Consider the following 114,828-nt stretch of genomic DNA (forward strand, 5'->3'; position numbering starts at 1 on the left):
AGCCTCATCCCTCACGCTGTCACCCTGCCAGCGCAGCCTTCTCTCCTGATCCTTCCCTCCCGCAGGAACAAGCCGGTCCTCTTCCACAGTTTCCTCATTGTTTCCAGATGATGACAATGTTTCTATCTCTCGTCTTCGGTTTTCACAGCAAATGGCTGGAGATGTGCCATGAAAGACAGCAGCAGCAGAATTCGGGGGGCGGGGGAGAGGTTAACGCGCTCTCCTGGCTGCCCCCGGGCAGGAGAAGGCCCCTTTTACCCGTCCTGGGTGCCCAGAAGAGGCTCCTTGTTTGTGCTCAGAGTGGAATAAGGGATCATTCACTCAGGAATATTCCTATGACCTCATGTTACCTCTCTGAGTAAGAGCCTGGGCTGTAAATCACGCTTATTTGTGAATTGTTTTGTAGAACCTTCTTTTTACTTTCTCTTTTGCCACTGACTTAAGAGAGTATCGAAAACCAGCTTCCTATTTTGGGTGCCTAAATTAGACTGTTTGAGACTTGGGTTCTGTTCTGTGTGTTTTCCTATCTTTCCCTGGTTGATGAAGAGGAAACAAGCTGCTTTTGCTGTGTTTGATTTTATTTTGTCCCATACAATTATATCTTGAGTCTTTTTCCTGTCTTTACTATTTCTTCTTTCTAACAAACTTCTGCTTGGCCTATTGTTTAGTTTCTTAAGTCATTTGTTCCAGTCCTTATTCTATTTCAAGTGCAATATTTTAGCTCTTGCTCTGTGCTAATTTAAAAATAATTGCTACTTGAGAATTTCAGTCAATTCATAGCTAACAGAATAACAGAAATGGGATTTTTTTTTTTTTTTTTTTTTTTTTGTGCTGAAGGGACTGTCCTGAGGTGGTACAGAAAACTCATTTGTTTTACTCAGGAATTAAACTTTGCATGTTTCCAGTCATTGTACTGATTGTATTGAACTTTTTCTTGTTTACTGCTCAGCTTCTGAAAGCTGAGTGTGTCTGGCCCTACTTATCCTCCCACCAAAATTCTCCTCACAAAATGACCCAGGGGAGCACTAGATGTCAGAAATTCAAGTTCCAAGAAGGACATTTTTGTTTATTTGCAGCTTCAATAACTGCTTAAAGGACACTGCAGTCTGCATCTCCTTCAGACCAGGTTTAGGTGGGGTGGGTTTTTTCCATATTTCAAACCTTTTTCACTTTTGAAATGTCAAATTTTGGAGCCTGTGTGTTTTGACACTTTTCCTTTAAAGTTGTCATCAGTCATGTATCTGGAAAGCTGAGTGTTCCCTGAATCTGGCTTTTTAACAAGCGGTGTTATGGTGCTTTTTTTCCAGGTTTGATAAAATGTTGTTCAGAAGAAAAAAATTCAAGCTGTGGTAAGACTTGTCAAGGTCAAATTTGCCACAAAAAGTAAACCAGAACTGATTTTGCAGCAAGCTTCAGTCTGATCACCTGAAATGTTCAACTTACTTTAAATTCTACTATTTACATTCAGTGTATACAAGCTGACTTCCCAGACATCTTGATCTGAGTGTATTTCAGGTTTCATTAGAAATCAAGGTTGAAATGCTACCCAGCCTATTAAAAATCGAAGTCCAACGGATTTGGAAGCTAGGATTTTGCTAGGGGAAGAACACAAATTAACCTTTGCTCTTGGTCCACATGCTACTGTTCCACCCCCAATATGCCCCCGTGAAAGAGCTGGCGAAGCAGAAAGTTTCCAGCCAGCATTGCCACAGTATCTCGGATGGATCCCCTCAGGAAGTAAAGGTCCAGGCTGCCTGACATCTCCGTTTCTGCCTCTAGCTGACAATCCAGGCAAAACTTCAGACCTTGTTTGCAAATTCTGTAATGCTGCATGTTAGCTCATAACGTAGCACGGCAGCACTGGAATAAGGCTAACAATCTTGAAATGCGTGTTGCACAAGCCAAAGCGTACATTTCAGTAAAACATTTGAATGAATGTCTGCAAACTTGAAGTTTAATAGTCTGATTAATTTCCTAAGTTTGGAAATGCACACAGGAAATAAATGGGTTGAAAAAAGAGCCTTTCCATGTTCAGTGTAGCAGAAAGTGGTGTTTGGATTACAGAAGAAGTATCTGTTGCTTTAATTGTGATAAATGTATTTCCAAATGTTACTTTAATACAGATAGTTTTCAGGAAAGCGAATAGCATATGATGAACTTGCAATGTTGAGGCAAAATTATGCCTTTTTGCTTTTTGAAGTTAGCGGCAAAGCTTCTGATGACTTCAGAAGAGTCAGCATTCCACTCCAATGTCGGTGTGACTGGTTTTGTGCATGCTACTTCGATTTACTGTGACTTGCCATATCTATGTATCATATGAGGAAAAGAAAACTTACCTCATGAGCTGTGAAACAAGTTAATGAATGTTTGTAAAAATCTTGTGCAATGACCTATTAAGGATGAAGTATCTTTTTGTATTTACTTAGGGCAATCTTCCTTTCTCTCTCCCCTGCCCTCTTAGTTGAACTGCAGATAGCATACATAATCACAGCCTCACGCTATACCCTTCAGAGAAGACGTAAGCTTTTGCAAGTTGGCCTGTAGTGATCCATTGGCTTGATCAATAGACGGTTGATGTATCCTATACAAATCATATGAACACAAGTTTCAGAGGAGTCAGACAAAGAAGTTGGCAAGTACTGCTTACCCGCAGCAGTTCCTTGATCCCCGTGTTTTGCATTCCACCTTTAGTCACGAAGGCATGGTTTTCTTGCAGTCATAAAAAACTAGAATAATGATTCATGTTGATGGTGAGGAGTTAGAGATACAGAACAACAGCAAATGCATAAATACATAGAAAGGTAGATACAGAGTTGGATAACAGCTGCCATCACGTGCTGTGGTTTTGACAGACCTTCAGCAAGCTTTGTCATGAATAGTTGCATGGTTTAAACCCCATGACTGCAATAATGGCACGTGGTAACTAAGCATTCATTTTTTCCTGCTGTTTCATTTAAATAAAGGCACTGGACACAAAACTACTCTTAATAGCTTAAAATGTCAAAGTGTTGTTAAAGGTATTTAGGATTTTTTGAAGATACTAAGTAAATGGAAACCACATTAAAAAACCTGGGTTTTTTAGGCAAAAAGAGCAAACCCTTTCTGTATTCCGCATTGTACAAGTATGGAGGGTGGTTGTTTCCTGTGGGATGGTAGCAGTTCAGTATAAGGAGCATCTTCAGAGAAATTACTGTTCATACTGTTTTTCAAACTGAACATAAATCTTTAAGATCTGATCCAAAGCTCAGTGCAGTCAGTGGAAAAAGTGCCACTTTAGTGACTTCATATCTTAATGTTTACCAGCTCTTATTCTCCTGTGATAAGCAAAAAAAAAAAAAAAAAAAAAAAAAGGCAAAAAAAAAGGCCCAACCTCCTGGTCAAAAAACAAACTCAAAATGAAATGAAACATGTGAAATTGTCTATTGAATTATCTTCCTTAGAATTAATTGAAAAGGTGCTCTATGAAAATAATGTTATTTTATTTTGCAAAGCATTTTTTATACACACTACATTTAAAATAAAACTCCTCTGAAGGTTTTTGGTGAAAAATTGCAGAACAACATGTGGATTTTGATAAAGTTTCCCATGAAAAAGGCCTGATAGTGAGAAAAAAAATGTTGGAAGCCTTCTTGTCTGAAGCTGACTCGCTTTGCAAAGCAAATAGATCTTGTTTGAAAAACACTGTTGTCCTGGACCATAAGACTAATTTTGTAGGTTATGCTTCAGCTTGATTAGAGGGAACATCCCACCAAATTTCTACCCCTTGAGGGTTTCAGCGACAGTGTAACTCATTGTTACATTATATGGACAAGGTCACTGTATTGGACACATTTGCTTTAAGAATCAAGTAAAATCAAGCAGCTGAATGGAAAAGCTCAAGGACGGTATTTTTCCATTACTAATATAGCAACTTACCAAAATACAGGAGCTACACATTAAAATGTTTCATTCTGAATACAAAAAGAAGCACAGTAAAGGCATCAAAAATATGACTTCTTAAAGAAATGTAAAATATTGTTTACTGAAGTGGGTTTCACTTTGATTAGACTGTCGCCGTGGATTGCGGTGGACAGGTGATGCTGACTTTGAGTTGCCCAAGTGGTGAAGTGCTGCAATGACTGTAAAGCAAGAGTGGGCCTTGATTACCTGGGAAGCTTGTGATGCAGGAACACTTTGAGCTGGCTCAGAACTGTCATAGTCATCTGAAATAGCCAGCAGTCACGTTGCGTTGGTAGAAGCTGGCATACTTACCATGGTGGCATGGTCTTTGTTTTCAGGCAAGCTCTACTGTGCAAAACCTAAGCTGAAGGCAGGGAGTCACCCTGAATGTGGGCTTCCTGAAACCACCAGGCACCGATGCCTAGCGACATTCTGAAGAAAAAAACGCTTTGTAATTGGGAAACGCTCAATATTTAGCTGTACTTGGAGAACAATGCCAACATTTGTACCACTTAAATGTTGTACTTGCCCAAGTTCAGAGTAACAGGATCTCAAAGGACTTGTTAGGAGCAACTTTGATTTCTTATGAAAGGACCCAAGAGAGCACTCAGATTACAGCTACTCTGAAATGTACTGATGAGAAGCACAGTACCGGTTTTAAGTATTGCAGAATATTGTGATTACCAAAATTGCCAAACCCAGAATCATAGAAAATCGGATTAAAGCTTGTCTATATAATGCATTGATTTTTATACAGTACTTTCCTCTTACTAGTTGTATACTGTTACATTACGACTTAAATTAATTCACAGTAACATCGCAAATGTTATCATCAGGCTGTTCCTACTATTTGTAATTTTCCTTTGATACATTCTGTTCTTGGTATGAATACCCATGTATTTTAGATGTAACTTAATCATTCTCTAGATAGTACTTTACCTGTGGGAAGAATAACCCCCCCACTGAACATAGCTGAATAATGAGGAAGTTGTTACTCAACCAGGATGCACTTTATAACCTTTCTGACACAAGGTTGCAAAGGTTTTTAGGATTTTAGTTTTTCAGTTTGCTGCATGTTGTCAGCTCTTAGGCAAGTCTGAGGCTGTCAGCCCTCACAGGAGAGCTCACAGGGAACTCCTGTTGCCAGAGAGCAGAACGCTTCCAAACTGTATTCGTGAGTGGAAATAGAACTTAGGAAGTGCTTCTCTCTCCAAATCTGACGTGGATTAGATATGTGAATTGTACCTACTTTAGGATTTTTTTTTCTTGTTAAGTAAATGCCAAAATCACTGTAGCGTGCAAGAAGTTGGTGTAGCAAGCATATACACTGCCTTCCAGTTAAGGGGGGGAAGAGCCCTGAGATCTCTGACCATTCAGGTCAGCTGGACTCTGTTGCAACTGCAGCAAAGACGACAGAAACAGACACTTAGAAAGTCATGTGTAGCTTTTCATAAAACAGAGAAATGGCATAACTTTCTTATTTTCTGTTTTAAATCAGTGTAGAATACATTTTAAATGAGGCTTGGTCTTGCAAAGTGCCACTTAAATTATTGACTATCTTAAGAGAGGTAATACCTGTACCCTTAAAAAGGTATTTGTTGGGTTTTTTTTCTCAGGGCTGGATTAAACCTCTGAAATGATGCCAAAGAAAGTCTTGGACTTTCAGACCTCAACACTAATGTGTTAATAAATTAGAATAACAAGAAAAATATGTATCTGTTTGGTAAATCTTTGTAACCAGTTGTCTAGCTACGAGTACTGTCTTGTTTGCATTCAGTAAGGAAACTATTTTTGTTTGTATTAGAATAGTTGAACAGCTGTCACTGACTAGTTTATTTGCTCTGTAAAGAAAGGCAGGGTATTGCCATAGTTCTCTGCTAGTTCCCTTGTGTATTCACTGACCTCTTTACTAGCTGCTGTTACTACACACACAGCAGAGCCCCCTGCTGTTACAAGGACACTCTGGAATAGCAGAAGAGTCTGTGTTTCCCTATGTCTGGACCTTCTCAGTTAAGACGAAAAAAAAAATAAAATAAAAATATCCAAAAGTAGTTTCAGGGTCCTGGTTGCATGGATTTGGTCTTGATTCAGGAACAAAATCTGGATGTCGTGCTACACAGAAAACATTCGTGCTTTTGGCAACAGTCACAGTTTATATAAAAAATAAATCTTGTCTTGTCTTTGTGTATCTCTGGAGGAAGACCTCTGCTGGTAATGGGTTGGCATAGGCCGAAAACAATGTGCAGAGAGAAAAGGGTAACAAAACTCACCCTCTGAGACATAACTTAGATCCTAACAAGAAAAGGAAAAGGGCAAATCAGCCAATTCAGTAACTCTGTACTTCCACAGAAACCACAACACACACATGGGCAGCCCAGGATGCTCACAAGTACCGAAGAGTATGTTCCCATGCCCTGCGTGGAAACTGGGCTCAAGATAGAGGTGGAGGAGGGATAGAAAACAAATCAATAGGTTGTACTGTCACAGGAAAGGATACTGCAAATGCTGTTTGATTCTTTATTCATCAGACAATACCGGTAGTAAGGATGGAGAGGGCTGGCATGACAAACTGGGAATCTGAGGGATACTTTCTAGGGCATAAATGTAATTTACCTCTCAGAAATTCGGGCCCTGCTGAGATAGCAGATGTCTAGTGCTTTTCCTGTTGCTTTGGTCCTGGTAGTGCCACACTGCTGTCTGAGAACGTTGACTGTGGTCTTCAGGAAGAGAAATTGGTGTACGAGACTGCAGTAAGGATGGTTTTATAGTTGAGGCATTGGGCCTAGGATCAGGAAAACTAGATCAAACAAACCTGTACAGCTGTATATCTTACATTTATCTGTAAGAGACAAAGTTGATAATTGTAACTCACAGCATCTAGATACCCACAGCACCCAGAAAACCGCTCAGAATGTATTCGTGTGGAGAGATGGTAATCAGAGTTCAGTGATGTTCCCTCACTATCAATATTCAGGATTTTAAACACTTCTAATAATGTTTTGACCATATGCACTTTATATTATGAGTTTATTTTTGTTTGCCTACAATTCATATATCCATTCCAGCATCGCTTTCATTTCATGGTAGCATCCATGAAGCAAGCATTGCACTTGGAAGTCTAACTATGATGTGTTCCAGTGGTGGAAATCTTAGTTGTAGAATAGTTTAATAAGCATCCATCCTCTTTTGGTTTATGTGAGTAATTTCGAATCAAAATGTTGAAGTTATTTTCTTGTCTTTACTTTTTGCCCCGGCGAAAATACAGAGCTATCTGGAGCAATTACCTCTGTCAGCATTTGTTTTATCACCAGAAAGCAAAATACTTTGTGTTGCAATATTGCAATAATGTGAAGCTTCTGCAGCCAGATGTGACATGTAGGGCTTCCAGTGGAAAAGAGGTAGAAAACCCATTTACTAAGCAGCTCCTACTGGTCATTTCAATCTCACAACAGTTTTACATCAAATCAATTGATTTAGGAGAAGTGCAAAACAACAACAACAAAGAAACGGTACAGCTGGTCTATTCCCAGAATAGATTTTTTCAGTGTCTTTAATTAACTTGTGTATGTTAGTGAATACAAAGTTATAAATATTTATGAAAGACTTGTGAAATCGAGTACAGTGAGAAGTACAATGAGAAGTACGGTATTTTGTACAAATATGGATCATTATGTTCATTTAGGGGCTGTCTTCATGGGGTCTCTGTCCATTACAGGGTATGCTCCTCTCCACTTGGATGCTCTGAGATCGTTTCCCCTCTCTAGGGTGACTGCTAAAGGAAGGGTGGGAAGATATTCTCCTGGGCCAGGTGGGAAAAGTGGAGCCTAAACAGATTAGAAGTGACTAAACCCCTTTCATTTCCTCAGTTTGCACGTGAAAAATAGCATAGTCCAGAGTTCTGTTAGTCTGTTTGACCCAGAAGCTCTCATTGGAGATCTGCCCCTGATAATCTCAGAGATAAGTTGGTCAGTAAGAGCAGATAGTAAATAACTTGGACTGATCGTACTTGGAGGCAGAGCTGCAACCTCCCACTTCAAACAGTACGTGCGAGAAATCTACTCTGAGGAGGTCATGGTTAATATGAAGTAAAAGAGATTTGGTTTTAAAATTCAGAAAAGGAAAATTTTATCCTAAGATTGTCACCTGTGGACGCTGTCGTATGAGATTAACTGTAAAGATTACTAAAGGGAACCACATTTCAAATGATTAAGGTGAGGATGTACCTCTTTACTGTTAAATTTATTAAATCACATGACTTCCTTATGTTACCTCCTAAACAGGCAGATTTTCCGCAGAATAGAAGTATGTATTTGTTACCCTGTGTGGCATTTCAAAAGATGTTTCAGTTTTTACAGTCTACATTTAAGGTATGGGCAGCAATCATGTCACTCAGAAATCTGTAACAAAAACATACTGCTTATCGAGAGCATGTGTGGTCTTTTATGGATCTGGAAGTCCATTTTCAGGTTTGACATAACTTGTAATAAATTGGCCTCAACAATTAGGCTGAATAAATCAAGCACTAGTGAGACTCCAGACAAGATTACTTGCCAACTAGGATACCACCTGATCTGTAGGGATGGTCAACAAGCCCCACAAGAAGGTAAGACCACTGGACCTTCAGCTGCAAGGGAGAATTTTACTCTGCGAGGAACTATGACAAGCGCAAGTCTTTTTCTGCCTGAAGGAAGACGTGCCTTTTTAATTTGCCTGGCAGGGAAGAATTATTGGGGCTGTCCTGACAGATGAATCTCTCTAGATTCCAGTCCCACCAAGAACTGACCAAATGCATCACAGTCAGGAACAGAGCTAGCAGACAGTATGAACATTTAAACAGCTGTTTTGTAGAAGTAACTTTAAAGAAGTTTCTTCCCAACTGCTTTTAGGTTAATTTTGCTGGAACGTAAGTATAGACAAAAGTCTTACTAAAACTGCCACTCCTCCAATGTTTTTTTCCCAATGTGTAGGTGCAGCAAACTGAGTTCAAGACTAAACTACAAACATAAAATAAAATTTCTGTTGTATCAGGCCCGGAGCCAGCCTCAGAGATGTGCTCATTGCCACTCATGTGACAGCATGTCACAGGTCCAGTACAGTTCTTTAATATTTGTTGGCAGCTGTACTTCAGGCTTTTTTAAACAGTGATTTTCAAAAAGAATTTTCTGTTGCAGCTTTGCTGCAGTTTTCTCCTGTAGACGTTTTGTCATACAGAAAAAAAAAAAATCAGCCAAACTCCTGTTAACAGCAGTATTATCACTTTCCTGTTTGGTTGGTTTGTTTTTTTAAACTCCAGAGGTAAATGATTTGGACTATAAATGTTTTGTAGGAATACAAAGCTTTTACATGCTGATGCAAAGTTTTAGGCTAGGAGCTGTATCTTGAAAGAATTTTGGGGTTGAAATGAGTATTTCTAGCTGCTGTATTTCTTTTAAAACGTTTTTCACAGGAAACATAGAAGTGCAGTTAGTTTACATTATGTTATTAACATTTTTTTAGGTGGGTGTGACAGGAAGATTAACATACTGATGTAAAACCTTCAAATTCGGAAGCGTAACCGCTTTTAGGCCGCGAGGGAGCTCCGTGCCGGCTGTGCCACCGGGGTCCCGGGGGCGAGGGAAGGGCAGGCCGCACCCCTCCCCCTCCCCCGTGGTCCTTCCCTTCTCAGAGTCGGGATGAGACCAGAAAGGCACCGGTAACGCCTCCCGGCGCCGGGACGTTCCCGCGGGACGCCACCCAGCCGGCGCCGCCTACGGGGCACGGGCAGCGGGACGGCAGTAACGGAGCAGCCCCGTCGCTGGCTGCCGCCTCGACTAAAGCCTAAGGCCGTGGAAACGGGACAACCGGGAGGCCACCGGCCTAGGACACACACGTAGGGGCGGTTGGGCCGGTAGGCGCGACAGGGACCGGTAAGGCACCGCCCCCTCAGCTCCGGGGCGGGGCCGCCAAGCGCCCCGCCCCGCCGCGCGCAGCCAATCGGGCGGGGCAGCCGGCTCCGCGCGCACGCGCCCCGCCCCCGCTCTGCCCTTGCCGGGGCGGGGCTTCTCCGGCGGCGGCGGCGCGGGGGCGCGGCTCCTTTGTCGGCGGGGCCGCGCGGAGGCGGCGCGGGCTGCTGACGGCTGCGCGGGCTGCTGACGGCTGCGCGCCCCCGACCGGCGCCGCGCCTCGTCTCGGCCCGGCCCTCTCCTCCCGCCCTCCCCGGGGCGGGGAAGGGCGGGGCGGCGCGGCCGGAGCCCCGGCAGCGGCGGCAGCAGCAGCAGCAGCGAGCATGTCCTCGAGCAGGGCCAAGAAAGTGAAGATGGCCACCAAGTCCTGCCCGGAGTGCGACCAGCAGGTGAGGCGCCCGCCGGGGACGGGCGATTGGCGGTCGCGGGGTTCGAGCGGCGCCCCCGTGACCGGGAGGAGCTGGCCCCGCTGCTTCTGCCCGGCCCGGGGCTGGGCGGCCCTCACCGGCGGCGGGTGCCCTGCGGCGGGAGTGCTCGCCGGCCGCCCCGGCGGGGGCAGGTGCTCTCGCGGCTGGGGCCCTGGCGCGGGGGCGGGAGCCGTGGGCCGAGCCGGGCGAGGAGGGCTTCGGGCCCCGCCGGTGGGCTCTGGGACCGCGGGCTGCGGCACCAGCTCTTTCAGCGCAGCTCCGGCGTTCGCCGTCCCCCTCCGGCAGCGCCGCCGGGGCTGCCCGTTGCGCGGCGGGCGAGGTGCGCGCCGTCCCGCGGTGCCCCTCCGCCGGGCCGGGCGGAGCTCGGAGGCCGCTCGCAGCCGCCTGGCAGCTCCCGCTGCCGTGCCCCGCGCTGGTGCCCGGCCCCGCTTCCTGCTCGCGCTCCGCCGCCGCTGCGGATTATCCGCACGTAACGGCGCGGCCGGGGGCTGCCGACCGAGCGGGGCGGGGGCGGCATGCCGCGGCGGAGCGGTGTTTACCTGCGGTAAATGACTGCTGCCTTTGCGGGCTCTGCTCGGAACGTGGCTTAAACGCCGCGTTCCCCTTGCGGGGTAGCGCAATAGTTCCGCTATGCCGAAGGATCTCGGTGCGACGGGCGGGAGTATGTGCTAGTGCTGTTCGGTAATTGATTAAAAAGATGAGAACGAGTTTAGTGATTGATACGATGCGGTTTGCCCCTGGGGCGCCTGGCGTGCGGAAGGCTGCGCGGGGGACTGCGGTGCTCCCGCACGGACAGCGGAGCTGCGGTGACGGGTGGGCTGCTGGCGGTCGCCGCCGTTTGTTATGTGTAACCGGGTGGGAGTTACTTGCAGTTCAACGTTATCGACGGCTGGTTTGCACCGTTACTGGATCACCGGCTTCTCTTCATTGACGGTTTTTCCTGGCTGGTGACGCTGCTGCTGATAGAGCCAGGCCCGTGTGTCCCAGCGGAACAATGGCACCGCCGGGGGGGCGCGGGCAGGGGGGCGGCTGCAGCCCCTCGGCCTGGGAAGCGCCTTCCTGCTGTTGAACTTGGCTGGTGTGCACTCTTTTAAAGATACTTAAAAAAAGAAATCGCATGGTATTTCTTATTTCCTTAAAAAGATTGAGGGGGCCAAAAAAAAAAAAAAGCCATCGTATTTGTTCAGACTTTCATCATTTCTGTAGTGTTTCTACTCATCCTGGCGCAGTTTAAGATTTTACGCTGTGTGGGGGCTTCCTTACATGTTTAAAGCAATAGATGAGCCGCTGCAAATGCCCACGTGTTAAGCTCTTTCTGAGAAAAACCTACGTGCCAAGTTCTGGTTGTTCAGTTGGTGAAGGAAAAAATTTGAGTGAGAAGTTGAGTATGAGAGTGGCGGTGGGTTTTCTTTTTGGTTGTGTGGTTTTAGTTTTTTTTTTTTTTTTTTTTAACCAAGTGAATGTCAAACTGCCAACAGTAGGAAGAGCAAGCAAGCAAACATTATAGGCGCTTTAAACTGAAACTTTCACTTTATTCTACACTTTAAAACTAAAACACGTGATATGCATATGTTGATGTAGATTTTCTGTTAGCAACTCTTCTGTGGCTAAAATGGAATTAATGTGCGTACGTGTCCTGCCCCGGCACAAGCATTGCTCACAGGACCTCGTTTTCCAGTGCCAAATATTTGAGAGGACAAGAAACTAAAACCCTACAAGTCAGCCCTTTGCAGAGTGCAGGGAAGCTCTTGTGTGACGCTTTAAGTGGTTGTGTCCTGTACCAGCATTTCTTAAAATTCTTCCACAAACAAGGACTTTGTTTCTGATTTCTTCGCCAGAAGTGGCATGCATGGAAATATTTCGACAGCCACAAATATTGGAGCATAATATTGAGTAACACTTAAGCTTTTCAACTTTTTCTCTTGTAATTTAGATAATATGCAGTTGACATTTAGACTTTTAAAAAATAAATTAATAAAAAGGGTTTTGATGACACTTTCACAACCAAAGCACAGCCCCATTAAACTAGGGAGCCTGAAGTACTTGCAGTCAATCAGAAGAAATAATTTTCATTTCTTAACTTAGCTTCAGGTAAACTTTCTTGTATGAGAAACTCAATTTCTTTTTGGTTAGGAAAACTTTAAACAGTGCAATAACGTTTGTAAGACTGTGTTGCCTTAATGACGTTACAGGATGTTGCCAGTGTAGGTTTTCAAAGGGTAACTGATACGTTTCAGTGAATAAGCCCCTTCCCACCTAATCCCCCACCCTGCCAAATGGCAGGCAAACCTACATGCGGAACCTGTAACACGAGACCGCTATTCTGTTAAACACGGTGAAGTTAATTGAAAAATACTGGGTCTGCTCCAATCCCCGTGGGTGGTTTTCCCCAGATTTTGGGGGGCGTTGAGCCTGGAAACGTAATGACTGCAGAGACCCAGGTGTTCAAAAAATGGGTTTAAGTGGAACTTCGGTATCACCTTAATACAGACAAACTTGTTTGCTAGGTGGTGTTTTTTGGTACTGTTATACTGACATGTGAACAAGAACCAAGAATAAGCGTGCACACAAGTCTACTAAATTCTGAGCTTTAAGGTTCAAAAAACCTTGATTCAAATTGGTTTTATTCTGTCAGTGTTTCCATAGAGGGAATTTAAGAGTCTCAAATTAACATAAAACTTGTATCAACAGTCTACCTGTAAGCTATTCATAGGGTGAAGTACAGGAATTGAGATGTGCTACAGAAAACAAAAGAATTTTTCTTCCGAGTAGCAGTTAGGTTTCCCTTTACAAATTCATGAACTAATTTGTCAGTTTTTTTCCTAGCCAGTAGAACGCTGGAACCGATTCCAGTAAAATCGAGCAGGCAGTTGTGGTTCTGTACTCCTGTTTGTTTCAGTGGACACTGGCAAACTTGTAGAGACCTGTCCTAAAGAATTACAATTGAGAAATTACCTCCTGCTTTTTTTTGCTCTGCTGTCGTGCTTCAGCATGACTTGACTTTAATGTGTGTTATGTTAATCTCTTGCAGATCTCTGTTTAAACTTGCTTTGATTTTTGTGTTTTCAGTCCTAAACCTAATCAAAGCAATATGGTATATTCCTTACGACTTTAAAAGATCTTGAAAGATCCTGGCTTTAAGTGAAGGTAATGAGGTTTATAATTTATCAACATCACTTTTTTTTTAATTGCTCAGACTTAAGATTTTTTTTTTTTGTCGTTTTCCATATAAGCGTGACACTTCCAGATTTTCCTCATCCTGTTTTAAATTGTCATATGCTGGAGGAACATACAGCCCCTGACTGCTCAGCTGAGCAGGAGAAACACGAGTGTGTCTCAAACTCTTCAGCCTGCAGTTAGCTTTTGACTAGCTGTGGTAGGTTATTTGCATTTTGAATTAACTAGGTCCTTCTGTATAACCACCCGGCCTTGTCTACGGGGCTGTTGTAGAGCCTGGTACAAATGCATCTGTTTTGCTTTGAGCTCTATTGTGCCTCCTATTTAAAGCTGCTCCTGCTCTCTGAGTTGCTTTCAAATGCCTCTGAACGTGAATGTGTTCAGAATGTACTGATAGTTTTAACTCATACTCTTCTTTTTTTTTTTTTTTTTTTTTTGCTTTTAAGTAAAGGAAACAAGCAAATCTGGGAATGTCAGAGAGATTTGACTGGGGATGTATGAGAGCTCTGAAGAGAAACTGTGTTTTCGGTTCTAATTCCCCCTTGCTTTGGTGCTCTCCGTTTTCCCCCACCCCCTTCCTCACAGCCTGGGGGAAAAGGGTTTTTAGTACAAAGCGATCACAACAGCTGTACATTTCAAGCTTGCTTTCGAACAACTGCATAAAGAAAAGGCTTGGTGGGTGATTCACAGCAGAACCTGTTTTTTCTACCTTTAAATACAATTGTATAACAGCACTGTCCATAGTTTGCAGTTCAGACTGAATTTGAAGAGGTATCTCTGAGGACAAAATGCAAGTTAGTTTTGTTTTTTTCTTCATGGGACAGGAATTTTGTCATAACTTGAAATGATCTGAAACATGTCTTTTGTTTTCACAGGTTCCTGTAGCATGTAAATCATGCCCCTGTGGCTACATATTTATTAGTCGAAAACTCTTGCATGCTAAACGTGCTGAGAGATCACCACCTATCACAGGTAATGCTTGTAGAGGTGGGAAGAAGGGGACAACACTTCTTTCCTCATTTCTTGGGGGCAAAAGATACAATGTTTTACTTATCTGTGTAAATTGACTGTTGTCAGTTCACATTCCCTTGAATTTGTGCATGGTAGACTTTGAATATGTTAATTTTTCTTGAATTTTGAGGAGGGAGGAGGCTGCTGTTTTCAGATTTACTTCATTTGTACTTGTGATGTTGGCATTTATTCTGTGTATATTCTAGCTGTGCCCATTGGTCACTGCATAATAACTCCTCACAGAAAGCTGTCTATTTTGAAGCATGTCTAGAGGTGCCAAAGGGGTCACATTTCAGAGGACATGGTGATTGAAGCTGGGTTTTCTGAAAGTAAAAAATGGTCGTATGTTTAATCTAAATCCAGGTGGTTCTTGCTTCTTTCTGCATGTGTTGTTAAATTACAAGTTAGACACAAAAATTACAGTATTTTATGTCCTTTGTTGTTGATGGGCACAGTAGCAAGTCAGTTGAATGTGCATTCTGGCACGATTAACATTCTTGTGTTCATTTTTATCACTTCTTCTAGTCCTAGCAGGAATTAGTCAGAACAAGCACCTGTCAGGGAAGGTACTTTTTTAACATCTGATCTGTAATGTCTCCTTTTTAAAATTATCTGCCAGGCCTATGAAATGGAAGCTAAGTATTTGGTATTTATATTGCTGTTTTATCTGGGGTAGTTTGGAAATGTTGGTCAATTTTCTTTCCCCCTCCTCAATTGTTGATAAAGTAATTACAAATGAAGCCGAAGGCCATAACCTGGTGGAGCAGAGTTTGGCTTTGTACATAGGAAGGAGAGGAAGAACCGCATGCATGCCACGAGGGGGTCTCCCTGCTGGAAAGCAGCTTTGCAGGAAAGGGCCTGGGGTCCTGGGGGACAGCAGGCTGAATGAACATGAGCCAGCAACGTGCCCCTGTGGCAAAGGTGGCTATCAGTATTCTGCACTAGGCAAAGAATGGCCAGCAGGTCGACGGAGGGGATCCTTCCCCTCTACTTGGCACTGGTGAGGCCACACCTGGAGTGCTGTGTCCAGCTGTGGGCTTCCCAGTTCAAGAGAGACATGGAAATACTGGAGAGAGTCCAGTGAAGAGCTGCGGAGTTGGTAAAGGAACTTGGAGCATCTTTCCTCTGAGGAAAGTTTGAGAGCTGGGACTCTTCAGCCTGGAGAAGAGAAGGCTCAGGGGAATCTCATGATTGTGTGTAAATGCCTCAAGGAAGGGTGTGAAATAGGTGGAGCCAGGCTCTTCTCAGTGGTGCCCAGTGACAGGACGAGAGGCGGTGGGCACAAACTGAGACACAGGCTGTTCTCCCTGGACGTCAGGAAACAGCTTTTACTGCGGCAGTGACTGAGCACTGGCACGTGTTGCCCAGAGAAGCGGTGGAGTCTCTGTCCTTGGAGATACTGAAAAGCCATCTGGACATGGTCCTGGGCAACTGGCTCCACGTGGCCCTGCTTGAGCAGGGGGGTTGGACAGGTTGATCTCCAGAGGTGCCTTGCTACCCCAACCTTTTTGTGATACTGTGAAATACAGCTTTTGTATTAACAAGTTGCAAGTATTAACAAGTGACAAGTTACTCTGCTGTCCCGCTTGTACCCTGCGTTTATACAACAGTTTGTGGGACAACGGCAGCAAAAGGCAGCCAGTTCACCAGGAAGCTATAGGGGGAGATTGCATTTTTATATTATGCTTATAAGGTAACTGCAACTTCTTTTAGAAAACGTTGGTCCGGTATTTTCAACAATATAGCTACTGTTGCACGGTGCTGCAGCCTTGCAAATGTGCACCTAGTCCGTGTTGAATAGCGTGCTGCGGTGACTGTACTGTTTTCAGTACCCAAGCTCATTAATCCATACTTAATTTACAGGTGAAACTCACGTAAATACTTCTTTTTCTGGCTCCGGTGTGTAGGAAAACAATACTCCTGCTCAGCATGAAGAATTATGAGGCCTTGTCATAGGCTAGATTTGGTGGGATGTGTATGCTACGTAATGTGGTGTTTACTGATAGGTAGTTACTGACATTGACTCAGCATTTTGGTTTCTGAGAGCAGCAGGAGCGATTTCATTGTTAAGTGTCAACAGAAGATGAAGAACTTTGCTCTTTGCTTATATGAGAAACTTCTTTTTTTTTGATTAGTAGAAACAAATGCAATGGTCTGTCTTGATGTCTGTGATCTGTACGGGGTTTTTTTGTCTTATTATGGGAAACTGAGCTTCTTTGTATACTAGCAAATGTCTCATGTTGCAAAATGTTTTTGAAGTAATTAAAGGCTTGATCCTTGTAATCAAGAAGTGAAGTGTCATTCTGCATCCGGCGCCTTAATTTGTGCATGGATATTGTGCAGATATAATTGTCCTGTAAAAGTGTAGCCACTTAGCCACTTTTGCTAAGAGATTTAAAGAAAAAGAGGTGATCATGTGGGGTAAGCACTGAGAGTAAATTAAGAACAAAGATGAAAAAACCCTAGATCACACCCACCATTTCTATTCATTTGCACAGAAAACAAGAGCGAGGCCAAAAGGAGACGGACAGAGAGAGTTAAGCGGGAGAAGATAAATTCTGCAGTAAATAAAGACTTAGAAAACCGAAAAAGATCCAGGTCTAACAGCCATTCAGATCATAGCAGACGAGGAAGAGGAAGACCTAAGAGTGCCTCAGCCAAAAAGCACGAGGAAGAAAGAGGTATGAGAACTGGAGAAATATGTTCATTGGGTTTTCTTTTCGTGTGAAGACTTTCTTAATCGATCAACCTTTATACCATTCAAACCATTTAAGTAACTAGACTAGTTCAGCCAACGCCCAGTATCTTCATAAGGGGAAGGGACTGTTTCACATCTGCGGAGACCTCTGGTTTTATGTTCCAGTGTCTGATCAGAACTGACTGCAAAGAACTAAGTCTGTACTTTTAGCCACCTTATCAAGTTTCAACATGTAGGTTGAAAGCCGTGGGGACCGCACTGCTTAGCGGGTTTTTTGGTTTGTTTCTGTTAATTTTTTTTTGAGTGAAGTACTTCTTTATATCGCAAGGACAAACAACGTAACTATGTTGTCAGAAAGTGATTAGAATGACTGGGTCGCTTGAAAAGTTCCCTGAAACTTTTTGGAGGGCCAAAGTAAAAAGGGCATCTTGAGTCACTACTCTGACCTGAATTTTTGTCCGGTGTTTCTACAGGATAATAGTCTAGAGGAGAAAATGCCTCCTTGCTTATTAAGGTTACTTGGTGACCTGCTGGTTTTAATCTTTATACAATAAAGAGACTGTTACAGGCACTAGAGCAATTTTGGAGCCCTTCAATATGTGATGGTCACTTTCAGGATTTCATTTTTTTTTTTAAGAGCCTATTGGCACTGCAGTTCCTATCTGTGGTTTTTGAGACAGTAATTTTAGGCCTGAATAATGTATCCAAAACTTAGCATAGACTTCAAAAGGCTGGAAGGCAGATAGAAGGGGAAGAGCAAGACTTCATATAAATATTCAGAAGATCGTGTTATTAAAAGTACTGAAACCTTCAAGCATACCTTGTGGCATAACTCAGAAATGAAATTGGTTTGTGTTTTTTTGTTTTGTTTTTTTCCCCTGCCATCTTATTTGTTAACAAAAAAAATGGGCATTAATCTATGCTGCAAGGTGAGTTCCTTTAACTTCTAACCTATCAAAACCAATTTTGTTGTCTCTGCTGTTTAATGTAAATATATTCTTCCTTAAAGTTTCTTTCCTATTAAAAAAATACATATATAAATTGGGATTTTTTGTTCTAGTGCTTTAGTTGGGGAAAGAGGAGATGGAATTTGATTTATATATGTTTTCTGGATGGGAATTGCTTTATTGTGATAGGAATACACTTACATGTAATCTTTCCACTGTTGCATGTGGCTTATTGGTGTAGGTAGCTTCACAGAATATAGAGCTTCCCTATTTGTTTTTGATCCAAGCTAGCCTTTGTCTAGCACCTACGGGATCCCTTCTAGGTGTTTTACTGCAGTCTATTTCACATACAGCTTTGGTTTGAAAATTCCTGCAAGTTGGGTGAGTTGCCTTATAAAAGTAAATCTTTCCTGGCCTCTGAAAAAGAGGAAAGCAATCTAAGCCATCAAAATAAAAGATCCATTCTTTTAATCCATGTGTTATAGCCTCCAAATAGCAAGAATTTGAAAGCATGAGCGATATTTAGAGAACATGTTTTCTTATCCAAAACTAGGCTGAATGTTTTCAATCTCTTGCTGCATGCTCTGAAGTGTGACAATATGCCACTGGTCTGAGGTAGAAAACTAGAAATAACAGATGCTGTGAGAACTTTGTGTGAGAGTGTGTGTATAGTGTGGTGTTTTCTTGGTGGTTGGTGGTGTGGCTTTTTTAAGTTGAATCTCACTTGAGAATATGGCCTTCATCTTTGTCCTGTCCTACCATCCCCTTTACTTGGTGTTGTGACTATTGCTACTATTTTTTCCTTGACCTCTTCTGCAGAGCTGGTACAGAGTTTAGGTTCACACCCATTTGTAATTATCTTTGCTCGTCACCAGTACAGCATACCTTTGTGTTTAGTAATAAATTCAGCAGAAAACCTATCGCTTTGTAAATGATTAATAGAAAACAAGTTAACATTGACTGTTTCCTTTTCAAGTGGCTTATAAGATTGGCCTATTACATGTAGAGCAATTAGTGGGGATTTTAGAAATATTTTTCCTTTATCATACCTGCTGCTTGATAATATTGTTTGCATAAAAGGATACTAAGCGACTTTGATTCTTCTACTACAATTAAGGTGATTTTTGTGTGACTCGTTGCTAGTCCTTGTATCAGTCTGCATAGTGTTGAAAGTTAGCTCTGGAGTGCAAGACATGAGCTTAGTGTTAGACTAAGTATCTTATTTCCTTGCCTGTTGTATATTTGTAGGATATTTTGGGTACATGTTACTTGCCACTGGAGATTTTGCTTTTTTTCTTTCCCCCTGAAAGACTTGAAAACAGGACACTGCTTGCAAAGCTGTTAAATATTTTGTGCCTCTCAGGCTTCTGTAATGCCTAATACATTTGTAGATGGAAAAAGAGGAGGACAGAGAACACACGAATTACAATAGCATGCAAGAGCAGATAATCCATCCATTTGAAGACCACCCAGCTATCCTAAAGACACCCATGACATCTGTAGCTTTGCTTCCTTGCTTGTTATGCTCTTTTCAAACGTGGCGTGCTTGTTCCCAGCTATGTCTGTGCCTTTGACTAGTTCTTTTGTATCCTTCGTGACTGGTTCACATTAGAGCAAAGAGCTGCAAGATTCAACAGCAATTAAGAAGAATAGGAGAAGCAAAAGGGCTTTTTAAAATAAGCTATTTTTCCTGCAGATTTAGTAAGAAGGAATGGAGGGGGAGGAAGGAGGAAGCTGACGTAGATTGTGGGGATATGGCAGGATGCTGGGACCCAGAGAATGCTCATATCGCATATTCCCGAGGCATGTGATGACCCTGGAAAACAGGAACTTCTCCCTGCGGGCTTGTTGTGTCAAAATTGTCACTTCATGTCTCTGTCAGAAATGCTCCAACGTATTTTGAAAATATAAACATTTTGTAATAATTTGATTCTGGTTTTGTGGTGGTGGTGTTTTTTGTTTTGCTGTGTGGGGCTGATACACAGCTAGACTGGTTCCCAGGCTGCCTTGTTATGTAGGTAACAACCTTGATTATATTAAAACAAACAAAAATCCCCTCGTATGCTGTCGGAAGTGGTGTTGGGTATTTGGAAAGAGGTTCCATCAAGTGAGACTCAATAGGAGTGGCCTGGAATCTTACTAAAGTATACTTGATATTTAACAAGGGATGAATCTTTGTAATAAAGATAAATGCATCTTAGTATCCTGATAACAATTAAGCTGAACTAAATTTCTTGACCTAAATTTTCCTTTTCCATTAATTACCAACTGTATTACTGGTGCACATTGGGCAAGCAAGTGTATATTTGAAGTATCTTAGTGTCTTGGACAGCAGATCTCAGAACTTGGGGATTCTGAATCCATAGAAAACTTATAAGGAGGAAGGGTCTGTATGTGATTTATGCGTAATCGCAATCTTAAGGGCTGCGGGGTCTAGTGGTTGCAGGAGATCTGGGAATGAGAGGCATGTTCCAGAAAGACTGAATATTTTCACCTAAAGAGCCTCTTCGTTGCACAGCAAAAGACTTAGTATTTTTAACATCTGATAAAAATGGCATTGTGATTCTGTAAAACAGTCTTTTGCTAATAATGGAGAAATGAGTCAAAACTAATTTGAGGTAAGACTGAAGTGGAAAGTTTTAATCATGTCTGTAGAAACCACGGTATCCTATGAGTAGCATATAATAAAATGTCATGCAGATGCAAGCTCTTTGCTAGTTACTGATGAGAACAGGAATTGTCTTAAGTAAGCATAAAGCTTGCAAACTTGTCTTAATCCCCAGTACTGTTTGGTATCAAGGTTTCAGTTCTTTAAAGCTGAAGTCTCTCAGAACAAGCCAGTATTTTGGGAGGACAGGAGGAAGCAATACTTGAGAAACTTTTTTTGCTAAGAAGTCTACAATCTGTTAACGGTAACTGAGAGGGGGGATATTTTTAATCCCGCTGGGTGCTGACATATTCAGGTGGCGGCTGGATTTGTTTGGATTGGGAAGTATGAAAAAAGGGGAGAGGTTTAGATATGAAAATAGAAAAGGTTCATGTGGAATAACCAGTGTGTAGTTTCTGTGCCCAGAACAACTCCCAGCATTGTTAATTTGTAAATGGTGGGAGGGAGGAAGTGGAGCAACCCAGACGGAGTGTACGTATAGAAACTCATTTGTCTTCAACTGCAGGGTGGGACTTCCAGCAAAACTCAGTTTCTTAGCTTCCACCTCAAATTCAGGATACTAAAAACCACTGTCTGGCATAACCAGGCAACCAGCAGAAATCACTTTGTTCGAAATATCAAACATACTTCGATTTATCTTACTTTTCTAAGCAAGTTTCTTGTTTTCAGATTAAAAATGATGCATCTTTATGTGTCCAGGCTCCTCGCTAAGCAGTTTTATTTGTGGGGAAAGGTGAGCTTGTGTGTAATTTACGTTGTCTAGAAAACTTTTAAGTAGGGATTTTGTCACTGTGTGTGTTTATCGGTATTATTTTTCAGTTTCTCCCACTTAGTTGTTTAGGGCAAGCGCTTGACTTCACAGGAAAGGCAGTCGGTTGGGATGGTGTCTGTAGCTGTAACATGCATGTGAACCCAAATTTAAAACTGTTGTTATGAATATGGACCCATTGAATGAATAACAGTGTGAGCAGGTGGAGATAGATGCTGGCAGCTTTTTTGCCACGTGGTGCTTTCCATTGTTTCCCAGTGCTGCTTTGTCTTTCACTTACCCATTGCTGATTTAGGTGTCTTGGTGGAGCCGTCTGCTGAGCGTGCTGTGGGGCAGAAAGGGAGCGCGCGTGTGTGCGTCTGTGTGTTAAGGACACAGGGGAGTCTGTCAGGTCACTGTTGTGATTGTAAGTTAGTCCAGGCCACTGCGGAATTTGGGTTAGAGATGGAGTTGCACGGCTAGACGCCATCCTTAAAAGCTCTATATGTATTCCTCTTCTTTGTGTCTACAAGCCTGGTCTTCTGCTGACAAAGATGGTGTTTTTTTTTTTTTTTTTTTCCTTAATGGGTTATTTCAGTTACCTGTAGCTAGCTAACCTGGGATATAAATAGTCATGATCTGGAGTAAGTGGTATTTGTGAAATCACACTATTCTGAGTTTTGTCACATGCTGTAGTGTAGCTTAGCGTACTCGAGGACTGCAGTACGGAAAGTGCTTGATGGCTTCCTGTTGTGTGTCTGTGGTGTTGAAACAAGCCAACGTCAGCAGAGGGAATTCAGAGGCTTGCAGCTGCTCACCGAGGTGTTAGCATTTTTCTGTATCTGGGATAAGATTGAAAGTCTGCAGTATACTAAGTCCAGAAATGTTCACGGTGACAAATTTGGAACCTGACTTCTGCTGTGTATCTGCTCTTTGGTCTTGGATGCCGTAATTGAACTCTTGGGTGCCTGTTACCTAGATGTAAAATAGGGGAACAGATGTCGTATTTAATGAGGATATTGTAAAATAACTTTGTTTTCTAGGATGGGGGGTGTCTATATACAAGCAAAAAGCACCCCCCACCCCCACCCCCCCCAAACTGGAGGGACACTTGAATGCTTGTTTGTGTCGGGAGTCAACATACTGTTAATGACTCATTCTTTCTTCATCATTAAGCAACAGAAATTCAGTCATGCTTTTGGATGACTAATCCTGTGGCTCTTCTAGTACCTTTGTGTGTCTCCAGTTCCTTCCTCCTCTCTCTCAATCTCTCGCTGCATAGGAGCCGATTGTCTAACTCCTTTTCAATGCCAGTACTCCGTTCCACGTAACTTATTAACTACTATGTAACTTGCGTTAACTTCCGATGATGGAAAAAGCTTCTAATAGTGACTCTCTTTTCTTCTACAGAGAAACAAGAAAAAGAAGTTGACATGTATGCTAACCTTTCAGATGAAAAGGCCTTCGTATTTTCAGTGGCCTTGGCGGAAATAAACAGAAAAATTCTCAATCAAAGACTTATTCTGTAACTTGTAAGCACAATCTGATGCGTTTATTTGCAGAATGGCTAGCATATTTCCAAGGTGCCATGGACTCTCGGAAAGTGTGTTGTCTGCACCGACAAGGACCATAGTATTTCCTGTTAAAATTCTGCTGCTGTTCTTGGAAATCGAATTCTGTCTCTACAAGTCAGAAAGAAAGTGTTCACAAGATTGTGCTGTGAGAAATCAGAAAGCAGATAATGTTTTACGCCTTGAAGACAAATGCTAGACAAATGCACAGAGAGACTGCACCCATTCCAGAGCACTTCTTTAAATTTGCTGCCAGAAATGCAATATTTTAAATATTTTCAGAAATAAATGATTTTCCTTTAAAATTATATATTTCAGATTTTTCAGCTATATTGCAGTTTACATATGTACAGTTCACATAACTTTTTAATAAATTGATATTCCAATATTTTATTGAACTGGGAATTAAGTACATTTGTGATACTTAGGGTGTGTTGGTTTTAATTATCTTTAAAATGTGGTATTCATCCTAGGTATGACTTGAAATTTGCTTTTTTTTTTAATAGGTATGATATAATTCTGAGAGAAAGAAAATTAAAGTGTTTTCATTTTGGGGGATTATTCTGCTTGACAGCTTCGTATTGTTTATGACTTCTCTCTGGAAAATGATTCCCTGTTACAGAGAGTTGTTTTTTAAAAATCACGTACACTTTTTGGGGTCAGACTCCTGAAGGTTGTAACAACTATTTGCTGGGTTTTCTGCTTTGTCCAGCCGGTAAGTACTGCTCCCATACTCCTGCCCCATCATTTACTGCAGAGGGAGAGAAGCAGGCATCGGAGATGTGGATCTGCAGCTAGCATTTCATTCCTGGTATTTCCAAAAGATGAGGATGTGCTAGTTCCTTTTACTCTCAGTAGGTTTTTTTCTGTGTTTTAAAAGTGTAATTCTTAGCAGTGTTGTCTGTGGACTGCTGATTGTAAATACCAAAGCAAAAGTCTACCTGAGTGTGCAAAAATGAGCTGTTTTGGTAGAAACAGGTTTGGGGAAGACATCTGACAGCATAGTCTTTGTTGAAGTGGTGCAATGCAATTTGAGGCAAAACTCTCACTTTAGTAAATTTATGAGGGTTTTGCCTTACTGAGATAAAAAGAAAAGCTCAAGCCCTGTAGAACCCTGAGGGAGGAGGTGTAGGAGGTCACTGCGTTCGTGAAATCTGACATACAAGCTTTTCCTCAGCTTTCATTCACTCTTTCCTAAGAAAGGGAAGGCAACTAAATGTCTTGGGTTTTCTTCAGTGTTACTCATACTTTTCAGTACCACATTACTTTAATAGCGAGATTTACCTTAAGAGGTTCTGGTACAGAACTGATCTCCGGGTGGAAGGAGAGATTTTTATTAACAGAGCTAGACTGTCAAATACTGACTGTTTATTTTGAGTTACCGGTTAAAGGAAGGAGCTATGGGAGTTTTGACTTAAACTGCAAGGGACTGATCAGATGCAAACTTCGTAAGCAGGAGCAAGGAAACGGGGAGTTATTTTTAATTCCTAACTCCTAAGGAGTAATTTGGGTCCTTTTCAACACTGAGGAATGGATGTGGAAATACACTTAAACCACTAATACACATTTGTCTTTTATTTCAGTAAATGAGGAAATTTGAACTCAAGACCTACTTCCCTACATCGTGTAGACTTCTGCTTTCCACAGCTGTAGCCTGTAACAGATACCAGTAGTAAGGACAGATGAGTAACTTAAGGATAGAGGATATGCTTGCCTGGTAAGTTACTGAAGTTAGAATGACAAAAGGGAAGTTCTGATTTTGAGAACTTAAGGATATGGTCAGGCTTGTGTTGCTTCTGTTGTTAGAATGAGGTCTATGTGTTGAGGGACAAAGGGAACTACTAATGCAGTCTGTTCGGTGCTCTAACCCACGTTCCTACAAATATCTCTTTAATTCCATGTACAGGACCAGAAAGAAAGTTATCTTCAGAGGACTGAAGTTAGTGTTTTAGATATAACAAAATTTAACTTAAGATTTTTACATTTAGATTGCTGCCTTCTCTGATAAGTACTGAAAAATACGTTCAGACCTCTCAAAAGCACAAGACTGTTTTCTTCCACTGGTGGAGACTCTTCTTGAAACAGAACTCAGCCACTGTTTCTGTACTTCTTCTCTTTGTCTTCCCCAGGTCTCTGCTGTCAGCTCTTTCCCAGTTGGCATCATGCTATTTTTCATCCCCTGCTGGCCTCCAGTTTTTTCGAGGAAAACTGTGATGGAAGCAGGTGGCCTTGAAAATATTCCAGGGAGAAGAGTGGTTCTTTGCTGGTGAATCTTGGGTGGCAAGAGTCCTGACTTTCTCTTCCCACCCACCAGGAACAAACCATGCTTTCCTATATAGACAGGAGCGTTTTCCAAAAGCCATGGCCGCTCTGTAGCTGTGGTATCCTGAGGTGCAGATTTCTTGCAACTTATTCAGTGGCTGAACTGGAAGGTGTCTGTGTTGTATGAAATAGGCATCAACACGATGGCATCTCAGAGCTCCTTCTTTGTGTGTTAGAAGTGATCAATGGGTGTAATGCTGGCAGATGGTTGTAGGTTATAGTTGTGAAATGCATTTGCTTTTGGTGTATGAAACTAAAATAAAGCCAGTGACAGCTAAATGTTGAGTAAAATTCTATGTACGGCAGCTCTGACTGACTTGGAAACCGCGTAGTTTCCCCGAAGCAAGAGTAAGTATGATAACACTTTAGGAAGTTGCTTGTGCAAGATTATTTTTTTGGTGACTCTAGTTCCAGTACAAGATTTTAGGCTCTGCCTTTGAATGTCTTTGTGGTTCAGTCTAAGTTCGTTTGTTTCGCTGCATTTTGTAGCATGAGACCTCACACAGAAGAATTGTCTTTCAGAAAAAGTTAATTAGGCTGCAGTTTTTTTAATTAACTTGAAGGTCAAGTATGTCACCACCACAAAAATACCACTCCACTCTACGTTGCCTCTACATGCTGACTTACCCGAGTAGATGAACTTTGTTGTGAACTGAATCGTTCAGGATCATATGGAGAGCTATCAGTTAGATAGATAGAACTATCGTCTAGCAAATTCTGCTTTCTGCCACTTCCTTTCACTTTTTTTTTCTCCCTGAACTATGCTTCTACTGTTTATAGGTCTGTGTAAATAGCGTGTCAGACCATCAGGCAGGGTCACAGTTCAAATTCTGGTTTGAGATTTCTCTGCGTTTGCTCTGTGGTGCTACTAGATGGCAGCCTTATTCTAAAGACAGTTCCTGTCTGTTCAGGCATTCTTACTACTCATGCTAGGAAAAGCCTGGCACTCAGTTTTCGGGGAAAGGGCACTGAAAGATTATTTTTCTTTAGAACATCACTCATTGATATCTAGCATGGAAGCTTATAATCCTGCTAGTGGGTGTTATGTGCTATCTGCACTGCAAGTAGATGGCTTCATCCATTGTGCGGGATGTTAGCTTTTGAGCTGTGAAAATCGGTAGACTAGTAATTTGCCAAGAATCAAAGAACTCTGAACTTTCAGTAGGCAATTTAATAAAAAGTGGTTTAAGGAAACTTGTCTTCACTTCCCCTGGAAGTCCCATATACGTACGTTTTCTTTGGTGTCAGATTTTACAAACATCTCAAATTTTCCTGTCATTTTCCAATACCATTATGGTTGATTACAAAAATAAAGTTGAAAATGGGGTAAGGTATTGGGGAGTATTTCACAGATCATCACCCCCCTGTGGCTAGGCAGAAGGATTCACAGAGATGGAGACTAGAATTGAGATATTTGCTTCAAATACCAGGTCGTAAACAAGGTCTTTGGGTTGGTTTTGCTTAGTGTTTTTCAGTATTTTTTTTCCCCTAGGGTTTTTTAGAGTGAAACAGCAATTCATGTAGGCTACTAGCAGCACTGTGTCTATTCCTTGTGTCTTGGACTGTACCTATCAAGGATGCTTAGTATCTTACCGCCTAACAGGACGTGGTGCTTGACCCTTGTTCTTCAGGATACTGATAATCTTTCAGGTATTGATACCCTGTGATTGAACAGTGTCACCAGAAAGCTGTTTTAAACCACTGTTTAAGCCTTCTTGAGTTTCTGTTCTCCAGAATACTATTCCTCTGCGTGTGTGAACACGTGCAGGTATTGCTGGTGTCCTGTTTTGTATCTTTGGGTGCATCTGTGCAAGTGTGTTTGGAATAAGAGTGGTTTCAAGCAAATCTTATGATAGTCTGTATTTCCAGTGCTTATGTTTGTACCATGGAATGGTCTTGTGGAGCAGGACACAGATTCCTTTTTACAAAACTCTGACCTTGAAGATGTCCTTCAACTGTTAGTGGGTGCTTGGTCTGTGGAACCACAACTACCTGTAGCAGGTGTTGGGCTCTCAGTACCAACTCTTGAGCTCTACAGTTCTCTTACTGTGCCTCACTTCTTGCATATTATGAAAATACGGAAGAGCAAATGTTAACAAGTTTAATCAACACATTCCAGGTGAGTCTAAAAGCAGTCTATCCTTCAAAGTAGTAACAATGTCATCAGTGTTTTGCCACAGGCTTCCTACTTTATTTCACTGTAGATCCTGGCAAGTAACCTCTAGCAAATCTAACTGTAGCATTTCAAGATGTTGCTTTCCCCAGTTGTTTGTCTATCCTTTCTTGAGGTGCTTAAGATGTGCCACTTAAGTAGCAGTGGTGTTAGGACAGCTCTAATAAGTAATAGAATTCCCCCCCCCCCCCCCCCCTTTTTTTAGGCTGTTATTTTCAAAACTCACTAGTAGTTACAGAACTTGAACAACTTGGCTGCCCCCAAATTATATCTGATTAGGCAGTATTTCTGTTGAAATGAGGATGATCAATTTTGCTGCCTTGTGGTTGATGAGACACTGCAGAAATACACTGCGTGACTTCAGTAGATACTGTGAATTCATAATGAACAGAGTATCTGAAAATCAATATACTAGAGTGTTTGGGTTTTCTTTTCCTGCTCTTTAAAAGGGTTGCTCATAGCTGCAAGCTGTTGATTGGGATGTGCAATCTAAGTAAGAAGCAAGAAAGTGATTAGGCAGAAGGCACTTGAAATGGATAAATCTGTATATTTCTTTTTTTTTCCTCCAGAAGAAAACCTAAACCTGCTTTCACCGAAGTTCTTTAATTTCAAGCTCAAAACATGGTTTTCATGAATCATTTGGTGTCGTCATGCAGCATATGCCCCAGGAAAAAGTCAGGTACCACTCCCTCATCTTCCCCCCAGCCTCCATAAGCTGCTTTTCTTGGTGCTTCTTAGCTTTGTATATAGAACATGAACTCCATTTTACAAAAGTTAACTTACTGCCTTTGGTCTCCTACTGTGCATTATTTCTCTCAATCATAACTTAATCTTTAATTTTGTTGTAAGGGCTAAGAAATAAATACTGTTTTTGATCCTGGACAGTGTTGAAGACCATAAAATGCTGTTAAGAGCAGTGAGTGTTCCATATACTAGGAGTATAAACATTAATAGTCTGGCAGTTTACCAAGTCTCAGTGGTTCTTGTTTTGTCTGGGAATAAACAGCTTTTGAATATTTTATTGAAAGTATCTTGCTAATAAAGAAAAATTTTCAAACTGAGATCAGAGTTGCTTTATTTGGAGAAGCTGCGGAGCAGAATGTGTGTGTGTGTCTGTGTGTGTCTGTGCACGTCTGAGGACGTGTAGTGATGAGCTGCGTGGTCAGAGTCTGCTGCGTAGGTGGTCTGGGCCCCATGTCCTCATCCTCAACAACAGCAAGCTCATGAATCTAGTCACTTCTCCATGTGTTTTTCGTTCGCTGTTGCTTATCCCCTTTTTAAAGGGATCGAGAGCCTCATCCAAAATACTTTGCTTACATTTCTTGGCGCTGACCAAATCACAAACTTGGCAACTTGTATGATGCTTACAGCGTGCTCAGTGCTATCTGCTGGCACACAGTTACTTAGCAACAGCAAAGCTCACGTTTATGTACAGCTCATGTGTATGCATCTAAATGTAGTTCTGGGGGGGTAAAAAAAGGTTAAAGGAGTACAGAGTTGTTTGGAGGGGGAAACGTTTAACAATTTTTTCTGTTCAGCCCTTTTGATTTTGAGACTGATGGCTATAGTACATATGAAAATACATTGCATAAAATGTTTTGTCTTTTAAAATCTTTATTAGTCATTGATGTATTACAAGGACTTGAAAACAAAATGAACAGAACCCTATTCCTACCAACTATAGAAAGATCAGAAATAAAAATAGAGCAAATGGAAAAGAGCAGGGGATGTATCCTTTTTTGAATGCCTGTGTTACAAAGGCATTACGGGGGAAAAAAAGATTATTTATCTGAATATGGGGAACCTGAGACAGTCTCAAAAATGATATATAGATATTTTGTGAGACTAACAGGTGGGTTGAGATTATATTAGATTAATTATTTCAGATTGTCTTTGATGCTTGTCAATTTGCTACTGCTTCTTTGCTGATCAAACTGTGATATCTTAAGGGGTTTTTGACAGCTTGCACTCTTCATGACTGCAGTAATAAAGCACACAAGCACAATCTACCTAAAAGGCCGCTGGCAGACTGTTATTGTATGATGATGACATTAATCTCAATTTCTGGGATTTCAGGCATGCAGTTCTCATTATTAGCTGCAGTGGAGTTTCCTTATAGGACAAAGGGAGGAAGGTAACTGCGGCTCACTCCAGACACGATGAGGAGGCAGGGACGGAGTGACTAAGCTGGGAATGGTGAGGATAGAAAAAAGAAAAGCTAGACTTAGCTAGAGAACGGGGAAGGGTATAATGGTGAGAATTAAAGATGAAGGTGTTAAGGCTTCTGGGAGAGAGACAGACTTGTAGGATATGTTGGAGAAAGCAATGCACGTGTTCAGATTTCTGGAGGGCAGGGCAAGTTGGAGAACAAAGGAGATGTGACTAGAGAGATGTTGTGTTTGTAGGAGGAGTAAGGTGGCTACTACTCAAGCTGTTCTCGGGACTGGAGCATTTGCTTTTTACCTAAAAAAAGTGGGTAGCTTGAGAAATGAATTCTCCAGAACCTATACTCTTCCCCCTCCCCCCCCCCCCCCCTTTTTTTTTTTTTTCTCTCTTGTTGTTTGGGTTTCCCCATCTGTATCCTTAGTTGTGACTTCACTGGGGCTTTTCTTGTAGGGAACAGATTGAAATACAATGTGGAAGATGAACAAGATCCCCCACCACCAATGGGAGTGGAATTGAGAGTATTTACCCTTGTTTTTCAGAGCTGCTTGAAAATGAGGGAAACATCTTGTAAAGAAGGTGTTTGAGGACAAGAATGAACCTAGTTAGTGGACACTGATTTAAAAGGAGGGAGGCCAGGAATTAACAATACAGACTACCAAAGTTAAAATACCTCTGAATTTCAAACTCGAATGTAAAGGCTCCTATAAATCTGATTTCCATGTGTATGTTTGTTGGACTTGTAATTTTGGTGCTGCATGTGTGCTTTATGGGGCTTTACTCAAATGTTGTCTTCTCTAGTAAGTAGACCATTGTAAGGAGAGGCTGTAAGTACCAACTGTGCTTTGTGGCTGCCTCAGAGTGGGCAAGAGGCTGAGTTAATTCTTTATTAAATAAAGTACAGAATGGTGTGCGTGCAGAGTTAGGAGCTTGATTAAAATCTATTATCCAATGCAACTGACAGCCTACGCATCCCGTCTTCTGGGAAACACTCTTGATCTGCTCCTCTCTCTATGGGGTTTTTTGAGGGCAAGCAGAGGAATGATGTAAAATTCTTTTGGTTTCGTGGGGGTTTTTTTGGTTTTTTTTGGTTTTTTTTTTTGCAAAAGGGTATCTCTCCACGCTAAAATCTAACAGGCAGTTGAATAGTAGATCTGTATCGCAATAAATGCTTTGCTAAGGAGAAGAAGGTAAAACTAGAAAAAATCACCTTACTTTTTCCTTCAGCTGTTTGTTCCTTCGCTAGTGGAGACTAGGAGGGTGCAGGCGCTGTCTGCCGCAGGATCCCAGGCGTGTTTGTTGCTGCCTGTAGGGCTGACCTGTGTAACAAGGCTCCGTGCTCTACAGAAGTAAAAGACTTACCCAAAAATTGGCCCCCGTCCTTGCAGGGAAGCTAGAGTCTGTCCTCCTTTGGAGCTTTTTAATGACTATTAAAGCCAGGTTTGCTATGTAATGGGGTATGCTTTGAATGCAGAATCATCTACCTGTGCTTGCCAGGAGACAAAGTAGATAATCACTTTGTTTCTTAATTTGTTTTTATGGTGATTGTGGCTGTTTTCAAAGTATTCACTAGGTAAGTTGACTTTTGTGCGTTTGTTCAGCTGCAGACGTTACACACACCCACTTTGGCAGCTGGAACAGAAGCAGAATAATGAAAGAATGAAAATCCGCTGACTGTTGTGTTTGTGCTTTGCAGGCAAGATTCGTTGTAGTGCAAATCTTTGTGGGCTAATGAAGTTAAAGCAGGGCTTTAGATACTATTCTTTTAAACAAAACCAGCCTGCCTAAAGCTGTCTCTGCTAGTGTTTCCCTTCTGAAACAATGACAGTGAATACTGCAGGTTTAAAAATGGAATATAATTTATGAGGCTCCTAGCCTTGGGGGTGAGTCCTTGTGCATATAAAATGAATATTAATGAGTTGGGGAGGCTTTCAGACCTGGCCTTTAGTACTAATCCATTGTGAGTGGGGCAGCTCTAGAAATGTGCTGACACGGGCACAGGGATCAACTGGGAATTGACTGCTCTTAGAAAATGCCTCATCAGTCAGTCTTCACAGGCTCCTGAAGGCTTGTCCTGATCAGATACAGAAGGGGACTTAAACGTTTCTGGTATCAATACTTTGCCTGCTGATTCTGCGTGTGTTTCCCTGGGAACACTCCTGCGTGCTGGCATTTGGTTCTGGTTTGGTGCATGGATGGAAGTGTAATGAAAGGGTGAGTTACTGGCAGAGTTTGAAAATCCCTTTTGGAAGAGAACTGTGAACCTTCAATTAGATGTTTTGGGCATAGTCGGTGACTTGAACTGGGTGACATCAGTGTTAGTAGCTCCCTGCCCAGATAATTAGTGACAAAAAGGCTCTAAAATATTTCAAGTGTGGGTGAAAGAAATGTGCCAAGGGACTAAAGCGTCTTATTTTCAGGAAGGAAGACACTTCGTATAAACTGCCATGTTAACAGTTTTAACGAAGAAATGTTGTTTAGACTAAATTCACCGAAAATGGGATGTGTATGTGCACCGTACCTCTCCTAATTCATGGAGGGTGGTGCTGTGAGATGAGGGAGATCACCCCAAAAATGCTGAGCCCCTTCATTTAACTCTGTAGTTAACACAGGAATTGACGTACCGCTCAGCAGCTGGTGAGGAAGGCAGGAGTCATTAGCAGCCTTGTAACATAACCTTTTCCCTTTTCTTGGTCTCCGCTCCAAGTGCGCTGATTTAGTGGTCAAACACCTCCCTTGGTTTGGGAGAGGAGTCTGGGAGCCTTAGATATAGCAGATTCGAAGAGTTGCTGTAACAGCTAAAGTACTAACCTTGATCTTGATTTCATTTGTTGGGTGTTACTTGCATGATTTTTGGGAAAGCGTTGCATTTATTCTGTAAGTAAAAGATGTCTCGTAAAGCGCGTACTGAAATAGCTATATGCAAAGTGAGCGCTTTCCTTGTCTCTAGCTCTTAGCATTCTGGGGCAAGGCACAGAGCTCTGTTTTCCTTTGTGTGTAAAACCCACTAGACTTTTCCCTAATGCTAAGGAAGGTGTAGTCCTGTGTCCATTGCCTGTTTTTTACCCACAGCAATACGTTTAACTTAGTGAAAAATGGGCAATTTGCTTGTTGTGGATTGGACGTTACACAGTTGCTGCTGGTTTGTTGCTTTTAATACTCTCCTGAAAACAGTTCAGAATCAGCATCGTAGGATCTAAAATGAAAATGGAGAGAAAAGCTCCAATTTTTTATATATTTTTTTTTTTATTCCCAGAAGCTAAAATGGAGAAAAAGCTAAGTCAGCGAAGCTCATCATCATAATGATTATATTCTTAGTATTAATTAATGAAAATACTGCAGGAAGGTGGTGTTTTACACTACAGTTCTGTATTTAGATCTGTTAATGGAAGGTTGCAGGCTGAGCATTGCTTGTTCCGGAGTGCTTGCCAAATTTCCTAAGGAATTCTCTTTGTCATGCGTCTTTCCCCTGTGGCATGGCGCTTACATGCTGTACATGCCTCTGCTGCCACATTAAGTAATAACATCTCTTTATTAAATCTAGAGTAACAACATGATTATTTGTGCTATTGGAATTAGTCACAAATGCATTGAAATACTTTTTTTATGTTTATTATTATTATTTCCTCCTCTGGGTCTAGGGGTCTCCTGACTCATCTGTTAAGCACTACACTTTTTGAATAGCCGTATTTTGTTTAATAGTTGCAATTTATTGTTTTCTTAGGGTCTGGAATAAGGGTCTTTAATTCATACAATCAGTTAACATGTTAACAAAAAAGCTTAAGGCCGCGTTCAAGAGCTCCATGCCCATGTGGATGGTCTCCTCTCCCACTGGGATGGCTGGATAAGGTCCCTTGAGCAAATGCTGGGACCACGGCTCAAGGTGCTGCCACAAAACCTGCAACAGCCTTGCCCTGTCCGGGCAGAATGGCTCAGCCGCATCGCTGCTGCTGACTGCTCAGATGATGCCAGATTTCCTGTACTGCTGTATGGATCTAGGTGATGCGCCTGGCAGTTTTGGGGCCAGTTCTAACCTCTGATTTATGGGTTGGTTTTGCCTTTTAAAAGGGGGAATAGTAATAATAGGTTCTAAAGCTCTGAAAATACGCTGTAAGCTAGGAAGAGTTGAACTCAGTTTTACAGGTGGAAAAGCCAAGACACAGAGATAAGAGAAATTACGCAGAAGTCTGGCAGTTGAGACTGGTTTCACGTTTCTGGAGGTCTAAGGCCAGCATCTCGGGGAGCCTCGGGTTGTCTGTGTCTCTGCACCAGGATGCTGGACTACCAACCTCTTGGTGAACTATCTTGCCTCTGTGAGCTGCGGTTGGATCATCCTGTACCCCGGGCCACCCCTGGCCGCCTCACTTGTTGGTTGAATGGCCTGAAAAACATCCCCTGCCAGGCGGTAAAAAATACTCGCAGCACAGCGAGCGTGGCCATCACCTTCCTGCCTTTGCCCTGTGGGAGTTCCTCATTCACCATAATTCGCTGGTTTTGCCTGTACTCACGTTAGTTTTATCTTTTTTTTTTTTTTTTTTAACAGCATATTGGCTATCTTGCTGTACAAACCCAAGTGGAAACAAAGCACTCGCTTTTGCTGTGAGAGGGGTAGCCAGATCTATACCCACACTTCTGGACCTGACATGTCTTAGATCGTAATGATAAAGGTACAGTATCTTCTCTGCATTGCTTGCTTGCTTGTTTTAGGGGAGAGTGCAGGTGCGCTCATGCTGTGGTAAAACACACTTCTATTTTGATTTAAGCAGTGAAGAAGTGGCCCGTGCTAAGCCCAGATACTGCTGTCTTGAGGTGCTTGCCCATTTGCTCGAAGGCCACTGGTCCATAGTGAGCAGCTGTCATTCTGTGTACCCTTGCCTGATGTCATTCAGGTTAATGTGCGTTTTTTAATGTTTGATTACTTGTAGCTAGTAATCAAACAGAGCCAACTCTGCTGCGGCTTGTTGGCGGAATGGGAAAGGAAGGCACAGCCCGGTTGAAAATTGAAAGTAGATTTACTTCTCCAGAACTTCCTTTCCTCCTTAGGTCATCCAGCATCTTGGTGTCTGTTGTCTTTATATGTTTGTATTCCACTGACACAATTTATAGGTAAGAAATCAAGGAAAAAAAGTGTGTATTTTACACAGGACAAAATAAAAAGGAATTGGTTAGCTGAGGACCAAATGTGTGAGGAGGAACATCATTTGGATGCATCGTGACTGCTTATTGATCTTAACTGTGTAGGTAGAGAAAAATTTAAAAGATTCTAAATCTAGGGGTTCACAAATACACCTGCATGGCAACATACACTTGTGTGAGTATTTTTGTTGGACTCTACGGTGTTTTACAGACTGAAGTGAATGGCTCTGTGCACCTAGCATCAGACTACAGAAACAGTGCTTGAAGGCATGAATAAGCACCTGAGTTCTGATGGAGGGTGGATATTTGTCCTTTCTTTGTCCATTTGTTTGTTCCCTTTGTTCCTATGCTTAAGAAATTGGAAATAAATGTCCACGTGGACAGTAATCTTAAAGTAAATATCCTGCAGCAATAATCAGTGTTGCTGAAAAAAAGAACAGTGGTCAATGACAGTCTGGTCACTGCTTAGCTGAAGCAAACACACTGTCCGTAAATTACAGCTGAAGCAAATTTTGACTTGGGCAAAAATAAGCTAAGGAACAGAGGAACACAGAGAAGGGACTCTTTAAGGACTCAAGAGATTTGACTGTCATCTTCTGTTGTTCCCGTGCCTTACAGTAGCTGCTATCAGTAACTCGGGAAGTGAGCTGCAGGGATGCGGGCAGGACCTGGTACTGCCGATAAGGAAGTGAAATGATTGAAATGCCTGGTGTAGTGATAGATAAGATGAAATGCCTAGTTCATCACACAAGCAGGATTTCAGTGAGATCCAGGGAGGCTGTGCAGCTTTATTCAGTAAAAGGCTGCTGGCGACGTGGGTGACTACCACACAGGCCCAGCGAGATGGGAACTTTATATCAGGAATCTTCCCTGCACAGGTCCCTTCGTCTGAGCATGGGAGGATTTTGTGTTTCTGATTACATAAAGAGATTTACGGTAAGGGACTCCGCAGTGTTTGGTTGTGATCCTAATTTGAAAGTAAAAACTTTCTGGATGGTGGTGCCTTTTGTGAGGTGCTCTCCGTGTGTGTGACATTCTTGGCCAGGGTGTGCAGCCTGTTGGCTTGCAAGACACCTGCCGATGGCCGGGAGGTGTTTCTGAAATGATGAGTGCAGGCTTTGCCTTTAGTAAATAAATTTATTTTTCGGGGGAGCCTTGGCACATTAAAACTTTTATTCTGAGTGGTCTATTTGTAGTATAGGATGCTGGGCTGCCATTCAGATTATGTGGAGGTGGCTTGTTACAGCTTTTTGCTTTAGTCACCGTATGTCTGAGTTTTAAGACGATGAAGCTGTTGGGCAGGCTCACACTGAGGCAGTTTAATGAGGAGCCAAATTTTGCATGAGCCCATTCGCCCCGCAGTGAAAGCAGTGCGGTCAGCGCGAGCAGCGGGCACTCGATGCCGGCGTGGCTCTGGGGTAGCACTTCGTGAGAGCAAACCCCGTTGTGCCAGGCTTTGAGGAAACAAAGTGGAAGAGTGTCTGGGACAGCTTGACCACCAATCGACAGACCATAATCCCTGCAAGGGGAGAGAGACACAGACACGTCACTAGTGGAAGAGAGAATAGGAATCGGCTTTTCTGTCACTGTAAGCGCTTCATCAAACCACGCTGTGTTTTAAAACTGTGGAGTTCAGTTTCAGTTGCTACAGTGGTAGGAGGTCTAGGGAAGCATGACTTCTGTTCTCCTTGGTTTGCATTTGCCGACTTTTTGAGTTGCTGGAAAGAGAGTTACCATCCAGACAGAAGCAGAAAATGGACTTCAGCATCCTTAAGAATGCCATGTACATATGCATGTAATCAATTACATGTATATGTAATTAAAAAAAAGTTGTAAGAGTTGCATTTTAAGTGAGAATAGATCAGATTGTTGTGGGTTTTTTAAAGCTAGTCTTTTTGAAAATTTTGAAGAAAGGTTTTCCTCATGTATTTTGCTCAATAATAGTTCTAATGGGCTTTCTTAAAGAGTTTGTAATCACCTTTGATCTTTAAGGAGCCAACGAACTAAATTAACTAAATCAACAGTAATAAACCAAATTCTGGCCCAGTTGAAGAAAAGGACAAAGATTTTTACTAATTTTAACAAGTCGGATATTATTCGGAAGCATGAAATTAATCTAATGTAATGTCATGTAGTGGGTTTAATATAGCCAAGGGTACAATATGATTTTTTTTTTTTTTTTTTTTTTGTCATTTATTACATGAGAAACAGAATGGCTCAGAAGACTAGGTACGTTTCATACCCCTATGGCCACGTGATTTATTGTCTATTTATGGCAACATAGCAGAAAAACATTTTGGTCTATTAATTCGAATATACTACTCAACTGTTCTTGGTGAACAGATAATGATGTGTTTAAATTGTTGATGTTCAGCTTTTTGTTAAAGAAAGCTATTAAGCAGCCTGAAATACATGCGATTTTCTTTTGCTTAATGCTGGAGGAGTGCAAATGAAAGCTATTTCAGGAAGGACCTCAGGAAACTTTTTATAGAATCATCAAAGCAAATGATCCGGGGTTTTTTGGACGAGTCATGTCTTGGGGGGGAGAAGTCAGTACTGCGGTTATCTGGCTACGTGGCATTCTGTGGCTTGGCTCTGTGTAGGTGAGAGTTAGTATTTTGCAATAATATGAAGGCTGTAATGAGATTCAAAATACCTTGTTTCTCTGCAATTGATCTGTTGGGTGACTAATTCTTTCATATTCGTTGCTTCAGTTTCCCTTTCTGTAAAACTAGTGATAATAGTACTACTTCTGAAAACGTTTTAAGGTCCACAGGTAAAAGCTGTCTTACATGTAGTTTGATTTATTTGTTTTCCTAGTCCTCAGTGAGCTAAGAATCAAAAATAACTTTGTTTTGGATGTCTTGCTTTGGATTACATCCCTCTGGCGAGTTTACCAAACTCATCGTGTTTCTCTCTCTGAAAATCATTGTGTGTTTTGTTCCCAGAGCTAGTGCTCAAATTCATGGAACATTATAAAGAGAAGGATGCTTTTGGAGGATGTTGCCAGCAGAGAGGCATATGAGGATAAACAGTGTCTTGGACCATATGTGCAGTTCTTACTAAAGTTGGTGAGAGCAGCTCTAATCTGTAAGCTTAATGTTAACCCCAGTGGGAGCTCTCTTCTCCCGTGTAGAATGGCAGCCTGTAAATTGGGTTTGAGCCTGTTCCAGCAGGAGCTGATGGGTGTATGTACACTTCTGATTGCAGTGGCTGCCATGTGAAACCTGTTTACATGTTTGTTGACTGGAGTCTCTTTCTGGCATAGCACTGGATGATCTGCCTGTTTGTACGCGAGCGAGCGGCTGGCTCGGCTGACCCTGCTGTTGTGGAAGGGCTGGTAGCACTGGGCAGGTCGGTAAACAGTGGCCTGAGCGTGTTTGCAGATTGCTTGGAAATTTGTGTTACTGCTGTGATGTACAGTGGAAGGTGTAGTTCATGCTCAGGCAATAGGATAAAGCATTTTATGTTTCCAAAATTGGACTCTGTTAGGAGAGGCAGTGATGGGAGCGTTCTAACATGTGCCTGAAGACCACATTGCCTGTGCTTCCTTCAAGCTTTTCCTTCCCGGGAGCTGAACCGCTTTGATGATCAGCTGCATCAATCCTTTTAGCCTTGGTGCTGCTGTGCTCACTCTTCTGCTGACTTGCAGGATCTGACTTTTATTTTAGGACATGGCCACTTAACAAGATACCTGAAGTTATCCAGCCCTTCACATAAGCTAATCTTGATGCCTCTACCCTACTACTTGTTTGTCGTAGCCAGTGTGCATTCCACTCTCTCTTTTTTGGGGTAACACCTTGCTGATTTTTGCTACTCAGACTTACTTCTGGGAGTCCTGAGTAGGGTTATTTAGAACTCCTTGGGTACTCTTGGATCACATCTTGCCCTTTGTGTATTTATTTGTGAATGTCTTTCGCTGCGCCACACAATACCCTTTGTTTTAACCTGTCTTTGAACGGTTGTCTCCCGTTTTGTGTAGTTATTTGGTGCTTGGATTACAGAGCTGCTGGGACAGGCCTGATGGAGACCAGGCCTTGATAGCTGCAGTTCAGGCTTCTGTTTACTGGGGGAGTCACTCCTCCGCTCGGCAAAGCCGATCTGGGATCCCAGGCTCTGGGGTGATCTGCCGTCCTTGGGTCTGGAGTCCTGGGCAGGCAAGGTACAGCCTGCTACGGAGAGCTGGCAGAGGGGTGGACAGACTGAAGCAAACAAACCAACCAGCCCTTAATGAAAGGGGTGAGCCATTTTGAAGGACTGGGATTTTTAGAAAAATACGTGGTTGGAAAATTTCTGAGCATCTCAATTGTGAACAGCATCTTTCCAGGCTTTGTGGCAACTCAACAGAAAGATACCATGTGCTCCAATTCACATTTTGCACCAGTGTATAGTGGCTTGCAGTCTATATATTTGATTGAGTATCCTTTCAGACCATTCGTATCCCAGAAGCTAGAGTATTAAACTATATATAGTCTCTGACCTTAAAGACAGGTTTGTTTTCACCTTCTCCCATGGCTGAATTGAGATAGCAGGAGCTCGCAGGTCCTCCTGCTGTTGTATTCTATATTTGTGTCTCACCTTGCACTCTGTCGTTTTGTGTCCTGAGCAGTACACGTGCTTTCTGGCTCATCCAACTTATTTAAGCGTGCCTCTGGCCTCAGGTACATACTGTCCTGAATGCTGCTGTTCAGAGACCTGGTTCTTCCCAGCACTGTTGTTGCATACTCACTGGTATTGTATGGGGTGGGGCAGAATTAAAAAGAAATGCTCTTTTTCTATAAATAGCTGTGTTCTGGATATTTTCTTGGTGGGTTCCTGTTCCCAGTTTCAAATTAAGTCCCCCAGAAGCCCAGCGTGAGGAGCTTCAGCTTCAGGGTCCTGGCTAGTCCTCAGCATCCTCTTTAAAAATTGGCACAGCTTGAATTGCATCTTCCTTGACTTCTCTTGGTGTAAAAAGAAAATTGTTTGCTACAATTTTGATGATTGACTGACTTTCTTGTTTCTGGGTTTGCTTTATACAGAATTATCAGTCTTAGGGCCAGAAACCACTGGCACAAGTTATCAGATGGCTGGCTGTGTCATCCTGCTCCGCAGGGCAGTTCTGAACCACGGCTGTCAGTGACCATTTGTCTTGGCAAGCTAGGCAGAAAGCTGCCCGTCATTGCTGTGGGGCATTGAGCTTGTTCCAGTGCGCTTTCCGCTGGGTTATGGTCCATGCAGAATTTCATAAGATCCACTCTTCACTAGATGCAGTTTAGAGAAACTTGTGCAAAATCTTCCAGTCCCTCCTTTTGTGGCTGAGCTAGAGCCAGGGAGCTCCGTGTTTTCACCATTTTCGTGGACTATGTGTAGAGACTCTTGCTCACCTCTCTGCAGAATGTTACTGCAGTCTTCTCCAGCATCTAGCCCAGCATTTTAATTAGTCTCCTAATTTCTCAGACTGAGAAGATCTTGGTGCACTGTTGTTAGATGTGTGGCTGGCGCTGCCCTACTACCCTTTAGTGACAAATACTCCTGCTATCAACTAATACGAAATCCAAACCATGTATATCCTGGAACTTTTATGAATAACATTATCTGCTTGCTTTCCTCTGAGTGATTTTTGGTTTATGGTGCCAGGACTCGGTGCTGCTTTTTCAGCCTAGCACTGGTAATCGGTGTATCTGGGTTTATACCACAGCTGTCTCTGCGATGCATCTGGAGATCAGTTGGTCACTGATCTAACAGCAGAATTGCAAAACTGACAGTTTAGTAGGTTTAATTCAGGAGCTTCTTATGTGTGCAGAGGACCTTCGATGTGGTTGCTTAATTAATGCTCTGGAGTCTGGCTGTTGATCTAAAGGAGCAAGGTGGTTCAGAAGCAAAGCTTGCTGAGTTCTCATGGAAGCCTTGCGGATATGGCAGTGGAAATGGCTGCATGACCTGTGCTCTGGATTTCTGGTTTTGCCAGACATTTGTACTGAGATACCAACTTTAGGTGGAAAAAATGGATCACTGTGCTTAGTCATACCACTGGGGCCCTAACTCAAGGCTTCTAACTCACACCCAACTGTTCTTGAGCTATCTGCTTTGGAGAGAGAAACTTAAAATGCCTTCTCATTCCTTGCTCTGGAAAGCCTGATGCCTGTTGTTAGCTGCTTTCTGCAGTTTCACCGGCATGTGGTCTAATTTTGTTTTAGGCAAGCTTGTAGATGACATTCTTTTATTTGCTGTATCTTTCTTCCAACTTGATGAAAACAGTTATAAATTTAGCTGGCGATCTTTTGCACATCTGAAACGGATGCGGCATCTTCTGTGGTTTTTGCCAGATGTTTAAACATTCACCTAAAGGCGTGCAAGTGGCTTCTCTGTATTAGATTATTGAGAAGAGTTTGCAGAACCACCAGCTTTTGTACACAAAGTCTTTTACCCTCAATCATTTTCAAAACAGAGTTTGTGTTGAGATTAAGCCTGAACTAATGAAGTTATTCCTGTGTTTGTGAATGATGTCAAAGCAAAATGTCAGAGGGATCTAAATCAGCAGGTGAATATAGCACATAACAGACTTCGTTATAGGACAGATGACTGTTTACTTGATCTAGAATTTTCTTAACATGGTGTTCTAGTTTTTAGTGGGAAATAGCAATGTCAAGGAGTGTTCTTAAAAAAATAAAAAATTCTCCTGTTGTTAGGTTTCTGTAAAGCCTGTTATTAGCAAGGAACAGTGAGCACTGCACTTGGTGTTTGGTGTGCCACGACAACAACTGTCAGGTGGAAATGTGAGAAAAAAATCAATAACTGAGACTGTAGCTTGCACAAGGCCTGAAATGATGGCATTAACTGCTGTTACAATTATTTGGGAAAGGTTTCCAAGAGTGTGTCAGTAGCCAAGGCGTGCTCAAGTCTAGTCAAATGGCTTGTGAGTGGCTGGAGGCCACCTCTCACGTGGCTGTCCACGAGCACTTCGTTCGCTTGATTCCAGTGCAGTCTGATGGGATTTGAGGTGCTTGTGTTTAACTTTTCGAACGCTTTCAAATACAATGCGATGTAAAATTGCATTGGAGGTGATCATACTTCAGTCAGTAACTGCAAAAGGCAGAAGGGTGGCTGGGGGAACAGTATTGCTGCCTTTTAGCTTTGGAAATATAAGTGGAGGGGCAAAAAAAGTTGAATATATTCTTAGAACAATTGTCAGTCATGGTATTGAGAAAGGCGAGGTTGGAAATGATGGTTGCGAATTAGCAAGTCAGCGCAGCTCTGTGCGTGCATTTTTGTGGTAATTTTTCAGACTTGAAGCTGAAAAGTTCTGAAGTAGGAAAGGAACAGAAGACAACACAAAGCACATTGCAATTTGGTGATTTTCATCTTCTCAAACAAAAGTGTGTTGCTGGCAAAGCAGAGGCTTTTCTGAGGGATTTGATTTGAAGCCAGTCAAATCTCAAGTCAGCAAGAACAATTGTGCTGGTTTCAATATGTTTTGGAGTGAACTCTGGATTATGTAAATTTTTTGTTCTGAAAAGTTGACTGTCTAGAAATAACCCTTTCTTATGCAACAGATCTGTTCCCTATATATTTATACTGAGAGTCCTGTCGCAAATTCTTGTCACTGAAGTAATGTTTTTACCAATTTTATTCCTCTCGGCACTACTGCACAGCCAAGGCTATTCTTCTGCTTTGTGGTGGATCCCTACTGACTTACAATTAGTTGTACCTGAGCAAATTGCCATAGACACGGGAGCTTTTGGCAGGTTTAAAAAAAAAGTGCCTTAGGGTTCTCTGCTGAGCTCCTAGTAGTAGTGAGAAAGCATCATGTAAATGAGGGGCTTCTTGAATCCAAGGGTAGCTTTTGTGGCTGCCCATTAAAATCTGCAGGCTTTACAAGGAACTGACCCCATTAGATATAAAATCACTCAAATTCAGGGAAAGCAGAATGAGCAGCGTGACTTTTCAGTTTCTAGAAAAGAGCTCTTTGTTGGGCGGTGTGGAGGAGTGGGAGGATGAATCCTTACCACCACACATTACTGATTACCACTCTTCTGTGGGTAAAAGAGTTCAGTAGCTGCTTGGGTTTAAAAAAAAAAAAAAGTTTGAAAAAATGGAAATCAAAAGTAATGAGACAGCTGCTTGATGTAGTTCCTGTGGGCAACAGGTTTGGGGGTGAAAATAAACTCTGGGGTCAAGTGAGTGTATGTGGATGGGCAACAGGTGCTCTCTTGGCCTCCCAAGAGGCAAAGTAACCTGGAGGAAGGACTTAAAGGTTCTTGTTAAGCCATGTGGGCAAATGGTAGGCAGTGTTATCTAGCAATCTCATCACTTTGATGTAAATGAAATGTCATAATTGATCTGTTCAGCTATCTGCTGTCAGCTGCTTGACAGAGATGCATTACAATACTACACACGATCTCAGATTCATTAACCGATCCTTCGCTGTGCCACTGCCTGGGAGCATTAGCCTTAGTTTCAGTAGTTTGAAAAGGGAATAAAGTAAGGGAGGAAGAAGTCAGGGCTTGCAAGACTGTTTCACAACCTACTGTGTTAACAGTTTTCTGTCATTAAATATACAGAAAAAGAAAAAAAAAAATATTGGTGATTGCTGAGATTTCGTTGAGCTGGTACTATAGGAATGTACTGGTGTGAGCTAGGCGGTATTGAAATCATAGAATCATTTAGGTTGGAAAAGACCTCTGAGATCATAAAGCCCAACTGTTAACCCAGCACTGCCAAGCCCACCACTAAACCATGTCCCTAAGCACCACATCTATGTGTATTTTAAACACCTCCAGGGATGGTGACTCCACCACCTCCCTGGGCAGCCTGTGCCAATGCTTGACCACCCTTTCAGTAAACATGTTTTTCCTAATATCCAACCTAAACCTCCCCTGGTGCAACCAGAGGCTGTTTCTTCTCGTCCTGTTGCTTGTTGTCTGGGAGAAGAGACGGACCCGCACCTGCCTGCAGCCTCCTTTCACGTAGTTGTAGAGAGCGATAAGGTCCCCCCTGAGCCTCCTTTTCTCCAGGCTGAACACCCCCAGTTCCCTCAGCTGCTCCTCATAACACTCATGCTCCAGAGCCTTCCCCAGCCTTACTACCCATCTCTGGGTACGCTCCAGGACCTCTACGCCCCTCTTGAAGTCAGGGGCCTAAAACGGAATGCAGTATTCAAGATGTGGCCTCACCAGAGCTGAGTACAGGGGGACAATCACTGCCCTGGTCCTGGCTGGCTACAGTGCTTTGGATATCAGCCAGGTTGCTTTGGCCACCTGGGCATGCTGCTGGCCCACATTCACCTGGCTGTTGACCAAGACCTCCAGGTCCTTTTTCACCAGGCAGCTTTCCAGCCGCTCTTCCCCAAGCCTGTAGCTTTGCATCGGGTTGTTGTGACCCAAGTGCAGGACCTGGCACTTCTCCTTCTTGAACTTCATACAATTGGCCTCAGACCATCAATCCAGCCTGCCCAGACCCCTCTGCAGACCCTGCCGACCCTCAAGCAGATCAACACTCCTGCCCAGCTTGGTGTTGTCGGCAAACTTACTGAGGGTGCACTCGATCCCTTTGTTCAGATCGTTGATAAAGGCATTAAACACAACTGGCCCCAGTACTGAGCCCTGGGAACACCACGTGTGACTGGTCACCAGCGGGATGTGACTCCATTAACCACCGCTTGTTGGGCTCGGCCATCCAGCCAGTTTGTACCCACACATGCTCCAAGCCATGAGCAGCTGGTTTCTCCAGGAGATGCTGTGGGGAACTGTGTCAAGGGCTTTACCAAGGTCCAGGTAGGCAACATGCACAGCCTTTCCCTCATCCCCTAGGTGGGTCACCTTGTCACAGAGGGAGGCCAGGTCTGTCAAGCAGGACCCATGCTGGCTGGGCTGTGCCACGGTCACCTGGGGAGACTGGTGGTGCTTTGTAGACCCTGTTATTGTGCAGGTGGATTTCAACCAGCAGCTGACATGAGCGATGTGTTAAATATCAGGTTCCTGACCATCTAAAGCAGGTATGGGCCAGTTCCTATGAACCTACGAGGTGATCCCAGCAGGAAGCCCAGCTGTTGGCCTAGATAGACTTATCTAGACTATGGTGTGTCTTGCCCTTGGAAGTTATTCCTCTAAATGAGAGCCAGTGCCCATTTCGGTGCTTGCCATTTATCATGAGAATTGGTCTGTTGCTGCGCCATTACTCTGTGGATATGATTTATTACCTTTCATGTGTCTAGGAAACATGCTGTTCACGAGAAATTACTCCTCGGTGTAGGGCTTAATTTTTCAAGAGTTTGGGTGCCCTAGAAAAGCTTAGTTAACCCTTTCAATTTCTGGGTGGAAAACTAAGCAGTGCATGTTAATGAGCTGCAGCAGCTAGATGTAGATTAAGTAGATCTTTCAGTGTAACTTGAAAAAGTTGACAGCTGGTTTCTAAATATGTAAAAGTTATTTATTTTCCCCGAGTAATGTTTAGCAGATGTAGCCAGATTGTTTTGAGCTTATCTGCTGTTTGATGTTTTTCTTTTTGTGAGCTCCTGATGTTTTACCACATTAAGTTCTTTATCTCCTTAGGATCTCTTGCATTGCAGCCACTGCAAGCTTCTCCCAGAGCCCCCAAGTTCTTTAGTGAGCTTTGGCTTGGTTTAGGCTGTATAAAAGATTATATTTTCATTTACCTACACATTTGCAGCCATCTCCAGTTTTACTGTGTGTTGGAAGCAATGCAATAATCTAATGAGATGATCTGTTTGAGCAGCTGGTTTTAACCTCTGTGACATTTCTTGTTTGGGACTTAAGCCTCCACTGTCACTTTAGTACATGCTGTAAATTTTTCTTTTTTTTTTTTTTTTTTTTTTGTACTTTTATTTTCATGCCATCTTTGTGTTTTTTCCATCCTTTGGGTCAGAGCTAGCAAGGTGGGATCATAACTGAACTGTAAGATTGTAGATTCTTTGCATTGAATGTGAATTTTTCTCATTTTCGGACATCTCCCTCACAACTGGGAGAGTGTGCGTGAGGCTGAAGCCAAAGAGGAATAAATTCTTCTTTCCCCCTTGAGAATAAAGCTGCTTTGGCATCATTGGTTCAAGGTCACTTGTAGTTCTGCTTCTCCAGCGTTTGTGTACCTTTTATCTGGCACTCCTGAGATACCTTTGAAATATCTCCAAAATATCAAGTATCGGAGAAGTTCATTTCAGTTCAGCTCTTGATGGGACGGAGGCAGTTGCCTACTCACTCCAGATCACAATGCTCAGGCTTTTTGTTTACCTGGAAGAAACAAGCACAAATCCACAGGAGACCAGTTATCATCAGAAGCTTTATTCCAGTTACATCCAAATTATGGTGGAGCCTTGTGGATCGCCGGTTTATTTTGCCAATGACAACATGGGGTGGCTGAGCATAGCTCCGCAATCCACAGAGGTCCTGCAAGGTTCACTGGTGGTCATGGTTCAGAAAACATTTCAAGTTCTTCAGATGTAGTTTGGGGGGTATCGAAAATGAAGCAATGCTGTTGCAATATGTAAGTGCAAAATGTCATTACAAGCAATGGCTCCTCACAAAGGAAAAGTTAGTTTAATAGGCTGTTGCATTTGTTACAATAACCATACTTTTTTGGTGATGTCTAAGGAGGGATGTACCATTATCCGTAGTATGGAGTCAGGCAATTTAGGATTTTTCTCTTATTTTTTTGTTCAGTATTGGAAGGCTCAAGAGAATGCTTTCTGCAGGCTGCCCAAGCGAGATCCAAACATTGGGCACTAAATCAATGTTCCAAACAAAAATTGCCTTCTATTGTAATGCAGAGCAAAAGGAATGGAGGATTTGTCCTGCCAGTATTTGAGCATATTATTGTCCTGAAGACAAAACCATCAGATCCATTGGGGCTGTTTTTTCTTTTGTGTGTTTGCCAGCAGTTCAAAAGGAGTGGAGAGAGGGGAGGTGGAAATTTAAAAGAAAAAAAGAAAAGCTGACCTTAACAACTTTGTGACAGATGTTTAAAAATCTTCAGTGTGGGCCAGTTAAGGTGTCAGCGTTCTCTGTCCTTCATTCCACCCATGATTTTGCACTTGCTTATGGATGCAAAGTATAATGTAAAGAGTGTTACAAGTTGAACAGCTGTATCTGAGTAGGAGGCAGTTTTGGCTGTATCTTCCCTGTACGTACCTCAGACAACACTAGCAAGGAATATTTGCTGGATGTAGCAAGAATTCTCTATAGTGCATCATCTTATACAACTCTCATTGCACTGAGTAGGTGTTGGGTGGTGAAATCTGTTCCGTATAGCTGGAGTATACAGTGCGTGTGGCTGAATCTAGAGTAGGAAGATATGGTTCGTCCCCTTGAGCTGCAGTCAGGCAAGTCTGCTTGTGTAAACTAATATAAATTCAGAAATTTCCTTTTTTTAAGTTCCCTTTTTGCTTTACATAGCATTTACCGTTAGAGTCCATTATATCTGAGGAAGCTGAAACAATCAGTTATATGAATAGTAACACTAGTAAATAACAGTGGGGCAGCTTTTTTGATCTCACTTGTTAAATAACTAAGGTGGTGGTTCAGGATTTCAAAAGGCTCCCATTTGTCCACAAACACAGGCAGAGGCCGGTTCTGCACTTTCGTTGTACTTGCATTGTTTCACGGCTGGGCATGCTGTGCCTGTAATAGCACACTGGTGGTGGCAACTGAAGGTCTAAGTATGTGGCTGTGGGTGACTTTCTGTGGCTGGGTTTCCGTATTGGAATATTTGCTGCAAGTTGTCTGGCTTTAAATATAACAATCTAATGACTCTACCTTTTTCTTTTTGTCCCTGAAAGGACAACATTCAGCTGGTACTCTTGATTTAGTAAAAATGGTGCCTGTTTTGATTACTTGTCATCAAGCACCTTTGTGGGCTTGAAGAAATCAATTACTTAAAGGCATTTGGCTGAAAACTCTGGTTCTTTAAATGAAGTAGTAGAGTTCAAAAGCTTTTATTACCAATGTCCTATACTTTCAAGACAGAGCTGTATATTTTGCTGCACTGTATGTTTGATTATTGAAGTAAGATTATATGTGATATCACAAAACTTATGCCTTACTCTCGCAGACCCCTGTGAAAATACCAGTGACTTCAAAATACTTTTTTTTTGGATCAGGAGAACTAACATGGCCACGTAACAAAATGTGGGGTTTGGTTTTTTTCTTTGTTGTAAAGGTAGAAACCCTTGTCTTAAAGAAGTGGCAAGGACGTATCATCCTCTCAAGAGGGTAATTTTAATGCTGCTACTACTCTGCAATGTGTAGAGGGAAGATTTTAATTTCTAGAATGTCCTATCTCATACAGCAAATTCACTTTAAAAATTACACTTTCTTCTTATATGCTCCTTCCAAAAATGAGGAAAGGATTGGAGGCAAAGGGATGCTCAGTGTCCCAAAGCCCATGGCTTTGGTGTGACTGTTGTTCTGTTGCACCAGGACTCCTGCAGCAGCAGTATTTCCCTGGTGCTTGCTTCCTTCTGCCCTGCGTACACACCGCAGTGAAGAGGGACCTGGGAGAGCTAGATGCAGTCGTTTGACACACTGTCATGTCTGGCACAGGACAAACTGTTTTATCTCTTGATGCTGCAGTTCATCCTCTGTGGAAGAGGACTGGCTGTCATTCTGTGTTGTATTGTGAGGATACATTCATTAATGTTTCGGAAGCACTCAGAACTGTGGCAGTGGGGGCTGTGCAAGTATAAAGTGACTGTCTTTCAGTTCTCTGCTGACTGTGAGTTTTGTAGTAGACACGCTGTGATTCAGAAGTGAAAGCAAGTCAGTAACAAGTCCTTTAAGTAAGATTTGTGATTTAAGAATGCTGATAGTTGGACTGATTCTACTGCGCCTTCATGAAGATTTTTTTTTTAACTTGGTTTGCTTTCATAGCCTGCGAGAAAGATTTAATTTTAGACGTTTCAGTTGACAAAGACATGCTGGTGCTAGATACGTATTTCAGATCCTTGTCATTGTACTCTATTTTTAAATTCAAGTGCCAGCCAACCTAAAGAGCACTCCCTGTGTCTACGTTCTGCATCCGTGCTGCAAAGCTGAATTCTTCTAAGCCTTAGCACAAGGCCACCGACTTATTTTTATGTTTTTCCTATTTAGCGAAGAGAAATGCTCTAGCAAGTTCTTTTCATTATCACAGAACTAAAACTGGTCATAAAAACAATCCTCCTCCTTCCAGAGGTCTGCTCAGGCATTGGCAATTTTTAAGATGCTTGCCTATCAACAGCCACTCGAGAAAGAATTTTAAATGGTTCTGTGACGTCAAGGAGGCCCAAGAAAATACAGTCTGGTGCCAAATGACTTCCATCATTGAAAGCACGCAGTAAGAAATAGATAACACAGAAATAAATCTTTTATGCAGTAGCAATCTCATGATACGCTCTAGCAACTCCAATAAGTGAGGTGGTCTGCTGTAGGAATAGCTAAAGAAGATGAACGTTCAGACTCTCATTTTCTAATTTATGATTAATGAAAAGCCAACCTAGTCTGTCTGACATCCTGCTGTCTGGACAGAATGTCTGCGGGTAGCTTGGACCCTGCAGAGGGAAATGCCCTGACAAAATTACAGCCTACAAAAGTGAACAACCTAAGTATGATGGACAAAAAACTGAATCTCTTGAATGAAAAGATGGACAAACTGTTGCATTTCCAAGAAGATCTGACAGGCAAACTGCAGCGAGTTAACAAAGGCATTGATGATGTAGAAAAAGGCATTAATGAGCTAACAGTATCCCGAGCAGCTCCCGATGAGACGGATGCAATGCAAAAAGGCCTAAAGGTATCGGACAGTGCTCACCAGGCTGATATCCAGAGCATATGCTCGGAAGTATTGAAGTTGATGAAAGCTGCCCAGCTAGATGCCTCGAAGCATAAGGAGAGGCTGGCAAAGATAGAGAAAAGGGTTGATACACTGGATAAAGTTATTACATTTGTGGGAGAAGTACTGAAAAATTCTAAAGTAGTGGATTTTATTCTCAAAGGTGTTGTGCCCTGGAAGAAGGGGAGTCTGCTGGAAATCCTTGTGGAGGTTGGTTTTGTTTTGCTATTCTTCATATTTTTCTTGATGAAGTAGCAGGGCTTTGGGCGCTCCTGCTGATTTCTCGCGTAATGTATAATTCAGGTTTTCCTTTCAGTGTTGTTTTTACAAGTTACTGGTGTGACCTTTGAATGGCGGGGCTCTGAAGGCAGCAACCAAGGCTCACAACATGCCTTGCAGTCTTGTCTGAAGTTCCCAAAGCGTGCCAAGCAATCCTGGAACGAGTACGAGTAGTAGATTGCTACTGTGAAGGAAAACTCGGCTTCTACCAGTGCTCAAAGATCAGCACTGTCATTCAAATTAGCGGGTGAATTGAGGCACCAGTGAAAAGTACGAGTAACATACTGGGAGCATTTTTGTGTTGGAAGATGCTTCTATTTTCTTGATCGATCATGAATTCTGAACACTAAAACTAATTCTGAACTTATTCTGAGCTTGCTAAAACCTGTGCTGACTCATGGCCATGTTACTGAGCAGACTTAGGTACTTCGACATCTTCAGTTTCTTTAGCTACAGCTTTGTGAGGAAACCATGACTTTATCAACTCCATCGACGTTGTTCACTCTTTGAATCAAAGAGTTCTTGTGTTTTCAAGTTCCTAGACATAAATTCCAAAGCACCTCTTAATTATTGAGGACAGTGAGGGAGGAACAGGCGAGACTGGTACGTGTTTGATACGGTGTTCTGGAATTGATTAACCTTGTTTTTAAAAGTTGCGGGCATCTGGAATTAGTTTTAGCTAATGAGAGTTTTCAGTTTTCACTATGGCTTGTATCCTACAGCAGTGAAGAAGGGGAGGAAACCTGCAAGAGTTGGAATAATTTGTTCATTCCAAGAATCTCCGTGTATGTAGAGGTGTGATTACAGTAAAGAGAACTTAGCTCAAATGCAAATGTCCGTTTGTGTCTTAATCCAAATATTTTTCACCAAAACTGTAGAATGTTTTGGTGGGAGGTGCGCCTAAACTTTTACAAGAACAGAGCAATGCTAGGTGCTAGCATACCTTTTCAGGCTTTCTGAACGCTCTCCTGGTCTCCCTTTTTCTGTGCCAGAGGCTGACAAGTGAGCTAGACTGTTAGGAGACAGAAGAACGTATAAAGGATTTGCATTAACATTGGGAACAACTAGTCATACATTAGGTGTCAGTCCTACTTCTGGACAGATACAAAGCTTGTGCTTGCTTGCGGTTCCAGTTTCAGTTCTACAGATTCTTTGAGAAATGGAAGAGTTTGGCGCGTTCTGGTTAGAGCTGCATTGTTACAGCTTGCCGCAGAGCCCTCCGCAGGGTTCGCGTCTCGAACTGACCTGATGGCGCCTGGCATGCCAGCGGCCAGGTGAAGGGGGGTATAAAGATGATAAAATAGTGGTGTTTCCAGATGGTCAGGGTCTAAGTGAAAAGAGCAGTAAGGGGGGATGTAAATAAAGGGAGGTGACGTGAGGGATACTGGAGGGCTGTTGCACATGGACTTCTCGCATACTGTCAGGATTTGTTGTCAGCTAGCCGCTGTGTGCTGCCTCCTCGTCGGTGTTTGCAAAAGAGGGGGTAGGAGGAGGTCAGAACTTCATCCAGGTCTTATGGGTGGGCAGATGGAGACCGAGAGGTGGACTGGCCTGCTGTTGGTGACCTGATGGACTAGGGTGGGGTGGAGGTCTGTGTCCCAGGCTTAACCACTCCTCAACTGTAGAACAGCGCAAGCAAGGAGTATTTTGTATTATATGTCGAGCAAGCTGAGAGTTTTTTTGGCTACCTCCAGTTTTGCAACATGGCCATCATTGTTCTCCTTTTTTTGTTTCTGGTCATGACCAGTTTTGGAAATTGGAGCATAAGGTCAATGGTAAGACCTTAAGATACTTTGATCGCAGGCTGCTGAGTGCTATTTGAACTAGAATTAGTGAGGTAGCGTATGTACGTGACCTAGCTGGGGTAACGTGGAGCGTAGCACGGTTGAATTTAAAAACAAATTGGCTTGCGCTAAGCCATGTGCTAGCTTCGGTCTGGTTTTTGCAGCCTGTTTTATGATAGCAGTGTAGACATGGCCAAAGGGCTCCACAGCTGCACATAAAAAGAATTTGCTACCTGATTGTTTCTGTTTTCCAGCTTTTGCTGTTTTGTAACAGTGTGCTGCTTATCGCGGAGCTGGCTTAGTGCGAAGTTACTCAGTATGGGGGTGGGAGTGGGGAGGTCATGTTTTCATTTCTGGGTGAAGCTGTTTGTTGATGGTATGACAGCATTCCAGGGATGCCATGGGAATGCTTATGGAAGAAGTTTTGTGGGATTGGAGTCAAATTATTAAAAGACTATGAATTGAGCTTCATGGGATCCAAACCTATAACTTCTTACTTAAAAAAAAAAAAAAAAAAACAAACCAAAAAAAAAACCAGACAGAAAAACCCACCAGCATTAAACTGTCACTTATCCAAGGCTTTCTTTGCACCTAGGATTTTGCAAGAATAATGTTCCCCCTGGTCATTGTTGCAGGTTTGCTTAGAGCTGTAATAAAAATGGTAATGATTTTTTACTACTTCTACTCTACGGGTGTTTTGTTTTTTGGGAAGGGGGAGGTCGGGGAGGAGGGTGGGTGCTCTGTTGTGGAATTTATGTGGTTGGAGCATGAAATCCTTAACTGCTTTTACTAACAGATGAAGGTGCTGATTTGCAGCAATCTTGTAACCAGAGTTATCTGTAGAAATATTTAAAATGTTAATTATTTGCTTGTACAAATAAGGATAGGAGTCTGCTTATCACTAGATTTTAGCAATATATCAACCAAGAACTTTTACGCTTTTTCATGTAACGCTTTTTGCTAGATATTAGTTACTTGGTTTTAATTTGATTTCAAATGTACAGCTGTGAAGTGCTCAGTGGTGCTATTAAAAAATATCCCTCCTCTGTGCTTTCTTAACTGGATGAAGAAATTTGCTTAAAAATAAGTTTGCTTCTGAAAGGCAGTAGGCCTGTTTTTAACCACGCCAAAGGTGACAAATGTAATGTCAAGTATGTGCACAAGAGTAACTATAAAGCTAGAGGCTTTTTTTTTGGTAGCATCTCTATCATAGCTCACACCATGAATCTTTCGATGCCTTGAGACAAATATATTAACCATATCTTCAGAGACGTTGCTTATCTTTCAGTCACCAGCCAAAAAACAACAGAGATACAGTATAATTTCTTTTTCTAATCTCTTTTATGTTTCACATGTCATGGCTTTTAATCAGTATGAGTAAAGATGAAGGAGGCTGAATCTCTGACAGTCAAAATATTGGATAACGGTGAGGTAATGTATTATTCTGTGTCATCTTGTTTTAGAAGTATGCTTGTCCGCAAAAGTGGGCAGAGATTGGAAGAAGGGAGTAAACACAGCAGCAACTAGAAATCCAGAAGATCAGAGGTGTTCATTTCTATTTTACAGAGTCTGAACACCTACATAGTTGGAGGAACCTAGTGGGAAATAAACACTCTTGGACATAACTCTTACTTTTGTGCTCCCCTGTCACTTTTAGGCTAAAGATAAGTCCGAGGAGAGTGGTGCAAAACCGAAGCATGTGCTTAGTAACAGAGGGACCCAAACTGAAAGCAAGAAGGCTCTGGAAGGTATGTATCACTCCAGGCATGCTACAACCTTGGACTCTAGAATATGCAGCAGACAAACTGGAAATTAATAGCCTGCTATTTCCCGCTGTCTGAATTACTCAAATGTAATTGAGTAACTTTGTTCACCAGTACTGGGGAGATAGAGTTGTTCTCCCCTCCTCTGCAAGATGATCCTTCCCCCAGATCAAACCTCACAAAATGCTGGAAGGTGAAGAAACTAAAAGCAGCACCTTTGGCTGCACAGTTTCTTTGCTTTGGAATTAGTGAGCTGAACTGAGAGCGATACTTGTTCAGAGATACCAAGAAGGTGGTGGCCATATCACATAGCCAACCTAATAAATTCTTTTCCCTTAACACATCTGAACCAGCCCTCCCTCCCCCTCTCTGAAAAAGGGACATGTTGACATTGGGGGTATCTTTTTTTGATCAGCTGGTTTCATTGCTATGTCAGGGCTAGATTCCTATTTAGGAGGTATCTGTCAGGGCATTGCTCTGCTGCATCCGTTACAATGCCCATGGAGTTGCAGCAGGGGTGAGTGTGATGCTGAGCAGGCCCTGTCATGCTGTTGTCTTCACAAACTGTTGGCGAATCCTTTAAGTTAAGGGCGATCCCCTTTTTAGCTTCATCATTTAGGAAGTGACAAAAATAAAGCAGGCGGTCACAATTCTGACTCAAAAGCTACATGGAGTTGTGAACTAACCTTGATTGCCAGTGACCTGTGCGTGCCCAATCCCGAAAGAAGTTACCCTAGAAACTTCTACTGTTAGTATTCACAATCACTGTCATGAGAAGGTGCTGAAGAACCTTCTTGTCCTTTTGTGGAAAATGCAAGAGGTGCTGTTGCAAGCCCCGGTGTCACTTGGAGTCTTGTTCAGTGTCTCTCTACCCCTCTGATTAGAGCGTAGAGGGGTATTAAGTGGAGGATCTATCAGGTTCAGGAGGCCCTGGATGGGTCTGAAGTGCCTGAACTACCTGGTATATTTTCCCGCAGACTGCTTTCAGATTTTAGAGGCAGTGAGCTTGAGCCTTGCGGGATTTTTTTGTTTGCTTTATGGAACTCCAAATGCAGCCTGTAACACTGCTAGAAAGCCAGCAGAGCAGGTAAACCTCTGATGAAACCGTGAGCGTTAATAATGGCTGTCTCAAGCCTGCTGGTGTAAGGATTGTAAACCTCTCAGGGGGTTTCTTGTTGCCTTTTCAGATGTACGTAACTGTGTAGGTTATTTTGCATGGTGGGTTACTTAATTCCCTCTCTGTTTTAACATCAGTTTTGTCAGGGCTAATTTATTAATGGCTTATTTTATTCAGAGACAAGAAGTGGGAAAAAGCTGGATGAAAATGAGGGAGCATGTGAGAAGGTGAACACTTCTAGCACCGTAGCCCACAAAGCTGGCTCCAAAGCCCAAGTTAAAGAGAGGACGGTGCAGCAGCAAGTAGTGGAAGGTGCTGGCAAAACACACAGCTCTAAGAGCTGTCAACAGCAAAAGGATGTTGGTGTCAAAGCTTTGAATCAACACAACGGTCTTCCCTTGGTAAATAAAGATCACGTAGACAACCAAAATGTTCCTGCTAAAGCACACGATACGGACAGAGCCCCACGCCTAGATGAGTGCCACGAGCAGCTTGTTCATCAGAAACTCAGGAAGAATGAAAACAAACCTCCATCATCACGTGCGGCATCCCGGGAAGCTGTGCCCTCTGCATCCCATGCCGTATCTGACGCAGGGTGTGAAGTGACACATACCAGGTAATGGCCTTGTTGGTGGCTTTCTGTGTGATCTGAAACCATTTCATGTGTTAAAAGGGAAAAATAAAACGGAGAGCCAAGTCGCTAAAGGAGGCAGCTCCTGCTAAGGCACGATCCAGGGAAAAACCAGCCGTGCTAGGGTAGGAGCGGTGAGACCTTACAAATGGGTAGGGCAGAAAACTCACAGCAACAAAGGCTCTGTGAATTTCTGGGAAGCCAGGGTGTCAGAGGGCTGGATGTATGGGAGACTTCTTCTATGATTGGTGCTTCTGTGTATTAGAGATACAAAGCTGACCACCCTAGTGTAGCTCAGACAGTCGGACATTTATAAACCATTCACTCCTTTCTGATTCCTCTGTTTCTATAACTGGGGGTGTGTGAAAGGAATTTGAGATATTTACTAGTATATGACAGAACCAAGCAACTTGTTTCATTTGCTGTCCTTGGTGGTTTTTGTGGGTTTTTTTAATGCCATGGTCACCTGAAGACATGACCAGATTGTTCACTTATTAATATCTACTAGTCTCATCTTTTCCTCACATTACAAAAGACTTATATGCCTTTCATAATCCATTTCCTTTTGAATTATTTATTTAGGATTTGGTTTTTATTCCATTTATTTAAATAAAAAACCCACACAACAAACAAAACCCCCCAACCAAAAAAAAAACCCTACCAACCAAACCCCAACAGATGGAAATTCTGTGGCAGATTTTAACTGCCTTGCCTTCTCTGTATGGGCTGGTAGATAGAAAGTTGTTTGTGTATGTCTATGTGTTGTATGTATGGGTAATGGATATATATATAGATAGATAGATAGATATAGGTAGGTATGTTAATTTGGATGGAATTTCCCCATGGTTCATGTGTACAAATCAGTGCCTGAAGCCCAGACAAGAACGTGACACTACTTTTGTGTATATGTACTTTATAAACTTTGAATTTGTAGCGGTACTTGTGAATATAGGATGGAAACTTAAATCTTCCTGTGCTATGAGTGTCTGCTGGGATTACAGAATTTATTTATTTTTTTAAAAGGGAGAGAGAATGAAGAATAAATTACCAAAATGAATGAAAGTTGTCCTGATATCAGGACATAAGCTGCACAAGGGAAAGGGCTCACTGCAGACTGGCATCTGGGATATTTTTCTCCTAAGAGGCTGAGTGTAAGGATGTGGCAGGAGAAAGCAGAAGCTTCCACTACTGTGGCCTCTTCTCAGACATTCAGGAACAACTTTATGTACAGTTTATAGACATTGTCCAAACTGGTTTCTGTGGTACCGCTATGACGAGAGGGACCTCCCTGTGTTTCCCCGGTGGGTTTTGGGCTGCGGCTGGCGAGCTGCTTGCACTGCGCTGTGCTTCAGCGTCCCAGCTGCCTGCCCGAGCGCTGCCTTGGAGGCTGTGCCCGTCGTGCTGTGCCGTGAGGGTGGCTCGAGGTGTTTGCAAAGTCCTGGAGGAAGAGTTGCTGCTGCCCCTTGGAAGTAGGTGCTGGTTGATCTTGACGCCAGGTGGTGAACCTGGAGATGGGCAGCAGCTTCTGCAGCAGCTGGATGGTTTGGGCAGGGGGGTGCCTGAGCCCCAAAAGCCTTGGCTTGGGAGGAGGGAGGCTGGCAGATAACTGGAAGGCAGAGCCTGGAGTAAGCTCCACACGGGGTACCTGGTGTGCTTTTGTGTGTGAAGTCACACGAGGGTGGTAAAGGCCTCTCTAAAATGAATGCGACTTTTAATGAAGTCTGGAAGCCCACGCGGAAGTGGCAGAAGAACATTGTGTTCCCTGCCTGGAGACTTGCCCAAGAGTCCTACTGAGTTCAGGCTGGTCTCGATAGCAGTGGAGGTGTTTGCTCCGAGCTGTGTTGGGCTGCTCTGATAGCTCACCCCAGTGCAGCTTAGGTCCATAGCACGTGCAAGGGTGGTCAAGGTGCTGAAAATTAGAATCTGCAGACTCTTACGCAAAAGCAGAAACATTTTCTTTTGTAACATCTTTTGTAATAATGTTCCTCTGCTGAAGGAAGCAAGAACTTTTGTGATAATGAGGTCCGTTCTTTCCTAGACATCAGAAATATTCTTAATTTGCTGTTATGTAAAATTTACTTTACAACCTCACAAGTTTCAGTTCAGCCCCGCTGGAATCAGACTGCGTGCTTATGACAGTTGGAGTGGTAACAGTTGACTCAAAAATTACCACACAAATGTCTTTGATGGATTTTAGGAGCAGAGACAATTGGTTTTAACCTGTATGTATTCTTCTTAGGCAACACAAGAGGAAAAAAAATGATTAGACTTTTCCAGTAGCTAGAATGCCAAGGCAACTAGTATTGGTGGAGTGAAAGAGTTTATGAAAGTTAGATTTTTAACAGAAAGCCGTGGAAAGAATGCTGTCCCTTCAGAAGATGCACACACAGGCGTTTGAGCGTGCAAGTCAGCCAGGTGGAAGAGGACTGGGATGGACCTTTGGGTTTGTAGGTCCATATAAGCAGTCGCCCATTTCCATAATCAGCCTGTCACTTGTGAAGGCAATCGCTACCCTCTCTCTGCCCGGATGAGTGGTATTTTATTGACCAACCCTAACATGTGCAAAAAGTGGGTAAACTTTCACCTGTGGGATTAACGCTTTGCAGTGTGAGCATTTTTTTTTGTTGTGTTTTTTTTTTTTTTTTGGGGGGGGGGGGGGCAGGGTTGTGTCTGGCAGAAGGCAAGCATATACGCAGATGAGGACACAGAAGAAGCATCAGCGTGCTTTTTGGTGCTCTTCCCTTAGTGCTGTGAGCATTTCCTGAGAGGATTTGGTACGGTTTAGATTTCTCTGACTGTAGAAACCTGAGGTTTTGGAAGCTTATGGATTTTTCTTCCCCCACAAAGTTAGAAAAGCAAGGGTAGTCACCTGCATAAAATGTCAACTGTTTGCTCTGCAGGATATCTGTCAATATGCGTATGACTGAAATGAAAGAAAAGATTGAGGTGACGCAGGAAGGAAACTTAAATGATCTGAGAGGTAAAAGTCCCAAAGTAAAATCCTCATCTTCCACATCAGCAGAAGTGGAAGGAGCCAAACAGCTGCCTGACAAGTTAAAGCTTCAACAGAGTCCTAAAATCATCAGCACTGAGCCAAAGCAAGAAGTGAAAGGGGACAATAAGCAAAATGAACTTGCACCTCGAACAGGGAAGCAACAGACATTACTCAGCCAGCCCAAACCAGGTAAAAAGGCTGAAGAGAAATCCGAATTAAAACGCAAGCCCACAACTTCACAGAGTACCTCTGCAAAGGAGCCCACAAAAGAAGTGAAAATCCATCAAGAAACGGCAAAAGCAGAAGAATCCCCAACAGATACCAACTGTGAGAGGAGAGAACCTGAGTCTGCATCTTCAGGGGGAAGTGAAAATGCTGCTCGTCAGTGTACAGGAACAGCACCGGAGGAGGCTGAGTCATTGGAAGCCAGCAAAGAGCATCCCACACAGGATGAAATGATCATCGGTAAGTTGCTTGCAGTTACTCCTGGGAACTTACGTTGAGGATTTTGTGGTACTCGTGTGGGGGGGGTGTGTGTGTGTGTATATATATACACATACATACACACACAAATGGTGGAGGAGTGCTCAGTAGACCATCTGTGTCCTGCAGTTCAAGAGCATATTGCCATGGGTGTCTTTGACTATGTAAGTAACAAGTGAATTAAAGGTTCTACAAATTTTTAACAGTAATTTTCCTTTTGAAATGTGTTTTGGGGAGAAAAGTTCTGGAAAAAATTCAGTTTTCCTTACCATAAGGAATAAATGCTTAATCTAAGAGTATGCCAACCGGGTATGCTTTAGTAGCTAGGGACTGGAGACCCAGAGAGCAGCAAAGAGTGCAGGAAAAAAAAAAAAAAAAAAGAGTATCTTGCTCTGGTCTTCGTTGTGTTATGGGTCATAGATCTTTTCCCAGTTACTGTGTGAACACTTCATTGCGTTGTTTCAGGGAGTACTCTCTCCTGGCAGCACAAATGTTTGTGTGTTCTAGAAAGTACATACATGGGTAGATTTCCTGACCTGGATCTAGCTTTCTCAGCAGTGGGCTGGAGATGAGTTCAATCAAGTGTTAAATTGCAGCCCGAGGTGTCTGGAGATTAATTGTAAAATTGCTTTGAACTGGGGATGCCGAAAGTGGGTTTATGGAAGCTTTACCCTAGAAAAACATGGACATTAAGTGTATCGTTGTTAACTGATTTAGCTTCCCATAAACTGATTAAACTTCAGAGTTGTCATGCTAATGTTTGCAGCTTTAACTTGGACATTGTCTGCAAAAATCTCACTGCTAGGAGAAGCTTCCTGATTTTACCAATAACTGTCATCGTTTGTCAGTGCTGTGTGTTTGTGCTGGTCTTTCCAGCTGCCATATGATGACTGAAAGATGACTGAGTGTAGTTTTTTCCAAGTTTCCAGATGTGTTTTTCAGGTGACCTCTTCTGTTAATGCATAAACTAAGATGCTGATTCTCTAAAGGTGTCCAGTGGCTTTACTGTAGTAAAAAAACAGGGTTGAGATACAGGAGGTGGGATCTTGTTCTCAGTTCAGGGCCCTTATTCCTCATCAATAAAATGGCATTAGCAGTATAAGTCTTGAAGTAACAGAGATTTTGGCTATTTTCAGCACCTCCCTCCTTTGGCTAGCTGCAAATGCAATGGTTTTTTTGCTTGCATGCTACTCTGAAAATAGTGAAGGAATCACATGCTTAATGTTATCCAGGTGACTTCAGTGCTGCTCTGAATTCCAGTAGCAGAAAAAAATGACGGTGTGGTAGAGGAACATGAAGCAAAGAGGAAAAGATGGCAGAAAGGGTGGTGCACTTTAAAGTTCTGGTTTAAGCGTTTGCATTAGCAGCTTAGCAGCAGCGGCCAGAGGCTGGCTTGTCCAGGTGGTTCTGTTGGCCACGGCTGTTTCTCCTGCAGAGCCCCGCAGCCACAGAAGCACCAAGGGCTGCATCGGTGACACCTCTCTGAGCAACTGAGTTCATCCGTTCAGGAACAGCGATGCTGAAGGCGCGAGGAGCAAGAGAGGCTGCTTTTGTGGAGCTGTGGGTGCTGGGAGCGTGGAGGGCAGTTGAGATTTCTCATTACACTTAGCAAACACAACAAGGTCACGCGTGTGTCCTGCGTATTAGGGAGGTGACGCTGAGTGATGTGTGCAGAAACATCTCAGTGACCAGCTTGTCTCCTCTTTAGATGACAGCCCTTCCCCTCCTGCGCCTTTCGAACATCGCATTGTGAGTGTCAAGCAAACAGAGGTGACAACGTGCTACTCGGTGTGTCATCACGAAGTACTGGGGGGGTAAGTGTCCCTGTCCCTCATGCTGTACTGTTGTTGGTAGCCAAGGCATAAAGAAATACACTGGAGAGCTAGAGCAGTCTTCTTCAGGCAGCCCCAGGGCACGCGTGGCTGAGGCCCATACAAGCTCACTGCTGCCGGACGTTCATCCTTGAGACCTTTTGTGCTACCAAAATTGCTGGGTTCCTTGTATCAACTTTCTGTTGATTTTTTTTTGGGGGGGGGGGGAGGCCTGTCCCTTCGGTGACTGTGATCTTGGCTGACTGTTTTTCGTGTGTGTTAGGATAATCCTGGCTGCAGCTGGTGTCATGAGACACCTGCACCCTTCAGGCAGGCAGGTCTGGAGCATCTGAAGTCAGCAAAGCCCATTAGGTCAGGCTGCTTCCAAAATCTTTTTTCCATGCTGAACTGCATGTTAAAGGAAACTAAGGGAGAAGTTTTAATTATTTTGACCTTATGTTTAGTTTTCACTCATAGGAAGACTGCAGCTGCTTCAGCCTTTGTATTCTTGTATGCTTACTTATCTGACAAGAAGGCTTGATTTACAGGTTGATCCAAGTACAAATATAGCTTAATAAGTATAAGCAATGTGATGCAATAGCAGAGAAGATGGTGTTTCAAAATCATCCCAAGGGGCATTAATGTATCTGGGCAACATGGGAGAGAATTTAGGACGCGCAAGAAATGCGGTCTGCGGAGTGGCTACAGTTACTGGTCTTACGGTCATTTAAAAAGTTATGAGATAAGGACAGAAATATTCTTGTTAATATACCCACTAACGCATCACTGAAGGACAGCGAGCGGGTACAGTTACAGAACCGAAAAAGAATATCATCAGGTCATCGTGCCGCAGTGAAATGTAGTGATGCGAGGGGGGGCATAATATTTTAATGTAAGCATCGAACAACTGGCTGGAAAGATAAAACTAATCCTTCGTAAGCTGAGAGAAAGAGGAGATTCATGCTGCCGGCCACCTGATTCTGTTCACTTTGTACTGTGCTATTTTTAATCAACGATAAGAATAGTTGTATGAAAAGTTCCTGCGGTGAGCTGTGTTAAGCCGCTTTCCCCTCTTCTCCTTGGTATCCACAGGGGGCGTTTTGGGCAAGTTCATAAGTGCACGGAAATATCGACTGGTCTCAACCTGGCAGCCAAAATCATAAAAGTGAAAGGAGCCAAAGAGAGGGTAACTACGTCGCTGTGAACCCAAGCGAGCACACGCTAAACCTGGCCTTATTGCAGGCACCTCGACGCCCCTTCCCCGGGTTGGCCCCTAAGGGGCCCCTTAGTGTTGGGTAGTACCAGACACTGTAAATCTGTTGTAGTAAGTAGCAGCTTGGCCCTTACGTAATTGTTTGTCATCTCCCATCTTTGTGATTAAACCTCCCGTTCACACGAGACCCGTGGTGTAGCTGTTACTGAGTTTTACAAATACTTGTATTTGAATATAGTGGGATTTAAGGAGCATATTTTGCTCGTTTTCTCTGATTTATTTTTATTTTTCAGGAGGAAGTAAAAAATGAAATTAACATAATGAACCAATTAAATCATGTGAATCTGATCCAGCTTTATGATGCTTTTGAAGCCAGAAATAACATCACTTTGATCATGGAATAGTAAGTTTAAAGGATTTCAGGAACTGTCAGATGTTTGGGTTTTCTCAGGTCGCTAAAGGGAATGGCGAATGATAATTCTGGGGCGTGAAGAAGGCTTGAGTGGTTTCCCAGCCTGAGAGAGAATTGATTTCATTTTTAGAAGGAAAAACAAAATATGTTTTAAAGGTAACTTCTTCAGGTTAAAACCTATATATTTGGTGAGATTACAGTTGAAACAAATGACAAGAAAGGCAGCCGTCTTCGAGAGTATGGACCAATTTGCAAGGTTGCTAATGAATGGAACTTCACTATGGTTCTCTTATAATTTAAGTTTAACTCAGAGGCCCCAAGATTGTCCCTAGCTGCTGAATTACATAAAAGTGTTGTGGGTAAATAAAATCTCATATTAGGGGGAGAGTGAAGGTGAGAGACCCAGACAAGAGGACGAGTGAGGTCTTTTAAGTAGAATTAGAAAAGACCAGGAGAAAGTAGGAAGGTAATTAATTATATGCATGGTCTGCCACCTCTGAATAACTTTAGGATTAATAAAAATGTCTCCCCTTTTGAAGCTAAATAAGAATTTTAATCTGTATCAAATACGGAATTCACAAAAGGGAGTTTTCATGACGTATACCTGCTGCCTTTTCTGCGTAGTGGCGTACTGCTTTACAAAGCTTCTGCTACAGGAGTGATTGTTAATGACATGAAGGAAAAAAGGATCCAAAATAAAATAGCAAATACATAATAAGACAATTAAAATGTGTATATTGAAAGTAATACCTAAAGTTTTTACCTTGGAACACCTTGTTAGAGACTATATGCCTGAGGTAATTTTCTCTTAATTTTTGTGCAGAAGTAAGTTCATTTGTTAGCTCATGTAAAATAGCTGTCACTTTGAGAAATTTCATTTAGTAAATTTTATAGGTTGAAGACTTATTTTCTCTAGACTAGTAGGAGGAGTGAATAATAGATCCTTTGGTACTCTCTGTGGGTTCTTCAGGTCCCCATCGGATCACCAGTGGGCTGGGTTGGACGTTATTCCCCCCCCAAAAACGTTAGGAACAACTTTTCCATTTTTGAATTTATGTTGATACCTAATTTCATGCTCAGAAATAAATCTCCTGAAATCATTGAGACTACTGATACACTTTATATTGGATGTGTTGTTAGGACCCTTACCAAACTAGAGAGCCTAAGTTCCCAACTTGGAAGTAAATTGAGTGTATGAGGGATTGTAGGTGTTGTAACACTTTTCTATGTCAAAATTTTAGTCTTGATGGTGGTGAATTATTTGACCGGATCACAGATGAAAACTACAATCTAACGGAGTTGGATGCAATCCTGTTTACCAAACAGATTTGTGAAGGAGTCCACTTCTTGCACCAGCATTATATTCTCCATTTAGATCTGAAGGTCAGTAGTTTGTACTCTCTGCTTTTTAGTGATGCTGTGGTTTGGACCACCAGAGTCTTTAATTACAAAAGTAATTTCTTATTTCATGGACTTACATCGTAAAGGAATAGACTTAGTTAATTCAATAGCCACAATGAAAGGAGCTCTGAAGATTCATTACTTTTTTTTCAATGCCTGTTTGGTAGCTTGCTTAGAATAGTGAAGTGAACAGGAATCTGTGCTTTTGTGCCTCTTAAATCAGGAGGTTTTTATTCTGTGTGGAATTAAGCAATGCCCTTTTGTTATCAATGAAAAAACCACACCCAAAAACGTTTTTGGGTAGAAAATGCCTGCAGTCTCCCCTCTGCTTCCCCCTACCCACCTGTAACTGTATTCAAATACTTATTTAACCATCTTCCTATTGTTTGTACTTTTTACTGCCTGGAACTGGACTGCAGTAAAATGACAGTGTTTTCTTAATAGTCCCTTCGTAACTGGTCTTCTGGAACAGAAATAGCAACTGATTTTTTTTTTTTTTTTATTGCTTGTTGATACAGAACCTTACATAAATTATTAGACTGGGTTGGCCAGCAGACAGTTCTGCAGTTGTAAGTTTGGACACCGTCAGCCTGCCCATCCCCACCTTGCAAAATGCTCTTACTGGGAAACACAAATTTTGCCTTTGTGGGCAAACCAAAAGGTGCATTTGGCACATTTCTTGTGACTTTGTATAGTTACTTTTATACTTCGTGTAAGCCTCAACCATCAGACTGACTTTACTGTTTATACAGGGAAGCCCTTCTGTTTCAAAATCTGTCACCTGTGGTCAAATAGAGGAATATTGTTATACAGGAACAGAAGTTAAACTTCTTTATGGGAGATTCAAAACCAAACCTTCACTAATTTAGTATGCTAGTCAAATCCTTCTCTCCCATGATAGGAACAGAAGGAAAAGTATTATACTGAAAGTTGTCATTAAAATCTCTGAGATTTTTTTTATACCTTTGCTGTCTTAAAATACCCTCTTCTCTTTTTGTAGCCTGAAAACATACTATGTGTAAATCACACAGGAAACCAGATTAAAATAATTGACTTTGGATTAGCAAGGAGGTAAGAGTTCAGTTATGAGTTTATGTAAAAAAAACCCCAAAATCCACAGACTTCTGGTATGTTTTGGTAGTTCTCGGGGTAATTTTGCTATGTGAATGAGCTAAGCAGTATGCTGCTGTAGGCATGAGTTTTCTGCTGTGTGCATTAATTATCTAATTACTACTCAAATAAAACTTCTCTTGGATAAAGCTGTACTGCTGTTCCAATTACCTCTAAATGATTCCCCGCGTTGAGCTTTACTCTGGGGACTCCATGAAGGCTCTTGGAGTCTTCTTGACTGCTGAGTTTTATTGTGCAGGTCCTAGCTGTGGAAATTATCTGCTAAACTCTTACACAGATAAGTTGATTGAATGGGGGGGCAGGGGGGAAGCATGTTTGCAACAGGAAACCCTCAGAGAAGAGAAATGGGGACTTTTCTCCATTCTTTTTACTTTGTGCACTGTGAGAGCATGAATCAGTTCCCCTAGAATAAAAAGGAATGACTCATGTTAGTATACCAGTATGAACAATAACATTTCTGTTGCTTTTCTAAACCCTTTGAGGCTTTTCTAAAGCCAAAACCTGGCATGTTCATGCGTAAATGTACCTACCTGTACTTACCTGTGTGTAAGTATCTGTCCAAGGACTTATTTCTTTTAGAAGTATTTTATGAAAACAGAAATGGATATATCAAAGTTTGGGTGGATTTTTTTTTTTTTTTAATAGGGAGGGTAAAGATACAAACTTCAACTAAGCAGTTTTGATGACAAGATCTACCAGGAAACAGGGACGTAAAAGCAATGCTTTAATGGTTTGTTCTGTCTGTACACAAATGTGACTCCAGCTGCCATCAGTGACAGTTACTGCTGGTTCAGTCTTGTAACCTTTCCCTTTTCGGAGACAGAACAGAATCATTTTCTCCCTGCGTGGGATCACTGTATAACTTGTTACCAAGCCCAAACAATCCTTTCCAGAGTCCCACCTTAGCAGTTACACTGTGCTGGGATCTGTTACACAGCCCTTTACCCTGAGCTGCAGCCGGGTGCATCCCGCTAAGCAAATGCTCTCCAAACCTGTTTTAATGGAAGCTGCTTTATGTGTTTTTATGTTGGACAGCATCTGCTGGAAAGCATCCTGTGCAGCCTGGCAGAGAATAAAGCTGCTGTCACCCCGGGGGGGTGGCCTTTGCAGGTTTCATTGCCCTTGGTCTTCCTTCTGGTTTTCTCAGGTGAAGGGACAGCTGATGGTATATTCACCTGAAGTCACAGCAAAATTCACCAATTTATTCTTTAAAGACTTTAATGCTGTCCTGATTGCCTGGGGAGTCTGCTATGCTGGCTCTGCTGTGTTCACACAGCAAAAAGCCTGGATTTTTCGGCTTGCGCGGTGTTCCCCAGCCCGCTGCTGGCACTGATGGCTCTCTCTTTCTGGTGAAGGTACAAACCTCGTGAGAAACTGAAGGTTAATTTTGGAACTCCGGAGTTCTTGGCTCCTGAAGTGGTGAACTATGACTTTGTTTCCTTCCCAACGGACATGTGGAGTGTAGGCGTCATCACGTATATGTTGTGAGTAGCCCTGTGAGGGGTGGCGGTGGTGGCACCAAAGGGTCGGCAAGAGCACGCGGGTGCAGGGGCTCCACAGAGCAGGAGTGCTGAGCCCGGCTGGTGTGGTGCCTCCCAATTCCTTCTGTTAAACCCCCCACCCTTTAATGTGAAGGCACCTCTCTGTGCGTACAGCATCTCTAAATAACAAATAATCCTTTCAATAAATATATAAACGTTCTTCTGTACTACCTTATTCAGCAAGGTAAAATGGGTCAGGTCGCCTTTTACTCGGAAAAGTTGCCCACAGCGCATCAGAATTTTCATTGCGATTGCATTCCTGAGGACTTGAATTAATTTTCAAATCTGCAATCTCATCATTTTAGTAGCTTGGAGTTGGTGTGCATCTGCATGGAGGCATTAACGTTGGGTGTTAGGCCACGGGTCTAAAAAATGTCATGTCACAAACAGGGCTAAAGCTTTTCTCTGCTACCTGGCTGGTGGCCATGGACGGCTTCCCTGTCCTAGGGCTCTGCCTTCTGATGAGCTGACTTCATTCCAGAACCTTTCACAAATGCTTTCTGGTTTAAATCTGGATACATTCCTGGTTTAAATTTGTTAGCCAAAACCCAACTGAATGAAGTAATAAATAACTGGAGCAATAAATCTGGGCTTGGAGACTAATTGAAATAAGTATGCTGTTGTCCCCAATTCTATTTAATTCAAGCCAAATATGGATGTGGGCCTTGATTTAGGAAAGCTCTCGAGTTCCCCTAGCTTTCCTAGCTGGGAAAGTACTGAAGTGCGTACCTAGATCCCCACTGAATTAATTTCCTTGGGGATCTAGTAGCAGTGCTCCCCAGCTTAGCCGAGTGAACTGCTAGAGAGTCACGCTAGTGTTGCGGCGCTTTATTGCTCCGAACTGTCGGTTTGTCTTGGCAGGCACTGAGAAATGGAGCCCGCCATAGCCCAGAGTCTTTCCTCCCCATAAGCTAACAAGAATTATAAAGCAGGGAATTTGTAGAAGGAAAAAAAAAAAAAAGGATATATAAATGGCTATAATAACTGCTCATCTTCCTCACATTTTTTCTTTTTGTTTTTTTGAAGGCTGAGTGGCCTGTCCCCATTCCTGGGAGAAACAGATGCAGAGACAATGAATTATGTTGTCAATTGCAGCTGGGATTTTGACGCAGAAGCATTTGAACAGCTATCGGAAGAAGCTAAAGACTTTATTTCCAGACTACTCGTGAAGGAGAAAAGGTACCTCTTTGTCTAATGGTGAGGACAGTAGCACCTAATGACATTATTTTGCTCCCAGCCAACTGTTGGGATTGCCACCAACAGTGAGAACTTACTATGTGACACTTTTGTGTACTGTATCTGCCCTTGCTGGGCAGTTCCTCAGCTATTCAAAAGCCTCTCATCTGAAAGGAAAATGTCTGTATACCTGGACTGAAGAAAGTCGCTTTTCACAGTAGCGTCAATATAGGCAGAACAGAGGAGATCTGAAAGGATTTGTTGTGTAGGAATCTGTCTTTAGGACTCCTTTTCTGACCAAAAGCTATTCCTGTTGTTACTTTGGATTCTTACAAGCCCTACCGCAAATTGCAAACATGCCTCTTGAATGCTATGGAGGATAGATGGAAGCTGCAGCTGTGAAAATAGGCATTGTTCTCTTTTAAAAGTGGTCTGCGTGCATTTGGTAGATATTAAGAAGCATTTGGGACTGAACTCTGCATGTGGCTTCTCAGTCTTGGCTCCACTGAAATAAAAAAATGATTGCACATATGAAACAACAGGGGAGAATGAAGATGATACCGATGTCAGACCATGGCTATGGGGTTGGATAAGGGAGCAGAGAAATGTTTCTCTTGCTGAGTAGTGATACAAAACTAATCAAAACAGGAAATGATGCATAAAACAGATTGTGTGCTTGAGGGGAATTCAGAGGAGTGTGTAGAATATTAACAACTTCCAGATCATTACCTAAATCAGACAAAGCAGTTCTAGTACTAATTACATTTTGAACAGCAAGTCATATGAAAAGCTAAGAATAAACTGAACTTGAGCATATTGCCAGCAGGAGACAGCGGAGGTTTTTTTTTTCTCAGACGCTGACGATGATTTGCTGTAAACGTGCTTTGGAGTCTTCCATTTCTCTGTGCAATGGGAATAGGGATGCCGGGGGAACACCATCCAAAGTCTGGTTAGAAGCTGTGAATGAAATGACTATGCAAGAAAGAAGGGTTGTCAGTAAGTTGGCCCAGTGTTCACCAGGTGTCTGGAGAGCCTCTGCTCTGCGACAGGCTGGGCACCTGTGCCCTCCTGGGACAGTAGGTCTGGCCTTGTGCAAGACCTGTACTTGCCTCCCCTGGCTACTGACATGAGGTGCGAGCAGGCAGGAGTTGTCTTTTCCTCATCTTCTCAGTGACAGCTCAGACCAAAGCTCAGGAGTTAGGCATAGGCTTTTGTTTTGAAAACAGGCAAGTTAAACTTTTTTTCTCAACACCTCTCCCAGGATTTCCTCTATTACCATTTATTTCTCAAGGCATTTTGGATAGGCCTTCGCATTTGGGCCTGATGATGAATGTCAGGATATAATGTGTGCTTAGCTTGAACCAAGTTTACAGTGACTAGACAACTGTGCTTTTTAAATGTGGGGCACAGAATAAGCCTGCACTATCAGGACAGACAGGTAACACCACAAGTACTATTTTTCTGTATGCACTGATTCTCTTAGGGAAGTTCTGCATTCACATAACAAAATGATGCATCAACTGGCAAACCTGTACAGCTACTTTGAAGGAAAAAAAACCCCACTCACATCCAAACCCAAATGTTAAAAAGGCAAAATACTGTGTTTAACCACAGCTCACAGCTTTTCACACCACTTACCCTTGACATTGGTGAGTGCAGGATGTCATTAGGGTTCTGTGCACTGGGATGAACAGCACCTCAGGAGGCATCTCCACTCACTCACGTTGGTTCATTTCAGGCAGTTTCTTTATCACCAATATTCAGGAGCACAGGGCAGTGAGAAAATGGCAGTTTGGGTAGCTGGGCTTACATGACGGTTTTCCTCTCCTGCAGCTGCCGGATGAGTGCGACACAGTGTCTGAAGCACGAGTGGTTGAATGATCTACCTGCCAAAGCCAAGAAGTCCAAGCTGCGCCTGAAGTCCCAGTTGTTGCTGCAGAGTTACATGGCTCACAGAAAATGGAAGGTAAAGAGACAAAGTCTGGCAAATCTACTTCCAGAGGGAAAAGCAGCTCAACACAGGCAGAGCCATTCCTTCCTTTTTTTGTATGTTGGCTTACTTGTGCCCACAGGCTTCCTTCTTGTAAACACGAGTTTAGAAAGTCTATTTGCAGTTGTAAATTAAGGTTTTGGTCCGCGCCCCCCCCCCCCGCAGAATGATATTGCTTTTGTTTTTAGCAAGTTGGTTTCAATTTTTGTTCCTTCTGATAGGTGTTTATTTTTACACTTTTTTATTTTCTTACAAGTTGAGACTTCAGATGCTACTCAGCATATATGAAATGTTCTTTGTCTTCATATTAGATGTTTTCCATTCACAACAGCTGCATTGTTCTGCTGTAGGGTTATAATGTAAGGCAGCTTTGTGCCTCCCACTGCAGAGAGTAGGGGTGGGAGAGACAAAAAGTTAGGCTTAAACCCATCCAGAGAACTCTTCAGGACCTTTCTGATAACCCCATGCTCCCTCAGAACTAAATATTTATAAGAAGCAGCGCTAGGTAAGAATTTATGTTTAAGTTTCTACTGGATTGTAGATAATTGATCCTGAAAGGTGAACACAGTAGTCTTGTTACAAAGAAGCCTGTGGGAATGTGAAGAAAACTCGTGAGGACCGTTTCCTTTCGTCACTGGAGAGTTATAATTCCCTGCCACGGAGTTAGACCAGAGGCTTACACTTTTTTCACTTCTGCACTCCAGCTGTTTGGTCATATACTTCTGCACACTTGCATTTTAAAAAGTAGGTGATGTAAAGATTGATACAATTCATAATGATGCTTCAGAAGTTCACAGGACCAGCAGTCTGTTCTGCAGTAACCAGTGACTCTCCAGTACAAACCCGTTCTGGACTGCAGTCCACACAAGGTGTAGGTCACTAGAGGTAGATGGATTTCCCAAGAAGAAAAATCTGTGCCAGCCACAGCAAAGGTCCTTTAGCTCAGTTGCACTCATGCTTGGACTGTTCTCTTTTGTTCACAGAAACATTTTTATGTGGTGGCTGCTGCTAACAGGCTGAAGAGATTTCAGAGTATGTCGGTCAAGCTTGCATAAGCTCGTATGAAGCATCTACTGCTCTTAGAAATGGACGTGAAGACATGGAAGAAGGGACTCAGTATCTTCAATAATTTGAATCCTCTGGTTTATAATATAAAGTTTTGGGTCTGTCCTCTTCAAACATTATGTGTGTTAGTGCTAAGGTTCCAGAAGTGCCTCAGGAACAGGCACTGAAATAATTACTAAAAGCAGAAGCTACCTTGTTTGTTTTTACAGATTTTCAGTTGTTGTACATAGTAATGGAAAAAAAAAAAAAGAAAAAAAAAAAGGCTGTTACTGGGGCTGACTTCTTGCTGAACGCTTTGATTCTGCGGAGTGTTGTTGGTGTGTTTACATCAGAACACACCTTGTCAGTTTTCTGGTTTCTCACAGCAAGCATGGGATCCCTAAAGACTTTCTTCATCACTGATGTATGTCATCAGTTTTAGAGCACTGCCACAACAGTGGCACAATTTTTCCCTCGCATGTTTGTTACTTAGAACAAAAGATATCGGATATCCTGCTCGTCTGTGATTTTTTGGGGAAAAAAAAAAAAAAAAAAGACTACTTTTTTCCCCCAAACATGATGATGATTCAGTGCAACTACTCAGAGTTGAATGGTTTGGTTTGTTACTTTTTTTAACTCTAGCCTGCCCTTTAAAATATAGTCACTGCATAGCTAGGGAATATGAGGAATCCTGGTTTGAAGCAACTTGAGTCAGTCGGTCCATTGATGCTTTTTCTTATGGTGAGTTGAATTGAGCTGAATGGATTGAGCTTTTGGAAGGAGATAGGTGAAACTGCCACAAATAAATCACCTAATGACCATTCTGTCTATGCAAAAAGATCTTCTTTGGTCCAGAAAAGAAGAAATTTCCAGACATCATTTTGTATGTATTTAAAACTTGTGAGTGCTTCTTACTGGCTGTAAGTGCAGCCCATAGTTTTCTAAGTTTTAGTTTGAGGATTTTTTTCTTCTCTCTGACAGTTGTAATGAAGTCTGAGAAGCTGATACGGTGTGATATGCAAAATAGGTTTTAATGCTGTTCAGTGGCAGGGAAAGTGTTGCCAGACTCAGCCTTTAGTCCAGTTAGGAGGCTGAAGCCCTTCTTTCCCCTGACTTTGCTCTTGAACGTTAAATGTTTTCCTCACACTACTAACTAACTTTTGGATTTAAAATTTTTTCCTGATGTATAAAGAGTTGGAGTCACTTCCAATCTCTCCACTGAAAGTATAACATTAATTATTAAACCTGTGGTTTCCTTTATTCCTGTTCTAGATTTTGCAAAACTCTTTCTGTGAGCTGGATGGGCTCTTAAGAAAAACAGAAACTAATACTACTAAAACTAGCTTTCCACCACTGTAAAGTACCCTTTAACTTCATGGACTTTCATGTCCCTTGAATTAGCAAAAGTGTTGGCTGCTAATAAAGAGGTTTGTAAGACTGGATTACCGTAGTCTAGTTATCTTTTCTACTCTACTGCTTCTCACTTGTGAGTAGTCCTGAATTCTGGACCTCTGCAGCATTTCCAGAATTGAGACAGAGAAGAGTTATTAGAGAGAAGTATTATTAAAGTGAAATAATCGTGACAGTGTATCACCTTCTGTGAAGGCCCACTTTTGTTCATGTTTTCCTTCCACAGTGGCTCTGCATGCTAAATGTGATTATATTAATTGGTCTGTATATTTCTGAATTGATACTAATAAATTCCATTGAAGTGCAACAAGTTTATTCCTCAGTTTTGGTTTAATCCCCCCTGTCAAACAAACCCGAAAACATCTCTGAGTGGGTCTTGCAACGGAATGCTAATGTGCTAGGCTGGATTCTCTCCCATCCTGAGGACCCTCTGCTACATTGATTAGATCAGACTTCGAACAGCGCTTTGTGACAGCTCTTACTCAAATGTTACAAAGCTCTTACTTAGAACTTTCCAGTTTTTTACCTGCACATCAGGCATCTCTTTGGAGTCCATTCCCCAATAGTTACCGTTACATTCAGAACCCTCATCTGGAATGAAATTAGCCCTTGCTAATTAAAGTTAAGTTGGCTTCAAATGATTTCCTTTTTTTATGCATTGGGAGGAGGAGAAGTGAAAGAAAAATGGCCAGTAAGTTTTAATTACCAATTACTGTGTGCTTCTTCCTCTATTTTTGTAAGAGGGTAACACGTATGCTTTCTGCTGTCTTGTATGTACTTCCCCTCATTTTCTACAAAGAGAAGGCACATCTGGCCAGCAGGATTACTGTTTTGCTTCTAACATAAAGAAAAACCTTTAGATTCAGCAGCCATCACATGGTTCTGCAGTAGAGTGGAACCCACCTCTGCAGCCTTATGGGATGTTTCACCATGTCCTGTGCATTTTGCTTTGGGGTCTACAAAAAGCTAAAGTGACCTGAATCCCTGAAGCAGTAAGTATGATGAAGAACTGGCCCCATACATCGATAACTAAAGCAGTTAATGACACCAGCTATTGTAATTCTGGTGCCATCAGTATCACCCAGGTAAGCAAGGAGCATGCACAGCAGCGAGGCATTCGGCAAGCTATTAACGTTCTGTTGAGAAGCTCAGGTAGGAGCAGTGTTTCAAATCTGAATGCTCAAACATGATATAATTTCTCCTGTTTCATATGGATACTTGGGGGGGTTCTGGATTGTTCTGAAATGAGGGTTTATGAAAGTTAACTTCTGCTTGCACATCCCAGGCAGAAAACATGCAAGAGAAATGGGATGAAGATGCCTGGATTGATTTTATAGTTACAGTAGCCCTGTACTGCTGAAAGCAATGATTTACCTTCAAAAAGTAGTTAACGTAAATTGTAGTTTGAGTAGCTGGGATGAAAGTGTAGGACTGCAAAAGTTGCCTCTAAGAACTACAGGGCAGAGCATGCTCTCCTCTTCCTGAAGTTTATGACTGCAAGATGCAAAGAAGCCTGCATTAGCCAGCCAAGAACCTCTGTCCCCTGGGTATCTTCCTTCATAAAGCACAGACAGCTCCTGTATGTCTTTCATTTTGCATTCCAAAGGTTTTATATATGACAAGTGCCAAGAACCTGATGTCATAATGCAAAGCTTTTCTTTTCCTTCCACTATTTTTATTGTTTCTTGGAATATTTGGGACCCTTTACAAGCACAGACATTTCCATTCCATACATGTCATAAAAATAAGTCAAATTCAGTGACTAAACATTTCTTCAACAGTAAAAAAATAATAATAAAAAAATCATCAGTCTTAATTCCCCTGCTGATTTTGCGGTTTAAGAAGGCACTGTTAGTCCTCTCCCTGTTTTTTTCACTGACTACTTCCAGCCCGGGGGCCAAAGGGCATAAAACTTGTTTACATTTAACATGGCATTAGAATGTTACCTGCTGCTTGCAGCAAGAGAATGAAGCTGTTCTACCACCTAATGTCTTAGTTGCTCAGGTACCAGCCTGGCAATATGTCAGACAGGCTTCTTGCAAAATCACCTCAATTCTGGTGTCATTTACTAAAAATAACATTCTTAAAAACTTAAAAACTAGCTAATAAAATCAGCTGGCTACCAGGCAGCCATCACTCATATGCTATTGGAACTCATGTTAGAGCAGAGGGAAAGTTAAAATTATGAGCATGTAGCAGCTGTATTACTAGGTGGCACTACAGAGGCAGTACTCCTACTTGTCTCTTGTGCCTTAGCAGCGTTTTCCAGGATTTTCTTTTTCCATTCTTCATAGTCTTCTTTTGTTTCAGTCTTCAGCCGTTTACATGGCATCTCCTCATCATCTTCAGATTCTATTAGAGAAGGAGAAAGTCCATGACAGGCCATCGTGGGCAACATGTTGCTGGGAATAACCACAGTAGTGAGCAACTGTACAGACACAAGCACAGGGTCTGTCACTGTGTTATCTAACCCTATGGTTTGCTGCTCCCCTCACCTGCTGGAACAGTCACCTCTTCACCTTTGTGTCTGAATGGAACTTGCCCTTCATTCTGCTAGAACTACCCAGTATGAACACCACTGTCCTTCTGCCAAGTTCTCTTTGTCCTTACATTAGCCAGTGGTTTGCAGAACAGAGTAACAGAGTGACCCGAGCATTATGGCACATTACACAACTGAAATATTAAGTGATTATGAAGTTCAGAACGGCTCTGGTGAGGTGATTTTAGTTCATGGCTAAATACAACTTACCATCTTCCTTCTCACAGTGCTCCAGGTTGGTCTGCAAGATTTCAGGTGGCTCTTCAGCCTGTGAAACATCTTCCTCTAAAAAAATAAGTAAGTTGCTTTACTTCTGAACGGTGTTTGGGGCCCCAAGGGTGGTGTGCTATATGCCATTCTTTGACAGCAGTGCCACCTTCCTAAAGTTTTGTCTCCCAGTCAGGGCAGTTCCCTGGTCCAGACTGATGCTCAAGCTCTACATGCAGAGGTGCCAGCATGCTTCAAGGGTTACACAGACTGCTGCTGCATTAGTAACCACAATAATCTGCCATTTTTATACCCCAAACCCACACTGCTACCCCTCTTCATTAGTCAGGCAGGGTTATTGGTTATTTCTTCTTTTATTCCACTTCCACACTTTGTATTATATTGTATATTACTGTATTATAGATGCCCACAACATCCGTGGTGCTGTCCATGTATACAGAAACGCGCTTTTCCCTGAACTGATACAGAAACTCCCAGCTGCCTTTAGCTGTTTTAGCTGTTAGGTGAGTAAAGGTTTTTGTTTTTTTTTTATAGGGCACTGCACTATGGGAAGGTCCATGCCTTGGGAGAGAGCATCAGCTTTTGGTTTGGGTTCAGGCAGCACATTCTAGAAAACTTCACAATACAAAGCGTGAAGACAGGGTCAAGCAGGGGTACTGTCAGGGGGAAAGTAAGAAGGAAAGCCTGGGAAATGAAAAAGGAGATATGCAGGAAGGAGGAGATACAAGGACAGGAAGGTGTGTATCATATTTCAGTCTTCCTCCTCCACAAAAAGGAGCGGAGAGCGTTACAGGCTGAACAACAGGCTTAAAGATTCCTCATGTCTGCCCACTGTATGTGGAAGGATGGTGTCAGGTAATAGCTGAATTGCTACCAGAAGAGCAAGGCTTAGACTGGTTAATCCTGCAGTGGGGTAAAGGACAAACGCAGGAGTCAGTCAAAGCAGGAGAGGGAGCAATATGGTTATGTTGTGTGTCATGTTGCCATGTTAACAAGATGCAGCAAGCAAGCAGAAAGGAGGAATCCAAGATAGGTTAGGTAGTATAGGAGCAGTAGGGGATAACTTGCAGCAGCATAGAATGTAAGGAGAAGTGAGGATTTGAGAAGAGAGAAAAATATTTGGTTTTGGTCTTGCCACATGCTAAGCTGCTGCAACTTTCCCAGAAGCAATGACTGTGATTGGGAACTGGACTGCAGGGAACATGCTGGAATGCATGAGCAGGTTTGGCTGGAAGGAGACAGCTGAAAGTCATCAGAATTAAATCACCAGTTGAAAAGGATGGGAGCACTGAGACCAGGTGATGAGTATGCTGTCTTACACAGGTAAAGCCAAAAACTTACGGCTGAGTTGCTTGCTAATCTTCTCCAGCTGACTGCACAGCCGGTCAAATATGGCTTTTTTCACCCCAGATGCAGCCAACATTTTAGTTTTGTCCACTTTTACCTTCAAACACCTACAAGAGAAAGTTAAATTAGCTCTGTACAAAGCAACGCTCCAGAAACTATCACTCAGGTGAGGTGGCATTTACTGTACCAACAATGCCTATGAGAAAGTTAGGCCTGAGGTTTTGTTCTATCTAATCCTTCCCTCACTCAGAAACAAATCTGCTTAAAAAACAGACCCCCGACACTACTCAGTCACTACTTGTTCAGGAATTGAAACTCAGGGTTAGTTCAAGTTACATAAGGAAATTCTGTTAGGAAAAGGTGCTTCTCAGATCTTGAGGGAATGAGGACAAAATCCCACTACTGCAAAAAGCTGAATGGGACCCCTGTGTCACGAGAACATTTGCCGGGAGCTGTGCAACTACACAGCACCTGAACTGCTTCATAAGATTGTTACAAGGCATAATACTGAGAGGGAAGATAGTTGCATCAAAGCAAATTCATACAAAGGGTCGGCTGAGTCAGGTGCTCCAGACACCTATCTTCCAAGATGATACAGGTCTTACAGCTATTAGATCCATCTCCCAAAGGTCACAACACCCTCAGGATGTGACGGTGTAGGGCTGAGGGCTTTTCCTTCTTTAGAACGGCTGCTTCTTGGTGCTCAGAAGTAAGCTAGCAGCCACTCTTGCACCTCAAGCAGTATCTCACCAAAAGCTATAGAACTTCTTGCTTTGTGCCCAGCTCAAATCTATCCTGACAATGGAAAAAAAATCTCACTAAATCTGGAAATGTTACTGAGGGATTACATTATGCTGGTTAGGCTGAGAGGAAGGAGAGTTAAGTGCAAAACGATAAAAAAAGTTTTTCAGCCACTACCACGGATATGTCTTAATGGAATTACCCGCAACATCCCATTACACACCAGGGAAGACGGGTTTTAATGATTTTAGGATAAGTAACTCAAGATCCTTTTCTGTGTATTTGAAACAACACTCCTGCTTTATCCTGAAGGCAAACGTAGTGCAGGTTGGAGACTTCACTGTAAGGAAAGGTGTGGTTTGCTAGAGTTGTCTCCACTTCCAGGAGCAGGGCAGCAGGATGGGATAAACAAGACCATTCAGACATAGAATGACTCATCCACTTATAAGCGCTGTTTCTGTTTGGTGTCTCACTGGACATCGGAGCCTATAAAAGACCCCCCAGGCTATACTCACCTGCATGCAGTGAATAGCGCAGCTGTTGTAAAGAGTGGTTTTGATAAATCAAGGTCCATTTGCTGTGCTTCAGAGAGGCTGGATTCATACCTAAAGAACAACAAGAATGATAATTGCATAGTGCATTTGCCTCAAATGAAGCTGTCGCATAGTACTCAGCAGTTGAACAAGTCTCCTGTTGGATCACTTGGTCCTTTGTAACCAAGTCAAGCAGAAACAGCTGCTGCTGGCTGAGAAGACCAAAAGAGAGTAGGGAAAAGAAGGGCATTAGTATCATCTCCTGGTTTTGAATTGAAGGTATTTTAGGTTAGGGATCTGGATCAAAGCATGACAGCAAAATCTATTTCTCTTGCTCCACATCACAGCACTTCTATCTACATTACATCTTCAAGTTATAATAAGATGCTTTGCATACATCCATCCTGTAACAGAGAGTAGAATTACAGTTTCTTTGATTCCTCTACTAGGTATTACACGGATGAAGGCTTAAATATGGAAAACGACATAGTGGATGTGCAGCACTGAAGAATTTAATTTTTTATTGTCCACCTGTCCCCAGGATGTTCGGGGGGTTTTTTCTGGTTTGTGTTAAACACTGTCAAGCATACACAGCCTCTGTTCATTGACCTTACAGCATTTAAATGTGCTATCAGGGTGACAGCACTCCAGAACACAGCTCTTCAGGTATTGCTCTTGTTAAAGTAGATGTTACAGAATGCAAAATCTTAGTTAAAGCTATTGAATTTCCATTGCAGTGTTCTACCTATTGTTTTTACAGGTAACGTGTGTTTTAAGAGATCTGCTTTTCCAGAAGGGAGGATTTGTTTCTACTGAGCATTACCTTCTGAACTGTGACATGATCAGCAGTTAAATGGAAGACAGTGTGATGCTATGGACAAATACAGGGACTAAGATTCCTGTATTTTTTACACTATTCCCAGCTGAAGAACTGGGACTTGGACAATGACTTACTGAGATTCACAGACTAAGCCTTTCTAACAGGTATCCTAAAAAGTGTCCTGGATAAATGGCTGGATTGTCAGTGGTAAGCACTCACCTCACCACTCCAGCCAGTGGGAGATACCTGGCCCTTTCAACCATCAAGCTCTTTACACATCTAATGAACAAAGAATCTTACTAGTGGCTACCAGTGTGCTCAGAGAGCTTCCTCACCTCTGCAGTATTTTTGAAGCGGTGTTCACTGCCTCTGTGCAGCAGAATTGCACAGCCAAGTCTCTCATTCCCAGTCTAGGTTTCACCTCTAGCAAACACTCCAAAGACTTCATGAAGCTCTGGTAAGCAGTCTTGTTCAAACCGGAGAGTTTAACACAATAGCTCTTTCAAGAAGACAAAAACAAACCTGAAGAGTTAGCAAGATTCCTTCCCGACATCTTATGCAGGCAAGCCACACAGATTAGGGAGAAAATATACAACACTGTAAAATAAAGTTCAATTGCTATATTAAACAAATCTGTGCAACGAATGATATAAGTTTTGACTGCACGCAGAAAGATTAACCACCTAGGAATGCTGCACCTTTTAATGCAGTGCTATTTTTGGACCATTTCACTGGAAGTGAGGTTTGTCTTTTCCACATTGTATGACAACGAGGTGGTTAAAAACAAAGGCAGCCAAGGTCTGGGCAATTTAAAGAGATGAGCAATACTTTTATGCTGCTCCTCATGGGGTCAGGTCCAATTAAATTCTCTTCTGTCTGTGAATGGACAATCACAAACCCCTTGTACCAGACGTTATTGTGGCGGCGCAGTGCTATTTACCCAGCAGGTCTGCAGGTGGAAGTTTACAGGTACTGCTATAGAGAGGGACTTCTTGCAGCTGCTGCTTCCCTCCCACAGTAAAAGGGAGGGATCGTAAATTTAACATCCTTGCTGGTAGTTTACTTGTTACTAAAAGAGCTGAATTTATAGCAATAAAAGGTCAACTTGTGAAACGACTGTGCCACTGATCTCCATTTGCCTTGTTGCAAACTCTGAGTAGTGAAAGCTCTAACACTGTGCCTAGGTGCACACTGCTGGGTCTAGGGTAATGCCAGTGCTAACCATAACCACCCCCCGTCCTGCTCCCGACATACACCACACAGAACAATGATTTTATTGGATTTATGGAGAATGCAACAGCCAGCCAAGCCATATCCAGTATCTTACTCTGTCAACCGGTTGCTTCATGAAACTAGCAGCCAGGTCCAGGCACATCACGGCAGCGCTCGTTGCTGTCACCTGAGCCATGAATCCCAGGCATCTCACCTGGGACAGCCGCAGATACTCTTCAGCTTTTCTGCAAAACACCCGGTACACAGAGCCTGTGTTCGCACAGCTGGGGCTGTGAGGACAGCCAGGGGCTGCGGGACAGCCGGGCCCAGGGCGCCCCCAGCCCAGCACACGCTGAGGGAGAGGGCGCCGGCCCGGCGCAGGGCAAGGCCGCCCTGCCTCCGGCACCTGGCAGCAGCAGCTCTGCCCTTGGCAGCCCGCAGCGCCGGTGGCTGGCCTCCGCGGCGCAGAACCGGGCCGGCGGCGGAAGGCAGGGCCGGGAGCGCCCCCGGGTAGGAGGCTGCAGGGGACCAGGCCGGGCAGCCGCGGCTCTCCGGACGGGAACGACGCCCCCGGGGGGGGGGGTGTGGGGTGAAGCCGCTCCCAAGGCTGTGCCGGGGCCGGACCGCCGAGGGGGGCTGCCCCGCCGTACCGCCCGGCCGCCCACCCGCGCGGTACCTGATGACGCCGGGCTCGGTGAGGCCCAGCCGGGCGGCCAGGCGCTGTACCGCGCCGCGCTCCATGCTCCCGCTTGCCCGCCGCGCAGCCACGCTCGCCAGCGGACTGGCCGGCTCCGCCGCCAATCATCACGCTCTACGCCAATCGGCCGGGAGCGGGCCACTTCCTCGGAGCGGACCAATGGGAAAGGGGCAGGGCGGGGCGGCGCGGGCGGTGCAGTCACATGACGGTGCGCGGCGCTGCGGGGCGTTGCTGGCGGGGGCGGCTTGTGGCGGCGGCGCGATCATGGTGAGGGGCCGGGGCGGCGGGGGGCCGGGGCTCGGGGGCCGGGCCGCGGCGGGAGGCTGGCGGGCGCTGCGGCCCCTGGGAGCCGGCGTCGCCGCTGCCCTGTGTGCGGGTGGGAGGGGTCCGGCCCGCGGCCGCCGGTGGCCCAGGGGCAGGCCCGGCCTCGCTGGGCCTGGGGGCTGCCGCTCCAAGCTCCGTCAGCGACTGCGCTCGGGCGGGGACGGGCCTGGCCGCGCGGGGGGGCCGGAGCCGGGCCTGGGGGCCGCCGCTCGGCCCGGGCGGGGCTGAGGTGAGGGCCGGGCCCGTTGTGCCCGCGGTAACGGTTCGTGCTGCGGTCAGCGCCGCGGCGGCCGGGCGCTGCGAGTCGCCGCTGTGCCGGGTTGGGCCGAGGCGGGTGTCTCTGTTGGGGGGCAGCTGCAGCACCGGCCGCCGCAGTGGAGGCGCGTTGTGTCGCTGCCCCTGTCACAGATCTGGTTTCTGGCGCTTCTGGCGCCGTGCGTGTGTGGTGGTGTTGCCCGCGTTGCAGCCCGCCGTTCGGTCGTTCCTGACCCCCCGGGGCTGCTGTGCCAGGCTTCCCTCGCGGGCCTCCCCTACCTGCAGGCGAGGTGGGGTTGTGTTGGTGGGCCCAGCCCCAGGGAGCTGTTTGGGAGCAAATGTTGGTGTTTGCTAGAGAGGCAAACCTGAAATTGCGGCGTGGAAATAGCTCTTCTTCAGAAAAGCTTTTGCGTTTTCAATAAAAATAAGGGGATGCTCAAGTTTCCTAGTAAAATTGGAAAGTCTGTTTAGCGCGTCTTGTGTGCTATTCAATAAAATTATAGGCAGCCTAAGTGTGGAGTAGGAACTACTAACTATCTAGGCAGTGAGGCAAAGCCTGAGTGCTTTATAAAGCGGGGACTGCACAGTTCTTAGGCTTTTGGGACAGACTGTCTTTTTAAAGCTGTATGTCTCTTGGTACCAGTTTGATGCTATAACCTCTGGAGGTGTGTGAGAGGGCTGAACCTGTGAAGTTACTTGAAAGAAGACAAGAAAACATTTGATTGGGTGATGAGAGAAGCTGAATCTACATCAATAGCAGTCTGTGTCCCCATGTAAATACTTCGTGGTAGTCTTCAGCTGGAGAATGACACAACTTTCCTCTGCCTGTTGCTTCCCAGGGAACTGGCCTGAGACTTGTCTGGTTTCGTGTCCTCCTTTAAAGAATAGCTGATAACCAGGTGATTCAGAAAAAATAAATGTATAGGTGTTAAACGTGGGGGTAATCCACTCTACCAAATTAGGTTCCACTGCCATTTCCTTTGGCTGAGCTTGGTTTAAGCTGTGAAGCTGAATGACTTAGTATCTTTAACAGGATTTATTTTGAGAGGGCTCTGGCTGGTCTTGATCATCCCCTGAATAAGAAGTCTGGCCCCTTGATTCTTACTAACGTCTTTTGGCTGCTTGTGGCAGTAAATACCAATGTAAACATGTGAAAAATGTTTTTTTCTTTCTGGCTCATCTTTGAGATCCTGTACTGTGAGATGTAATAGAAGTTCTGGAGTTGCCGTCAGTATTTCAGAGTAGTAATTCCTATATAGAGTTAAACGCTTATGCATTTTTTGTTAATTCCAAGCAGTTCAGTGATTTCTACAGCAACGCATTGTGTGCATCCAGGCTTCATCTGTAAGCTGGTGGTTGTCCTGGTCCACTTCTGTAGCTAACCCATCTTCTGTCGTGGGTAACATTCATTTTAAATATCTTGGTGGTCACTGCTTGGCAGGCCGTTCTTATAAAATCCAACCAGGAGGAGGCAGAAAAACCTCCTCGGGTAAATCTCATTCGTTGTGGTACTATACACAAGTATGTGTACACAGGAGGAAAACTCATGTGTGGAAACAGGCTGTAAGCACATCAGCTATCTGAAGAATTCAAGTACTTAATCATTTGGAGATTAGATGAAAATGCACTTCAGAATGGAAGCAAAACCTTTTATTTTGTGTTATTTATACTCGGTGTCCAGCTTAAGATACCTGTGTTGCCAGAATACAGGCTATTTGGTAGGCTGCACAAACTTGCCTAGAGTTCTGCTGTATTTCAATACTACATAATTCTTTCTTTTGAGTACTGCAAGTTACCTGATTTTTTTTTTTTTTAAGTGGCATGAGCATCTTAACTAGTCAACACATGGACCCAAAATAATAACTGTCTCCAGGGTGCAGTTAAGTGTCAAGTGCAAAACTAAGTATGAATCTTATGAAGTCTTTCCATGGAGCTGAGTGTTAGAAAGTAAGTAAATCATACACAGTAGGTGTAATGTTCACTTTGCATGTTCAGGAATAGTTGGCATTCTGAGGATAGGCACGGTCCAGAATGTTTGCTGCTGTGATAATACAGTTTTCTAATTGTTATCTGCAGCATAACTTGTATTACCCACTTTGATCAGCCAGGCAGTAGAGTTCTTCTAAGCTAGTTTGGGGTTTAAAAAATTTCTTGTTTTCCCAGGCAACTTACAGTTCACTAACCTTTAGTTAGAAAAAAGAAACAAAACTTGAAACAAACAAAAAAACCACATAAAACCCCTCACCTTACACCAAAAGCCAGCTCTCCTCATCCTGTGCTGAATTCAGCTGCTGTGTCTTGTGACTTCCATAACTTGCATGTGGTAATTTAAGATAGGCCTTTCTTCAAAGCTAGAAAAAGGGTATGGTCTCTTGTACAGAAACTGCAGCTCAAAGACTGTTCTCTATCCCTTCTCTAGTCACTTGCTTCCTTGTGGCTTCGGAGGAAAAAAGGTTAGGGAATGAGTAAAGCAGAAAGCTTGTGTTCATGTTGACTCTCCTTTTTTTTTTTTTTAACCAATTGCTGTGTATTTAATGGGGGTCTTAATGGCTTCAAAATTGCTGTAAATTGCTTATGTAGTGTTCATGCAAGATTTTATACCTTATTGTACATGTTGTTGACAAAGCAGCAACATTCTGTGCCTTGATTATGGAGTATTGCTGCTCTTCTCCAATGTCAAAGCATCTTCCATTTCAAAAGCTTACGTTCAGGGTTCTTGTTTGTAGATTGGCATAGGACTTCACAGTGCAGTTGCATTTTTTGGTAAAATAGCACTTGAAAATACCACCTTGTGCAGTTAGGTTCCTAATTTGAAGTGGAAGATACAGAGCATAAACAGCTTTAGTCAATGTTGTTATCTGACAGAAAAACTAGTTTCTGGTTTGGTATGTGCTCTGCTGGCTGTCAGTGGTGGGCTTTTGCTGTTTGGTGTCTCTACTTCAGCTGCTTTTCCCCACAGCTTCCTCATGCAGGTATATGTATCAGGTTATGTGTATCTTGATGTGATCTTATGCATCACTTGATAATAACCAGGTTATATGTAGAAACCTCTATAGTTCTGTAGCTGAAAGTAGCATGCTTTCTGAAGTAGAAAGAAAATGGTAAGCTGGTAAATATTCAAACTGTGAAAGCTGAAAAGTAAGATAGAGTTGGAACTTTTTCAGTGGTACTGCTGTTAAGGTGTTTCCTCTTCGTATTGAAGTAAAGCTGCTACAAACATCACCTCAAGCTGCCACCATTGCATGCTTCTGGCACTCAGCAGTAGGTTATCAGCTGTGTGACTGAAATGCTGAGATTGTCTTTTCTTTAGATGTGAAGTACATACCCTTGTAGTAAAGACATCCTTATTTAGATCAATCACCTTCTCAGTCTTCAAATACAAACATATATGAATCTAATTTCTCTTTTAATCTTTAAGAAATACGGAAGGAAAAAAATTAATCTCTTGTGGTAACATGGAAATGCTTCTGTCTATGAATTCAGTTATGTACTTAATACAGTCCCAGTGTTGAATGCAGTGTGGGACCTTGCTACTCAATGTAGAGCAGAAATGGAAATACTACCAATATCTTACGTTGATGCAGATGGGATCTGATGCAAAGCTGACTCTGGCTCATCACAAATGGGAAGGCTAGGTCTGGCAGAGCAAGGCTCTGAAACTCCATTATTTCCCCAACTGTTGCTGAAAGGCAGGGGCTACAGTTGCATGAGAAAGCAGATAGCTTCAATTAGGTATTTCTGATGAGATAACCATTGGTATCATGTAAAGCATAGAAGCTATTATGCTTTAACTGGTGTTTTTCACGCCAAAAGTAAGGGAGCCGATGCACATGCACTCTTGCCAACTATTTCTTGGGGCTCTAGCAAATGTTTCAATCGGCGCTTTAATTTGGTGTCGCTGTCAAAAGGCCTTGTTTTTGTAGCCCTGCGTGCAGTGTTTTATCTGGTTGTAGGGTGAACTAGGTGAATGATAAGCTATCAACCATTTATTAATCAACTGAGCTAGTCTTCTAGTTTATTTGATGCTTTACAGCCTAAGTAGCTTTCTCAGCACTACATGTCCCGTGAACAACTAGGGGTGGAAGAGCAGGACTCGTAACTGTGTAAGTTAATGCCCATTAGGAGAAGGGGGCTTAGGAAGTTGTGGTTGATGTTAACATTACTGCACTGTTTCTAGCTGTGCTTTAATATAGAGAGATTTGGTGTGGTTGGAGCATATGGCATTCAGTTGAGTAGTGTTGTATCTTCTCTAAAGCACTACTGTGGGTTCAGGGAACTGCAGTGTGTGACAAATGTTCTGGCATAAACATAATTCAGCAAGTCTGTTACATGATGTTTTGATATTGATTGTTGCATACTAGTCCCAGCACTGTCATTTTCATTTTCTAGAAAGTCTGATCTGTAATGGAGTAAATAAAGCTTAGCAATTACAGTGAAGTTTTGCTGGCAGAACATACTAGCTTCACAGTTGGAGGTTTTCTAAGAGTGTAGAGTTATTGAATTGCCTGGAAAGTAGGATTTTCTAGCCATAGATTCTACTTTCACCTTTTGCTTAAATTGCTTTTTGGAAGACCTGCACTTTATGAGATTAATTATAGAGAGCACTTTCTAAGAGGTCCAGTTATTTATTAGTTGTGCATGGTTTGAAGGCACCAAGTTACTGAAGTGTTGGTTGGAAGGAACCTTTATCTCATAGTCATGCTTGTATCAGGATTATCACCAGTGTTAGATCAGATCAGCCTTAGTTTTTTCTAGCTGGGTAATTGAAAACCTTTAAGAGCAGAGTTTCACTGCGTGTGTGGGTGTTATCAGGTCATTGTCTGTTCTCTGTATGTGGAAAAGGGTAGTGGGGAGATACTGTCTGTGACTCTTACTAGGGGGATTCCAATTGCAGAACAAGAACCCAGTTAAATATGGAAGAACATGGGTGTGCTAAGGCTGCAATACTCCAGAACCATTAAGTTGCTGTTAAACTAAAACATCTCAATGTGGATGAAAAGATCACAAATTTTAATCTCAGTCCTCAAAAGATACTTGTGGAGACCCGAAGCATGGGATGTGTGGGAGAAGTTGGTACTGAAGATACTGTTTTCAAGAACACTAGACGGATGTAATTCATGGCCTGCTAGCTTGTAACAGATTTAGTTAAAAAGAGGAGACCAGGAACCTTCTGAACACAGCAGATGAGGGGAACAGGTATAAATAGTTAAAAGAATTTACTGAGGCTGCAGGCTCAGAGAACCTGCTGTACCAATTACCGAGTACATGGTATTTGTTAAGACTGGAGAAGATGTAACTGGGATGCAATATCAGTGCTTTCATCCCTGTCGATTATTTCAGAAGCCATCTGAAAACAAACTGCAGGATTGGGAGAGGCTGGGAAGCTCTAAGTTGATGCTGAAGACTGGGACCTAAACTATTGGTGGGTGGTGGTGTTTCCTTGTAACATGTTAGGAGGAAGGCTGGCTGCAGGTTGGGAGTACGTTTGGGGTTCTGATCCAAGTAAATTTGGACTAATTGGTAAACAAGTAAATTAGGTTATCCTAAAGATGCTCATAGAAATTAATCCCGTTGATCTGGTGTAGAGGGCAGGGAGCAGCTGGAGTAGGAAGAGGACTATTATAGCTTGTTTGAGGGGAAATCTAAGGTAGTAAGCAATGGATTTTATTATTATTACAAGAAAATGCAATATGATCCTTGCAAAGGTAAAAGATGTTGAAGGCCTGGAATGTGCCTCTTCCAGGAGAAGTTTAGAAGGTCACTGGGACAAGTAGGGGGCTTGAAGAGTTGTTGCTTCTCTGCAGTTTTCTATTGCCTTCTGCCAGTCAGTTCCCCCTTCTGGAAAGCACGAACTGTACTTTATCCTTTGCTTATCTGAAACTTGTTCTTAAGAGTTGTGTGGCTCATATAGCAGTTAATTGAGAACTTGTGAGTACAGGAAAGCACCTGTACAGTTGCAGTGCATGTGTGGTCTGGGCATTGCTTTGAAGCTCTGTGGAAAGAAGTAACAATGCTTCCACTCATTGTCGTGATTTCTTTGCATTCTCTTGAAGCTTTTTCTTGCCAGATACTTGCAGTGGATTCTTGGCCTCTAAATGTTAGAAGGGAGAAGTTGACCTTGTTGTGTCCCCATGGCTTTGCACTCCAAGAAGCAATGGTGCTCACAGGCTGCGCATAACTTATCTCCTCCCTGCCCTCAGGTTTTTGCAGAGTACTGGGAGCTTTCTCCCTTACATACACAGCTATTTCTGACAACTCGTGTGTGGTCACACTGCAGTGTCGCTTGCACTGATGTTCTAAACTACAGTAACCCAGTGTGAATAAAGTTATAACCAGCTTCATAAAAACAATTGTTCTGTTTTTGTTGTTTGTTGTGTTTTTTTTTTTCTTCCAGCCAACAACACAGCAATCTCCTCAGGATGAACAGGAAAAACTCCTGGATGAAGCCATTCAGGCTGTGAAGGTGCAGTCTTTCCAGATGAAGAGATGCCTGGTAAGAATGTGACTTGAAAATGCAATGAAGCTCCTTGTCTGCTAGGAGTAAAATAGTAAATCAATACTAATCTCTAGTGCTGTGAGGAAAATTAACCCTTTCTGCATCCTTCTGCCAGAGGCTTTGCAAATAAATGAGGCAGCTACTCGGAGAGGGTTGAGCCTTGAGTATTCTTTGAATGTGTTTTCTTAGTTTTGCTCCAGTATTTGACAAGATAAATTATAAAGATGCATCTTTATGATTTGTGCTTGCACTTAAGTAACCTAAACTGGGAATAACCTGCTATGGTATCAGAAGGTTATTGTTCAAATTCATTTTATATGGAACTATATGATGAGAAGCTATTCTTGTTTGTGTTCACCATACTGGTATTTTTTCTGTATAGGCTTTTCTTGGCATGAACCACAGACCATGAGACTAATAACGTAAAGTTACCTGCTACATAAGATAAATTTTGGAGTGATTAACTGTAGACTGATGCATGAATTCTTTTGTGACTGGGAAACACCACTGGCTAGGGTTGTGCTGAGATCTTTATCTTGAAATTGTAGTTGATACAGGCAGGCTTTGTCACCACACCTAGCTTTCTTGAGTTTGAGAAGCCTCTGTTTATTTGGAGAAGCTGCTGAAAGTTGCAATGAAAACTTAAATGTTCCCATATATTTTCATGTGGTTGGCCAAGCTAACTTTGCCATCAAATTACGGTAGCAAGAAAGGCAACACCTTTTCCAGTTTCTACTCTGTGGAGTGCTTTTGAAATCTTTGAAGTAGCTGCAGCTGAGCTTTTCACTGCTATCTGTGACTGAGTGTCAATATACTAAGTGGATCACACTAGCAATCCCTTCTGTTCTCCCCCCAAAACTTAATGCTGCTGCTTATAATGGGTTGAACAAGTATGTATAGGTGGTAGATTAGAAGTTTGTCTTGTATCTTGTGATGCCAGGTGATTATATGCATCAGAAGTGTAGGTTATATGCAGCTTAACAAACCATGGCTTTCAATAAGGTATTCTTGGGTGAGAAGTAGGGGAAGAGGAATCGAATTCTAACAGTGGTCTGCTGGCAGTGCAGATTCGCTGTCTACTAGAGGTTTCTTCATGAGATATGAACAAAACAACATACTATATTGACAGAGGGAGTCTGTTCTCTTTTGCTTGCTGGATAGAATCTGAGTGTTGGGTGGGAATTTATGCATAAGCAAAATTTCCTTTTAGTTTTTTCTACCATTAGTATTATAATTTATTACTGTAGTTCTGTCTTCGGGTAAGTCTCCTTACCACACTCAGGTATAATGTTCCACTTAATAAGGATGGGTAAGTACAAGCTAGATACTAAATAACTTGACTTAATTAGAATTATTGCTTTCCTGATGTTAGTCCCTGTGTGCTTTTTTAAAAAGCTGAAAGTGTAGCTTTCTAAAATACTGCAGCTGCCTAGTACTATTTCTGACTGACTACTCTTTCTTTCTTCCTCTAAAGGACAAAAACAAGCTCATGGATGCTCTGAAACATGCTTCCAACATGCTTGGTGAGCTGAGGACTTCTATGTTATCTCCAAAGAGCTATTATGAGCTCTGTATCCTTTGAAGAGGAAATGAATAGTTGAAATGCTGAATTTGGAATGAAGTGTTCATCTGCTTTTGGTACAATGGCATCTCGTTGGCCTCAGATATTTATTAGCATTTTTTTCCTTAGTATTCAGTTACCTGGATATATTGTAGAGAGCACACATTTCTTTGCTCGCTGTGGAAGTTTGTCTTTCCCCTTTAGTGCAAAGCAGGTCTTTAATGTCTTTCATATCTTCCTTTAGGAGGTTTCAGGAGTCTAGTTCTATGAAAATACCAGCTATGTAAAACAACTCTGCTTGCAGTATGGTACCCCAAACATCTGTAAAACCAACTCATATTTTGCTGGTATAAACAAATAAGATAATTATTGGTATAAGATGATAATGATCTTAGCTTCTGACCATAAGTTAGTGCCTTGATGTATTTACTTGTGCATAAGGTGGTATCTGAAGGAGAGCCTTTTTGTCAGACATGGGAATAGTATGAATATATTCAAATACTACTTTCTGCATGTGTGGATGATATTTTTCTGTGAACACAGTATGCCTTTGCTTTAGATACTCTGTTCAATCACATTAATTTGCTATCTATTTTGATTTAGGTTTTTTTTTTCCCCTCTAATATGCTAAAAATGACAATTGTAGTCTTGGGGTTAATTTTGCACATGTATCCCGATAGTGATTGTTGTTTCAGAAGTACTGCCTGCTTGGGCATGATTGTATTTGGTACAGCATCTTTCCTCCATGATGTGAATGAGCACATTACTAAGTAAATCTGTTGCAGACTTTCAAACTTAAAATCCTTAACTATGAGGAAAAGACATGGCAATTTCTGATGAACTACACTACTTGGAAGTCTACCTGACAGATGAATTTGCCAAAGGAAGGAAAGTGGCAGACCTTTATGAGCTAGTACAGTATGCTGGAAATATTATTCCAAGACTGTAAGTGTGTATATGTTAGTGTATATGTTTTTGGTTTGTTGTGGTGGTTTTTTTTAAACTGGTGAATAGTGGTCAGGCTCTGGGTTCAGGTAACGATTGACTCTGCATTCTTGCTTCACAGCAAGAAATCAGTTTGCAATGGTGAGTAGTATTTCTGTGTGTCTTAAGAGTGAATTGCTACAGGACTTCTGAGGTTTAGGCCGGGGTGCAGCTGCAGAAGGTCAGTTCTCCCTGCCAGCGTATTGATTTTGCACGTGACCAAGATGGAAGCACTTTCATCTTGGAATAAATTTAAGAGCTGGTCAGTGGAAAATTAACAAGTACCACATTCTGATCAGTGATACTGACTACACATTTATTAACTTTTTCTATTTTCTGTTAATGAACTTGTGTCTAAGGATCTGAGTCTTGGATCATCACAGTAGGTACTTCATAACTGTCTGTCTCTTTGGAGAGTAAGAAGTGTGAGAAGGAAGCTGAAAATGTCTGTAATTCTTAAAAGCTTTGTGTTTCTGAATATGTTGTTTTGGCTATGTGTTAGTGTGCTAGAGATGATATGGGAAGACTTATCTTTAGATATGTGACCGTTGGGCTGGAGTAGATCTCCTAGATATTCAGACTTCAGACTCAGATTTTCCTTGATACTTTTTAATTCCTGACTTTTGTGCCAGGAAGAGGCTTTGGAGACACCAGGCTGCATCCTCATGCAGTTTCTGGAGTCTGGGTAATGACTACCACAATATCTTCCCCCTTTGCGTGACCACTTGAGTTGTCTTCCTGCCTGCTTGGTGTAGCCCCTATTTTTGCCTGGTGGATGCTTCTGGTGCTTTCATGGAGGTTCTGCACACATCCGCGTGTGAGGCAGAGAAATGTGCAGAGAGGGTTGAAGCCTCTAAACCAAGTATGTGAAGGTTCTGAGCATTATGGTTTTTTTCTCTTAAGCTGAAGGGGAGTCTGCATATACTGGAGCGCCAGTCCTTTGCATCTTGCGTATTCCTTCTACCTGTTGCTTAATATAGAGATGCTGAAGGAATGAGTACATACTCGGGGATCTCCAAAGAGCGTAACGCCTATCCTGCTAGACTACAGTGTGCAAGAGGCTTAACTGCTTCATCATAGCAGGTTACTTATCTATATGTGCCAGAGCTGTTTTCCAGCTTATTGGAGTGCTGGAAGTATTGATGCTGCTCTGAGAGCATTCAGGACTCCATGCATGCTAAGCGTTTACACGTTCAATGTATAAAGCATTGTAATGAGGTCAAGTGGCTGTTCAGACATGCTGTGCTCTGTTGCAGAGGAGAATAGGAGTTGAAAACTGACTAAATATCCAGAATTATCCAGACCTAGAATGCTTTGGTAATACTGCCAGGATGGAAGAAAGGAACTGTTCCCTATTAAGTGTGATATTGTTACTTTACAATTTATTGTTTGATTCTGTGCCTTTTGCAGGTATCTCCTGATAACAGTAGGTGTTGTCTATGTCAAGTCATTTCCACAGTCCAGGAAAGATATTTTGAAAGACCTGGTGGAGATGTGTCGTGGTGTACAGCATCCTCTTAGAGGCCTCTTTCTTAGAAACTATCTCCTGCAGTGTACGAGGAATATCTTACCAGATGAAGGCGAGCAAGCAGAGTAAGAAAGATGGGCTGTAACTTTACAAAAATTACTGGGTTTTTTTCTGTATGGACCTAATGAAAATTTTCTGTATGACTTCAGGCTTGAGAAAAGTAGATACTTTAGAGCACTATGAACTTGACAGATATTTTGTCCATTAAGAGTTCCTTTCCAGACTAAGGTTTCTCACAAGTGAGGATATGCACCTTTCTTATGAACCTAGATATCCTACCACATGCTTCCTGACCCTCCCACCTTCTTAAAAATTGGATATTCACCAATGGATGGAAGAATGAATACCTCTAACAAGCTTTTCCTGTTTCTAACCTGTTCTCAATTGCAGCGAAGAGACTACTGGGGACATCAGTGATTCAATGGATTTTGTGCTGCTGAACTTTGCTGAGATGAACAAGCTTTGGGTGCGAATGCAACACCAGGGCCATAGTCGGGACAGAGAGAAAAGAGAGCGAGAAAGGCAGGAACTGAGAATCCTAGTAGGAACAAACCTGGTTCGCCTCAGTCAGTTGGAAGGTGTTAATGTGGAGCGATACAAGCAGGTGGGATGTCTGGCCATCCTTTCTGACTTCTGTTACTTTTTCGAATGAAACCGGTTTGGACTCCAGATCGGCAGCTTGAAGCATTAACAGCTATGCTAAAAGTTCAGTAATCCAGGTGCTTCTTGAACTCTTCACCTGAGGATAAGTTCTGAATGCTAATGAAACTGTATAATGTGTTGTGAGGCTAAGGATGTGACTCATGCATTTTTCCTATAAGCTTGTTTGTAATTTGACAAGAAATCTTAAAACTCCTTTCCTGAATCCTGTTTTACTTATAAAATAATTAGCTGGTTCAAGGAATATGTATGCATACAGCATATACGTACACATGATAGACTTTAAAAGTTAAATGAAGCTATGCTTCCCAAAGCATTCAAGAGAACTGTTATTGTATGAAATGATAGTCAAGTAAATATATTACTTAGAAGTCTGTTCCCTTGTAAGTTCTACCATATAGCTGCTGGAAACAACTTGAGTGGTACTGCTGAGACACTCAATAGTGTTATGTGCCAGCAAAGGTAGTAGCACTGATTTACTAAACCCAAACTTGGAGGTCATATAGTGTACAAAAAGGTCAGATGCTGGAGACCAGTAGATTTTTTTTTTTTTCTGAAGGATGGAACTGCTGAAAATTGGGGCTTTTTATCAGAAAGCCTTTATGTAAAGAATAAGCTGCAATATGTTAGAAATATTGCTCTGCTTGGATTAAATGCATATGTGTGAATATAAACTTAGTAATTGTAAAATCACTGCAAGACTTTTTTTTTTTTTTTTCCTAATCTAGATCGTTCTGCCTGGAATATTGGAGCAAGTTGTAAACTGCAGAGATGCTTTAGCTCAGGAGTATCTCATGGAGTGCATCATACAGGTGAGCTGCTTAAATTCAGTTGCAGTGATGGGACACGGGTACTTACTCCTATAATTTTTATCACATTCATGCTACTTTCAGCTCTTCCTTATGAACTGGAAAGCTTCCTGGGACTCTGACATAGTGGCTTGTCCCATATTTTTTTACTGGATGGGCAGAGTGGAGATTAATCCATGTTGTGTTCCTTCTGTGGCAGAAGTTTGTAAGCATCTGAGCAGCGGTGCTTGCAGTATGAATTGTAATAGGTAGCTGGGCCCTCAAGTTACTCATTCGTCTTGCATCTCTTGCTTTGTGCATTTACCCAGTCAGGGTCAGCTTGGGGAACCCTAAAGCATTTGTAGGCCAGACCCTGTTTACTATGTGGCTGTCTGCTTTAGAATTACTTTGTTGCATTTTACTGCTGTGTAACAATGGGCAAATTCAGTTTATAACTTGATGACTATTGATCTAAAACTTCAGGTTTTCCCAGATGAATTTCACCTCCAAACCCTGAACCCATTTCTCAGAGCCTGTGCTGAGCTGCACCAAAATGTGAATGTGAAAAATATAATTATTGCTTTAATTGACAGGTGAGTGACCAAGGGGGTGGAAATTGGCTCAAAATTAAGTTTTGTGTTGTGCACAAGCAGATGATAATTCTTCTACCATTTGAAAGCTTTCCATTTTTGATATCACTTACCTTCACTGTTTCTGCATCTTTATCAGCTTAACTAAGGCTGTGGAGAACATTATTTCCATAGCTTCTGCTCTCTGGACCCTGCTTCTGCAACTTCCAGTGAGACTTGCTTTAAGGACTGATTAAAACTTTTCAACAGATTAAGCCAGGAAACAACCTCTTTAGGATTGATGAATTTTGTGTTTCTGAAATAAAGTGGCAGCACTGTTCTGCTTTGACCAAAAGCCTTATTACTCAGTTACCTCTTGAAAGCTTGAAGATCCTAATGACTAAATCATTTATCAAGGGTGCTGTACCTTGCAGTTTTGATCAGAGAATATAACATAAGCCTGTTCAGGAAAGAGCGAGTAGGAAATGGAACTACCTTCTTAGTTTACTGTTACCTTCCTTGCTGTTCTCCCCAAAGTGTGTTTTTCCTGTGGAGGGACTGCTTGCACTGAAGTCAGATATGGGAGAGAAAACATAACTCACATAGGTTGGAAGAAATCTTTTAAGATCAAACTGAATTTTTGATTTGTATCCTGAAAGGAAACAACGCAGATTATCAATGAGGACTTGTACTTCGTTACTGCAGAAAGAAAGTACACTTCCATGTTTTTCTGGAACCTCGAAAAAGCCTTGTCCTTGCATTTGCACACAAACATACGTACTGCTGTATATCTGGTCTGTATACCAATGTCTGTGCTTCAGTTACCATAGGGATCTTTAGTCCCACTGGCATTTGGCAGTGAGTAGACTTGTGACTTGGTTTCTTTATCTTCTGTAATGCCTGGAGGTGGAGCATGTATGTCAGGCACGATTGGTGTAACTTAAGGTCTTGAATTTTTTACTTAACAAATACTTAGATTTTTTTCAAGGTTGTGTCAGATCTGTTCGTTCAGGACTTTGGTCTTATTGTATTATTGCAGTAATTTGTGCATTTGGCAGGGAAGCAGCTCTGCCTTCATCCAGAGAAGTTCCCAGGAATTCATTGGTTTCCTCCACTGTGCGGTGGCTGTTTTGTTCATAATTTTATTTGCTTTAAAAAAATGCACAAAAGCCACAAAACCCCCAAATCGCAAGAAACATTGCTTTAATAATCTAATTTCTTAAACTGTCTATCTTGAGACTCCTTTCAGCAAAGATCGCAGGATCTTTTGCTAGGTTCTTATGTTAGTGTGTAGCAATGCAATTCTTGCAAGAAGGCTTTCCTCCGGTAGTTTTTGCTGTCATGTCTACTGAGATGGCTTAAACAGCTTTGGTAGTGCCTCCACAGTAAGCTTGCTATTCTTACTGTTACAAACAACAGCAAGCAACTGACGAGCAGTGAACCTGCCGTCCTCCTAGTCTTACTGCTGCTGTGTTTTGTTGGGCCACTAACGGTGTCTTCCAGAGCCTTCTCATTGAGCTGTCGGACAAGGGTAGAATGGTGGTGGTGTGATGATTATCTTTGTAGTATGGCAACTTGTGCTTTTGGCTGTAACGTTGCTGCAAGTGTTGGAGGATATGAGCGGATCTGTTCATGGGATCCCTGCATGTAGGGAAGGTGTTGCTCTTGTGTTTGGATGGGGGTTGTTAGGAACAATTGTTACGCCTTTCAGGATTGTGAAGGTAAGATGTGAATCTGCCCCATACAGGTAGTGCCTGTTGGCATTTCTCATCTTTATTTCAGCTGGCATGGGATAATTGAAACTGAACATCAGTGACTACTGAGGAAGCTTGTGAAGCTTTAGTCCCTATTCCCATGGGGGTTTCCTGTTAAAGGAATCTTTCTGCAAATAGCCTTGCTGCTTTGGGATCTCTTCTTGCCTTACTAAAGCATTCACAGCTTTTAATTATGCTGCCATCTGCCTGCAACTTGATCATACTTTGTAGCATGCTGGCCTTACCCTCTGAGCTTTTGCCAAGAAGAGCTGCCTTGTCCCTTTGAGAAAAGGCAGTGATTGTTCCTTACTTTAGAAAGTCTGGTACCACCCTCATGAAGTGTAAGAGTAGTTCAGTGTCTGTTTTTCCTGGCAGTGAAGGTTTTTGGCACCTCAGCCTTTTCCTACCTGTCTTTTTGTTTCAGACCCAAAGTTCATTTAGAATCAAAGTTTAGAGACCTGTAAGAAGTAACTTAAAAAATTTTAGTTGGATACCTCTTTCTAAATATTTTTGTTGGCCTTTCTATAATTCAAAATAGAATAATCCTTTAATGATTAGAAAGCGAAGATAGCAATGCTGAGCTTTATAAGGGGATCGCTGGCCCTTCTTATAGCAATCTTCTCATCTTGTATCTGATTCCTGCGGAAGTGGTGGTTGGCATGACTTTCTCCTGTTACCGATAGAGATAGCTCTACAACGTCTTTTGGCTGCTTGCTGGATAGCAGTCTCTTGCTTTGTTTTTTTCCAAAAAAAGTTTTCTTGTCCACTTCAAATTTACTTTATGTTTCGCTATTTGCAAACAGTTCAAGTCCCAAACCTGTTGGTCTGTCTTTGGAGACAAAACATAGTTAAGTCAGTGTATTTCTTCTGTTTTTTCTCTGGAGACTGTCTTGCAGAGAATGCTGCTGGATATCAGACTTTAGTAATATCCTGCATCCTTTCCGTGATACTTGCTTTTCCTTCAGCCTACTCTGTCTCCTCCTCTGCTGGAAAGAACAGAACACTTGCTGCTAGCTGAAGAACATGGATTATGAAATGTCCTTTCTTGCTCTTTCTTCATCTTGCCATCTCTGTCAGTACTCTTTTCCAGGACTGATGTTTGCCAGACTCAGTTGCTTTTAAGGCTTCTGACTTCTGTTAATTTCCTTTTTGCTTGTAATAGAGCTTGCAAATAGACCTAAAGGACTTGCTTCTTCTGACAGTATCTCTTTCTGGCCTGTATCTGAGGAGGTGAAAAAATGTGCTGACGAAGCTGCTTCCCTTTATCTGTTACTAGGTTAGCTTTATTTGCACATCGTGAAGATGGACCTGGTATCCCCGCAGATATCAAACTGTTTGACATCTTTTCACAGCAGGTTGCTACTGTTATACAGGTATGCTGCGTATTCTTGCATGCGGTTTTGTGTTTTTTCCGAAGTTATGTGCTTTATCAACTTAGTGCTGTCTCAAATTGCAGTCTCGCCAGGACATGCCCTCAGAGGATGTGGTATCTTTGCAAGTTTCTCTCATTAACTTGGCTATGAAATGCTACCCGGACCGTGTTGACTATGTTGATAAGGTGTTGGAGACGACTGTGGAAATATTCAATAAACTTAATCTGGAACAGTAAGTCTCTTGCATTCTCTGTAGTGTGGCAATTCACACTCTAAAATCTTGACTTAGGTATTTCACATTTGGCAAGATAGCAGAGATATGTGCTTTGGATCTGTAAGATTACTGCTTTTGGGCCAAGCTACAGAGGATTGTGATAAACTACTGACTAACCAGGACTTGCTCACCTGTGCATAAATCCTACTGTGCGGCTGTACAGCTACACAATGTATATGCCAAGCTGTGTGTAGTCATTATCTATTAATCTCTTACAGCACTTTAGAGTTCTTTTGCTGAATTTGCAGCCGCAGTCTCTGCTTCTGCTATCAGCAACTTAAAACATGCATTTTTTCACTGTACGTCCTGAAGAGCAAGATATGACTTGTTTTGATGCTTTATTTTCTTTCTCCCTAGCAGCAAGTTGCTTAGATGTTGTGGTATTACATCAGAACTGGTATTGAGGCAGGCTTTAAATCTTATCTACATGTGTGAACTATTAATTAATTGTGGTTTTTGCGTATATTTTCTTTTAGTATTGCAACAAGCAGTGCTGTTTCAAAGGAGCTGACTAGACTTTTGAAAATCCCCGTTGATACTTACAACAATATCCTGACAGTCCTGAAACTAAAACATTTTCACCCACTCTTTGAATACTTTGATTATGAGTCCAGGAAGAGCATGAGTTGTTACGTGCTTAGCAATGTACTGGATTATAACACAGAAATTGTGTCCCAAGAACAGGTATGACATAAGTTAACTTGAAATTCTAGGTATTTAAACTACTGTTTGAAGATTTGAAAACACATACTAAGTGACTTCATGCAGGGCATGCTTTGTTTCCTAACCTGCATGCCCCCATCTCTCCATCTTAATAGCAGAGGCTTTATCCCATCCCCCTTGATAATTCTTCCATCTGCATTCTTAAATACCTTGTCTTTGCACATCTTGCCTAACCTCATCCTAGAGACTTCTTCTTTTAGGTTTGAACAAAGAACCTGAATCCCCTTAAAGCTAGGCCTGTTACCTGTAGAAGGCTGGAATAGTACTTTCAGAATTTGAATTTCTCTGTACTGCTCTGCTGTTCTACCTCTGCTAAGAGGACCCTTCTTCAGCGAGTAAGGCTAATACGTCCTAAAAGCATCACTAGCTAATAGACTTCCCTAGTGCTTTGTCAGCACTATGAATGGCTGTAAAGATGTTCCCAGTAGCTGTCAACTTATGCTTATAGGCTACTCAAGTTTTAAACAGAGCTTATATTGCCTTTAACAGGTTGATGCTATCATGAATTTGGTATCTACGCTGATCCAGGATCAACCGGATCAGCCTGCTGAAGATCCTGACCCTGAGGACTTTGCTGATGAGCAGAGTCTTGTGGGAAGATTTATTCATCTCTTGCGTTCTGATGACCCTGACCAACAGTATCTGGTATGGCTTCTGAATGCTTGTACTCTCTGAACTGTGCGTTTTTGTTTTGTTTACTGTACAAGACTTCAGTGTAGCTGGGAGCATCACTGCTAAGGCACTACAAACTGGGTAGAAAACATTGTGTGTGACACTTTTAAAAGTAGTTTGAAATGTAGTTTATTTGGAAGAAAAGCGGGTGAGGACTTAAAAGCTTTTGTGGACTTATTTGTCTGGTGAGGTGGCAGTTTGGATGCAACTATAATAGATTGTGTTAATTCTTAATTAACTCTGACACATAACCATCTATCTAAAAAACAGCAAGCAAAACTTAGAGCACTATGCTATTTGCATTCTCTTGGTGTCAAAATACAGAAAAAAGCTTAGAAAAAACAGCTAATGGGTTTGTCCTCAGGGATTTTAATTAGTGGAATTATATGGTCTTTATATAGAATGTAATATACTGCTGCTTAGTGGTTACAAATGTTTTTCCTCTCTGCTTGGTCTGTCCTTAATAGCAGATTTGATATGGCCTTGAAATTTACACATGACGTAATAGCGTAATAATAAATTAAATAAAAAATTAATAAAAATACTTCATAAAAATGGAATAATTTGAGTTGATCCATCAAAGCTTTATGTAGCGCTCTGTTAATCTGCTATTTCTGGCTTTGGTTTATTTCAAATTTAAATGGGCTTCCTATATTGAGAAGTATGTGTTGGGGCAGAGGGACAGGGGTATTCTGTCTATGCAAAATCCATTGGAGAAGCTGGCAGATGTGCTGAAGTTGGATGCTGTTACAGATGGCAGCAGCTAGTTAGCTGTAGTCGGAGCTTAGGCCTGAGTAGGGACTCCTGTGAGTTTACAGTTAAGTGTGCCTGAAATACAATTGGCTGACTGTTTTAAAAGTTGCAACAAGATCTTACTGTGTAAACAGTGAGACCAACATAACCCAGTCGAAGCTATACATAACATTGCTGTCGTTCTTTTAGCCTGGGTTTAAAATACTGTATAAAAATTTCTTGCTTGAACTGTAGAGCTTTGCTGCAACTTCCGTAATGGGGAGAAGCATAGCTTTAACACCTGTATGCGGGTTGGAGATGGTTGTGTTTTGGGACCTGCCCTTCACTGACTGCGTTATTTCTGAATACTGCTGGAGTACGGCAGGAAGGTCAACCAGGTCCTCATTCATTGTAAGAGCTATATGGGTTGATTATAGCTAGCAAGTACCATATTCATATAGGAGAAGCCAAGATTTATTTTTTCCTAGTGGAGAGCAAAGCTTCTCTCAAAGGGATGCTTGCCCTAAGGTAGTTGATATTTTCTTTGGTTTGGTTTTTACCCCAAAGGACTTTGCATAGCTATTTTTGCAAAGCTTCTGAACATCTGGCTGTTGTCTTTCTCGTCTACCAATGCTTAGCTTTAATCAGGTTGACCACCTTTAAATGCTGTCATGGGATTTGTCAAATTACCTTGCGGATAGAATTCTGTTAGGCTGCTTAACACCTTTTAGTAAAAATACCTAATGGCATTCTTGATCAGCATCACAAATGCTTGTATCAAATTTTCCTACATTACTGGTAGGAAAAAAAGTGAGACGATGGGATTTTCACAGTTCTTTCACAGTATCTCACTTTAAATTAGGCATTCTGTATGGAAGAGATCTGAAAAGCAAATTCAAACACCTTATCACATTACAAGTGGAAGTGGCTAATACAGTGTATAATGTGTGATGACAGATTTCTATTTATTCAGGTTACTTTACGTGAATTCTACATGTAATCTAAAAATGTGTATGGGGTTGTACACTGAGCTTCATTTCTAGTTCTTGTTTCAAAGCAGTAATGAGACTGCTGTGACCAGCAAGCAAGGTAATACCTGTGGTACCTAGCCATCTTTGTTTTGACACTTAACGCAAAACAAAAAAACCCCACTTATTAACTCTGAGCTCTAGTAGAAATCTTCTGACACTTGGTTTCAGAAGTTTTAGTGTAAAATACAGCATGTCCGAGTTTTGTCCCCTTTGAAAGGCAGTCAGGTTATTATAAACCACAAATACAATGTGGTTGCTTGGAACAGATCAATTAATTTATTTTCTGATACCTGGAGTTCTTGCTATTCCCGCCAATTCTGGTTAGGAGAATATATGAGTAATATCAATAGACAAAAGTAATCCCAGAATAAGGGGAAGGGGAGAAGCTAACAGTATAAACAAGCAGAACTCTAGTCCCTCTTCACAGGTTTAAGAGCAAGGGTGATAGGCAGAAAAGGTATCAGATTAATGTTGTGTGTGCAGCTTGTGCTCAAAACTGAGAAAGGCAATAAAAAGCTGTCATTGATGAGCATGATGCAAAACTAAAACTGGGGGGAAAGGGCAAAAGTTACAGGTGTAGCTACCAGAATGTGGCACTACAGTCCTTCTTGCAGAGCATGAGAAACCTTATTGATTTACGAGTTCGGTTTCATAAAACTTGGTTTCTTTTTTTTAATTTCTTACAGGCTACTGTAAGAAAGAAATAGTCCTATTTTGTAACTTCTGTTAGAGCTGAGGACAGAATGTATCCAGTATCATTATTAAATGCAAGCTCAGGCAACTTCCATCTCGCTGCTCAATCCAGAATGCATCTGCAGTTAATACAGTATGAGTGTTGCCTAGCACTTATTAAGCAGCTGTAGGAGAGGTTGGGGCAGACACCATATAAAAAGCTACAGAGGGACTGCACAAATTTAATTCAACTAAAGCAACTTGTTTGTAGTCTCTTCAGAATGCTGTAATTCGTCTGATGCTCCTGTTCCATAGAGCACAGATTTAAGTTATAGGTGCAAATAACACACCTCTTGCAAGAATTATCTAAGCTTACAGTGCTTCTATTTTAGATCCTAAACACAGCCCGGAAACACTTTGGTGCAGGTGGGAACCAACGTATTCGTTTTACACTGCCACCATTGGTTTTTGCTGCATACCAGCTTGCTTTTCGCTACAAAGAGAACTCCAAAGTGGTAAGTTGACCTCTAGGTAACTCTTGTATAGTATACTTGCTTCTTTTTGACTTGCTTGAAAGCGCATTTGTCTGGCTACAGTGTGCTAAAACTTGATAAAGAATGCTAGGTGGTGGTTTGGGGTTTTTTTTGCTCGAGGCAATTTTTACTTGAGGTGTGAATGTTTTCTAATTTAAGGAATATCTTTATCTATTGACATTAAATTACTTCAGCACTTAAGGAATGGTGAGGCAGAAACTGGTTAGTTGTGTTTATTCATGAAGGTGACTGTGTTTTTACATGGAGACTAGAGAACTATGAAGATGGAAGTGAGGGCATGAAACTGATTTAAATCTGGATATTAAAATTCATCAATTTCTCAATTTGTAGCTATACTGTTTCTAAAAGCAAGTGCTGCTTTGTAGGTTAACTTTACACAGTAGTTGCAAAAGCGCACACTAAACAATCGCTGATCCTCCTTGGCCCTTCAGTGCTTTCTGATTGATATAGTTAGATTAAATATGTATTTTCTCATGTTGTGGGGAAATAAGTTAAAATGCTGTTTGCTAAAATACTCCTCAAAACGAACGTTTTAAATTTCTCTTCCACTTCTGATTAATGCTCCAGACTGAACAGAATTTTTCTCCACTTAGCTAATTAGGCTTTTGCTCAGTTATGTTCTAAGCATAGCTGTAGTAACTGCAATTCAGTGTAGACTTCCAAAGAAGGTTTCTATGAGCTGGATGGAAAAATGGGACTGACTTTTGGTAAATTGAAGAAATACTTTGTGGAGACCCACTGAGGTCAACACAGTACCTCACTACTAGTTCAGTAAATAAGTGCCTGGAGTGGCGTGCAGGAGACAACAGACTGCAGCACTTAACAGATCCTATTACAGTTTAGATTCCCTTTTCCTTATAGCAGTGATCTTGTTCAAGCTTTGACTTGTTTCACTTCTCTAGGATGACAAATGGGAAAAGAAGTGCCAGAAGATCTTCTCGTTTGCTCATCAGACCATCAGTGCTTTGATCAAAGCAGAACTGGCAGAGCTGCCTCTCCGTCTCTTCCTACAAGGAGCGCTGGCTGCAGGAGAGATTGGCTTTGAGAACCATGAAACTGTGGCCTACGAATTCATGTCCCAGGTGAGTGTCCAACTATTACAGTCATTGTCCTGTGCTATCTTGAGTTTGGCTTGGGTAGGTTTCCTGAACACTGAACCGTCCAGTGTGATTAAAACATCTGAAATAATTGACAGCTAATGCTACTAGGTAGAAACTCCTCATCTTCATTCTTGCTTCCCAGGCTGCTGTGGAATTCAGCCCCATTGCTACTGATTTGAGTACTCAGTCTGACAACATGTGGTATGTTGCAATGCTGCCTCCTACTCGCATAGTTGGCTCACTGGAGGAGTGTAGCTTTCTCAACATAAAATGCTTCTTCACTGCTTCTGAGACTGTCTCCCAGCTCCTGTTATGTAGCTGGTATTACCCTGACTGCAAGAACTCTTTGGAAGTTCTTTAAAACTTGCAGTGTTCACTACTGCCGTGCTGGGCTTTGCTAATTAAAATTGTTGTGTTGAAATCTATCATAAACTATTCTGAAAATCCACGTAAACCTGTTACTTGGTCTTAAGCCTTACTTTTTGCAAAAGCCTTCCCATTTTCCTCCTCAGATAAAAGAACCAGTGTATTTAATGTTACCCACGTTGTAAGTTTTGTCCTAATATTTCTTCTAATACTGCTATTAATGCATGTTCTTAAACTGAGTCACTGATAACCTTAGCCCTTCCTCACTGTCTTGTATCAGCTGCCATTGTAGCGCAATTCTGAATGTGAGAGCACCATGACAGTTACAAACCTTCTATTAGAGAGACAGTTCAAGATTTTGTCTTGTGTTCTCTCAAGGCTCTGCATCTGTGTGCTCTTGGTACCTACCCTGTGTCACTGACCTACCGCTCAACTTCTGCTCTACTGTTCTGTGTGTTTTAAAGAGCTAAATCCTCTTCAGGGACTATTTCTACTACTAAAGTTCTGTATTTGAACAGATGTGTGAAATGAAGAAAAACTAAGTCTTCAGATTATATGTAGGATCACATGTCTTTACTGTGACCACTTAAGTAAGAAGTATTTCTTGCAAGACTTATTTCCAGTATGTGGACTTAACTTGATTTTGGCGCTCCCAGTAAAAGATAGTTTTTCCTGCCTGAAGCTTTTAACAAATGTAAAACTGGACACTTTCCTGCCATGTCACTAGCAAGTGTGATTTGTAGGGTTTTTTTCTGATGTGTTCTAAAGCAGTGATAGCCATGCTTTCTCCCTTGACTAGGCCTTCTCTCTATATGAAGATGAAATCAGTGATTCAAAAGCACAGCTGGCTGCAATCACCTTGATAATTGGGACGTTCGAGAGGATGAAGTGCTTCAGTGAAGAGAACCACGAGCCGTTAAGGACTCAGTGTGCATTAGCAGCCTCTAAGCTCCTTAAGAAGCCAGACCAATGCCGGGCTGTGAGCACTTGCGCCCATCTGTTTTGGTCTGGCAGAAATACTGACAAGAATGGAGAGGAGGTAAGAATAAAGTGGCAGCAGTGTAACACGTCCTGCCTTTCTTCTGCCTTACTCCTAAAGTAGGTATATCACTTAGTGATGCAGATTCAGTTGGAATGTGTTTTAATGTGTAACTTTTGGTTTTTTCCTTCTAGCTTCATGGAGGAAAAAGAGTGATGGAGTGCCTAAAGAAGGCTCTGAAGATAGCAAATCAGTGCATGGACCCTTCTCTGCAAGTCCAACTTTTCATAGAAATTCTGAATAGATATATCTATTTTTATGAAAAGGAAAACGAGGCGGTGAGCAGAAGTGCATTCTCTATTGTGTCTTTTTAAAAGAGCATTTCTTTAAGCTGTTCTTACACCCCAAATCATGTCTCTTCAACTTGCTCTGTGGTGTCTGAGAGGCACAAGTTCTAGTAATAGAGTAGTCAGTTCTTCATACGGTAGTAAAACTGTGGATAAAACATCATTCTTCTTACATGGGGGAAACCACTAAATGTTTGCAGTTTATTTATGAACTTAAATATTGAGACTTGGTTACCTGAATTATTTATAACATCAAAACTTACTAGGGCTTAGAATTTTACTACTTCCTCATCTAACTTGAGAGGTACCTAAATTAATATGTACAAAAGGAAAAGAACATTCTTATAGCTGTCTAACGTCACTGCTGAGTGCGCCACAAATAGTTAGTGTAAGCTTTAACTTCAAGAAATAAATCTGGCATCTCATGGACCAGCTGAAATTCTGCCTCTGCAATTTGAGAGTTCCTCATAATTTTCTGTTAGCGGGTAACTAGAAAACTTAGAGAGTTTAGAAAAGCTGCTTGGCCAAGTGGAGATCAGCATCCTATCTGATGTCATCATTTAATCAAGAGCAGATGTTAACGAATACAGTGTAGTCCTGAGAGAATGTCTGAAGATATTTTAGGGATTTGCTGACTTTCCAGCAACTGAACTGGCTTTATGCTATAGTAGTGCCCTAGTATAGGAGATGCTGTATCTGATGGAGATGAAAATAAAACTTAGAATTTCAAAGCACTTTGCAAATGTAAAAATAGTCTCTGAACACCACCAATGCAGTGGTGGTCTGCATTGCATTCTGGGCTGTGTTCTGTGTATGCTGGACTTAACACCACAAGCAGCAGTTCTTTCCTATGTAATGACATGGTCACTAAGAGTAACTTTAAATCTCATACTACCATCCTGACTGACTTCGCAATTTCTAAGAACTGTCCAAATACCAATAGTTTAGAGACAAGTCTGTTAAAACTAACGTCAATGCACTTACATACAGGTCTTGCTGATGACTTCCGTTTTATGTTCTCCTGTAGGTGACAATTCAGGTTTTGAATCAACTTATACAGAAGATCAGAGAAGATCTCCCAAACCTTGAGTCTACTGAAGAAACAGAACAAATTAACAAACACTTTCACAACACACTGGAGCACTTGCGTCTGAGGAGGGAATCACCAGAATCTGAGGGGCCAATTTATGAAGGTCTTGTTCTTTAGGAAGATACACACTGTACTTATTTCTTTTCATTTACATACCGTACGTTTGGGTTTTTTTTTTTTAAGATAGATTCTTAGGTTGTGCCTTTCAGAAATGTCAAGTTAAGTTAACATTTATGTGTTCAGTCTGGCACTTCAAACACTTGTGTTGAGTACTCTAACAAATTTGAAAGGTTGGACCAGCAACTACAGGTTTCATCAGTTAGCATGGCTGAAACTTTCTTTGAAATCCATGTGACATGGTAGGGCTCTTCTGGTTCTGATTTCTCTTCTGTCTGTTCACTGTTGCTTCTGTAGCACTAGAATTCTAAACTGGCAGTGACTGTCATCTGAAACTGTGTCTGATCCTTACAGAGCATCAGATTTTTGGGAATATTGTACGTCAGATTCTGCTTGTGCTTTTCTTTTAATGCAAGTTAAGACTAAGTGTAATATTTTTCCCTAAAAACTAGAATATATTAATGCATGTTTGGAGAGTTTTAAAGTACCATGTTCAAAAACAGAAGTTATATTTTGCATATTAAGGCTCTGTGACATTCAGTGAGGGCCAGTACTGTGCACAGGGCATATTTATCAAGATAATTTTGTTCCAAATAGTATAAAAAATAGAGAAATTGCAATCTATATAGATATGTATAACCTTCATTACTGTAAATTTAGGGGAAAATGCATTACACAAGTTTATTCAGTATCATGATTTTGCACCAGTGAAACAATAAAGTTGCTATTAACATCTGTTGTTTCATGTCTCTTCAGAGCCCATTGTGAACCCAATGCTAATGTGGAACCTTCTGATTGTTGGGACAGAAAAATCAAGGCAGAGTTGGGCAAGCAGGGAGGAGGCTGTTAGCAGTTCTAATGTAGAAATTCATCATTCAAAACCAGTGTTTTTCCAAATGATGCTGAGACTGTGTGTTTGTTTCAGAATGCTTTTATGATATATCTTGGGAGTGTGGTGGAGAATCCTACTGGATTCTAGGTCTGTGCTAGGGACATGAGTAACTGTTAAATGACAAGATTTTAAGAAACTGAGTGGCAGAGCAATTGCCAATGGCAACTCCTGTGGAGACTGGTCTAGTCTACATGTAGGTTAATGCCAGTTGCTGAAAGTTTTGAAGTGACTGTTTTATCTTAACTGAATGTAATGTTCTAAAGTGAACTGATTAAACTTCCTTACTCCTTTAGTTGACCACTGTTGTGAAAATTGTCCTGGCTTGATTGGACAGCAAGTGATGTTTTAGTGAGAGCATCTGATAATTTGGTGCTACCTGTTTTCTAAAAAAGGCAAATAGGATCCTAGGAAACAAGAGCTATGGAGCAGACAACTAGATCATTGATCTACTGATGTATGTCTGGCTTGGAGGAAAGGAGGAATCAGGAGATAATCTAGTGGCTTTAATTGCCCAGTGGTATAATTAATGCTCTTAAAAAAATCTTAATGTTGCCTCGTTATCTGTTGATGCTGTTCCTTTTAAGTGAACCCTCAAGCTAATTATTTTGTTATAAAACATCCATAGCAGAACATGATGATCACATTCATGTAATAGGGATATGTCCTCCTAGTTTACAGTATTTGCCAGCTGTGGTTGTTTATTCCTGAAGGTCAGTCCTTGTAACTTGGGAATTGTCTTTGAATAATGGTTTGGCAGTTTCAACTGCAGTTACCCAGATGTTGTAGGATAGTGCTTTTTCCCATGTTACCACTTGTTAAGGCTACAAAGTTAAGACTCTTCACAGTTCTTAATTACTTTTATTGAAACTTTATGAAGTAAATCACTTCAAAATACTCTTTGTAAACTTTAAGATCAACATGCGTTTTGGCTGTGGCAATGGACAACTACAGCTTAATACAACTACAGTTCACCAACTACCACTCTTTTGTCAGCCGAGGAAAGTGTGTGTTAAGCATTTTCTACGTAGCTTATGATGGAAACAAACTTGTATCACTAGTGATGTTCCAATTGATTCTTCTTGTGGGATAAATCTAGTCAAAACCTAGGATCTAGCTGTGTGAGCTTCTCTTGTGGCAGAGGCACAATAGCAGAAACAGTTTGTAGCTGTTCATGTTTTTGTTTTTCACACTCATGGTCAATAGCAAGGTGGTAAATTTTAACACATTTTTTTGAGTCATGCTAGTCATGATGCATGACTTAAAAAATATCGAAGCACTTCAAGTAATAATTTTCTTTTTTTGACCACTGACTTGATGGATGGATAGATCCAGTGGGTGAGGTAGGGGGAAAAAAAAAAATAGTTGGGTGGGTTTTTTTCCTTTCGGAACTAGTAGAAGTCTTCCCTTGGAGTAATTTTTAAAACATTTCTAGTTACTTTACCTAAAGCTCTGTCTATAGCAAGATCTGTCTGTCATAGATCTCAGATAAATTATGCTTACTCTTCTATCTTTTGCTTTCAGTGTAAGAGTTAATACTTGTCAGTGCTGGTAAGAAGTAGAGGTTTGACTTGAGTAGATTCTTGCCCATGCGGGATCATGGCAGGGGACAAGTTGTTACAGCTGAGGGAGGAAACTCATGGTGAAACTTCCAATAAACTCTCAATTCTCATCTCCTGTCTCCTATCACAAAGCTCAAAACCCTTTTATATTTCTGTTTCTAAATTTAATTCTACTAGAAATTCTGCTCTTGTTTCTCAATCACCTTTTCCACTGAAATCAGTGCTCCCTTACCTGCTACGCTTGCTCAGCTTCACTGGTAACCTGACTGTTCAGGTGCCTCTTGTCCCATGCTTTTTCTGGACACCAGTATTTAGATTTTTGCATTGGGTCAGATCTTGTCTGGCTTGCTGCTAAGTTGAGGGGGGAAAAGCATTCTACACTTAACAGCTGAGACCTTTGGAGTCTTAAGAGTGGGTTTGGGGGTAAAATATAACCAGTCTAAGGCTAACACTTCATTTAATTCCTTACCGGCAATATTTACAGTTATTAAAAGTGAGAGCACCTGAACTCTAGTTATTGGCCATGAATGTTATATTCCCTTTTCAGCACTTTAATGTTAGTGCACCATTTTAAAAGATATACTGTTGGCATAATTTCCAAAAGAGCTTTGAGAAATTATCTTTCTTTTCATTGCTGTGATTTCTCCAGCTACATGGATGACTGTATATACATGAATATCTACACTTTTACCTACTTAAAAATATTCCATGCACTACCCAGTGCACATTGTACTTAATACTTGCAGGTGAATGTTAGCCAGTTTATGCTCCCACTGAAAGCAAGATACACTAATTGTTAGCTTTCACACTTTTTTTTTCATGTAAAAATATGAGGATGAATTTTGGCTTTTCCTGGACACAGGAGTTTTATAAAGGCCTTTCTAAAGCTCATGTGACACAGTGGGTATAGAACAGGGTTAATGGCTGAATTCACCCACAGAAGCCAAAATGAAGTCTCATAGAGTGAGTGCTGCACACAGTGCCCATGGCAGGCTGCTCGGATGATCATCAGAAGTGTATATGGGGCCCAACACAAACCAAACACACAGACAATAATTGCTAAAGACTTTGCTACTCTCTTATCCCGGGAAAGTCTAAATCTACTTCCCATAGTGTTAGCAATGTCCACTCCGCTAGTGGCATTGCATATGCTTTCTGTAGTTTTGTAGAAACCATTCTTATGGGGCTTGGTCTCGACTTCCACCTGAAGTGGTGGAAGGTCTTGATTGACATTCAAATTTAATGACTGATTGTCAAGCTTATGTAGGTTGAACCTCGAAGCCTTTCTGGGGGGAGAAAGGCTGCTTGCTCTCTTCTCATGTTTGTGTCTCTTAGGTTTTACAAAAAATACAGTGTGTTCTCTTTTTTCCCCCTGGAAACTCATTTCACAGTCCTCTTGACCAGGTGGCAAGTTTTCATTTCTGAGGGATGTGCGTTTCCTGATGTTGAGGTAAATACTTAAGTTAAAGTATGCAACAGTGAGGAAAGGTGTAAAGAATTCAATCGTAGAGGCAATCATTAGGAAATACCAGTTGTGGAAGAATTCTGCATGACATTCTCCTTCAGGGAGGATGCTCTTTTGGGCAATGTGCTCCCAGCTGAGAATGGCTGGACCATAGAGAAGAAAAGCAGCAATCCATACAGTGATCATCTTCAATACTGCATTTCTGGTCATCCTTTTCTGAGCCCTGTAACTGACCTGAGAGAGAGAGGAAAGTTGTCACATACGTTACTAGTGTCTCAAACAGTTATATGGCTACCTTGGGCAATGGTCCCCTCTGCCACTTGTGAGGGCTGGTAATATGTTGGTTTAGGGATGAGGGTTATGCCAAGCTTACCGGTACCACAGAAAAGCTGTTTCTGAAATAGCTATTCCAACAAACATTACCAAGGTGACTGGATATGTTCTGAGAATGTGCATGGGATCTTAAAAGCTAGAAAACACAGGCTTTTCCAAAGCAAATAACAACTGCTATTCTTAGAACTGGTTGTCACCAGTTGCTTACACATTCAGTTGCATTAGCTGTGACAGTAGGTTACAGAACATGGCCCTTCAAAATTCACTTAATTAGATTTTTTTTTTAAATCGTTGAATGTGAAATACAGAAAAGGATTGGAATTCATAGAATGCCTATGCAAGTTCTTTTCTTTTTGCTTTGTAGAGAGAGAGCCTTTTTTTTTCTTAATGTGAAAATCACACCAAAAAAAAATTAATGGATAACAGCTTTTACTTCTGCTTGATACCCTTTATTTCATGCTTTACAAGAAGAATAACTATTTCCCTTATTTAGAAAATAAAGAAGCTAAGGTGTAAAAAAAAAAAAAACAAACCAACAAAAAACCCCAAACAAAAAAAAAACCCTGTCAGTAATACTGAATCAGAAAATTGTATCAGCAGTCTAATTCAGTAGAATCCTAAGATCTTCTGTTTCTCAGTATTCTGATTCCCTGGTGTACTGGACAATATATATAGCAAATTGGAATTTAATCTTCATATCTCTACAGTGGCCACACAGTGTTTTGAAATATGAAGTCCTTGAGTCTGAATTCTGTATAGGATTCATGTTTACTGTCCCAGTCTGTGGACATTGATCTCCAAAGCCAGTGCTGTTCTGGTAGAATACCCACACGGCTGAAGAATGCCGAGTTTGTCTGAATTGGGTCTGATTTTGCAATCCCTGACAAAGCTACTAATGATTTCAGGAGCAGTCTGGCAGGAATATTACCATTTTCATTGAGATTGAAAATAATTTAGAACTTCCTACGTTTAGAACACTTCCTGTGTTCTTACACTGCCCTCACCCAACAGGCAGCTTCTGTACTCTTGTCTGGAGAGGGGTTTTATATGGAGGATTAAGTATTTTTCAAGTGGATGATTTTTTTCCTTTGTTATGACCAGTTTCCCTTTCTGTTTCTGAAGCCATCCAGTCTATATATTATGTGTATAGTCATGAGTTTGGTTTATGAAAGCAAAATTCACGGCTAATTCAGAACCTAGAAAATAAAGGAATTCTGAGTGTTGACTGTTTAAGAATTAATCTGTTCATTTCTTCCTCTTCAAAAAGAAGTTGCATATAAACTGGTAAAGTGAACTTGCAGCCTCTATACTGTTTGCTAAAAAGTATCATTGTCTTTTAGTGTGATTTAGAACGAGCAGTGAAGCTAAATTAACCTTGTAAGGAAATGTGGGTGGAACAGGGGGCTAAAGAATAATGAAGTGTGTGTAGAAGAGTGAAGGTAAAATGTGTAATTTAGGACCACCCAAAGGACTTTGAGGCAGTGTGCTCTAGGAGAAAATGAAGTTAGCTTTTGACTTTTACAGAATTTAGACTACTTTTTCGCTAACTGACGTGCTGCATGACTGAGGCATGGCTCTAGCTGTCTCTGTGGTTGTTACATGGAAATAGCATTTTTATCCTTTGAAAGATGTTAATTTATATTCTGCTACTTTTGCACCATGTGCAGCTGTATGCATCAAATTCTCTCTGAGAGTTTGGTACCCACTGCAGGGAGGGAGGTCTGTCTTGTGTTGCAGCTGGGGTGCTGCCAGGCTGGCTTGGGCTGTCAGTTACCAACAGGTGCATGGCCGTGTTCTGAGGGAGATGGTCTGTTCCAGCTGGGTGACACTTTCTACGCTTACCCAAGCTGTGGCTGGTGAGGAAATAAGTACGCCTTGCTCCCTCTGCACTTCTAGCCAGCGCAGCAGCATGTGCAACCTGCGCCCGTGGCTGAAGCAGAGTACCTCTTCCCATGCAAGACAGCGAAGCAAATGCCTCTTCCGCCAAAGCTGATCGCTCCCAGAAGTGTCACCAGGACGGAGGGGAACCGCCTGGGTACCCTGTCTCCTGTGGTGTCTGGGTGCGGTGCAGTGGGGCTGAGTGCCAGGCCCCCTCCGGGCGACCCTCCCGCCTGGAAAGGCAGCCCCCCGTGCGGGCGACCCTCCTCCCTGGAAGGGCAGCCCCCCCTGCGGACCGCTCGCCCGGCCCTTACCGCTTTGGTGACAGAGATGAACCTGTCGAAGCTGATCAGGACGATGTTGAAGACGGAGGCAGTGCACACCAGGTAGTCTACCACCAGCCACAGCTTACACAAGCCCCTGCCGAGCCTCCACTCGCCCGTCAGCACGTAGGGGATGTAGAGGGGGATGCAGAAGCCGCCTGCGGACAGAGCTCGGCGGTGACAGGTGCGGCGCCGCGGCCCCCCCCGCCCCTCCCGGCGCCCCGGCACTCACCCACCAGCAGGTCGGCGATGGCCAGGTTGAGGAAGAAGAAGTTGCCCTGCGTGCGGAGGCTGCGGTCCACCACGAACGCCAGAATGACCAGGGCATTGCCCAGCACCGTGGCCAGCACCAGCAGCCCCATGAGCGCCGCCAGCAGCGCGGCGGTGGCGCCGCCGAAGGGCCCGCCGCGCTGCCCGCCCGCCGCGCAGCCCTCGCCCGCCGCCCGCGGGCTGCCCGAGGGGTTGAGCCACGGCGAGTCCTGCCCCATGGCTGCCGGCGGAGCGCCCGCTGCCTCCCCGCGCTCCGCCGCTCTGCCGCCGGCGCCGCCCCCGCCCCGCCACAGCCCCCGCCACAGCCCCCGCCGGGCGGCGGGCGGGGCCGGGCGCTGCGGGGCGGCCCCGGCGCGGCCAAACTTCGCGGCGCCCTGAGCGTTCCCGCCGGCCGCGGGGGCTCCTCCGGCAGCCCGGCCCGTCGGGCGCCCTGAAGCGAAGCTCCCGCGGGCTCGCCCGGCTCCCTCCCACGTGCTCTCGCTGGCGGCGTTGTCTCGGCGGCTGCCTGGTCTCTATGGCTCATGCCTTACACCCTACCTGCCGCGCTCCCCCGTGGCCCACAGGACCCCCAGACGCTGCTTTCGGCCATGTCGGGGGGAGCTTCTGCCCCCTTCCACCCGCGCTTGGCTGGCCCCGCCGAGCCCGCAGCCGGGCCGTGGCCTGGCAGCCACCTTGTGCCTCGGGGCGGCCGCCTCAGCCCTTCCACCTGCGAGGCGGCCAAGGGCTCGCTGCTGTGCCTGGTTACTGGTTCTCACAGAACCTGCAGGAGCGCGGTGTTCCCGAGTCCTCTCTTGCTGAAACTGGCAGTGGATTTAGACAGAAATTTGAAGTGTGTTGTGACGATGATGTTGGAGAGCCACTTTTGCCACAGGAGGCAGATCTATTCCAGGAACCGAACATGCGAGCGGCCAGGAAAGGGCTCAGACATCTTCCAGCCTCTGACAGGTGCCTGGGAGGAGATGCTGCCCCGGCGCAAGCTGCGGAGGCTGCTGAAGCTTCTCAGGACTGGAGGGTGACTGAAAAGGGGAAATGTGGCCCACCTTGACTCATTATTTGGCCCACTGGATCATCATCTGCCCTAAAATATGTGGCCATCGATGGGCTTTGCCTGCATTTCTGTGAGAGTTTCCTAGAGGCTGAGAGCACTTTGGGACTTGCTGCCTTTGGTGTGGACTCTTCGTCACTAACGAAAACGGAACTTGCCCAAAAACAACCATTTGATGATTGTTGATCATTGATATGGTGCACATAGTCTTCACTTTCACTTAATTCAGCCAATGTTTCACATGTGGCAAGCTCCTTTATAAAAGATTTCTGTAAATCTGCAGTTTGAAACCACAGATTTAGGAGCAGTTACAGCAGCTTTCTAACGAGCACGCTATTCATACGAACATCAGGTAAGACAAGCAAGAACAACCTAGTAACTTGTCTATAATTTGCCTGAGGCTGAGCATGTGTTCTCAGGGTACCAGTGGACTGGCATTTTCCCCAGAGGGAAGCATCGAGCCTTTGTCAGTGTTGGAAGCACAAATTCCAGGCCCAGTAATCTCTATAAATTGGTAGCTCCACAGAAGAGATTTTGCAATTCATGCTGCTCATGATACAGTCTCTCCGTTTATGTCAATCCAGAGACAGAAATAGCAGCTGCATGTCCAATGTGAGCAAAATACTCTTTTTTTCCATGCCTCCATGTCATTATCTCCCTAAAGCAAATAAGTAAAGCCACACAAAGCAAAAGTGATAGGAACACTGAAGCCTTAGCTTATTACCACAGTGATTATTACTATTCCCTAACCTGGGGGATCATTTTCACTTCCCTTTGAGCCCACTTGGAAGTTTTCCATTCACTTCAGTTTGGGCAGGATCAAGCTTGTTGATAATTATTTCTACCTGATTGTGCTGTTGAATACAAAAGATAAGAGGCAGCCAAGAGACACAGAGAAGAAAAATTAATCTCAATCACCAGGAAAACATGGGAGAATTCATTTATTCTTTCATGAATAATTACTATGTTTTTTAACTCCTCTAAAGTAAGGTAATTTTATAGCAGCTCCTTGAGTTTGCAGCATGTATGCTTGTGTACTGTATTTGAAGTAGCTTTTGTAGTGTATTACCTCCTGGCAGATTCTGAGATTCTAAGTCAGTCCCATAATAACCATCTTTACTGCCTTCCGGTGCTCCTTTATTACTGCTGCTTTGGCAAGGCATGATGACTGCAACACCATCAGTCTATAATTCTACACTTTGGGGACTTAATGTTGAAGACTGTGCTTGTGCTGTCTGGAGACCCTTGGCAGCCAGCAAATCCCAGTGTGCACTAGGTCAGCAGCACTCTCAGAACAGCAAGTTTACAAATCCAAACTTCAAGCGTTTTCTTTTTCCCATTTTTTATCCCATGTTCTGTGAGTTACTGTCTTTTTTATTGAGCTATTTGATTTTCTTTTAAGAACATTAATTATTGGGAGAAGAGCTTCGCTTTACTTCAAAATACATGTTAAGATGGATACTGGGGAAAAAAAAATCTTACAACGAGCACAGGAATGAGAAGAGAGCTATACCTCATCAGCTCCATTGTTCAAGCAGTCTGTCCTGGAAGGAGAACGCTCTTGATTAATGGATCTTGGCAGGATGAAGTAAAAGTAGAGGAAGAACTCTTTATAAAATGCCTTTGCATAAGACTGAATTATGTACTTCTGAAAACATACTTTGTTCCTGATCTTTACCTAATTCTTGTAGCAAGAGACATAATTGATTAGAATTGGTAGAGAGGAATGACAATAGTCCAAGAAAATAATGAAAAATGCAATGTTTTCCGAGGTATATCAATACAGATGTTTTCTGAAATTTAAGTTCTTGTTTCCTGTGATTTCTTTAGTGATAATTGTTTTCATTTCTATAAGGCTTTCTTTAGTGGTTTTTAAAATAGAGAGCTGTCTGAATCATGCAGTTTCCCATGACTAGCATATGTGCATGATACAGAAATGATAGAAAAACAGAATGTTTTTTTCCCACACCACAGACAGATAACACTTTTCCCTGAACAGGCCAAATTCAACTTCGAAATAGACTTGGGCAAACACATAGAGAGGGGGTAGACTCCAGCTGGCTGTACAGCCAATTAGTTCAGAAGATGCAG

General features: G+C 42.4%; 5 protein-coding genes across 7 annotated transcripts; 3 read left to right on the forward strand and 2 right to left on the reverse strand.

Moving 5' to 3' along the window:
- Positions 1-10,062: 10,062 nt before the first annotated feature.
- C14H16orf87 (chromosome 14 C16orf87 homolog) lies at positions 10,063-23,517 on the forward strand. Its single transcript, XM_055726320.1, has 4 exons — positions 10,063-10,270; positions 14,362-14,458; positions 16,996-17,178; positions 22,969-23,517. The coding sequence occupies exons 1-4, from the start codon at positions 10,205-10,207 to the stop codon at positions 23,085-23,087; spliced, it is 465 nt and encodes a 154-aa protein (XP_055582295.1). The 5' UTR covers positions 10,063-10,204; the 3' UTR covers positions 23,088-23,517.
- A 10,808-nt stretch (positions 23,518-34,325) lies between these two features.
- On the forward strand, positions 34,326-70,747 carry MYLK3 (myosin light chain kinase 3). Of its 3 annotated transcripts, none has more exons than XM_027813171.2 (14): positions 34,326-34,454; positions 52,384-52,449; positions 53,446-53,536; positions 54,846-55,284; positions 58,200-58,759; positions 60,486-60,591; positions 61,681-61,774; positions 62,095-62,204; positions 63,455-63,596; positions 64,615-64,685; positions 66,101-66,229; positions 67,313-67,465; positions 69,296-69,428; positions 70,436-70,747. In XM_027813171.2, the coding sequence occupies exons 1-14, from the start codon at positions 34,446-34,448 to the stop codon at positions 70,505-70,507; spliced, it is 2,175 nt and encodes a 724-aa protein (XP_027668972.1). In that variant the 5' UTR covers positions 34,326-34,445; the 3' UTR covers positions 70,508-70,747. The 3 variants fall into 3 exon arrangements, with proteins under 3 accessions (XP_027668972.1, XP_014140051.1, XP_027668973.2); XM_027813172.2 differs by lacking the exon at positions 34,326-34,454 and adding an exon at positions 49,118-49,935; XM_014284576.3 differs by lacking the exons at positions 34,326-34,454; positions 52,384-52,449 and adding an exon at positions 35,693-35,859.
- A 2,812-nt stretch (positions 70,748-73,559) lies between these two features.
- Positions 73,560-80,127, reverse strand: ORC6 (origin recognition complex subunit 6). Its single transcript, XM_055726319.1, has 7 exons — positions 80,003-80,127; positions 79,442-79,571; positions 78,450-78,613; positions 77,277-77,366; positions 76,015-76,127; positions 74,656-74,730; positions 73,560-74,258 (listed from the first exon to the last, which is right to left on the reverse strand). Exons 1-7 carry the CDS (start codon positions 80,065-80,067, stop codon positions 74,089-74,091), a joined length of 807 nt encoding a protein of 268 aa, XP_055582294.1. The 5' UTR covers positions 80,068-80,127; the 3' UTR covers positions 73,560-74,088.
- An 89-nt stretch (positions 80,128-80,216) lies between these two features.
- On the forward strand, positions 80,217-105,705 carry VPS35 (VPS35 retromer complex component). Its single transcript, XM_055726632.1, has 17 exons — positions 80,217-80,290; positions 86,997-87,095; positions 88,573-88,669; positions 89,481-89,604; positions 91,054-91,236; positions 91,562-91,775; positions 92,560-92,643; positions 93,103-93,212; positions 96,219-96,315; positions 96,399-96,547; positions 97,066-97,273; positions 97,802-97,957; positions 100,812-100,934; positions 101,876-102,055; positions 103,239-103,478; positions 103,613-103,756; positions 104,793-105,705. Exons 1-17 carry the CDS (start codon positions 80,288-80,290, stop codon positions 104,970-104,972), a joined length of 2,391 nt encoding a protein of 796 aa, XP_055582607.1. The 5' UTR covers positions 80,217-80,287; the 3' UTR covers positions 104,973-105,705.
- A 152-nt stretch (positions 105,706-105,857) lies between these two features.
- Positions 105,858-111,934, reverse strand: LOC102053774 (histamine H3 receptor-like). Its single transcript, XM_055726633.1, has 3 exons — positions 111,655-111,934; positions 111,414-111,580; positions 105,858-109,122 (listed from the first exon to the last, which is right to left on the reverse strand). Exons 1-3 carry the CDS (start codon positions 111,908-111,910, stop codon positions 108,241-108,243), a joined length of 1,305 nt encoding a protein of 434 aa, XP_055582608.1. The 5' UTR covers positions 111,911-111,934; the 3' UTR covers positions 105,858-108,240.
- Positions 111,935-114,828: the final 2,894 nt, after the last annotated feature.

Source organism: Falco cherrug, chromosome 14 (assembly GCF_023634085.1).
Source record: "Falco cherrug isolate bFalChe1 chromosome 14, bFalChe1.pri, whole genome shotgun sequence".
In the NCBI taxonomy this organism is placed as follows: Eukaryota; Metazoa; Chordata; class Aves; order Falconiformes; family Falconidae; genus Falco; species Falco cherrug.

Excerpts from the sequence above, each read along its gene's own strand:
- C14H16orf87 (XM_055726320.1), top strand. The coding sequence starts at position 10,205 with ATGTCCTCGAGCAGGGCCAAGAAAGTGAAGATGGCCACCAAGTCCTGC. Across the intron at positions 10,271-14,361 it reads GCCCGGAGTGCGACCAGCAG|GTTCCTGTAGCATGTAAATC; the intron begins GTGAGGCGCCCG and ends TTGTTTTCACAG. Across the intron at positions 14,459-16,995 it reads GAGATCACCACCTATCACAG|AAAACAAGAGCGAGGCCAAA; the intron begins GTAATGCTTGTA and ends TCATTTGCACAG.
- MYLK3 (XM_027813172.2), top strand. The coding sequence starts at position 49,423 with ATGTCTGCGGGTAGCTTGGACCCTGCAGAGGGAAATGCCCTGACAAAA. Across the intron at positions 53,537-54,845 it reads AAGCAAGAAGGCTCTGGAAG|AGACAAGAAGTGGGAAAAAG; the intron begins GTATGTATCACT and ends TATTTTATTCAG. Across the intron at positions 55,285-58,199 it reads TGTGAAGTGACACATACCAG|GATATCTGTCAATATGCGTA; the intron begins GTAATGGCCTTG and ends TTTGCTCTGCAG.
- ORC6 (XM_055726319.1), bottom strand. The coding sequence starts at position 80,067 with ATGGAGCGCGGCGCGGTACAGCGCCTGGCCGCCCGGCTGGGCCTCACC. Across the intron at positions 78,614-79,441 it reads TGAAGCAACCGGTTGACAGA|AGCTATTGTGTTAAACTCTC; the intron begins GTAAGATACTGG and ends TCTTCTTGAAAG. Across the intron at positions 74,731-76,014 it reads GATTAGCAAGCAACTCAGCC|AGGAAGATGTTTCACAGGCT; the intron begins GTAAGTTTTTGG and ends TTATTTTTTTAG.
- VPS35 (XM_055726632.1), top strand. Across the intron at positions 87,096-88,572 it reads TCCAGATGAAGAGATGCCTG|GACAAAAACAAGCTCATGGA; the intron begins GTAAGAATGTGA and ends CTTCCTCTAAAG. Across the intron at positions 103,479-103,612 it reads CTGACAAGAATGGAGAGGAG|CTTCATGGAGGAAAAAGAGT; the intron begins GTAAGAATAAAG and ends TTTTCCTTCTAG.
- LOC102053774 (XM_055726633.1), bottom strand. The coding sequence starts at position 111,910 with ATGGGGCAGGACTCGCCGTGGCTCAACCCCTCGGGCAGCCCGCGGGCG. Across the intron at positions 111,581-111,654 it reads CATCGCCGACCTGCTGGTGG|GCGGCTTCTGCATCCCCCTC; the intron begins GTGAGTGCCGGG and ends CTCTGTCCGCAG. Across the intron at positions 109,123-111,413 it reads TCATCTCTGTCACCAAAGCG|GTCAGTTACAGGGCTCAGAA; the intron begins GTAAGGGCCGGG and ends TCTCTCTCTCAG.